This window comes from Pelodiscus sinensis, chromosome 26, assembly GCF_049634645.1.
Source record: "Pelodiscus sinensis isolate JC-2024 chromosome 26, ASM4963464v1, whole genome shotgun sequence".
Taxonomy (NCBI): domain Eukaryota; kingdom Metazoa; phylum Chordata; order Testudines; family Trionychidae; genus Pelodiscus; species Pelodiscus sinensis.
Window position 1 is genome coordinate 19165929 of NC_134736.1, and position 107983 is coordinate 19273911.

The window sequence follows — 107983 nt, forward strand, 5'->3', positions numbered from 1 at the left end:
GGTAGGGATGTCCTGGTTGTTCAACCTGACAAGACTTCATGTGTTTGCAGCCTGGCTTTGAATTAGACAGGTTTATAAACCCTGTGTACAAAGTAGCCAGTGTCTGGGAAATATCACTTTCAATTAGGTACTTGCTGCTTGGTTTCCCCCAGCAATGGGCATTTGTTCCTTTAGTTGCCCTTTTCTATATCTTTTCCAACTCCGATATCTTTTTTGAGATGGGACAACCACAACTGGACACAGTATTCAAGATGTGGGCGTACCATGGATTTTACAGTAAAAGTAGAGAAGTTTGGTTTGCCAGAGTGATCAGTAAAGTCAATGCAGACCAACGACATGAAAAGGCCACAAAACATCGAGCCTCAAGATTGCATCAACATAAAGAAAGCCTTATGAGCCATTGTCAAAGCCAATTTCAGAGGTACTTAATGAGGCTGTTAATGCTGGAAACATAAGTTTACATGAACCATCATGGCGGTCACATTATACTTTCTATTTAAACAAGAGATATTAAATGCTCCAAACTAGAAGCCAAAACTAAGTGCATTACCACTTGTTAATCCTGAAGTTAGATACTGGCTCTGACCAATCTTTCTGCCCCAAACCCACCTACCTAGTGAGAAGTCTGTGGTGCAACAGTAAAAAGCAGCTGAAAAAGTTAAGTACACTCTCACCATATTCAGAACATGAGCATAACAGGGCTGATATCTGACACCTATTTTCATCTGTACATTTAAGTCATTGCATATGTTAACTTGATGTCAGTGCTAGGCCATTACATACATTTCTAGATCTTCAGATTAGAGACATCAGCTGTGTCTGTGGCAACCCACATCTTAGAGTTAAATGCTCGTAAATTGAACTCCAAAGAGATGGCTTCATGTGCTTTTGATGGATCTACAAATGTCCCTGAAAGACAGTCATGTACAATCTTTGCTCAGAGAAAAGTGTAACCCTAATATCTGCTATACAGCAGCCATCTATTTCCAATTGCATAGTCTTCAATACATTGAAGTCAAATATGTTGTGTGGTTGTTTTTTTTGTTTTTTTTGTTTTTGTTTTTTTTTCTTCCAACAAGAGGACTGAATATATTGTGGAGGGGAGAGGGGAGAAGGAGATATCCTGGACCTTAAGTTCACATTAGTTCAACTTAGAACTGGCTTTCTCATCAGCAGTCATAGGCTACTGTCTTAAAATTACAGGAACTATTATTATTATTATTAGCTTTGGGAAGCATCTACTGAGAGGACAGATTTAAGTAGTGAGGCTCAGACTACTTTTGCTACTGCATTCAGAGAAGACTATTGCCATTCTCTGACTCGTAAGTATAATGTTGAAATCACTTGGGTCATCAAACAATGTCATTCATGCATCTGCTACAACAGTTGTAAATCTTTGATCCAAATGCAGCTTGTATTGATCGACAGAGATCCATGGAAAACATACTGGAAGAAGCAAAGACTTCAGAAGATGACTAAAGGCATTTTATATTTAATCCTTACATGAAAAGGACAAGAAGTGTGCATTAAGCCAGGCTTGATTCTTATAATGCTACAACTAAAAATTTTTATTCTTCTCAACCTTTACTTTTACAGATGCCTGGCTTATAAAACACCCATGGTTGAATGAAGTGAGGCACTGCCAGCAATGGGGCTGCTATTGGACCAAGACAGAACAAAGAATTTGAACACAGAATATAATGCTGAACAAATGAATAATTGACTTAAAGGTCTTAATCTTCACTAGTTTGACACTGTAATGAAAGAAGGAATTCATCTCTTCTTACTCCTAGTCACAACAGCTACAGTTGAGTGTTCTTTTCCATCATTGAATATTATTTTGTTTTCTGAAAGTCACTGAGACAGACCTCTCTTCCTCCCCCCATGCTTTATGAAATGGACATGAATATACATAACTCAAGGGTGCTTTGAGCAAATTATTATACACAAGCTATCAATCTTCATGTCATGATCTGCTGGTTCTGTTTATCTTTCTTTGATGTATGTATCATTTTTGTGTGTAAAATTAGACCTATGGAGCGGGGAATATTTTGTGGGTTTTAAATGCATGAATGAGAAGCATCCAGAGTGTTAACATCGATGTCTTGATGAACAAGTGTTAATCTCTTTTTGTCCTTAAATCTCAGCAGTGGTTGGTAGGGAATGGCTTCAATTCTCTAAAAAAGAATAGGAAAGCACAGGCCTGGGTCTTTTGGCTGGGGCTGCACCTGAAGGAAGGACTCAAAGACCCCAGGGCGGGGAGACAACCCTCGTTTGGAGGGGCAGCTGAAAAAGAGGTTTTAGGGTGAGTCTGAAAAGTTTGTACTGAAGCTTAAGAATTAGTTAAGTGGTTTTGTTTCTTTTCATTTGTAATCTACTTTGCTCTGCCTGTTCTCACTTATTACCACTTAAATCCTACTGCCTGTACTTAATAAAATCACTTATTTCTATTAAACCAGTGTAAATTATTGTTAGCTAGAGGGGCAACTACTGTGTACATTCTCCCTTTCATTGCTAAAAGGAGCTTTCCCAAGTAATTCAGTGGGGAGTTGATCCTATTTGGCAAGTGGTATCCAAGGAAGCTGGCCCCAAAACTGCACTCTCCTTGGACTTGAAGAGGTCCAGTGCCTGTACTGCTTCTCCGTGGGGCAAGGATCTCAGCTTGAGGTCTTGGCTGGGGGAAACCAGCAAAGTTGGCCCTGCAGGACCGGGAGGTGAGAAGCCCCAGAGAGCAGGAAGGCCATTGGCTGTGTTGGCACACTGGGAAGCACTCCTAAGAGGAAGACCTCATCCCATCAGTCACCTTGTGCCTGACCACAAACTAATAATGAAGGATTGAGATTACCGGATACTTATTTAGCCACCTCTTGGCCACCAAAAATGAACCAATTGCATTCCAGAAGTTCATTAACAGTGTTGTACAAAACCAAGAAAGAATGTAGATGTAGTTCTTTATAAGAGGCTTGAGTAGCCAACTTTAATTTCTCTGGTGATTTTAAAACATGAGTTAAATCTAAAAATGGTTGTGAAGCATTTTTCAGTTTTTATTGTGGTGCCGTACAGCCCATTTTCAACCTTATGTATACTTGACCTGCCTCCCAGTTTCAATTCCTCAGGAAAACACTGCAAAGTAGAGAAGTTTCTACTCCCTTTTTCTAGACAGGCAAAAACTGGCAATCAACAAGGTCACACAGAGGCAGAAGAATCCTACCCACTGTACTGGGTTTGTAGCCTTTTGTACGTAGGCAGGGAGAGGAAGCCTGGTAATGAGCTTGTCTGCTGAGCTCCACTGCATTACTACTGCCTGCCTCTTGTGTGCGCTATAGCATGTGGCTTCCTTAGCTAATCAGCAGACCAGAGCTGAGAGCAGTTAAAGAACCACTGGTCATTTGCTGGTGCATACCTGACTAGGAAACAGCAGACCCCCCTCTGGAACAGAGGTCTTTGTCCAGAAAACAGAAAGTGCTTGCTATTACAGGTAGAGGAAGGGAGCTGGCTAGCACAATTGCAAATAAAGCAGCAATACCTCCTTTCTTTAACTCTTGGAAACCCAGTACTTACAAAACCAAGACGACAATGAGTATATTAGAACATGGAGTTTCCCTCAAATGGCTATCACTTTCATAACTTTCAAATCACTATTGAGCTAATGGTGAACATACTTCACCCTAGTCCCATTGGCCAGGAAAGATTTGCTAGCATTCTTCTAGCATGAAGTGTTAGATAAACTAGAAAAGATACTAGGTTATATGCCAAGTGTCACTCTTCTCTAGGCTATTTATTTCAGTTAAGGTCACATTAATTTATCAAGTTGGCCTAAAAAAGGAGCTCCTTATAGCCATGTTAATCTATGTATGTATGATCAAACAATAACAGATAGCATACTGGAGAAAGGCAGTTACTCCATTACAGTTAAATATTGAACTAGCTTCCATTCTATTGCTCATATTTAGCCTCAAAATTTTGAATTAGAAAAGCAGTTCGGTCTGAAAATTGCCACATTTACTCAGGCCAGATCCACAGTGGCAGACAAAATCAATGCAAGATACGCAACTGCAGCTATGTGAATTGTGTAACTGAAATTGATGTACCTTGCATTGGTTTTTTTCCTAGGGCAACTCCACAGTGGGAGGTCAGACAGGAGAAACTCTCCCATAGATTTCCCTTAGTCCTTGCGACAGTGTATCAGTGCCAATGAGGGTGTTCTCAGCATTCTATTTAGTAAGTCTTTACTAGACCCGCTAAGTCGACTGCTGGAAGATCTACTGCCACAGCATCCATCTTCCCACAAGTGGGGAGACGGCCTCAGAAAGCAAAAAAAAGTTTTTGAAAGTTTGTCAAAACTTTTTAATTACAGGCCATTAAAGCTATCCTGAACTGAATGTTGAATAGTCTATCATTTGTCTCTCTCCTTTCTGACTTAAAAATTAGCTCATTACCATCCCTTACAACTTTCCAAGGGTTAAATCTCCCTGAAACTCAAGCTCTTGTTAAAGATGTACAGATCTTTGAATTCCTGATAAGATCAATATGATTGCTTATCAAGTGGGCAGCGTCAGGTATACAGTCCTAAACTATTTACTTGCTTTGAAATAACTGGTGTGTTAATAAAGTAATAGATTTATATATTGTCATTTAGTAACTTTAACTTGCTGTTAAACAAAGTTTGTTTTTACTGTAAAATACGATTGTATATAATAGCTTTCATATATGTCAATTTTCAAAATACTCTAATCTGCCCCTTCTCTTTCCTGTAGCTTGCTAGAAGAGAGTACGTAACATCCATAAGTGCCTAAGGTGCTTTGTAGCAAGCCAAGAATTATTTACATTATTTAGAGAAGCTTAAGGGAAGTTCAGATTCTTTCATTTGCCTCCAGGATCAAGTTGTATTGACCTATTTCTCAAATCTTCCCCCTCCCCTTCCCTGAGTTGCAATTTAGACTTTAAGAATAACCCAGCCACCGTAAAATGACATTTTTCTTTTTAACATTAACTTCAGTGTTCAGACAGAACCCAATGCAATTTTTGATTTTTTTCTCATTTTCATTTAATATTTCAGTGTGAAAATATCAGAGAAAAGTTTCTGTAGACCAACCTCACGTCTGAAAAACCAAGCGCTTCTTGAATTTCACAGATTTTTTTTTCTGCCAAACAGAAATTTTACATGCAAGAACAACATTGTGTAGAAGCAGGATTGCTCACCCTACCTTTGTGTATACAGAATACACACACACATTCACATTTCCTGAGCTGACAAAGCAGTTTCACTGCAGCAACAACCAAATAGATGTACTTAGGCCAACACCATTTCACCTAGGCTGGGACAACAATTGCAGTAGAGATAGTGTGCCTTGGTAACAGACTTGGAGCCTTTCATGTTAAATTTTCTCTTCTCTAATACAGGAAGCCCCCAACTTGCGACTGCCCGAGTTCGGCTCCCCACACTTACAACCATTGTTGTAAGTGCAGAAGGGGCCGGAAACCCCTGACTTACGTCCTTGGCCCGCATTTACAATGGTGCACAGCGCCTATCATAAATGAGGGTTTGAGTTATGATGCTCCCGACTTGCGATGCTTCTCACAGAAGTGGTTCCCAACATTTTTTTTTTATACCACGGACCAGCAAACCTATTCACAAACTTTTGGCAGACTGGTAACATTTTATTTACATATTTGCATATTCATTATGCAAATAAAATGTTACTGGTCCGCCAAAAGCCCCAGCCCCCAAAGCCACTGTAAACAGCTAGCTTCAGCAGTTGCCACGTGGCAGGCACCTGCTGCAGCTGAAGCCAGCTGTTCATGGTGGCTCTGGGAGCCAGGACTGGAGTACACCCCAAACCCAGAGCTCCCCAGTGCCAGCCATAAACCCTAGAGCCCCCCCCCACTACGCCCAAGTGCCAGCCACTGACCCAAGTCCCCTGAACCCATCTTCCCGTGCCAGCTTCCTGCCCTCAGACCCCTCCACAGTGCCAGCCCCCTTTAGAGCCACACTGCACCCAACCCCCCATAAAGTCTACCCCAGTGCCAGCCCCCAACAATAGCCCCATCCCCAGAGCTCCCCAGCACTAGCCCAGCCCCTGGAGCTCCCCAGTGCCTGCCCTGCCCCGCCCCCTCAACTAGCCCTGCACTGCTTCCCAGCCACCAGCTGAGTGCTGTTCCCCAGGTTGCAGCTGCTCTAAGGCTGCCATGCCAATCTCCGCTGCCATGCAGCGAACCACTTTTCTACATCCAGGAGCAAATCCCCACAGCTGCCTGGCACTGGCTGACAGAGGCAGGGCATGACACGCCTCTCCCAACAGCTGCGGCGGGAGGGGAGGCACTAAGAAGTGTACCCCATGCCCGAGAGCTGCTGCAGCCCAGTAGCCAGCAGTTCATGGATTGGCACGAGGCCGTGGAACAGTGGTGGGGAACTGCTGCTCTAAGACACATGCCCTACTTTAAGTAGGGCAATGGTGCAGTCCAGGTCTGTGTGTTCTCCCATGAGTTCAGCAGAAACTGACTGTTCTCCCTTGTGTTGCTAGATACAATTTGGAACCTTCATAATTTTGATTTTGTTTTTAAATACCATCAATACACATGGTGTCTCCATGGAAAACTGGCAGGCAATTTTCAAAAGCATCTGATTGCTGAGACAAAAAGATACATTAAAAAAAATCTTACAACCCAACTACACAGTTAAAAGGTGTTTCAATAAGTTTCCATTGCAGTTCCTGACCTTGTTTATACAATTTCCCTTTGAAATTTCAGGAGCCTTCACTAGCTCCACACAGGATTTAAAAAAAAAAGTCTGCTGTTTAAGTTAGAATTTGCTTCATGCTGATGAAAGCGGATGCACTCCAATATAAGGTGGCACTTGTACTGACAAACCCAAAGTTTGCCAGTTGACAAAATGAGCTTGACTAAATCTCACTGAATATTGGGCTGGGAGAGTCCCCTCTCTATATAAATTGATCTTGCCCCTAGATCCGCATGATCCAGTTTATCTTCCAATTCTGCTTTTCAGCACAGCAGGAATTACAAAACCCTGACCTGAGATACAATATACAAAAAACTATGATCATAGTTGTGATGCAATCTACTGAAAAGACTCCCAGCAGCTTCACAAAGCTACAACAAAATGTGGATTACAAAACCATTTTTCTTGGGAAATGGAGGGAAATGGCACAGGAAAAGAGAGTATACAAAACAGTACAGGCACAGGTCCATTACACTCTATAAAACAGCACAGAGAACCTGGCTTTTTAAAACTCACAAAGGGATTAAAAATCCAGACTTTTCCGGAGATTTCCATTCATGCTCTCAATGTGACACAAAATTTATGTCCAAGTGGTGCTTAAAAAGGTGATGGGGGGAGGGGGAATGCACAAGCCCCTTGGCAGAATGGGTCCTGCCCTTCCCTAGGTCACAGGGGCACATGTAGCAGCCAAGGATGACACACCCCTTTGGTTGTGGTTCAGTGTCTCAAAGCAGCCTTCTGTTTGGCAGGAGATGGGTAAGGAGAGGGCACTCTATCCACCAAGGAGGAGCTACTCAGGGTGGACTGAAGGTAAACAGTCTTGTGAAAGAGTCTGTTGCTGAGGAAAACCACCAAGGAGAAGAGACGCAGCTGGAAATGGCTGAAACACAGAACAAATGCTGTGAGCTCCCATCCCAGCGTGGGTGCATCTTGCACACAAACATGCTAATTTAATAGTGCAGCTAGAAGCTCCCTTTGTCTGTTTTTATATTTTGCTCAGTATATTCAGATAATGAGCTTATTCACAGCACAAATTAGTAGATACATTCTACAGTAACAAAGAGTAGAGGCCCAATGCAAGCACATTTGTCATACCCCCTGGAAATGTAGAATGCCTCCATTCCAGACCCAATTATTTCAACCTTGGGGTTAAGGCAGTCTTCAAAAGCCCGAAGCTGACAATAAGAGCTGAGTTAATGGCTGTCCAGGAATCCCAAGGTTTTGGCATGCCCCTCCCTCCATTCAGGGAGTGCAACATATTTGCAAAAACAACAAGGAGTCATGTGGCACTTTAAAGACTAAAAGATTTATCCGGTAATAAACTTTCCTGGGTAAAACCCACTTAATCAGATGAACTGGAGTGGAAATTACAGAGGCTAGCACTTGTGTGTCTGTGTATTTTTTTACACACTAATAACAAAAAAGTGAGTTACTTATCAAGCATAGGACCAGTGTTGACAAAGCCAATTCACTCAGGGTGGATGTGGCTCACTCACAGCAGCTGAGGGGGAGGTGTGAACACCAAGAGAATTCACACTTTTCCATCAGCCGCTGTGAGTGAGCCACATCCATCCTGACTGACTGACTGAATTGGCTTTATTAGCATTAGTCCTCCGAATAGTAATGTAACACTCCCATCTTTGCATGTGTGTATATCCCTGCCAAACTGAAGATTCCACTTCATGCATCTGAAGTGTGTTCCAGCCCATTGAAGCTCATGCTCAAATAAATTGGTTAGTCTTTAAGGTGCCACAAGACTCCAGGTTGTTTTTGCTAAAACAGACTGACACTACTGCCCTTCTGAAACTAAGGAAAAGACTTACTATGCTTTCAAAGGTGTCTTTGCTTCATTGGCGCTGATAATAAACAGAGGGAAAAGAATGGAGAACAGGCAGCCACTGCAAAGGAAAAAGCAACACATTGAACAAAAAGTCAATTACTACAGGTATGTGTCCTAATAAAATTACACAGGAAAATGATCTCCCATGTAACCAAATCTAATTTCAGAACATCCCTGTGCAAAGTGAAGACTTTCAAACAAAGGAGAAATCAAACAGCACAAACAAGGGCCATAGTGAATTGGTAATAAATGGAGCAGATGGCATCTGTCACAATATTTAACAGGGAAACACACTGTGCAGAGACTACATTTTGCAGCAGCTCAGCTCAGAGAGAGTATCTTGTGCTGGGACTTGTAGCTTCAATAGGCTGCACCTACAAATAGAGATTGCTGTGGGCTTCATGGGACTAGTCTATTGCAACCATCACCAGTTCACTGCAATCTTAACTGAGAATCTCAGTCACCTGGACAATGAGTAAAAAGTGTGAAACTGACCATGTAACTAAAGGACAAATAACTACAATAGAAACTGGTTACATTTAATTCTTTTCCTGCTGAGATGCATTGGAATATTCTTTTAAGTGCAAATATTCAGTGAATTTTAGGAAAACGACAGATACAAAGTTTGATACGCACTGGGTTTTACCTCCCAAATATATGCTCAGTGTTAACTTAGGCAAGACCGAAACAATTAGAAATGCAACTCAGAGAAGCGTGTCTGTATTAATAAATCGTGGCCCATGCTAGCACTGCTTACTGCTATGCATTATTAAAAGAGAAATACGCCACTAACATTGGCTCCATCTGTAAGCTTTTTCCAACTGTATGGGAGAAGGTTGCAGCAGAGTCACAGCAGGATGAGAAATCATAAAGCAAATAAAAATGACATCTCAACAGAGAGGGGATTTCTGAGCTTTTCCCAGCCAATGTACCTCCAAATGATCAATACAGTGCGGCAAGAAGTAAGGGAAAGCCTACTATCCAAATATGTCTCATAGGTGTATGGAAATTCTGTGGAAGAACCTGCACTATAGCTCCGATTTTAATGGAAAAAACTTCCTTATTCCTCAATGCAGTTTCCCGGTTTTATTCTCCTCCAACTACTTATTAGCAAGAGCTATTTTCTTATGGTACTGTTGTGGAAGCAGATATACTCCTCTGATTTGAAGAAGTTGGAGACATTCACATTTCTCTGGTGGTGTCTTGGAGAGTGGAAATTTTGGGTGGTGTCTGAGTGACATGTTACCTCTGCATTTATCACCCTCAAAGCACGATCACCCCTGTATTCCCCATTCACACTGAAATTTACCTGATGATGTAAGATGACTGCATTGCAGTAAGAAAAGCCAGAGGTAAACCAAATCCAAAGTAATAGGGCCAGTTCCTCTCAATGTTGGATAACCGTTGATGCATTTCAATTCCTAATAAATATACAAATTAGCATACAGAAAAGCAGGAGAGTTTTGGTACAGAACATGTGTTGTCACTAAATCTCACATTTCTAGAATGCCAAGCATCCTTAATGATCCCAAAGTAATTTACAAATTACAAAAGGGAGCTGTAGTGCCCATTCCATAGTTAAGGTTGCAAATAAGTTTCCATATAAATTAGATTTTGGCTCTACCCTTTAAAATCAACAAACCAAAAGAATATTAGCCTCAAAAGTGGTATGTGAAGTATGAGGTGATAGAATTTTTCTATCACGCGTCAATAAAATCTGACAAGAGATCCCCATAGAATCTGAAGCTTTCTGTAAAATCTGAGAAGGGAACACCACAGAAATAGAGATGTTCTTCTGAGCCTAAAAATCTAAGTTTTGTATTTATCTATAGTAAAACAACGGATTATAAACTGGTTTACTGGACCCACTGAGTTGATAAAGGCAAAAGGCACAAGACAAAAAGCAGTTGCTTAAACTCCAATATTAGATAACATCAAGACTTGTAAGTGTAACCTCAGAAAAGCTGGTGAGCTTAGTTACAATATGGAAGACTATAGAATTTCATAGAACGCTAGAACTGGAAGGGCCCTTGAGAGGTCATCAAGTCCAATCCCCTGCCCTCATGGCAGGACCAAGCAACGTCTAGATCAGGGCTGGCAAAATACAACCTGGAGGCCAGATCCAGCCTCCGGATCACCCTGCTGGAACTGTCAAGCACACAGCTGTGCGGTTTAAAGCGCAGTCCATGCGGCTCTCTGTTCTGCAGGGTGGGGGAAACTTCCTGCAATCTCCCTGACCCCAGCCCAATCCTCAGCTCCTATTGGCTGGAAACTACCAGCCAACAGGAGCTGAACAATTGGTCTGGGGGATGGGAGCAGTGCAAATATCCTTCCCCTCCCAGAGCTGACAGCCAAGTGCAGGGAGTAGCCTGCTCAGGCAGAGCTAAAGCAGGAAGGGAGTCCAGCCTGCCTTGGAGTGCTGGGCTTAGATAAGCGCCTCCCGGCCAGAGTCTGCCTCTGGCACCCCAACTCCCTCCCCCAGGTCACCATCCAAACCCTTTGCACCCTCATGCCCCAGGTCACAACTCCTTCCTGGACTTTGAATCCCCTCCTACAACCCTCCCCCAGCACAGAATCCTCTCCTGCACCCAAACACCCTCCCAGACCCTGCATCTCATTCCCCTGTCCTAAGTCACCACCCTCTGCAGTCTGCACCCCCTTTTCCCAATGTCACAGCTCCCTCCCAGACTTTACACCCTCCTAGTGCCCCTCCTCCAGGCCAGAATCCCCTCTTGCACCCATACCCCCTCCCTGATCTTACACCGCAATCCCGACCCAGGTCACAACCCCATGTTTTGCCCAAAATTCCCCTCAGACCTCACACCATCTCCTGTACCCCAGTCCTTTACTCTGTGCCCAATCTCCATCCTAGACCCCACACCCCTAACACAGAAAAGTGTGGCCCTTAACCACTTTCCAAAATCTTGGAGTGGCCCTCTCCTGACAGAAATTATTGCCCACCCCTTGACTAGATCATCCTGGATAGATGTTTATCCAACCTGCTCTTAAATATCTCCAGTGATGGAGACTCCACAACCTCCCTAGCCAACTTATTCCAGTGTTTAACCACCCTGACAGTTGGGAAGTTTTTCCTAATGTTCAACCTAAACCTCCCTTGCTGCAATTTAAGACCATTGCTTCTGGTCCTATTATCAAAGGCCAAGGAGAACAATTTTTCTCCCTCCTCCTTGTAACACCCTTTTAGATACTTGAAAACTGCTATCACGTCCCTTCTCAGACGTCTCTTTTCTAAACAAGCCCAATTCTTTCAGTCTTCCCTCACAGGTCATGTTTTCTAGACCTTTAATCCTTTGTGTTGCTCTTCTCTGGACCTTCTCCAATTTCTTTCTTGAAATGTGGTGCCCAGAACTGGACACAATACTCCAACTGAGGCCTAGTCAGTTCAGAGTAGAGCGGAAGAATGTCTTCTTGGCTATGTCTACACTGGCGGGTTCTTGCACAAGAACATCTTGTGCAAGAGTTCCTGCGCAAGAACTCTTGCACAAAAACACGTCCACGTGCTTTTGCGCAAGAGCATCCATGGCAGTGTGGACACTCTCTTGTGCAAGAAAGCTCTGATAGCCATTTTAGCCATAGGGCTTTCTTGCGCAAGAAACCCCTGCCATGCGTCCACACTGCCCTCTTGCGCAAGAGAGCGTACACGTGTTAGAAAAAAGCGTAGCTCTTGTGCAAGAAGCTCTCTCTTACCATGCTTTACTGTAAATCTTCTTGCGCAAGAGTGGGCGGGCAGCGTGGACACTCTGCAAAAGAACATCTGTTTTTGCACAAGAACCTGCGCCAGTGTAGACATAGTCTTTGTGTCTTGCTCACGACACTCCTGTTAATGCATCCCCGAATCACGTTTGCCTTTTTTTGCGACAGTGTCACACTGTTGACTCCTGTTTAGCTTGTGGTGCACTATGGCTCCTAGATCCCTTTCTGCAGTACTCCTTCCTAGACAGTCACTTCCCATTCTGTACGTGTGAAACAGATTGTTCCTTCTTAAGTGGAGTACCTTGCATTTGTCCTTATTAAACTTCATCCTATTTACCTTAGACCATTTCTCTAGTTTGTCCAGATCATTTTGAATTATGACCCTATCCTCCAAAGCACTTGCAACCGCTCCCAGCTTGGTTATCATCTGCAAATTTAAAAATCGTACTCTGTATGCCATCATCTAAATCATTGAAGAAGATATTGAACAAAACCGGTCCCAAAACAGATCCCAACGGAACCCCATGTGTTATACCTTTCCAGCATGACGGTGAACTATTAATAACTACTCTCTGAAGGTATGTCTACGCTGCAAAGTTAATTTGAAACAACAGCAGTTATTTTGAATTAACTTCAATAGCGTCTATACATGCAAACCGCTATTTCACATTTAATTTGAAATAGCGGCACCCTTAATTCGAAAACCTCATTCTACGAGTAATGCCAAATTCGAAATAGCTATTTCAAATTAAGTGCTGTGTAGACTCTAATTTATAAGTAAAAGCTCTCTCTTTCGTTTTTGGGGGGTGGTTTGTAGTTCGCCACGGCTATAAACTGTTATTCTAACTAACTATATACAAGCTGAAGTAAAATAACTGGTTATTTTTAACTACTAACTGTTTAACAAAAGAAAAACAAACAGGAACAGATATGTCTATAATATCTATCTAAATTTCTTCCTTTTTCTTCACAAAAGTGACATGGAAAAGAAAAAAGTTGGAGCTCCATCTGTAGCTGAGGGTGGCAAAGAAGGAATTGAGAGAAGTTGGGCTGAGTGCGCTAACTTCAAAGGTGGGAACACCACACACCTCTCATGCATGCATAGCCCAACTGGATACTGCTGTAAAAGTCACCGATCAGTGGCACCAGGACAATCCCAATGCCAACAGTGGCGTATCCCGGGGACATCATTCAAAAAAGAACACTATGTTCAATTGAAATTTAACTAATAGTTAACTGTAGGTGGCAGAATTAAGTTATTTCAACTGGGATAACTGAACTAACATTCCTCTTGTGAAAAGTAACATGGAATCCAGAGCCATCTACAGAGCAACCGATAGCTGGAAGGCACCTGAGGTATTCCGGGGGCCTGGCACAGGGCAGCAATGCCCTCCTACACTCACCACAGAGGGGGCAGTTTGGCATGGCACAGCAGCCTGCTCCACTCCCCTGTGACAGGTGAAGCAGAGCGCCCAAGCCCCTGGATGCTCTGCTCCCAAGAGGTGGAGGGCAGAAGGCTAGTAGTCAGCAGCAGGGCAGACCCCTGTTGCTGCCGTGTGCCAGGCCCCCTACATTACTCAGGGATGGGGGCACAGGCAGAGCAGATGCGGGGCTTGGGGAAGGGGTGGAACAGAGGTCGGGAAGGGGGGTTGCCCTGGGCTCGATGCCTGCCTGGGGCACTGTGGGGTGTTGCCCCAACCCCCATGGACCCCTAGGGATAACCCTAGTGGGATCTTTTGTCAGGACGAGTTGTCAAAGCATCTTGCTCTAATCTGAAAAAAGATACCAACATTTCTTTCTTCTTCTATTATCTTTGCTGGAAAAGGTTAAACAGGTATGACAATTTTACCATATGTCTGAGAGACATGTAAATGTTTATGTTCTGCATATCTAGATATGTGCAAAACAGGGCAAGAGATAGCCTGGGCTTACCTGACAGTCATCAGGACCTTTCCCAATCCAGAGCTCTAGTATTAGAAATGAAAGTTCGCTTTTCTTCTGGTAGATTTTTTCCCCTCAAACTGAATTTAGAATTCAAATGGTTCCTATAGGGGTAAAACTGCCTCTTTGGATTTAGTTCTTGTATGACTTGTATGTCTACCCTACCACCCTAGTTCAAACTAGGGTGGTAATGTAGGCAACCGGAGTTGCAAATGAAGCCCGGGATTTGAATTTCCCGGGCTTCATTTGCATAAAGCCGGGAGCCGCCATTTCTAAATGTCCGCTAGTGTGGACTCCGTGCCGCGCGCCTACACGCGGCACGGACTAGGTAGTTCGGACTAGGCTTCCTATTCCGAACTACCGTTACTCCTCGTGAATAGGAAGCCTAGTCCGAACTACCTAGTCCGTGCCGCGTGTAGCCGCGCGGCACGGAGTCCGCACTAGCGGACATTTAAAAATGGCGGCACCCAGCTTTATGCAAATGAAGCCCGGGAAATTCATATCCCGGGCTTCATTTGCAACTCCGGTTGCCTACATTACCACCCTAGTTCGAACTAGGGTGGTAGTGTAGACATACCCTTAATTGCATGGAGTGAAAAAGATTTGGAGCTAAAATAATGTTACAGAAGAGAACCTTGTTTTCTCCCTCGAATTGAGAATTCCATGGTATACCTGCAAACCAAGTCAGAAGGATGCTAAATCCAAAGTTTTCAAGTGAGAACCACCAGGAGAATTTCAGACTGCATCTGGCCCTCAAACAAATGTTTATTATTCTACACATCTTCCCTGCCCTGCTTTCTCATCTCTGCTACAGCCTCAATGAATAAGCAAGCAAGAGACTTGACATAGCACAACCAGAGTGCTCAGCCACAGAAAAACAGAGAATAGCAGAAAATCATCCATAGTGGCCCCTTATCAGCCAATGTTAAATGGATTGTGAAATGTATTCAGCCTCCTGTACTGCTCTATGGTTGAACTCATACCTTGATGCCAGAAAGGTGTGGACTCAAGATCCCTATCAGAATTTGGATTCACATTGCAATGGAGCATGGGCCAGTGAAAGATTAGCTGTGATGTCAGAGTTTACCTTTAAGTCCCATCTGCCCATATCTGGTGACTGTGAGATGGGAAGAGGAAGTTACTCCCCTTGTGCAGTAATGATGTTTCTTCGAGGTGTATGTTCCCGTGGATGCTCCACTAGAGGTGTCGGGCTCGTCCCGGCGCCACAAGTCGTAGTTGTCGTCAGCTGTGGTCCAGCCGGACCGCGCATGCTGCTTGTGCTGATTGTTAGCGGGCAAATTAGTCGAAACAATAGTAAAGAATAAAATTGTAAAGCATGTAGAAGAACATAATTTGTTGGACAAAAGTCAACATGGTTTCTGTAAAGGGAAATCATGTCTTACTAATCTATTTGAGTTCTTTGAATGGGGTTAACAAGCATGCAGACAAGGGGGATCCAGTAGATATAGTATACTTGGCTTTTCAGAAAGCCTTTGACAAGGTCCCTCACCAAAGGTTCTTATGTAAATTACATGGCCATGGGATAAGAGGGAAGGTCCTTTCTTGGATTGAGAACTGGTTAAAAGACAGGAAACAAAGGGTAGGAATAAATGGTAAATTTTCAGATTGGAGAGGGGTAACTAGTGGTGTACCCCAAGGGTCAGTCCTGGGACCAATCCTTTTCAACTTATTCATAAATGATCTGGAGAAAGGGGTAAGCAGTGAGGTAGTAAACTTTGCGGATGATACCAAACTGTTTAGGATAGTCAAGACAGAAGCAGACTGTGAGGGACTGCAAGAAGATCTCACCAAACTGAGTGATTGGGCAGCAAAATGGCAAATGAAATTGAATGTGGATAAGTATAAAGTAATGCACATCGGGAAAAATAACCCCAACTATACGTACAGTATGATGGGGGCTAATTTGGCTACGACAAATCAGGAAAGGGATCTTGGAGTTATTGTGGACAGTTCTCTGAAAACTTCCACACAGAGTGCAGCGGCGGTCAAAAAGGCAAATAGGTTGCTAGGAATTATTAGGAAAGGGATAGAAAATAAGACCCAGAATATCTTACTGCCCCTGTATAAAACTATGGTACGCCCACATCTTGAATACTGTGTACAGATGTGGTCTCCTCACCTCAAAAAAGATATTTTGGCCTTGGAAAGGGTTCAGAAAAGGGCAACTAAAATGATTAGGGGTTTGGAGCGGGTCCCATATGAGGAGAGGTTGAAGTGACTGGGATTTTTCAGTTTAGAAAAGAGGAGACTGAGGGGGGATATGATAGAGGTCTATAAAATCATGAGTGGCCTGGAGAGGGCCGATAAAGTTATTTATTAGTTCCCTAAATAGAAGAACTAGAGGACACCAAATGAAATTAATGGGTAGCAGGTTTAAAACGAATAAAAGAAAGTTCTTCTTCACACAGCGTGTAGTCAACCTGTGGAACTCCTTGCCAGAGGAGGCTGTGAAAGCTAGGACTATAATAGTTTAAAGAGAAGCTAGATAATTTCATGGAGGTTAGGTCCATAAAAGGCTATTAGCCAGGGGATAAAATGGTGTCCTTGGCCTCTGTCTGTCAGAGGCTGGAGAGGGATGGCAGGAGACAAATCGCTCGATCATTTTCTTCGGTCCACCCTCTCTGGGGCATCTGGTGCTGGCCACTGTTGGTAGACAGGATACTGGGCTAGAAGGACCTTTGGTCTGACCCAGTACGGCCGTTCTTATGTTCTTATGTTAGCTTGCGCTAAGTCCGGCTTCCCGCCAGTTCTTCTGAACCGGATCACTCCTGAAAAACATAAGGAGAAATTCCAAAGAGGGGAGGAAGGCTGGTCGTGGAGCACCCATGGGGACATACACCTCGAAGAAATGTCGTTACTGCACAAGATGAGTAATTTCCTCTTCTTCTTCGGTGGCGTCCCTGTAGGTGCTCCACTTGAGGTGGAGCAGTAGCCTCATCTGCGGAGGGGGGATCGGAGTTAAGATCTGTCTGCTGCGGACAACACCGCAGAGGACTGTGCTGATTCTCGAGCAATTGTGTTGATGGCATAGTGCTTAGCAAAAGTCATGTCCGAAGACCATGTCGCCGTACAGCGAATATCTTGGATTGAGACTCCTTTGAGAAAAGCTAGAGAAGTGGATGTTGCTCTAGTGGAATGAGCCGTAATAGGTGTTGATATGGACTTGTTCCGTAAAGTATAGCAAGCGGTAATACATTTCAAGATTATTTTAGATATCCGCTGCGAAGACAACGGTTGGCCCTTGGATTTTCTGTCAGAGCACAGGAAAAGCCGCTGGGATCATCGAAAAGGGCAAGTCCGATCCAGATAAAAAGTGAGCACCCTCCGGACGTCCAAGATATGTAGATGGGCTTCGTGAGTCATTGCATGTGGTTTGGGGTAAAAAAAAAAAAAAAAAAAAAATCGAGAGTATTATAGGTTCATTGATATGAAATTCCGAATTCACCTTCAGCAGAAATTTTGGGTGCGAGTGTAGTATTATCCTTTGGTTGGTGAACAGGGTGTATGGAGGATCAGCTGAAAGAGCTGCCAACTCTCAACTTGTCTGGCCGACATTATGGCTAGAAGAAATATCACCTTCATGGTGAGAGTCTGAATGTCACATGTGGCTAGAGACTCAAATGGTGGATATGTGAGAGTGTCCAAAACAAACTCAAGATCCCACAGAGTAGGTGGTTTCCTGTGTGGAGGGTGTAAGTTCATTAATCCCTTCAGGAAACGTTTAGTCATCGGATGAGACATAATTGAAAAGCCTTCAATTGATTGTCTGAATGCAGAAGTTGCCGAAAAGTGGACTTTAATAGATGAAAGACCCCATTTAGAGTAGTGCAGATGGAGAGCATAGTCCAGAATGCAGTGAATTGGAGTGGACATCGCATTGAACCCGTTGGCTACACACCAGGAATGGAACCGATGCCACTTATGAAGGTAAGTATTTCGTGTGGAGCCACGTCTGCTATGAAGTAATATATGTTTCACCTCTTGTGAACAAAGTGGTTCTGTGCTTTGGAACCAGCTAGGAGCCACACCATGAGGTGCATTCAGTCGATCTGCGGTTGTGGCATGAACATCCCTGGCTGCATGAGCAGATCTGGTCATCTGGGTAACGGATATGGTGGTCGGCGAGACATTTGCAGTAGAAGAGGGAGCCACGTCTGTCTGGGCCAGAAGGGGGCTATTAGTATCACTGTGGCCCTGTCGTTGATTATTTTCTCCAGCACTCTTGGGAGAAATGGAATAGGACTCATAGACTTTAAGGTCAGAAGGGTCCATTATGATCATCTAGTCTGACCCCTTGCACAATGCAGGCCACAGAATCTCACCCACTCCCTCCTAGAATAATCTTCTCACCTGTATCTGATATTGAAGCCTTCAAATAGTTTGAAGACCCCAAGATACAGAGAATCCTCCAGCTGTGACCTGTACCCCATGCTACAGAGGACGGCAAAAAAACTTCCAGGGCCTCTGCCAATCTACCCTGGAGGAAAATTCCTTCCCGACCCCAAATATGGTGATTAGCTAAACCCTGAGCATGTGGGCAAGACTCACCAGCCAGACACCCAGAAAGTTCTCTATAGTAACTTCTATCATCCCTCCATTAACCTATTTACCACTGATAATTAATGGTCAATTAGTTACCAAGATCATGTTATCTCATCAAACCATCCCCTTCATAAACCCATCTAGTTTAATCTTGAAGTCTGCTAGATCTTTTGCCCCCACTACTGCCCTTGGAAGGCCGTTCCAGAACCTCACTTCGCTAATGATTAGAAACCTTTGTCTAATCTCAAGTCTAAACTTCCTACTAGCCAGCTTATATCCATTTGTTCTTGTGTCCACATTGGTATTAAGCTTAAATAATTCCTCTCCCTTCCTGGTATTAATTCCTCTAATATATTTAAAGACTGCAATCATGTCCCCCCTCAGCCTTCTTTTGGTTAAGGTAAACAAGCCAAGCTTCTTGAGTCTCCTTTCATAAGACAGGTTTTCCATTCCTCGGATCATCCTAGTGGCCTTTCTTTGTACCTGTTCCAGTTTGAATTCATCCTTCTTAAACATGGGAGACCAGAACTGCACACAGTATTCCAAATGGGGTCTCACCAATGCCTTGTATAATGGCACTAACACCTCCTTATCCCTACTGGAAATACCTCGCCTAATACATCCCAAGATCGTATTAGCCTTTTTCACGGCCATGTCACAATGGCGGCTCATAGTCATCCTATAATCAAGCAGGACTCCGAGGTCCTTCTCCTCCTCCATTACTTCCAACTGATGCGTCCCCAGCTTATAACTAAAATTCTTGTTATTAATCCCTAAATGCATAACCTTACACTTCTCACTATTAAATTTCATCCTTTTGCTATCACTCCAATTTACAAGGTCATCCAGATCTTCCTGTATGATATCCCGATCCTTTTCTGAATTGGCGATACCTCCCAACTTTGTGTCATCCGCAAATTTTATCAGGACACTTCCACTTTTGGTGCCAAGGTCAGCAAAGGAGGGAAAGCACAGAGAAGATGGTGGTGAGTCCAGCTGATCAGGAACACATTCCCCAGAGATTTGGGGCACAGACTTGCTCTGGAACAGTATCTGGGACAAACAAGTCTATACTGGGGTGCCCCCAGCGTTGGAATATGGAAAGGACCACTTCGTGATTGAGTTCTCACGTGATTGAGTTCTCACTCGTGTTGAGGAAACAGGTGTCTGCTCAAGGCATCTGCAATGGAATTGTCTTTGCAAGGTAGGTATGTTGCTATGAGAGTGATCTTGTGATTGATACACCAATTCCATAGCTTTGTGGCTTCTGCATACAGGGACCTTTATTGGGCCCCTCCTTGTCGGTTGATGTAGTACACCATGGTGGTGTTGTCGGAGAAGACCTGAACCATCTGACCACAGATCTTGGGAAGGAATATCTTGTATGCATTGAACACCGCTCTGAGTTCCAGAAGACTGATGTGCTGTAGGGCTTCCTAAGCATTCTATTGGCCTTGAGCTAATTCGCCCTCACAGTGGGCTCCTCATCCTAGGAGAGAGGCGTCCAAAGTAACTTGGACAGTGGGATGTGGACGGTGGAAAGGAACCCCGGAAAGCATGTTGGTCAGAGAATTCCATCACAGGAGGAATTCCTTCCCAAGATCTGTGGTCAGATGTATCACTGTCAAAGGGAATGTTACTAGTCTGTGTATGTTGCAATCGTCCGGACATATATGGGCGGCAGCCAATGCTGCAGACACCTGAGGCATAGTCTGGCATGTTGCACTACATGTGTCGTCACCGCCACGTGTCCCAAGAGTTGGAGAAAAGTAAGTACTGACACTCTTGGGCTGATGGACAGTGTCTGTGTGAGGTATTGAATTTTGTGAAACTTTCTGTAGGAAGATAGGCTTTGGCCCTCATAGAATCTAATCGTGCCCCAATGAACATGAAGGATTTTTGTGGTATGAGCGAAGACTTTGAAACGTTCAATACAAGGCCCACATCTGCGAATAAGTCTTGTGTGACCTGAGTAGCAGACAGTGCATTTTTGAACAAATGAACCTTGATCAGGCAATTGTCCAGATATGGGAAGATCATGATGCCTTGACAACAAAGGTACGCTGCCACCACCACAAGTGTCTTTGAAAACACTCTGGGTGCAGAGGAGAGAGCAAACGGGAGGACTTTGTACTGAAAGTGCTGCGTGCCCACAACAAACCTCAGAAAACGTCTGTGTGCTGGGTGTATCGTCACTTGGAAATACGCATCTTATAGATTGAGGAACGTGAACCAATTGCCATTGCTCAGGGCTGGAAATATAGAAGTTAGAGTCACCATCCTGAATTTCTGCTTCCTGAAGTACCGACTGAGATTGCACAGGTCCAGGATCGGTCTTCATCCTCCCGATTTTTTCTTGGTGAGAAAATAGCGAGAGTAGAATCCCTTGCCCCAAAATTGATTGGGTACTGCCTCCACCGCCCCAATCTCTAGGAGACGGAGAACCTCCTGCATTAGGAGAGTCAAGTGAGAAGGGACAGGATTGGAGGAGTGGTGGGGGGGATGGGAAAGAAAATGGATGGAGTATCCTGATGTTACTATCTCCCGGACCCAACGGTCTGTGGTGATGGTAAACCATCTGTGCTGGTACGGTCTCAGGAATAACTTCTGTGTTTCCGGGTCGTACATTAAAGGAATGGTCCTCAGTCCCTCGATCGTACCATCAAACTTGCTGTCAGATGTTCTGGGAATTTGGGTTTCGTCCAGTTTCCAGTCTTCGCTTTTGTTGACGTGGTCTGGGGCATTGTTGTTGTTGTGGATGGTCTTGTTATCTGAACCTTGGTGCCCCATACAAGAAGGGTCTCTGTCTGAAGTAGGGAGTATATCGTTTGCGACAAGATGGAGGTGTATACATCCCTAAGGTTTTCAGGGTAGTTCTAGAGTCCTTGCCCGAATGCAGAACTTGGTCCGTTTTCTCTGCGAATAGACTCTGCCTGTCAAAAGGCAGGTCTTCTACCTTAGATTGTAAATCTTTAGGTATGGAGGACATTTGTAGCCATGAAGAGTGTCTCATAACCACAGATGTCACCGTGGCCCGTGCCACTGCATCAGCAATATCAAGGGAAATTTGTAAGGCTGTTGTTGAGGCCATATAGCCTTCCTGGATAACTGATTTTAAGAGCTGCCATTTCTCGTCAGGCAAGTTCTTTAAAACTGCTACCATCTTCGAATAATTATCGAAGGTATGGTTAGACAGATGAGCCATATAGCTCACCATTCTCAGAATAAACTTTCCATCCAAAAATATTGAGAAGTTACTCACCTCGTGTAGTAATGAGGGTTCCTCGAGATGGGTCTCCTTGGGTGCTCCACTCATGGTGTCGGGCTCGTCCCGCACCGCAGCTCGAATGCTTTGTATAGCTGTTTCCAGCTGGGTGCGCGTGCGCAGGGTGCAGCTTGCGCCGTTCGCGCTCTTTGATCGTCGCGCGCACCCAGCTTCTCTGTCAGTTCCTCTCACCGTTCCGTATCTGTAAGGGGTACAAAGAACAAGAATACTACTCCGGAACAGGGAGGAATGGTGGGGCGTGGAGCACCAACGGGGACCCATCTCGAGGAACCCTAGTTACGGCACGAGGTGAGTAACTTCTTGTTCCTCTTCGAGTGGTCCCCGTGGGTGCTCCACTCATGGTGACTTCGTAGCAGTGCTCCCAGTGCATTCCCAGAGTTCCGGTTTATCAATGACTGAAAGCACTGCTGAAGACTCAGGTATCCATCTGTGCACTATTGCGTAGTGGTTCATAAAAGTCAGATTGGAAGACCAGGTGGCTGCTCTGCAGATTTCCGGCAGAGAAACTCCTCTGGAAAAAGCAGTGGAAGTTGTCACCACCCTCGTCGAATGTGCTTTAGGTACAGTCTGTAGTGGCTTGTTGCGCATTGTATGGCACATGGTGATACAGGAGACTATGATATTAGAGAGGCATTGGGAGGACAATGCATTGTCCTTGGAATGATCTGCTATAGACACTATTAATCGATCAGTCTTACGCCAGGCCTGTGTTCTGTCTATATAGAACGCCAATGCTCGACGTACATCTAGGGTATGAAGTAAGGAGTCCCGATTTGAAGTATGGGGCTGTAGCCAGACACAAAATCCCATCTTGTTTTTATCAGTAATTGACACGCCTGCACTGTCTCGGGAGAAGAATCTTGCCCATCACATACCAGAGGTGCCCATTGTCTGCATCTTCCCAGGTGTGAATTATGCTTTGCACCCTTCGTGGGAAACTTGGCATTCAAAGCCATTTTTCCTGATTGGCCACTTGAGACCAGGAAGAAGCCCATGTGACCCAAGGGGTATAAAGAGGGTTGAGTTGCCCACCCAATTTGAGCTCCAATCACCTACACCTGCTGGCAGGTATTGATTGTCTCCCGAGGTCCGTGGGACGCCCAACCTCGCCCTACTTCTTCCCGAGGGATTGAGAGAAAGACGCTGGCCACGCCAAGTCTGGAACGCAGGGGTGAGAATTGTACCTGCAATGTATTTTCTTTATGTGTACACTCTAATTGTCTCTCTGTTGTAAGTTAGTTACTTTATTATAGTTTTCTTAAAGTCAAACTGCTTCATTTCTATTGTAAATCACCTTTGGTAAGGTGATTTTGCTATAAACTTTGGGAACAAGTGGGGTGCCCTCATTCACTTATAAAATATATATATCTATATACACTGAACCAAGTTTCTTTATTTCTTTTCTCTTTCTTTCTCCTATAAATAAGCCAGTGCGTGTCAAGCTTCTGACTTGAACCCGTGCTGCTGTACCCGAACCGAACACAAACAAAAGAACTTCAGCCGGTCATAAAGGGACAGATATAGGGAGAGCTTGGGCGTTTGGATTTGTGTCACACCCAGGTGGCAAAATTCAGTTGGGGCGCTTCTCAGTCTCCCCGAGGCTGCCCGCTGCGAAGGAATTATGAAATTCTAGCAGCTAAAATCTGAAGCGTAATAAGCTCTTCCTGTACACACTGGGGCGTCTGTTAGCCTGTTTGGCTACCCTCTGCGACGGGACCTCGGTCCTAGCAGTAAAGTCACGGACGTTAAACTACTTTTCAGGGTGCCCTCCAGCCTCCTAGGCTGCCCACTGCAACGAGACTCTGTGTCTCAGCAGTTGAAGACTTGGGTGTAACACACACGCACACACTGCCCTGACCGTCGGCTGACAGGGGCTTAGGATAAAAAACAGGCAAAACGACTGGTTCGTTAACATGAAATTGTGTAGCGACCTTAGGAATAAAGGCTGGATAAGTACGTAGAGTAACTGAGTCATTGGTAAAAACTGTGTAAGGTGGTGTTGCCATTAACGCTGCCAGTTCTGGGGGAGAGACCGCCACATGTGAAGATGAAGGTGAAAGGCCAGGGGCTGGGTCTTCAGACTGATGATCATCCCGGTCAGACAACTGGCCCTCTTCCAGGTCTGAGTGACGTAATGTTCCCGCTCGACTGCGTGAGGGAGAAGCCAGGTCCCAGTCACAGTGCTGATAGGCTGGAGAGTGCCTCGCTAAAGGTGAACTGTAGCGCAAAGGGCGTTGGAAATCATAGTGACGGGAGTGTGACCGTGGTAAGCACGGAGGAGAGCGATGACATTTGTAATAACACCTTGATGGACGAGATGAGCACCTAGATGATCTATCGCTAGTATGTTGTCTGTCGTGCCCGTTGCGTGGAACGTAATAATAAGAACGGTCACATGACGGAGAATAGGATGGACGTCTATAGCAGCTCCTATAATAGGGGTGGCCATAAGGAGAGTCCCCTCTGTAATAAATATAATGCCCGGGACTGTGACGTCGGTACCCATGATGCCGAGGCGAGCCATGCCCTCCTGGAGGAGAGGGGCCAGGTGAAAATCTTGGGGAAGGAGAAAGATGCATGCTCCATCCCCGAACTGGTACAGGCACCTCTGAATGGGAAAGAGCACGTAAGTCTGGCTGCTGCTCCGATGCCGGTATACTTATCAGCTGCTGCTGGGACGCTGCCTCCCCCAGTGTCGGGGCTGCCTGTAACTGACAAGCTACACGCGGCATCTGCATAATTGGCTGAGGGGATGATGGCACCAGAGGGGTTTTCCCTGATGCAGGAGGCACAGCAGGGGATGTGCTCCTGTCAACAGCTGCCTGCTGTGGGGAGGAGAGCGATGCCGGTGCAATCTGACTATGCGCATAGGTTGTCCACACCACAGCTGACTTTGACGCCAGCAATGTTGCTGGCTGAGATGCTGGTGCCGGTAGAGCTCTTTGAGGCGGCACCGCAGCCCACGGGGCTTTGCTGAGGAGCAGTGTGGTGCCGGCTGCTTCTTAGCAGAGGCTGTGCTTACCGGCACCGAGGCTGCGTCCGATGCTGAATTCGCTCTCTGAGGCGCTGCAGCCTTATTCTCCCTCGACCCTGATCCCGATGAAGAAGATCGTGGGACAGATTCAGAGGGAGCACAATCACCCACCACCAATATATCGGGTGGCAGGGATCTAGCTGGGGAGATCCTTAGCCTTTTCTCCCTCAAGTCCGGGGACGAAATCCATCTCTTAGGGGTTCTGTCCTGCTGTTCAGAGGTTTCTGCCCTGGGGTCCAGTGCCTTATCGAGGAGAAACATCTTGAGACTCATCTGTCACGCCGAGTACAATGCCCACAGGTATGGGGAGCGTGGCTCTCCCCCAGGCAACGTATACAGAGCGAATGCCCATCTGAGGTAGGCATTGGCTCGCTGCAGAGGCTACATTTCTTAAATCCGGGAGACCCAGGCATGGTGTTTGTCAGCTTCCGAGAGGGCGTTTTTTTTTTTTTCAAACTTATCCCCAGTTAGTAATAGCAGGGAGCCGCTGTAATTAAGAGGCTTGCTTTCTTTCCCCTTTTTTTTTTTTATAAAGTAGATAAGATCAAACGACAACAAAGAACTCTAACTATATACAATTAACTAACTAACTACAGGTTCCCTGAGGGAAGGAAACTACTGTGAGGAGAGAGATCAGAAGCTCCGTCTGCGTTCAGGGATGGTTAAGAGGAACTGACAGGGAAGCCGGGTGTGCGCGAAGATCAAAGAGTGCGAATGGAGTGAGCTGCACCCTGCGCACGCGCACCCGGCTGGAAACAGCTGTACAAAGCATCCGAGCTGCGGTGCGAGACGAGCCTGACACCATGAGTGGAGCACCCACGGGGACCACTCGAAGAGGAACTAAGCGTTTAGATTCTTTATCAGCCGCAGCATTCCTATGCTGTGGTGTCTTAGATTTTTGCTGGGCTGTGTCCACAACTAACAAGTTCGGTTGTGGATACATGAAGAGAAATTCCATCCCCTTCTGTGGAACGAAATATTTCTTGTCCGCCTTCCTATGAATGGGCTGAGTGGATGCCGGTGCCTGCCATATGTCATCAGCAATTTCTAGGATTGCTTCATCAAAGGGTAATGCTATCTTCCATTTTGGGGATTTTTGAAGATTTTTCAACAGCTTATGTTGTTTCTGTTGGACCTCCGCTACGTGCAAGTCTTGTGATTCTGCCAATCTTTTAAAGAGGTCTTAAAACTAACAAGTGTCATCTACTGGAGAAGAATCACCAGGGAACACCGCATCATCTAGAGAGGAAGAAGCAACAGAATGGTACACTGGGGATTGTTCCTGCTGTTGCTGTTCTGGTGTCACTAGTTGTGCTAGCTCTAAGTGTACTTGAGGGCAAGGCACATTTCCAGCCGGTGTCGAGGATCGAGTGGAGGCAGCTGATGGCGCAGGGACCCTGGAGCTGGTGTAGGAACGATACCAATAGCGTTGTGGAGATCGGGAAGAACGCCCAGAAGAGTACCATCACTCATTAGGATAGTCGCTGTGGTGACGGTAATGGTCACGATGATAATGAGACGATGAATATGCAGGTGAGTATCATCGTCTGTACTTGTGACGATATCGAGGTGAAGATGAGCACATAGGTGACCTAGGTGAACGAGATCTGCGTCTGGTGTACGAAGGTGATCGAGAATGTTTGCAGTAGCGATGTGGCAATGGTGAGTATCGATGATAGTGTCTTCTCGAGATATTGGTAACATGAGAGTCGTGTCTATGTGACTCAGAGAAAGCGGAAGAAGGTAATCTGGGCTGTGAATAAGGAGTTAAGTGTTCAGGGCTTGGTGAAAAGTGAAGCCTTGTGCTGGTTGAATGGTCAGCTCCTGCAAGCAGCAATGATTGATGTGACCTCTGGAGGGAGCCTTGGTGCTGCGGTGCCAGTGAACGAGCTGGGAGCCGGTACGGTGCAGCCCTGGAGGTTGAAACACTAGTGCTTTGGTGCTTATCAATTGCAGTTGCTGAATCCAGTGCTGGCGAAGAGCCTGCTGATACTGAGCTCGGTGCCGGTGATAGTGCCAGGGAGAAGAGGCATTGAAGATGTACCGAGGAAGCCAGTGCTGCACTAGGTGCCATAGCAGCCGGCACCGAGATGGCTGGTGCCGCAGTCACCGGTGCCGAGATGGCCGGTGCAGAGAGAGACAGAGCCAGCATGGGCTGTATAGGTGCCGCAACAGCCAGCATGGCTCTGATTGGAGCTGACGGTGGCAAGGTCGGTTCCGCTGGTGCTGATCGCGACATCGGAACCGCCTGGACTGAAGCACCCGCAACCGCGGGTATGTGAGGGTGCCAGGGGATCAGTGCCGATTCCGATCTGGGAGGCACCGCCATTGCCCAATTTGCCCCCCTGCTAGAGGTGGGGCTAGGCTCAGAAATACTGTGGCTTTTCCCATGCCGCTCACCCTGCTGCTGTAGCCCGGTCAGTTTGTGACCCTTGCTCTTCAGGGTTTTCACTGCCACCAGGGTACTTTGCTTTGAATGAATATCCTGCGGCTGAAACGCCTTGCTGTAGAGAAGCAGCTTCAGCTGCATCTCGCGGTCCCATCTCGCTTGGGCAGACAATTACTGATAATTGGGGCATTTGTTGGGTACATGCCCATCGCCCAGGCACTTGACACAGAATGAGTGTCCATCAGATGTAGGCATAGCTTCATGGCACTGAGAACACTTTTAGAAGCCGGAGGAAGCCAGCATTACGAACTGAGGATAAAACGTTTTTTTTTTCTTTTTTGAAACAGAGGACTATTAAACAAACACTCTCTAACTAAACTAAATAACTACTAACTACTGGCTGACTACTAACTATTTACAGAAATCTTTCTTAAACAGCTGAAGAGAAGGGAATTGCTCTGCCTGCAACTGTTGAACGGTAAGGAGGAACTGGTGGGAAGCTGGACTCAGCGCAAGCTAACTATCAGCACAAGCAGCACGTGCCCGATGCATGCGCAGTCTGGCTGGACCATGGCTGACGACTCTCCGACTTGCGGCGCCGGGACGAGCCCGACACCTCAAGTAGAGCACCCACGGGGACACCACCGAAGAAGAACGTTCCTATAGCACAGTGGTTGCTATAGCAACCTTTTCAAGCATACAGACCCCTTTCCAATATTAAAATTTCACAGACCCCCCCTAGTGGAGCAGCAGGAAGGGGCGGCCAGCACATCCCTTGGCCTGCGTTGCTTCCTCAGCTCCTGCCCCCTCCAGCTCCTGCCCATCCATGGAGGATATAGTGAGGGGGCTCTCATGGCCAAAGGCAGCTCCTGCTCTGGCACTCCGCCTTGGTCTGGGCACGGAGTACTGAGGGAGGAAAAAAAAGAAAAGAAAAGTAAGGATCCATCCCACTGGAGGACTGAGACAGGGGAGAGGACTAGACCATAAACAGCAGCACAGCTGGCAATGGGAAGACAGATGGTATCAAGATCCCATCCCAAGCATGGGAGGGCGATTGTGAACGGCGAGGCCCAAGCGAGAATCACCTAGTGTAAAGTCCCAGTCCCTCGGTGGACCCGATCTTAACTTTTCCTTCCCTTTCCTAAACTTTACGAGGCCCCTCCTACGCTACTGTGGTATACCACCAGGGGACCGCGGGCCACAGGTTGGGAACCATTGCCAAAGCACCTTCAGAAGAAAGTCAGGGATAGCATCCCAGTGTTGCAGTCAACATTCCTCTCTCTTGATAGAACAGTCTCTTGGACCAGTAGCAGTATGATCCATTGCCTATGCAGACACCATAACACTAGGATCTCACTACCAACTATGAGGTACTGCTCCAGTAAGTAAGCTCATCTGTTTCATTTATCTTATTAATGTATTTCACCCTTCGGCAACACCTCAGCTTCTGCGTACAGACCCATTACTGAGATATTAACTTCCAAAGGTGGATAAACAGCCAACGTCATATATTAGAGTAGTACAAGTTAAAATCATCCCCTAGTTATATCCATCTTACGTAAACTACACAATAAATCTACCAGCCTAACAAGGTTTAATGCCCTGAAAAAACAAATGCAAAAATACAGAACAAATTCATTCTCAAAAGAGAGGAGGATAGAGGGGATAGATCATTTGGCAACATTCAAAATTATTTGCTGGGACAGAGAGTTTTTGAAACCAATCGTCATCCTACTAGGGATCTTATGCATTTAAATATTCCCAGCAGTGCAGAATGTCACCAGATACATGCTGTTAGCGCTGGAAATAAAGGTAGCACTCACCTTTATTAAACCAGCGATACTCAAAGCAATACAGGGAGTACAGCAGCGACATGTGCAGGAGGCTAACCAACTGGCCAATGATATCAATTGGGAAGAGGCTCACAATCATCCCCTGCAGAGGAAGAGAATAAATTGAGTTTGCATTCTACAGTAGGGGATTCATCTTCACCCTAGCAAATGATATGAGAGCATGTGACAGGGTGTACCAACCCTGCACTGGTAGTGAAGGAGTTAACCAGGCTTGCCAGGCTGAGAAGGCCCCTCCCCCCGCAGCCCTGCTGGGCATGCTCTAGCTGCAGGGTCAGTATAAAGAGCAGCTCAGTTGGGGCTAACCATGGAAGGGGAAGGAGCTCCTGCCAGAGCTGAGGAGCAACCACCTCTGCAGAATCAGCTGGAACCACAGCTGGCGCCAGAGACCCCGCGCCAGCCGGAGCCCCACCTGCCACCAGAGCCCCCGTGCCACCTGGAGCCCCAGCTGCTGCAGCCTCCCCCGCGGCCACCGCACCTGCCATGAGCTACCACCACAGTTGCGACACCGATTGTTACGGCGCCAGCCACAGCCGTCCCGGTCACTGATGCCGTGCCAAGTGCAGCCACTGGCGCATTCGCTGGGCCAGGTGGGGACGGGGTCAGGCAGCAGGCGGGGGTAGGAAGCAGCCCAGGGCAAGTGGCAGGAGATAATCTGGAGAGCTTGGCATGCTTTCCTGCCAAGCCAGTGGTGGAAGCCACCCACCACTCATAGGGCCCTGGGTGGGGGCCTGGTGGAGGAGGGCCCGGGCCCCCCTACCCTGACACCCCAGAGAGGGGAGCCCTTTTGGAAGCAAGAGAGACTTGGCCGCTAGGCCACCTTAACCCCCAACAAGGGGGCAGTATAGACTAGGCTGCTGGGCCATACTGACCCTCAGACAGGGTGCAGTACAGATTCAGCCGCTAGGCCACATTTATCCCCCCGGCCAGGGGGCAGTAGAGACTCAGCTGCTAGGCCACATTTACCGCCCCCAGCCAGGGGGCAGTACAGACTCGGCTGCTAGGCCCATTTACCCCCCAGCTAGGGGGCAGTACAGACTTGGCTGCTGGGCCATATTTCCCCCTCCTAAAGGGGGCGGGGCGTGCAACCCCGTGTCACAGCACAACTAGAGATTCCCTTGATTTCTTGTACTTTTAATTTTATTCTCCCACCCTCCAAACCCGACCTCCCTTCTAGCACAGCTCATCCTGTCACTGTGGGAATATCAATCAATTTGGTCACAATTTTCTTCATGTAACACCTCCAGCCAAGAGGCTCTCTCTCTTTCAAGGCTGTCACTAATGCCAACAGCTGCATTTGAACAGCAGAATGGTTTGGCATCTCCCTTAAAGCATTTCACAACTAGTAAACACTTTTTTCTCTACTGACTCAAGAAAGGTCTAATCTCACCTGGATGAGAAATAGTGCTTGCAGTAAGAGGTTAAATAACATGTCAGCAATGATTTTACTGACACTGGAAAAGGGCTGGGGCTTTCTTCCGGAAACTTCAAATGCCAAATCTGCAATGTCCTGAAATAGAGAAAGCTATTTCAGGAAAAATAATTTACAAAGACAATTAACACAAGTGTGTGCACTACTGATCTATAGTTATCATGCAGATTCTACTGAGTACACTTTCAGTATGCAGTAATAGCTTTAGCTAGAAGGGTTTGCACTTTTCATTCAAGGGGTCAGAGAATTTTGGAAACCTATGTATTGTTAATCCCATTGCCACAAATGGAGAAACTGAGGCACAGAATCCAAAGTCATGCAGTAAGACACTGGCAGAACAGAGAAGAACTCAGGTCTCCCAACTCTCAGTCCTTTTCTGTAATCACAACCCCATGCAGTTTTGATCTCCCTGAAAACTATGTCCCAATCAACATGAAACACAATGCATACATTCCATAGTGGACCTGCCATCATAAGCAACTATCACAATGCCAAGTCAATCACCACATCTAGAACAATAACCTCTGTGTAATAAAGTTCCTTTCTTGGAATTATTCATATTAGAGCATATGGCTGTCAAAACTCTGTCCAAATAAGGGCCACACTAGCAGCTTGTTTGAGCCAGAAGGCTTTCTCAAATAGACATGAAAGAAAGCAGGTTATGGCTCATTTATAACAGAGGTACCAGTCTGTGGAGACTACATGTTCCAGCATGCAATGTCTCATCTCAGTCTGACTGGTCACCCTTCATACTAAAAAATAAAGTAGGCAATGTGGTGTACTCTTGCATTATGGTCTTAAGTAAGCCACCCGTAACACAGCATATACTATGTCACTGGTTTAATGTGAACTTCTGCTCCCATAGTAATGAGGGTTGTTTCTCATCATCCTCACCTACCTGAAACCAGATGGCATTGACAACTTTACTGAGCACAAACAGAGGAAGGACCCAAAGGGCACTGAAAATAGAGGTGAGGATAAATTCCAGCCAAGACCAGACATCACCATGTAGTGAGGGATCACCTTTAAAATAAGAATAAAGTTTCCCATCAGCAACATGCACATAAGATTCTCTGCATTTCAGACCGCACTATCCATAGTTTTAATGGAAAAATAGCAAACAGCAGTCTCCTTAGTACAGATGTGATTGATATTCTGGTCTTACTAAAAAGGGAGTCAGGCCTTGTCTACTCAACAAGATAAGGTTGAATTTATTAAGGTCAATTTCTTACCACCTTATTTTGTCAACTTGAAGGTCCATGTTCCTGCTGTGTACAAGAATTCAACGTATTTGAAATAGCGCATCCCCTGTAGAGAGAATGCCATCAACTTTGAAAGCGTTTCACTGTAGGTAGCTATCCCAGTGCCTGTGCCATTTTGCATTCTGGATTATGCTCCCAGTGCACACTGGGACCAAAACCGTGTAGCGGATGGTTCTGGGTTCATGTCTTCAGCATCCCATAATGCACTCATCTATTCCCCCTTGCTTGAGATCAATGGGAAACAATGTTTTTGCACCCTTTTAGGCCTCGATTACCCACATAGATGCCATAGCAGCACGAGCTTCCCCTTCTTCCTCCCTCTCCCCGCAAATCCTGATTAAGGATGTTAAGGACTAGTTGACTAGTCGAGTAGTCGATTCCCCCCTCCCCTTGCTACCAAACAGAGGCAGCAAAGGAGGGGGGGGAAGAAGGGGTACTTCAAAGTGGCAGTGCCTCGCAACTGAGCCGAGGATCAGCTGTGCAGCGCTGCCACTTTGAAACTCCAAGGTGGCGTTTCAAAGGGGCAGCCACCGCACGGTTGCTCCGTGGCTCAGTTGTGCGGCGCTACCTCTTTAAAATGCTGAAGCACCGCGGAGCATGGGGTCAGCTGGGGACTCCCCAGCTAACCCCATGTTCTGGGGAAATATCACGTAGAACCCGAGGTCAGCTGGGAACTCCCCAGCTGATCCCAGATTCTAGGAAAATGCTGTGTGGAACCCAGGATCAAATGTGGAGTCCCCAGTCCTCAACGAAGGAATGCAGAAGTGCCTATTGACTAGTCAAGTAGCTGATGGAAATTCCATCAACTACTCGACTAGTCAATTAACCGCAATTTAACATCCTTAATCCAGATGTGCATCAAAGCATTGTGATGTTAATGTCTACCTTGGCGTACCTAATGGTGGAGTATGTCAAGAGTGTATGCCCAGCACTCCAGAAAGAGGATAAGGACAAATCTCTGGATGCCATGGCCATGTTGTTCAGACAAATTTAGAAAATTGGAAACGTCGGCAGCATTCAATTCTCTGGAAGCAGTGGAATGCGAATTCTGGTGCTGCCAGACAAGCACAGACTGATGGGACCACATAGTGCTGCCGATATGTGATGATCAGCAGTGTCTGCAAAACTTCTGAAAGTACAAGACCTCTTTCATGGAAATCTGCAAATGGCCTTCCCTGGCTCTGAAGCACAAGGACACCCAAATGAGACCCACTCTGACAGTGGAGAGGCATGTGACAATTGCCCCATGGAAACTTGTGACCCCAGACTGCTACCAGCAGTTGGGAATCAATTCGGAGTGAGGAAATCTACAGTAGAGGCTACTGTTACACAATTAGCCAAAGTAATCAGAGAGCAGTGTCCGAGACAGAACATCAGAAATGGCTGCCCGTCGCAGGGAGCCATAGCCTGTAATACCTCTAAGGCTGGTATAGGGGGCTCTGTCTGTGAGGTGGAGTGTTTTCCATATAAGGGCATGTAAATTAATAATCTTCCCCTGCTCGCTCCACCCATTGCAGTGAAAGATCAGCCAATGGGCTGACTTCTGCTCAGGCCTGCTACTCCACCCACTGCAGCAAAAACCAACCTATGGGGTGATAAGTTCACAGGCAATAAAACAGGCAGGCAGCCCCTCTCTCACTGGGGATTCGCATCGAGTGAACACCTGGACTGATCACCCAGACACCTTGAACCCCCCGCTCTCGAGTCTTACTGAGCGTACTCTGAGTTGGTCGACCCGAGTGGAGACAGTTTATGAGCGTGTGACCGGTACTTGTGTTCCTGCTGTCTCCAGAACTGGTATAACCCCCCCCCCCCCCCCCGCCCCGCCATCATCCCTATCCTGATTGATTTTTTAGTTGTCCTTATTGCTTGTCAAGTGACAGTGGCTAAAAAGTTACTAAGTTAGTTTATAAATAGTTGTGGTTTAGGTTTTTTACTGCTTCCTTGTATAAAGTTGTGTAAATAATCAGCCCTATGGACAATACCAGTGTTAATTCAACTGTTCCTAACTCCTGGGCAGTTATTGGGAATTATTGTGATTTAGAAAAGCCTCAGGGAATTGTTTTGTGTTGTCTGGCAATCTGTTTAATTTTTGTTCTGATGATTGTCTGGCGTCATCAAAATAAAATCAGTTTGTGCTTTTTGAAACCCCCAGTTGTGGTCTCATCCTTTCCGGCATCCCTTCGAACCTCGTGTATTACGGGGACTGACAAGCAGCAGAATGGGAAACGTAGATGCCACAGTGGAAGGCTTTGCCACGATGGGGTTACCTAACTACAGTGGGGCAACAGACAGAATGCACATCCCCAGCTTGGCACCTTGCCAAGGAGTACATAATCTGCAAGGGATACTTCTTGATGGTGCTGCATGTGCTGGTGGATCACAAGGGCCATTTCACTGACATCAAGGTAAGATAGGAAAGTTGCATTACACACACATCTTTAGGAACTCCTGTCTCTTCAGAAAGATGCAAGCTGGAACTTTTTTCCCCAGACCGGAAGATTAAAACTGGAGTGGTGGAAATGCCAACAATGATCCTTGGTGACCCAGCCTGCCCCTTGCTCCCATGGCTCATGAAGCCATACATGGGCAGCCTGGACCACAGTAAGGAGCAATTCAACTACAGGCTGAGCAAGTGCAGAATGGTGATTGAATGTGCTTTTTGGCATATAAAGGGAAAGTTTAGGAATCTGCTGATGAGGTCACAGCAGAGAGCACAGCACAGGGCAATACATATCAGGGAGACTTTGAAAAAAGTTTTATGAATGGACAATTTTGAGAGTCATGCACCTTGCTCTCAATGAGGTGCCCCTGCATTCAGTGCGTTTGCCTGAAATCCCCCACTCCTCCCCTGCAATACAAACAATAAAGAAATTGTTGTTCAGAATTCATGCATTTTTATTTAGGGAAGATATCAGACACACAAAAGGGGACCTCAAGTCAGGTGATAAGAAATGCAAGGACAACCTTTTGCTTCAATGCCCCAGAGGTTGAATGTGAGAAGCCGTCTTTGAGTCCCCTTCCCCCATGTCGTACAGCTCCTGGGGATGGAAGCTATGGAACTGGGTGAGAAGGGAAATTGTTCTACAAGGGGAGGGATGCTCTCCAGACATACTGCTATGTGCCCCATCATAGCCATCAGGGACAGAAAGACATTCTCCTGGTGCTTTCATTGCAGTTCCCTGCATACTCTCTTCTCCTGGTGCTCCACTGTACTCTATTCCAGCAGTGTATTCCTATACTCCATTTGCTCTTTAAACATGTCCATTTTTGCCTGTAGATTTGTGCAAGCCAGATAGCTGATGGACCTGAAGGAGTATGCCGTGAGCTCCCTGCTATTCCCGCTGCAATGAAAAGTAAAGGCCATACATTACAGGAGATATATTGTGGAGCCTAAAACCTAATCTGTTAACATTCAGCAAAGGTCTCTCTAAAGAAAATGGCGATGTGTTCTGTGCAAGGCCAAAGTTATGCTTTAGAGCAGCGACTGTATAGCAGGACACAGCAGAGTTCTCAAAGGAACATCTGGACTCTCATAGTTTGAAGGCAGGCATGGTAAGGGGCCTGCCAGCCCACAGTCCTGCAGCTGGGAGGGAGGGAATGGGGTCTAGTTGTGCTGGTGCGGGGGCAGGAGGGCAGCTCACATAGTTTCCCCGCTCTGTGTCCATCATACCCCGCTTCCTGGGAGAGTGCTACTTTCCCATATCGCAGGAGGGGGGACAGAGTCAATTCATGTAAGCAGGGCAGGGTGGTGGGTCACATGGCTTCCCTCCTGTGTCCACTACACCCCACTTCTCAGGAGAGTGCTACTTTCCCATCCCACAGGAGCCTGTGGGGTGGAGAGCAGAAGGGAAAGAAGGAGTGCCAGGGGCTGAAGCCATGCTAGCAGCAAAGGCAGCAGTTAATAGCTTCCCCTCCTCCTTCATCCAGGTTGCCATGTGAGACATCAGTATTCTCTAAATCACACAAAGTGATTGCAAGCAGATACTGAATGAATGTGGCCAGAAACATGGACCTTATGCTACAATGCTTTGTGCTGCAATGACACCAGACCACTCACTGGTGGCTTGGTGTGGGAAGGACAAAATAAGGTAGGCCTCCCCAGAAACCCTGTGACAGGATCAAAGAATTCCAATATGAGAGCTTTATGGAGATATGCAGGGAGGATTCCCGCTCCATCTCCTGACACGTTAAACTGTTCTGAGCCTCCCGCACTCTGTACACACAGAGTGTGCAACACATCACACTCAATTGCCTTAACCCTCTTGTACCAAAAAAAAAAAAGTGAACTCACCAGAAGTGCCCTTCATGGGATCAGTACCCAATTGTGAGAGGAGGGGACTGACACCAAGGTTATAAAAAGTTCTTGACTCTTGCTGCTCACTGGCTGGCCATTCTCATCATCGTCCTCCTCCTCCACCCCTTATGTTGTCCTCTATGCTGCTGCCCTGAGTGTCTTGGGAGGATTCCATGGTCTGACTTAGGAAGCTCGTTGGGTCACCCACAGGATAGCATGCTGCTCGTCGTAGAAGCAGCATGCTGGCAGCGATGCACCAGAACGTCTGTTTGTCTCCTTTGTCTTGTGATAGGACTGCCTCAGCTCCTTTATTTTAACATGGCACTGCTGGATGTCCCTGGCATATCCTCTCTACACCATGGTTTTTGCCATCTTTCCATAAATATCAGTGTTTCTTTTGCTGGTTCGGAGCTCCGAGAGAATCGATTCCTCTCCCCATGCCTTGATGAGGTCCAAGGTTTCCTTCATACTCTATGATGGTGCTCTTCTGCACCCTTGGGAACTGAAGATCATGGAACTTGAACTCATGGCTATGTGTGCTGCTCAGGTGTGCTCACAACGCTGGCCACAGGAAATGAAATTCAAACTTTCCTGGAGCTTTTCCTGTTCACCTGGAGAGCAGCAGTCACTAGTTCTGTCCAGAGTGATCACAGTGTCCCAGAGGTCAAGAACACTGACTTTCTCAATGCTGGATCAACACTACTGTAAATTCAGCCATGCATGGTTGAATTTTGCATTACTCCTTATGGAAAGCTCCTGCTTTTCAAAATCAACTTCAGCAGCTCTTAAAGTCAACGGAATGGGCTTAGTAGTGTGGACTCATTGTTTAGAAAATTGACCTTATGTGGCTAAATTCGACCTAAACTAGTGTAGACCAGGGCACATATAAAACCAGGAAGGGCCATTTCCTCCTAACCTTCTTTACAGACCCCTTTTCAAATAATACCCTAGCAGCAGTACTTCCATAAGAAATCAGTGGTTAATCCTAAGGGAACATATGCTTTGAGGCTGCTAGTTCAAAAGCAACGGCTTTCAATTTCTTGTGTTATAAGCAAGAATATAGTTGCTTCTTCCAACATTAGGGATAAGGTTTCTGGATTTGTCATTTATTTGTGGAAAACGTAAGTGGATGGGAAGAGAAAGCATTTCATAATTAAAAAGTTGTGCAATAGACACATGGGAAGATCTTGCCTATTCCTCAGTACTATTTTGAACGGATATTATCAAAGCTGTGTGGCTTGGCTTTGAAGAGATGAAAGTCCCAGAAAAAAAGATGGGGTTCTCTTTCATTTTGATGGCTAACTCTCTGGGTTTCTGATACTTATAGTGAGATTCCTTGACTTATCTGCTCCTCGAGTGCTCATTCTAATCAGCATTCTATTCCTTGCTCTGACTGAACTTTAAGAAATAACAGTTACAGCATATATATCATGAGAGATCAGACACCTGAACAGTGGATAAGAGTGCACCCAGTAGCAGGTAGAGAAGGACAGACATAAGAGTATAATGACAGAATGGAGTAAGGCAAGAGACAGTGACAGCAAAAGGGAAAGGAGATGAACAAAGATGTGGGGGGGGGGGAGAGAAAGCAAGAAAAAAAGAAGGTAGGATAGTATTAAACAGAAGAGAACTAGTGGATGGGAAAGACAGGTCAGAAGACATAGGGTAAAGGTAAAAGATTTGCCTGGGTAAGTACTGTAGCAGGACATCTCTTTTCTCACACCAGCCTTAGCGCTTTCCCCTCAGGCAATGGCAGACCTGAAGTAATCGGCCCTACTCAAGCAGAGTTTGCTTTCCTCCTCCTGTGTTCTCTTGGTTGTATTTTCAGGGTAGGCCTGGGGGTCAGCCTAAGGGGTGATCCTCCACCAAACAAAAAAAGGAAAGAACCTCAAACAACAACCCAGCTGGGTACAAAGGAGTGTGTGTGTCCCCATGGGTGCTCCACTGTAGGTGACAGGTCACCTGGAGTTGCAGATCGGAGCCTTGTACAGCAGTTTCCCCCACTGAGCCACACATGCACAGGAGGCATCTCCCATCGCTCCCACCCAAGTGTGTTGCTCGCTCTCAGTTCTTTGTCTATGCCTGAGTAAATAAGACTCCGAGCGGAGGGGAGGAAGGGAGGGCTGTGGAGCACCCACATCTTGAGGAACAGTTGTTACTGCACAAAGTGAGTAACTTCCTTTTCTTCTTTGAGTGATGTCCCTACAGATGCTCCACTGTAGGTGACTATAGATCAATATTCAATCTGGATGAAGGGAGTTGGAGTCTCAGTCTGGCAGTGGTGGATAAAACTGTGGTAGCTACCGCTGAATCAGAAGCGAGTTGAAGTAATATGGCATAATGTTTAGCAAAAGTGTGGTCTGATGACCGTGTCACAGCTCGATAAATGTCTATTAGCGTAACGTTGTCCAAGAAAGCCATGGAAGCAGCTGTAGCCCAAGTAGAATGTGCTCATGGTAGATGTTGTAATGGCCAACAGGGTATGACACTTAACTATGCATGTCGATATCTACTTTGAGATATGCTAGGATGAAATGGGTGTCCATTTTGAGCATTCCACGATGGATATAAAAAGTCTTTGAGATTTACGAAATGCTCATGTTCTTTCCAGAAAGAAGGCCAATGCTCGTCGGATATTAAGAGTCTGTAGGGTAGCATCTTGCGGTGAGGCATGGGGCTTTGAGAAAAAGGTAGGTAACACAATGGGTTCATTCACATGGAATGGTGTACAGACTTTTGGTAAAAATGCTGGATGAGGTCTCAGTGTGACACTGTCTTTTGTAAAAACTGAGTATGGGGGTTCCGCCATAAGGGCCCCAAGTTTTCCTACTCTCCTTACTGAAGTGACAGCTAGTAAAAAGCAGACTTTCATAAAGAGGAAGGGTAGTACAACAGTGGCCAACTGTTCAAAAGGGGGCCTGGTCAAATAATCCAGAACAAGATTCAAGTCCCATAAGGGAGGTGGGGTCCTATCGGGTGGGAATATGTTGTGGAGGCTCTTAAGGAACCTTTTGGTGATAGGATATGCAGATATGGAGAAACCATCAAATGGGGTGTAGGATTTAGGATGTAGTCTAGGATGGTGTTCAGTGGGGACATCCATGGTTCTCTCTCAGTCCTCTGACACCACTGAGAAAAGCAGACTTACATTTTTGCATGTAAGTCTTTCGTGTAGATGGTCTCCTGCTATGAAGGAGAATGTCTTTCACCGTCTGAGAACACTGGTCTTCTAATTCTGTGAACCATAGAGTAGCCACACCTGGAGATGAAGAGTACTGAGTTGTGGATGCAACATCTTCCCATGGTTCTGGGAGAGAAGGTTGCATCAGCGTGGCAGTCAGTAAGGAGGTTGAACCGCTAGCTTGTGGAGGTATGGAGACCAGGTCTAGCACGACTACGATGGGGCTATGAGGATGACACACATGCAGTCTGTGCAGAGCTTGTGTAGGACTCTGGGAATAAGCGGTATGGAGGGAAAAACATAATGCAGAGGAGCTGTTCATTTGATCAGAAATGCATCACCTAGGGACTGTTTGCCAAGTCCCACTCAGGAACAGAATTGGGGGCATTTTGTATTTTGGGAAGAAGCGAAGAGGTCTATTGATGGCCTCCCTCATTTGTAGAATAGTGAGTTGGTGACCTCTAGATGTAGTTCCCATTCGTGGTCCACGGAGAAGTTGCGGCTCAAGGAGTCCATTGTGACACTGCTGGCCCCAGGTAGGTAAGATGCTGTGAGTGAAACCTGGTTATGGATGCACCAATTCCATAGGCCAATGGCCTCTGCACATAGGGAACAGGAGCAGGCACCGCCTTGCCTGTTTATATAAACTATAGTGCAGATGTTGTCTGTAAGGATTCAAACTCTACGGTTGACAATTTTGGGCACAAAATGTGCACATGCATTTCTTACTGCCCTCACCTCCAGTAGGTTGATGTGCAATGATATCTTGTGAGGAGACCATTTGCCTTGGACCAATTGGTCGTTCATGTGGGCTCTACAGCCCAGGAGAGATGCATCTGTGGTAATTTGTAGCATGGGCCTGGCTTGATGGAATAGGACCCCTGCCAGGAGACTGTCCGCTAATGTCCACCATCTTAGAGATGTGAGAATGTCTGGAGGTACGATAACTCTCATTTCTAGAGTGTCGAGATGGAATGTACACGGTTGCTATCCATAGTTGAAAGCAATGGAAGTGAAGACTTATAAGACAGACCATGTAAGTCGTTGCGGCCATATGCCCCATCAGTCGGAGACACATGAGTATCGTGGTAGAAAGGGTCATGGATATTGTGTTTATGAGGTCTTGTATAGCTATGAAGCGTTGTTGAGGTAAGTATGCACAGGCCAAGATCGAGTCTAGGCGGGCACCTATAACTTCTATGCCTTGGACTGTGCGCAGTGTTGATTTCTGTTCATTGATTAGTAGGCCTAGACGAGTAAGGAGAGCTCTTGTTATATTTATCATGGAGGTGGTTTCATCGCATGAAACCCCTTTTATCAGGCAGTTGTCGAGGTATGAGCGTGACCCTGTTGGTGATGCATGTCGTGAGGAATATGTGGTCATCTGGTTATCATCAGGTAAAGGACCATGGTGAGACTGTTCTGGAGATTTTAGTATTTGAGGAGAGCCACGAGCTGAGGACATTGCAGGTGATAGAAGGGGGGCACGTGTGCTGGAGCCAGCTTAGATTATCAGCCACTGATTGTGGTGTGTCGGCTGCTTCCTGCCTCAGTTATGGGTACACCATCAGCATGGGTGTGGCGAAACATGGCACTGTTGGAGCTGGTGCTGCTTTAACTGAGCAAGCCGACTTTCCTTGTGGCACCACGACTTTTTGTGAAATGAGGAGTAACGGTAGCTCGAACTAGGAAGCCTAGTTCGAACTACCTAGTTCGTGCCCCGTGTAGGCGCACTGCAAGGGGTTCGAACCAGCGGGGTTTTAAAAATGGCGGCTCCCCGCTTATGTAAATGAAGCCCGGGAAATTCAAATCCCGGGCTTCATTTGCAAGTGCGGTATGCCTACATTACCCTCCTAGTTCGAACTAGGAGGGTAGTGTAGACATACTCATAGTGAATGCTAGTGGGAAGGGGGTAGGTTTAGAAGATAAATAAAAAAAGAACAAGTTAAAAATCACTGAGAAAAGTTAGATGCCTGCAAGTCACCAGGGCCTGATGAAATGCATCCTAGAATACTCAAGGAGCTGATAGAGGAGGTATCTGAGCCTCTAGCTATCATCTTTGGAAAATCATGGGAGACAGGAGAGATTCCAGAAGACTAGAAAAGGGCAAATATAGTGCCCATTTATAAAAAGGGAAATAAGAACAACCCAGGAAACTACAGACCAGTTAGTTTAACTTCTGTGCCAGGGAAGATAATGGAGCAAGTAATTAAGGAAATAATCTGTAAACACTTGGAAGGTGGCAAGGTGATAGGGAACAGCCAGCATGGATTTGTAAAGAACAAATCATGTCAAACCAATCTGATAGCTTTCTTTAAGCTATCAGGGAAGAGGGATAGCTTGGTGGTTTGAGCATTGGCCTGCTAAATCCAGCGTTGTGAGTTCAATCCTTCCAGAGGCCATTTAGGGATTTGGTGCAAAAATTCATCAGGTATGGTACTTGGTCCTGCTGTGAAAGTAGGGGACTGGTGACCTTTCAAGGTTCCTTCCAGTTCTGGGAGAGAAGCAATCTCCATTAATTTATTTAATAGGATATTATTTATTTATTAATTTATTTAATAGGATAACGAGTCTTGTGGATAAGGGAGAAGCAGTGGATGTGGTATACCTAGACTTCAGTAAAGCGTTTGATACAGTCTCGCATGATATTCTTATCAATAAACTAGGCAAATACAACTTAGATGGGGCTACTATATGGTGGGTGCATAACTGGCTGGATAACCGTACTCAGAGAGTAGTTATTAATGGTTCACAATACTGCTGGAAAGGTATAACAAGTGGGGTTCCGCAGGGATCTGTTTTGGGACTGGCTCTGTTCAATATCTTCATCAACGATATAGATAATGGCATAGAAAGTATGCTTATTAAGTTTGCAGATGATACCAAGCTGGGAGGGGTTGAGACTAATCTGGAGGATAGGGTCACAATTCAAAATGATCTGGACAAATTGGAGGAATGGTCTGAGGTAAACAGGATGAAGTTTAATAAAGACAAATGCAAAGTGCTCCACTTAGGAAGGAACAATCAGTTTCACAGATACAAAATGGGAAGCGACTGTCTAGAAAGGAGTATGGCAGAAAAGGATCTAAGGGTTATAGTGGACCACAAGCTGAATAGGAGTCAGCAGTGTGATGCTGTTGCAAAAAAAGCAAACATGATTCTGGGATGCATTACAAGGTGTGTTGTGAACAAGACACGAGAAGTCATTCTTCCACTCTACTCTGCACTAGTTAGGCCTCAGTTGGAGTATTGTGTCCAGTTCTGGGCACCGCATTTCAAGAAAGATATGGAGAAATTGGAGAGGGTCCAGAGAAGAGCAACAAGAATGATTAAAGGTCTAGAGAACATGACCTATGAAGGAAGGCTGAAAAAATTGGGTTTCTTTAGTTTAGAAAAGAGAAGATTGAGGGAGGACATGATAGCAGTTTTCAAGTATCTAAAAGGGTGTCATAAGGAGGAGGGAGAAAACTTGTTCATCTTGGCCTCTGGGGATAGAACAAGAAGCAATGGGCTTAAACTGCAGCAAGGGAGGTTTAGGTTGGACATTAGGAAAAAGTTCCTCTCAGGGTAGTCAAACACTGGAATAAATTGCCCAGGGAGGTTGTGGAATCTCCGTCTGTGGAGATATTTAAGAGTAGGTTAGCTAAATGCCTATCAGGGATGGTCTAGACAGCATTTGGTCCTGCCATGAGGGCAGGGGACTGGACTTGATGACCTCAAGGTCCCTTCCAGTCCTAGTATTCTATGATTTCTGTGGTACATGGGTTTCCCCCAAGCACCATATGCATAGTGAGTGGCTATCGGATACTGGCATAGGCTTTACACTCCTTGTATTTTTTGAAGCTCGAGGAGCCCCACACATTAAATTATCTGTGATACTTATTTATTTCCTTTCGTTTTAGTTTGTTTTCCTTCTTTCTTTCGAGAACAGGGAAGAGCCGGTAGAAATCCGAAACGTGCTGCCCCTGAGCAGCAAAGCCGCATTCAGATCCCCGGAAGGAAGAAACTCTTCTCTCCCTCTTTTTTTTTTTTCCTTTTTGGTAAATTAAATGAGAGAAACTCTTAATGAACTATTGAGCTAACTATTATAAAAGTAATAAAGATAACTGTCTAAGTGTAATGTAGTGTGAAGCACTACATGAGGTAATAGGCTGAGAGGGAGATGTTGAAGCTCCGTCCGCTGACGAGGGTGGTTAAAGAGGAACTGAAATGGAGGGGTTGAGCCCTGCAAGTTACACACTCGGGTGGGAGAGACACAAGGAGCCTCCTGCGCATACTCAGCTCAATGGGAGAAACTGTTTTGCAAGGCTCCGATCTGCGACTCCGGGAGACCCGCACCTATAGTGGAGCACCTTCGGGACATCACTCAAAGAAGAACTTTCACTTCGCCCCATTGCTGGGGCAAGGTATCGTCCTCTTGGCTGCCATGGGGTATCAGTCGTTCCCTTAGCAGGCACTCTAGTGTAGTTGTCTCCCCTACAACCTCTCACCCTGGAGCAACTTATTTCCCTGCTTCCACGAGCCTGTTAGCAGCTTGTCTTTTTATCTCTCCACCTTGAGAGGAGTGGTTTTTGAAGGCCACAAGCAGCCCTTAATTGAATTCAGGTATTGACCTGAGGTAACCCCTTCTCAGCTGATATGAAAAAGGGCCTTTAACATTCTAGGGCTAATATAGTCATCTTCCAGGACCTTCCTGCAGCCGTATGGCCTGTCACAATACAGCCACTCCCCGAGTTACGACCACCTCCACTTACGACCAAAGCGGTCGTAAATGTGGATCCGAGTTATGAACGGCGATCCGCGCTTACAAACAGCGCGGTCGCCATGTAACTCTATGGGATCCAAGTTACGAACATTTCAAGTTACGGACCAAGTGTTGGTCCATAACTTGTTCGTAACTCGGGGAGCAGCTGTACTTTTATGGCAACCATCACTGTAACATTAGAAGATCTCCCAAAAATTAAACACAGTCAATATCATGCACTATATCTCTCTTTCTTCCCCGAAAGGTAGAAGTACATTATTTGATCAGACAGTCGGAGAGTTTGTGTGTCTGTATTACTGGAGAACAACTCACTCAGTTTTTCCTGAATTTTCAGTGTTCTCTGAAACCAAAAACACTTGGAAGTATTGCTTCTAGCTTGCCACAAGTCAGCAATTATTGGACATTTCTGTGACTGTTCTGGACCTATGCTGAAGCTCCTCCTCATATGACAGAAAACTAGAAGCAATGTGACTGTGTCAAACTGCTAACAAACAGCACAGTTAGAAGCAGATCCCTGCTCCTGTTGGCATTCACCCCCAAGGTTCAATACATATTACTATTCCCATGCACTGAGTTTTAACATGTTGGATTCTACATTTGTTTTCAGTATTAAGACTTAATTTCTATGGGTTTAAGAAGAATCTGAGGACTATGAAAATGAGTAGAGACTGTTCCTGTTAATGTAAATAGTAACACTTAGCATTTCCAGTCCAGGCCTCTTAACATAGAAGCACTGTGCATTTAAATAAGGTCTCTTCCAAAATATAAAATGAACTGTCTGAGGTAAGAAGTGTCAACAACTTTAGACTTCACTGTCTGGGTAAGAGAACACGCCAATTAAACAACGCATCCCATATCTAATGATAACTTTCTATGTTACATACTGCAAATGCTATGAAGCTAGATCCCTAATAAAGAGAAAGGTGTACAGTTTCTGATGAGCTTCACTGTGAAGAGTATTTAAATGAAGAGTAATTACAAACAGAAGCAAGATTTCTATATGGATAAAAAATAACTGGGAAGTTGGAAATGGATCACTTGATTAACCGTTCTGTTCATTCCTTCTGAGGCACCCGGCACTGGCCACTGTCAGAAGACAGGATACTGAGAGCTAGATGAACCTTTGGTCTGACCCAATATGGATGTTCTTATGTAACTAGTATCAGAGGGGTAGCCGTGTTAGTCTGAATCTGCAAGAACAAAGAGAAGTCCTGTGGCTCCTTGGGGCACGATTTAAATAATCGCCGTGTCATTTAAATTAAAATGGCTGCCGCGTTGTGCTGACCAGCTGTTTGGCGGCACAGCACTGTAGTCTGAACGCTCTGCGGTCAGCATCAAAGGCATTTGTCGACCTCCCCGTTATGCCTCGTGGGATGAGGTTTACCGGGGAGGTCGACAAATGCCTTTGATGCCGACCGCAGAGCATCCAGACTACAGTGCTGTGCTGCCAAACAGCTGGTCAGCACAACGCGGCAGCCATTTTAATTTAAATGACACGGCGATTATTTAAATCACCGTTTCATTTCCCTTTGCCGAGTAAACAAATCTACATGGCTCCGTTGACGGAGCCATGTAGTCTAGACGTGCCCTTAAAGACTAACGGATTTATTGGAGCATAAGCTTATTGGAGCAGATGCATCTGACGAAGTGGGTCTTTGCCCACGAAAGCTTATGCTCCAATAAATCTGTTAGTCTATAAGGTGCCACAGGACTTCTCGTTGTTCTTATGTACCTAGTTTCTAAAACATAGGGTTAAAAAATGTCTTCTCCACTTCTCCATGTGCTAGCTAAACTGTCGATCAATCTTTCTGATACACAGTTGTGCTAAGGAAGTCATTGGAACATTGTTTAAACTTTGTCCAGGTGTGCTTTTATAGGCTGATGTATCAGTTTTCATAATAGAAAAAAAAGAAAGAAAATCTGGCTGAGATTTTCAAAGCATCTTAAGTAATATGGATGCTAAGTAATATGGATGTCCAATTCCCATTAATTTGATGGGGACATGAGCATCCAAATCCCTTTCAATTCAACTCAGATTTCGGTCTGTACTGAGCTCTCACATCCCTCACTCAATTCAATGGGACCTGCACATGCTCAGTATCTTCAGGCATTTAATTGAGGGCAAAAACTCAAGGATGGAGAGGCGGGATGTGGGAGCAGTCTCCTTAGTCTGCTACAAAGATGCTGATACATGTCACAGACTGTGAAATCAGCCCTCATCCATGAAATCTGTTCTCCCCTACTGCTGGGAGTGGGGCTCCTAGCTGTTAGTCCAGCTGTGCAGTTGTTCCTCCCTTGCATGACCATGACTGGAGGGAAAAAAAAAAATCAGACCCACCTCATGAGGTAGCACAGAAATTAGGATGGCACACCCTTCTGGGAGTCAGGCTCCAGGCTGCCATTCCTTCCTTTTTCCCCACAGCAACTCCTGCTGCAGCTCCGGGCACTGAGCTTGTGGATTCTTCCCACAGCGGATTCCAGCTGCTGCAGCAGCAGGGGCAGCCTGGAATCTGGGCTTCAGCCCTCTGCAGTACTAGTTGAACTTGGGGCAGCCTAGGCTTGGGGCTTCTCCACCACTGCCACTTACAGCCAGGACTCAGCAGCCCAGACTCTGGGTTTTTGCCCCTTCTTGCTCCAGCTGGGACTCGAGGCAGCCCAGGCTCAGGGCTTCTGCTCCTTTCCACTTAAGCATGGGCTCAGGGCTTCTACCTCCCCCCTCACCTGCTGTTCCAGCCAAAGTTTGGGGCAGCCCAGGCTCAGGGTTTCCATCTCCCACTCTTCTCCAGCCAGGGCTTGGGGCTTCCACTCTCCTTCCCGCTACTCTAGCTGGAGTTCAGGGCAGTCCCTACACCTACCTCCACCTCCAGAAACCAACTAACTACAGGAAGCTGTGAGGGGGGCCATATTGTGATTCGCTGAGAACCGCGGTTCCCAATCTTTCCCATATGGGGACCCATTTTGACAATTCAGGAAGACTTGGTGACCAAGGGCAATTCAAAAAATGTATGAATGGCTCCTTAAGAGCCACCTGGGGAGACACCTGGCAACTCTTTGAAATGTAATGGCGACCCACAGGTTGGGAAACCCTGCCTTAGAACAATTGTGCAATCCCCTAACAACCGCATTTTGGGTCGGGACTCCCATGATCACACAAAACCATGAAATTTCAGGTGTTTATATCTGAAATTATGAAATTGACCAATTTCAAAACTCTCAGGCCAGACTGACCAGAATGAACCATGGATTTAGTAGGGCCCTGCAGATAATTATTGGCTGAAGAGATCTGATGTCCTAGCACTCAAGAGAAACAAATTATGTACTTACCAATTATCTGTGCTGTGACTGACTGAAGTACAGGCATAAATACTCGGTAAAACAAGAGGAGACTTAGCTAAAGGAAAAGGAAAAAGTCAATAAGGATACCATAAAAGGGTTTTAGTTAATGACATTTACATGTTCATTTCTATTACTCTTATCCCTATCTATCAGCTCAATATTCAGGCACTTTACAGAGATTAAATATGAGACAATCAATTGCCTCAATACATACACCTACTGCAAGACTCCTACTAAAAGGATAATTTTGTCTGACTGCCCTGCCATTGTTACGCTGAATGGCTTTGGCAAACGGAGAGGCTGTTGCATATGTGTCACCTAAACACCTCAACTTCAGATAGGACTCATCAACAGCAACAAAGATCCATAAAAAGGTGACTTAAAGGTGTATTTCATGCAGGCATTGTACATTCTCTATTTAATAGCAAAATGCTTGCTAGCCATATGTTAAACATTAAACAACATGATCCATCAATGCAGAGCACTGAAAAATAGCTTCTCTACTTAAATACAGCCAGATTATATAACTGAACTGCTTCCTTTCAACATTTCCATGTTGATTTGTCACCCACCATGACAAAGTCTAATGGACAATGAAGAGAAACAAGTGATTATTAGACTTCAAAGCACTCATTACAATCATGAATAAACCCTACTAAACATATTAACAACTACAGTATTAGGAAAGGTGACATGAATTGTAGTGCTCATCTTTAAAAAAGGGAAGAAGGAGAATCCAGGGAACTACAGATCAGTCAGCCTTGTCTTAGTCCCCAGAAAAATCATGGAAGAGATCTTCAAGGAATCCATTTTGAATCACTTGAAGGATAGGAAAGTGATGAGGAATAGTCAACATGAATTCACCAAGGGCAAATCATTACTGACCAACCGACTGCCTTTTATGACGAGGTAAGTGGTTTTGGGGATATGGGGAAGGCAGTGAACGTAATATACCTTGACTTTAGCAAAGCTTTTGATACCGTCTCCCACAGTATACTTGCCAAAGAGTTAAAGATGCATGGTTTGGATGAATGGACTATACGATAGATAGAAAACAAGCTAGATCAAGGCTTCTCAACTTTGGAAGCCCTGGGGGCCACAATGATACTCACAGCACATGCCAAGGGCCACAACTTAAGTGTGGTTGCATATACAAATATATGCAAATAGCTTCTTTCACACTGATGGAAATGAATACAAAGACAAGACTACACAACGCATGCCCTGTTTAAGTAAGTTCTGCTGATATTAATAAAATGCAATATTTACCTGATTTCCACCCATAATGACAGCACTTTTAATGAGCAATGACAGTCTAGGGATTTAACTTCTAAAACACTTATCAATAGAAGACTACTGAATATTGACTACTTTTTTGTTTTGGCGCCGCATAAACCCAAACCGCACTATGGGCCACAAACAAACAGGCCACGGTCCACATGTTAAGTAGCCTTGGGCTAGATGGTCAGGTTTAATGGGTATTGATCAATGGCTTGATGTCTGGTTGGCGATCGGTATCAAGCACAGTATCCCAAGAATCAGTTCTAGGGCAAGATTTGTTCAACATCTTTATTAATGACCTGAAGGAGGGGATAGATTGCATCCTCATCAAGTTCACAGATGATACTAAGCTATGGAGAGAGGTAGATATGCTGGAGGGTAGGGATAGGATCTAGACTGACCTAAACAAATTGGAGGATTGGGCCAAAAGAAATCTGATGAAGTTAAACAAGGTCAAGCGCAGAGTCCTGCAGTAAGGACAGATGATTCCCAAGCACTGCTACAGGCTAGGAAACAACCAGCAAAGCAGTAGATAGTAAAAAATAGACCTGGGGATTAAAGTGGATGAGAAGTTGGATATGAGTCAACAGTATGCCCTTGTAACCAAGAAGGCTAATGGCATATTGGGATGCATTAGTAGGAGCACTGCCAGCAGATCAAGGGAAATGATTATTCCCCAGTATTCAGCTCTGGTGAGGCCACATCTGGAGTAAAGTATCCAATTCTGCCCCCCATTACAGAAAGGATGTGGATGCACTGTAGAAAGTCCAGCAGAGGGCAACAAAAATGATTAGGGGGCTGGAGCGCACGATTTATGAAAAGAGGCTGAGGGATTTGGGCTTATTGGGTACGTCTAAACTACATGCCTCTGTCAGCAGAGGCATATAGATTTGTTTGTTCAGCAAAGGCAAATGAAGCTGCGATTTAAATGATCGCGGCTTCATTTACATTTACATGGCTGCCGCGCTGAGCCGACAAACAGCTGATCAGCTGTTTGTCGGCTCGCGCGCTAGTCTGGATGTTCCCCCTGTCGACATCAAAGCCCTTTGTCGGCAGCCTCGGTAAACCTCATTCACGAGGAATAACGGGGCTGCCGACAAAGGGCTTTGATGTCGACAGGGGGAACGTCCAGACTAGCACGCGAGCCGACAAACAGCTGATCAGCTGTTTGTCGGCTCAGCGCGGCAGCCATGTAAATGTAAATGAAGCCGCGATCATTTAAATCGCAGCTTCATTTGCCTTTGCTGATCTGTCTAATCTACATGCCTCTGCCGACAGAGGCATGTAGTCTAGACACAGCCATTTAGTCTACAGAAGAGTGAGGAGAATTTTATAGCACCTTTCAACTATCTTAAGGGAAGGGTTCCAAAGAGGATAGAGGGAGGCTGTTCTCAGAATGAGGAGCAATGGTCTCATGTTGTAGTGGGAGAGGTTCAGGATGGATATTAGAAAAAACTTTCATTAAGAGGATGGTGGAGCACTAGAATGAGTTACCAAGGGAAAAGGTGGAATCTCCATCCCTAGAGGTTTTTAAATTCCATCTTGACAAAGCCCTGGCTGGTATGATTAAGTTGAGATTGGTCCTGCTTTTAGCAGGGGCTTGGACTCAATGACCTCTTGAGGTCTCTTCCAACCCTTTGATTCTATAAATGTAATATTTGATTCAGTGGAGCAGCACTGCAGACGTCATCTAATCAGCAAACAAGCAGATTAGGAACTTGAGAAACAGATTCCAGATTAATATAGTGATTTGCTCAGGCAATGCAATAGTTCTATTATCTATTTTAAGGTGGGTCCCCGTAACATAAAATTGCAAAACTTAGGAAACCTTCTGGTTTCTCTCAATTCATAGTGACTTCCAACTTAGAAGGACAAGCAATCTGACACAGCATCTATGAAATCATAAAAGCATTGAAGCAGTGGCATGGTTTAATTTTTAAGTTAGGGAAAATAAACCACTTACCCAGAATACGCCTCCATTCCATGCACAACATTGAAAAATCCGGCTTACTATCCGAGGTTCACTGGAGAGTGATAAACACACATACACACACGTGAGATTATATCACTGTAGCTACTTCTCTTCCAAGCAAATTACCCCCAGCATCCTAGGTCCCTGAGAACCATTTTTATACAGTATCTTAAATAAGAATCTACTAGAGACCTCCAAAAAACCAGTATAACACCAACCTATTTCTAATATTTATGACTAGAGGATTAACCTAGTGCTGCTCAGGTCCTTCTGGGGGCTCAGGAATCACGATAGGGTGTTGGGAGGCATGGGGGAAGAAGGGAACTCAGAGCAAGGCATGGTAGGTGCAGAAGTCACTGTCGGGTATGGGGGAAGCAGGATTCAGGGCAGAGGGTTAAGGAGGATACAGACTGATCGTCAAAGGGTCAGGGCAGAGGGTCAGCTGATCGTCGGCACAGCGCGGTGGCCATTTTTATTTTAATGGCGCTGGGATTATTTAAATTACAGCTTCTTTGACTATGCCGAGTAAACTACTTTATATGGTTCCGTCGACAGAGCCATGTAATCTAGACGTACCCACACACGCAAACACACACAAACCCTCTTAAATATATAGCAAAAGTCGGGAGCACTGTACTTCAACAATTCACCACATAAATTCATGACATATACTCTCTGCAACACATGTTAATTAACTCTGATAGAAAACTAATCATGTCCATTAGAAAGTCCATTTCAACTTAATGTTAATTCCTAGAAGAAATTATATTAAAATTAAGATTATATAGTAGTAAATTAGAGTAAAAGACTTTACAAAGATGCTGTAATTATTCATAAAACAAGCATTAGAAATCTAGGAAATTCAAAGTTAAAGGTTCACTCTAAATATCTGAACCTGGAAAGGCACAGAAATACACAGTTAAGATATCCATAGAGTTATACAATTACTGCATAACTTATCTGCAGTCCCAGGTTACATTTAACTATTTTTAAAGATACATTCTATATTTAAAACTTTAACTAAATGACGCTTGTGGTCTGTGACATTCAATTTTCAATATGAACATGCACCCAATGTGGTGTTTGCTCCAAATTTTGTATAAAGTGTGTTAAGTGACATGTCTATTAAAAGGTTATGCTTTCCTGATTTTTTATACTACTCATGTACTTGTATGATTTTTGTATTTACATTTATGAGTATAGGCTGAGCTATTATCTGAGGTTTGTAACCTATCCTTTAAATCGGCTTCTGTACCTAATGACTGGAAGGTAGCCAACATGACGGCAATATTTAAAAAGGGCTCTAGAGGCAATCCTGGCAATTACAGACCGGTAAGTCTAACTTCAGTACCGGGCTAATTAGTCAAAACAATAGTGAAGAATAAAATTGTGAAACATGTAGAAGAACATAATTTGTTGGACAAAAGTCAACATGTTTTCTGTCAAGGGAAATCATGTCTTATTAATCTATTAGAGTTCTTTGAATGGGGTTAACAAACATGCAGACAAGGGGGATCCAGTAGATATAGTATACTTGGATTTTCAGAAAGCCTTTGACAAGGTCCCTCACCAAAGGCTCTTATGTAAATTACATGGCCATGGGATAAGAGGGAAGGTCCTTTCTTGGATTGCGAACTGGTTAAAAGACAGGAAACAAAGGGTAGGAATAAATGGTAAATTTTCAGATTGGAGAGGGGTAACTAGTGGTGTACCCCAAGGGTCAGTCCTGGGACCAATCCTTTTCAACTTATTCATAAATAATCTGGAGGAAGGGGTAAGCAGTGAGGTAGTAAACTTTGCGGATGATACAAAACTGTTTAGGATAGTCAAGACAGAAGCAAACTGTGAGAGACTCCAAGAAGATCTCACCAAACTGAGTGATTGGGCAACAAAATGGCAAATGAAATTTAATGTGCATAAGTGTAAAGTAATGCACATCGGGAAAAATAACCCCAACTATACGTACAGTATGATGGGGGCTAATTTGGCTACGACAAATCAGGAAAGAGATCTTGGAGTTATCGTGGACAGTTCTCTGAAAACTTCCACGCAGAGTGCAGCGGTGGTCAAAAAGGCAAATAGGATGCTAGGAATTATTAGGAAAGGGATAGAAAATAAGACCCAGAATATCTTACTGCCCCTGTATAAAACTATGGTACGCCCACATCTTGAATACTGTGTATAGACGTGGTCTCCTCACCTCAAAAAAGATATTTTGGCCTTGGAAAGGGTTCAGAAAAGGGCAACTAATATGATTAGGGGTTTGGAACGGGTCCCATATGAGGAGAGGTTAAAGAGACTTGGACGTTTCAGTTTAGAAAAGGGGAGGCTGAGGGGGGATATGATAGAGGTATATAAAATCATGAGTGGTGTGGAAAGGGCCGATAAAGAAAAGTTATTTATTAGTTCCCTAAGTAGAAGAACTAGAGTACACCAAATGAAATTAATGGGTAGCAGGTTTAAAACTAATAAAAGAAAGTTCTTCACACAGCGTGTAGTTAACCTGTGGAACTCCTTGCCAGGAGGCGGCTGTAAAGGCTAGGACTATAATTGAGTTTAAAGAGAAGCTAGATAATTTCATGGAGGTTAGGTCCATAAAAGGCTATTAGCCAGGGGATAAAATGGTGTCCTTGGCCTCTGTTTGTCAGAGGCTGGAGAGGGATAGCAGGAGACATATCGCTTGATCATTGTCTTAGGTCCACCCTCTCTGGGGCACCTGGTGCTGGCCACTGTCGGCAGACAGGATACTGGGCTAGATGGACCTTTTGTCTGACCCAGTATGGCTGTTCTTATGTTAGGCTATGTACTTGTATTTCAAATGTTTGCTTCTGGAAGATCAATAGGCCTCACCCACCTATTTGTGGGAGGGTAGATAGTCAGGTGAATAGCAGTACAATCTGCATCAGAGGAATTTTCTGTGAACATTTAGACTGGGAGGTAATGGCAGCTTGCCTAAAAAGGACATGGACAGGTGACTTGCCCATATGACAAACTCCATCTTTAGAAAGCACTTTCACACAAGGGGAACAATGGAATTCCATCCACATGGGCAAGATTATAAAGAGGGCCCTCCGGGTTCCTCCTCTTTGTCTTTATTCCACATAATTTCAAAAACACCTTTACTATTAATTGGGCCCAAAAGGACTGATGACCCATTCTAGCAAACGATGTATTCCAGATACTTTTAAAATAGCAGTTTATTTCAACTCTGCTATGAGCCTGCATCAGGATCTTGGTCACTGGTGTATGTGATTTGTTCCCTTTAACAATTTTACTCTCAACTTTATTTACTGATAAAAACTTCAAATTTTAGATTATCAACAATTGGCACAGTGTGCTCTTTTGGATAAGTTGACCTAGGAACAAGGATGGTCCTCTGGGATTGGAAGAACCGGTTCAGATTTGGTGAGACTGATTTTCATAACCTGTCATCCAAGGTACTGGTATGGTACTGGTTTTGGCATAGGAAAAACTGGATTGTCTGAGGGGATTGCTTGTGTGACTTCTAACTGGACAGTGTGGCAAACAGAAGCGCTCTTTGTAACTGGTTTGGTGTGCCTTATAGTGGACGGACCCCCAGTTTTGGGCTATAAGTAGCCCTTTTTCTAAGCAATTTACTCTTAACTCATCATATTACATGGTCTCATTTAACATAAGAATGGCCATACTAGATCAGACCAAAGGTGCATCTAGCCCCATCTTCCAATAGTGGCCAATGACAGGTGCCCCAGAGGGAATGAACAGAACAGGTAGTTATCAAGTGAGCCATTCTCTGAAGAAAAAAAAACCAGGAAGCTGGGAGCACCTGGCATTGGCCATTGTCAGAAGACAGAATATTGGGGTAGAAAGACCTTTGGGCTAACCCAGTATGGACATTCTTACAATATAAAAACACTGTATTAAAAAAAAAAAAGTCCTCCCTGCTTCCCAATCTGCTAGCAGAACTGCCCATCAATTTTTCTATCTGATGCACAGTCATGCTAATCACGTCATTGGAACTTTTAAAAACTTTATCCAGATGTGCTTTTTAAGGACCATTCCTAGCTTCTAGAAACAAAGGTCAACCCTGCCCATCCTCGCTCACAGCCACTGATGAACGTATCTTCCACGAATTTACCTTGTTATTTGAACCCTGTTATAGTGGTAACACCCTTTTTCAAAGAGTTTCACTGGTTGACGAATATGCTGTATGAAGAAATATGTTTGTTTCAAACCTGCTGCCTACTAATGTAATTTGGTGACCCCTAGTTCTTATGTGAGGAGAAGTAAATTGCACATCCATATCTACTTTCTCTAAGTGTCATGATTTTATAGACCTCAGTCATATCTCCCCTAGACCATGTCTACACTTACTGGAGAATCAATGCTACAGAGGTCAATCTTTCAGCGTTTGACTTAGTAGGTCTAATAAGGACCCGTGAAATCAAATACTGAGGGTGCCCCCATCAACTCTGGTACATCTCACATTTGCGAGGAGTAAGGGAAGTCAACAGGAGAGTTTTTTTCAGTCAACCTCCCGCTGTGAGGACACTTGAGAAATTTGGTTTAAGATACATCTTCTCCAGCTATGTTAAAAACAGGTAGGCCTGTGGCACTTTAGAGACTAAACAAAATATATAGAATCATGAGCTTTCATGGGCAAAACCAATTTCATCAAATGAATATATTTATCTGTATTTTATGTAGCTAGAGTTGTGTATCTTAAGCCAACCTTCTTCTTTTTTTTCTGAAGATATGGCTTTAGTTGTCTCCTTACCAAGCTGAAAAGACCCAGTCTTATTAATCTCTCCTCATAAGGAAGCCATTCCATACCGCGAAGGGCATAGCATATCCCTTTTCTACCAGGCCAAGAACCCAACGATCCGAGGTAATTTTGGACCAGGCCAGGAGGAAATGGGAGAGCCGGGACTCAAACGGTGGGTTTATAATGGAGGCTGGGATGCAGTCCTCGAGCATGTTTTCAAAATAACACCTTTTAGTTGTTGGTTAGAGGGCTTGGTGGGCCCTCCTTCTGGGTCCGACCTAGACCTCCTATGCCTATTTCTGTTGGAGTTGCCATTGAAGATGCTCCCCCTCCTCCTACCTTGGTCTGGTCTAAAGGGTTGTTGGAAGGGTCTCTGGGCCGTCCTAGGGGGCACAGGCCTACATTGGGGGCCGGGGTATGAATCCCTAGAGATTTAAGAGTGGCCCTAGAATCTTTTAAGGTGTGCAGCCATGAATCGGTTTGCTCCAAAAATAGTCCTGGTCCTCAAAAGGTAGGTCCTGCAGGGTGGTCTGGACTTTGGATGGTATCCCTGATACCTGCAGCCAAGCACTGCACCTCATGACCACCCACGTGGTCACTGTCCAGGCAGCTGAATTGGCAGCATCCAGTGCGGTCTGGAGTGCTGTGCGGAATACCACTCTACTCTCTTCCAGCAAGGCCCCAAATTCTTGCCTCTCCTCCTAAGGAAGGCAGTCCCTGAACTTGACCATTGCTGATAGCGTGTTATACGTGTATCTGCTTAGCATAACCTGCTGGTTCGCGATGTGGAGTTGGAGCCCTCCTGCTGTTCTGGCTTTCTTGCCCAGTAGGTCTAACTTTTTCGGTTCCTTGCTCTTTAGCGTGGGACCTGGGGGGCCTTGTCTCTCCTTTTGGCCAGCTGTCTGGATCACAAGTGAACCTGGTGTTGGATGGGAATAGAGATGTTCATGATTTAACTGCGGGAAGAATTATCGCCTCTCCACCCCTTTTTGGGTGGGAGGGATTGAGGCTGGGGTGTGCCACAGTCTCTTAGCTAACTTGGACACCATCTTATTCAGTGGCAGTGTCACCTTGGCTAGAGTGTCCGCTGTAAGAATGTCTACCATGGGGTCCAGGTCCTCAGTCACCTCCTCCGCCTGCCCCCCTAGGTTAGTTGCCATCCAGTGGAGTAGGTCTTGATGCGCCCTGGCATCCATGGCTGGCATCGCAGGGGCTGGGTCGACTAGTGCTTTGTCTAGTGACAATGATGACTCCCCCCACTTGAGGGAGAAAGACCTGTTGTTGCTTGGTGGTTACCGGCAGGAGGACTTGTGGAGCCCCTTGCTGGTATTGCACCAACCTGGCCACCTCTGTGCAGATCAAATGATCTGCTTCAGATTCTGGTGGTTTGGTTAGACAAAGCACCCCTGGGCTGTGTTGGGACCAAAACGTGTCCTAATTGTTGTGGCCCCTGGGCCTTGTGGTATGCCCAGGGTGTCCAGAAAGGCCACTATTGGTTAGGTTGCCATTGTGGCAGCAGGACTGAAGGGAAGTTGGGCTGTGATACCTGGTATGATGATCAAGACCGGTGTCAGGATCTTGACCTGTAGGATGAGCACCCTGAACATGCTGATTCAGCCTCCAACTCAGAAGAGTAGTCTGAAGCCGATCAGGGTAGTGCCATAGATGGTACCAGGAAGCAACGGGATAACATGCCTTGTCATTGAAGCTGGCTTGCCCCATGTGTCGGCACTGGACCTAGACCTGGTGGTGCCGGTGGTGACATCGGTGTTGGTTGCATTAGTGGCACCGCAGAATAAGGCACTCCCATAGTGATCAGTGCCAGGACAAGCAGAGTCGCCATCAGTAATGCCAGGGTCAGTAATGTTCCTGTTGCCAGCAGGATTGGTGCCAGTTGGACCTGAGGTACCGTGTACGCAGGTGGTACTGATGCAAATGGTACCGATGAGAGAAGTGGTACCGCAAGTGATATCAAGGTTGGTGCTGGTACTAGTGTCGGCACCATTGTCAATATCCGTGTTGGAGCCAGTGCCAATACCGGTGCTGTCATCAAAGACAGTGTCGGTGCCAGTGCTAGTATCAGCGCCACGGACCGATGCAGCACCATGGTGGGAAGTGGGACCAGACCCAAGCTTGGTACGGACGCCGCACCCAGGGCTGGCTTTGGTTGTCCTGATGGTGCACTTGACTCTGGTGCTGGAAGTGGGGGATGGTGACCTTCACCCATGATCAATTCGGGCCCCTGGGTCACAGCAAGCTCCATCAGCTTCTGGGCCACGTCGAAAGCCTCTGGCATCAACGGTTGATGGAGCTCCTCAATTTCCAGCTCAGACACTGGATCCTCCATATGCTTCGTGCTCAACCAGTGTCAACGCAGCTCAGGAGCATCATGGTGAGGGCCCTCGGCCAGGTGACCATCCTTATGGCGCACCTTCGGGTCGCATCTTGCTGGAGACCTTTCCCTATGCTTCTTCCTTGAGTGTACCGGTGATTGAGATCAGTGCCTCGATGATGAAGGCCTCGCTGGTGCCAGTTGTCTCAGTGCCACCAATGGTTCTTTAACAGACGCCGGTGCACTATGGATGCTCGGCGCCACATCCGGTACTGATGGTTGGAGAGCTGACTCCATTAAGAGGAGCTTCATTCTGAGCTTGAAGCTCCTACATATCTGGCATCTGTCCGTGTGGTGACCCTCTCCCAAGCACTTCAGACAGGTGTCATGTGAGTCACCACAGGGCATTGGCTTCATGCACTTCAAATAAGGTTTGAAGCTGTGCGGCCCCAGCATTACCTCCCCCGTAGGGGAGAAAAGAGAAAAGAAGAGGGAATCCCCACTGAGAGAAACACTAAACTAATCACAACGAACTTTTTACAAGTACTAAACTAAGAGTTATGCAAACACTAGGGTAGAACAAATAGAGAAGTGCTCCAGCTACCGTCACGTGCAGCAAGAAGGAACTGAGAGGGTGGACGGCCAACGGGGTATATGTGCACCGGTATACTGGCGCCATACCAGGGGGCTCCCTTGTTGGCCCAATCGGTACTGCTAAGGGAAAAAAGCTCCAGAAATCTATGCATGCAGCGTGCATGCACATCTAACTGGAATGGACATGAGCAAGTACTCGAAGAAGCAGGGCTTTGGAGCGGAGCCCGGAGCTGGAGCGTGGAGCAGTGGAGCTGCAGGTTTTTGCCTGGAGCTGAAGCAGAGCCGGAGCACAGAAAATCTTGACTGCTCCATTGCTCCAGGTTTTTTTTTCCCCCCATTTTCAATCCAAAATGAAAGATATTTTAGCAAGAAAGTCCTAACGGTGCAAAAAACTTTCAGATTGTATAACAATTGATATTAACATTTACTTTACCACTTTACGTAATATGTCACAGTTATTCTCAATTCAGCCGAAATCAAGATTTAATGTACAGATACAAAATTACAAATTTTTTTTGAGATATGTTTTATTAAAGAATCTGATAATTATCAGACATCCGGCAACACTGCAGACTGCTCCCACCCTTGTGCCAAGGTTAGGCGACGCGAGTACGTACTTGCATAAATTAGTCAGATAGTTAGATTAGTATGTGTTTATTTTCAACCTTGTAACGTGTAGCCTCGTTACTTCCCAACAATTAATGTTGTAGAACAGTGATCGCACTTACTAACGCTACGGCACATACCAAATTTCATTGCTATATCTATATGAAAGCGTTTTTGAGATATTCATTAAAAACTTGGAAAATATTTCAAATATGAGGCAAAACAGAAAGCTGACGCGGCTAAATGACATTCATCTGGCTCTCTGAAAACTCCTGGAGAAAATTTTTTTTGTGGAGCTTCATCAGAAAAGAAACCCAAAATTGAGCAAGCAAAACTTGACACATATTTGAAGTCCTCAAAGGTTACAGTCTCCATGGATGCCTATACTTTCCGTGAAGGGCTGATGGAAATGGTTTGCTTGAGTTCAACACCGCTCACTACCTTCAGGGTAAGGAGCAAAGGATTCCAAAAAATTGCAGGTGAAAGGGGTTGGCAGCTTGACGTTTCGACAGGGCACGATGCAGTTCATCATTTAATTATCAGCACAGCTGAGTCTGGTCACGAAGAGCTCATGAAAGCTTTGGAGCAAAAACTGTGCAACCTGAAAATGGATGTGGCAACCTGTGGAAACAGAAATTTTCTTGCAATCAATGCTCAGTACTACAAAGAAGGAAAAGATAAAGCTGTGGTAAAAACCTTGGACATAATCGACACTAACATGCGTCACAATTTTTCCTACGTGAAAAGTCAAGTAAAAGCTATTTTAAAAAAATTTGGGATCAGTTGAAATGCAAGTGCTGAGCATCTGCGTTGACAATGCAGCAAACATGACGTGTGCCGTCAAAAATTTCAGCGAGGACAATGAAACTATTTCTACCTCTGAGAACAGGGATGTGGACAGAACTGAAACTATTTTGCCTGATGAAGGAACTAAAGGAATGGATGAAATCAAACTCAACATGGATGCTGCTGCACAATGGGTTAATGACCCTAGCCTCATACTTCCAGCATGGCTTCATGAGGACGACTCAAAAGTCCAACTGATGAGGTGTGGTATTCACACTCTTCAGTTGGGAATCTGGGATGGACTGAACAAAAAACATGTAAAGAAATTTCTGGCAAAAATTTGACAAGTCACTATCAAACTATGAACCCCAAGTATTCGAAGTGTTCTGCTTGATCTACATGGGGTAACTCAATCATTGGATACTGTGACTCACAACATCTACAATGATTGATCGGCTCCTCGTTTTTCAATCTTACTGTGAACAAGTGGCTGCTGCTGGAACAAGAGAACATAAGTTAACAAAAGCTGAATGGGACGAAATGAAGAACCTGCGAGACCTCTTGGCAAAGCCAAACCAAACAACTGTGAATCTTCAAGCTGTTGATGTAACCCTGGGAGTTTTAATGAAGGAATGGTGAAAACTGTCAAAATTCTTGCAAGAAAATGGTGGACAAATTGCAGAAGGAATTCTATCCCCCATGCAGAAACGCGAAGAGTAGCTTTTTGACAATATTCATGTCCTTGCTGGAGTTTATGTTGACCCACAGTATTGGATTCTTCTTACCGCAAAGGAAATACCAAAGGCAAAGGAAGGGCTCCTTGATATTGCTCGATGACTCAAAAAACAATCTAGTTCAGGACTAGATTTAGATCCCAAGAAGGCGATGGGGTCCTGCGAAGGGGACAGAGGTTGTGGAGGCCTTTGAGGAATCTCTTCGTGATTGGGTGGGCAAACACAAATGATCCGTCGATGTGCTCATGGAACACTATGATCACTGCTAAGTGCACTCTGATGGACGAATTGGACAGGCCATCATTCTTGAGATAGTATAGGTAGTCTGGAGAGGAGTCACATGAGGATCGACCTGTGTCCGTTGGCACCAGGATGTGAACTGTTTCCATTTGTGCAGGTAAATCTTTCTAGTGGATGGCCTCCTGCTTTGGAGAAGGACGGTTCTCACTTGTTCTGAACAGTGGAATTCAGCGTGGGGTTGAGGTGAAGTAGTTTGCCTCTGTTTTGAGAAAGAAGGTCACGTCGATATGGTAGCGGGAGAGATGGCTCGACTGACGTGCTGAAGCTATGGGAATCAAATCTGTCTGGACCATGATGAAGCTATTAAGATGACTTAAGCCGAGTCCAACTGAATTTTCTGCAGGATCCTGGGGATCAACGGGACGGGGGGAAATGCACAATGTAGAGGTTTGTTCCAGATGATTAGGAATGTATTGCCCAGGGATCCTCCTTTGCCCAGTCCTACCTGAAAGCAAAACCGGAGATATTTGGAATTGTCCATGGTTGAGAAAAGATCTATTATTGGGTAGCCCCACCTGTGGAAGATGGATTCCGTAACCATTGGATGCAGCTCCCAGTCGTGGTCTGTGGAAAAACTGTGACTCAAAGTATCCGCCATTACGTTGTTGACTCCTGGTAGGTATGATGCTTTGAGGATAACCCCATGCTGGATGCACCAGTTCCAGAGGCAGATAGCCTCCACACAAAGGGATCGCGAACGAGCACCACCCTACCTGTTTATGTAGAAGTGTTTCCCAATTTTATTTGCCTATGGAACTCTTTTAAACTTGAAAGAATTTCGAGGAATCCCATATACAGTGGTGCACCAGCTGAGTAGCTAGGGGAATTTTTTTTTTTTTTTTGTGCTTGACACAAAAGGAGGCCTGGGGGCCAAAATGCAGTCACACACGTCCCAAGTGGGCTTCCAGATCAAAGCGCTACAACACCTCAGGAAGACAGCTGCTTGAGCACCACTGCCCTAATAACAGTCTGGTATATGGAGCTGAAAAAGTCGACCATGAATAAGTAAGGATAATAATGCCAGGAAGGAGGGTAGAGGAGAGGACTTGGGGCATGAGGGTGACGCTTACCTGGCTTGGCACCCTGCTGCAGCAGGGAAAGCCTCCAGGTAGCACACACTTGTTCCTGGAGGGGGGGGAGAAAAGGAGGGAGAGGAAGCTCAGTCCCCGTACCCCCCATGCAGCAGGGATCCCAGAGCAGCTGCAGCGCCAGGTCAGGCTTCCCGCTGGCAGGGCATGGGGGGAGGGAGGGGTGTAGAAACCCCAAACTCTGCCTCTTCCCCAGGAAGCTGGGGAGGGGCGTGAGGGAGAGAGCACAGCAGCACATGGGGCAGCAGAGCCCAAGCGCAGCCTGGGTGGGAGGGAGCAGAACCTGAGCGCACCCTGGGTGGAGGGGCAGCACAGCCCGAGCGCACCTCAGGTGGAGGCCAGCAAGCCCGAGCGTGCCCTCGGGGATGGGGGGGCAGCAGAGCCCGAGTGCGCCCCGGGCGGGGGCGAGGAGAGGGGAGAAACAGAGCCCAAGCAGAGTTCCGAGCAGGCAGCAGTTTAAAAATGCTGAGATCCGGGAGCAGCTACTCGGCGCCTCGGACCCAGTCACCCCTTCCCCTCCCAGCAGCAGCGGCCACTGTAAAAGCTGCCACCAGCACACATGGAGGAGGAGGAGGAGGAGGAGGAGGAGCAGGCTGTGCGGCACTGGAGGCCCTGTGGGACAGGGGCAGTCCTGCAGGGTGGGGAAGGGGCCATGTCGTGTGCGGGGGTGGGGCAGCCAAAACCGCGCGCTCCCAGAAACCCGCCCCCGCCAGCAAAGCACCAATGGGGGCTGCCTACGAGCTCTGCAGGGGGTGGGGGAATAGAATTTTTTCACGGAACCCTGAGTTCCACTTTGTGGTACCCCGGGGTTCTGCGGAGCACCATTTGGAAAATACTGATGTAGAACATGGTAGTTGTATTGTCCGTTAGGACATGAACAATGCAGTTGGTAATGGAGGGAGTGAAGTGTCTGCATGCATTCCTGACCACTCAGAGCTTGAGAAGGTTGATGTGCAACAGAGCCTCATGAGGTAACCACCTTCCCTGCACTATGTGGTGGTGCATGTGTGCACCCCATCCTATTAACTTGGCATCCACGGTGATCTGTACCAATGGCTCGGATTGAAGGAAGGGAAACCCAGCAAGGAGGTTGTGATGGGAAGTCCACCATTTGAGAGTCTAGTACATGTACCAGGATGATGATTCACTTCCCGAAAGTATGCTGAGATCGTTTGTAGACCAAAGTTAGCCAGTGCTGCATAGCACGGAAATGGAGATGTGCATATTGGACAACATATGTAGTAGCTGCCATATGGCCCAACAACCAGAGGCAGGTATGGACGGTAGATGACAGGTTCATGGACAGGGTAGTCACCAAGTCCCGAAGTGCACTGAATCATTGGTTTGGTAGGTAGGCCTGGGCTGATATAGAATTGAGGCGAGCCCAGATGAATTTGATGTCTTGAATAGGACTGAGAGTCAACTTCTGTTCATTTATAATGAGTCCAAGATAATCGAATAGATGTCTAGTCTTGGAGACCATCTTGGACATCTCTGTCCGTGATCAGCCTTTGATTAGGCAATCGTCGAGGTATGGGAAGATGATGACCCCCTGTTGTTGAAGATAAACTGCCACTACTGTGAGTACCGTAGAGAAGACGCCGGGAGGAGGTGGGGGGAAGAAGAGGCGAGGAAAGGCCGAAGGGGAGAAGCGTGTACTAAAAACGATCATTCCCCCAACGTGAAACAGAGGTAATGTCTGTGGGAAGGATGTATTGTGACATGAAAGTATGCAAACTTGTAGGTCAAGGGCTGCAAACCAGTGCTAGAATTATTGAAGCCAGTGTGACCATTTTGAAGCGCTGTTTGTGCAGGAACTTCTTTAGCTTGCGAAGATCCAAAATTGGCTTCCAACCTCCCCCAGCCCCCCCAATACGCTTTTCGGTAAGGAAGTAGGTTGAATAGAACCCTCTTCCCCATAGAGGTTGGGTACCCTCTCTATTGCCCTATTTGGAAGGGGTGATCGATGTCTTGCCCGAGAAGGATCTCGTGAGAGGGGGTTCCTGAAGAGGGACGGGGAAGGAAGAAGCGATGTGAAGGGTATAGAGCAGGGATGGGCAATAATTTTTGGTGGGGGGCCACTCCAAGATTTTGATAAGTGGTGAAGGGCTGCACTTCTCTGTGGAGGGGGGTGCAGGGTCTAGGATGGAGGTTGGGTGCAGAAGGGCGCACAGGGTAAGGGACTGGGGTGCAGGAGACAGCATGAGGTCTCAGAGTGTTTGGGTGGAGAAGGGGGTTGTGACCTGGGTCAGAGGATTTGGGTGTAGGTTCAGGGAAGGGGTATGGGTGCAGGAATGGATTCTGGCCTGAGGGAGGAGTGTTGGAGGGGGTACAGGATCTGGGAGGGAATTGTCACCTGGGGCAGGGGGTACAGAGGGTTTGGATGGTGTTCTGGGGGAGGAGGGTGCAGGAGGGATTGGGGTGCCAGAGGCAAGCGCTGGCTGGGAGAAGTTTACCTAATTGTCTCCTGGCCGAAAGACCCATCCTGCTTGAAAATACAGACTGCTCCGTCCACGAGGCTCCCAACTCCGGCTGCCCCAGTCTCTCAGGCCAATCTCTCAGCTCTGATTGGCTTGCTGTTTCCAGCCAATAAGAGCTGAGAGATTGACTGAGGTCAGTTCTTATTGGCTGGTTGTTTCTGGCCAATAGGAGCTAAGGATTGGGCTAGAGACGAGGAGATGGCATGAAGCCTCCCCCCTCCCTGCAGAGCAGAGAAACGTAGGGTCTGTATTAAACGTGGCAGCTACGTGTGCCTGAGGGTCCCGGCAGGGTGGTCCATGGGCTGGATCCTGTGGGTTGGCCGGCTGGATCCAGCCCCTGAGCCGAATTCAGCCCCCGGGCCGAATTTTGCCCAGCCCTGGTATACAGTATTCCACACTGATGATTTTGAGTACCCATCAGTCTGATGTTATCGAGTCCCAATGATGGAAAAAGGGACATAATCTGTGGGCAAACTGGTGTTTCTGGCTTGTTGTCACTGGATGGTTGGGGAGGTCGGCAGACCCTCAACCAAGTTTTCAAATTTGCTATTTGTCAGTCTAGGAGCCGGAGGAGCGTGCTTGAGGTGGACACTTCCTCTGAAGCCGCTGCCTGGATTGATTATACTCATAGGCTACGTCTACACTGGCCCCTTTTCCGAGAGAGGCATGTTAATTTCACAGGTCGTAATAGGGAAATCCGCGGGGGATTTCAATATCCCCCGTGGCATTTAAATAAAAATGTCCGCCACTTTTTCAAAGTAGAAATAAGAGATCCTCCGGAAAAGGGCTTTTTTCCGGAGGATCGGGGCCAGTGTAGACGCTCTTTTCCGGCTTTTCTAAAAGCCGGAAAAAAGTGGCGGACATTTTTATTTAAATGCCACGGGGGATATTGAAATCCCCCGCGGATTTCCCTATTACGACCTGTGAAATTAACATGCCCCTTTCGGAAAAGGGGCCAGTGTAGACGTAGCCTATGAGTATAATCAATTCAGGCAGCAGCTTCAGAGGAAGTGTCCGCCTCAAGCACGCTCCTCCGGCTCCTAGACTGACAAATAGCAAATTTGAAAACTTGGTTGAGGGTCTGCCGACCTCCCCAACCATCCAGTGACAACAAGCCAGAAACACCTACTTTGAAGTAGGAATAAGAGATCCTCCGGAAAAGGGCTTTTTTCCGGAGGATCAGGGCCAGTGTAGACGCTCTTTTCCGGCTTTTCTAAAAGCTGGAAAAAAGCGGCGGACATTTTTATTTAAATGCCGCGGGGGATATTTAAATCCCTCACGGATTTCCCTATTACGACCTGTGAAATTAACATGCCCCTTTCGGAAAAGGGGCCAGTGTAGACGAGTCCATATAGTCTTTGCTGGGGACGGTTGTAATAGTGGTTCTTATTCCTGTTAAAAGGAATGTCTCTCTTTCTCCGGTATGATGATGTGTACACGCCAAGGGTGCAGAGCACGGTACAAGTCTTTACTGTTGTGAAGGATCTCATCTGTGTTAGCCACAAACAGCTTTTGTTTGTTGAAAGGGAGATCCTCTACTTTAGTCTGTAGATCTCTGGGCACCCTTGCTGCATGTAACCAGCAGGCTCTCATCACCACAGCTGTGGCAGTTGCTCTAGACGCTGTATCAGCAACATCTATGGCTGCTAGTAAAGTAGTACGGGTGATGGTGTGTCCCTCGTGAATGACTGCCCTGAGAATGGGCCTCTTGGAGTTGGGTAGATGTTCCATGAATTCAGACAGCTTGGAGTAATTATTGAAATCATGATTAGTCAACAGCACAGAGTAGTTTGCTATTCTAAGCTGCAAAGTGGCTGAGGAACAGGTATTCCTACCACAGAGGTCTAGTTTCTTGTACTCCTCCTCACTGCTTGAAGATTTGAGCTGGGGAGCTTTAGAGTGTTGATTTGCTGCATCTACCACCAATGAGTTTGGCTAGGGATGGGAAAAGAGAAAGTCTAGGTCTTTGGGATGGACAAAGTACTTACTCTTCGTTTTTTTGCAGCTTGGATGCACAGAGGCGGGTATCCACCAAATAGATACTTCCATTATTGCCTCATCAATAGGTAATGCAATCTTTCCTTGAGAGGACGGGTGAATGTCCTTTAAGAGACGATGCTGCTTCTCATAGACTCATAGACCTTAAGGTCAGAAGGGACCATTATGATCATCTAGTCTGACCCCCTGCACAACGCAGGCCACAGAATCTGATCCATCCACTCCTGGAAGAATCCTCTCATCTATAACTCAGATATTGAAGCCTTCAAATAGTTTAAAGACCCTAAGATGCAGAGAATCCTCCAGCTGTGATCTGTGCCCCATGCTACAGAGGAAGGCGAAAAACCTCCAGGGTCTCTGCCAATCTACCCTGAAGGAAAATTCCTTCCTGACCCCAAATATGGTGATCAGCTAAACTCTGAGCATGTGGGCAAGACTCACCAGCCAGACACCCAGGAAAAGTTGTCTATAGTAACTCCTATCATCCCTCCATTGGTCTATTTACCACTGATAATGAAAGGTCAATTAGTTACTAAGATCATGTTATCTCATCAAACCATCCCCTTCATAATCTTATCTGGCTAAGTCTTGAAGCCAGATAGGACTTTTGCACCCACTATTTCCCTTGGAAGGCTGTTCCAGAACTTCACTCCTCTAATTTCAAATTTAAACTTTCTACTAGTCATCTTATATCCATTCATTCTTGTATCCACACTGGTATTAAGCTTAAATAATTCCTCTTCCTCCCTGGTATTTATCCCTCTAATATATTTAAAGAGAGCAATCATGTCTCCCCTCAGCCTTCTTTTGGTTAAGAGTCTCCTTTCATAAGACAGGGTTTTCCATTCCTCGGATCATCCTAGTGGCCCTTCTTTGTACCTGTTCCAGTTTGAATTCATCCTTCTTAAACATGGGAGACAAGAACTGCACACAGTATTCCAAATGAGGTCTCACCAATGCCTTGTATAACGGCACTAACACCTCCTTATCCTTCCTGGAAATATCTCGCCTAATGCATCCCAAGACCATATTAGCCTTTTTCACAGCCATGTCACAATGGCGGCTCATAGTCATCCTATAATCAACCAGGACTCCGAGGACCTTCTCCTCCTCCGTTACTTCCAACTGATGTGTCCCCAGCTTATAACTAAAATTCTTGTTATTAATCCCTAAATGCATAACTTTACACTTCTCATTATTAAATTTCATCCTATTGCTATCACTCCAATTTACAAGGTCATCCAGATCTTCCTGTATGATATCCCAATCCTTTTCTGAATTGGCAATACCTCCCAACTTTGTGTCAACCGCAAATTTTATGAGGACACTCCCACTTTTGGTGCCAATGTCAGTAATAAAAAGATTAAATAAAATTGGCCCCAAAACTGATCCCTGAGGAACTCCGCTAGTAACCTTCCTCCAACCTGACAGTTCACCTTTCCGTATGACCCGCTGTAGTCTCCCCTTTAACCAGTTGCTTATCTACCTCTCAATTTTCATATTGATCCCCATCTTTTCTAATTCAACCAATAATTCCCCATGTGGTACTGTATCAAATGCCTTACTCAAATCGAGGTAGATTAGATCCACGGCATTTCCTTTATCTAAAAAATCTGTTACTTTCTCAAAAAAGGAGACCAGGTTGGTTTGGCACAATCTACCTTTTATAAAACCATGTTGTAATTTGTCCTAATTTCAATTAACCTCAATATCCCTAACTACTTTCTCCTTCAAAAATTTTTCCAAGATCTTGCATACTACAGATGTCAAACTAACAGGCCTATAGTTACCCGGATCACTTTTTTCCCCTAATGGACTTGCAATTTCACGTGCCAGTTCCTTTAATATTCTTGGATGAGGATTATCTGGGTCCCCCGATTTACTCCCATTAAGCTGTTCAAGTTTGACTTTTACCTTGGATATGGTAATATCTACCTCCATATCCTTATTCTCATTTGTTATGTTACCTTTCTCCCTAAGCTCTTCATTAGCCTCATTAAAGACTGATGCAAAGTATTTGTTTAGATATTGGGCCATGCCTAGATTATCCTTAACCTCTACTCCATCCTCAGTAATTAGCGGTCCCACTTCTTTTTTTGTTTTTTTTCCCATTTATATGGCTATAAAACCTTTTACTATTGGTTTTAATTCCCTTTGCAAGGTCCAAATCTACATGACTTTTAGCCTCTCACTTTGTCCCTACATGCTCTAACCTCAATAAGGTAGCTTTCTTTGCTGGTCCCTCCCATCTTCCACTCCTTACATGCTTTCTGCTTTTTCTTAATCACCTCTCTGAGATGCTTGCTCATCCAGCTTGGTCTAAAATACCTGCCTTTAAATAGTTTCCCCTTTTTTGGGATACAGGCTTCTGATAGCTTCTGCAACTTTAACTTAAAATAATCCCAGGCCTCCTCTGCTTTTAGATCAATAAATTCTTTAGTCCAATCAACTTCCCTAACTAATTTCCTTAATTTATTAAAGTTAGCCCTTTTGAAATTAAAAACCCTAGTCTCAGATTTATTTTTGTTTAGCCTTCCATTTAATTTGAACTGAATTAGCTCATGATCACTCGAGCCAAGGTTGTCCCCTACAGCCATTTCATTTATGAGGTCCTCACTACTCACCAAAACCAAATCTAAAATGGCATTCCCCCTTGTTGGTTCAGCAACTACTTGATGAAGGAATTCATCGGCTATCAAATCTGAGTTCTATTATTATTACTAGCACTTGTTCTCCAATTGATAGCTGGAAAGTTGAAGTCTCCCATGATTACAGAGTTTCCATGAGTATTTATTTCATTAAGAATAGTGATAGAAATGTAGCCGTGTTAGTCTGGTGTATCTGAAACAAAATACAGGACTATGTAGCACTTTAAAGACTAACAAGATGGTTTATTAGATGAGCTTTCGTGGGCCAGACCCACTTCCTCAGATCAAATAGTGGAAGAAAATAGTCACAACCATATATACCAAAGGATACAATTAAAAAAATGAACACATATGAAAAGGACAACTATTTTGATTTGATTTGATTTGTCCTTTTCATATGTGTTCATTTTTTTAATTGTATCCTTTGGTATATATGGTTGTGACTATTTTCTTCCACTATTTGATCTGAGGAAGTGGGTCTGGCCCACGAAAGCTCATCATCTAATAAACCATCTTGTTAGTCTTTAAAGTGCTACATAGTCCTGTACTTCATTAAAAACATTAAAGAGGTCTCTATCCATATCCAAATTAGATCCTGGTAGTCTATAACACACCCCAAACACTATCCCGGAGGAACTGATAGTTTTCTTCCGCAATATGATTTTTGCCCAGAAAGACTCTATCTTCTCCATACCATCACTTATTATTTCTTTACAATCTACCTCATCTTTGATATACAATGCGACTCCACCACCTTTACCCTTATTTCTGTCTTTCCTAAATAGCACATACCCTTCAATACCTGTACTCCAGTCATCCCTAGTATTCCACCATGTTTCTATTATTTCTATAATATCTGGTTTCACTTCCTGGACCAATAGCTCTAGTTACTCCATTTTGTTACCTAGGCTCCTCGCATTGGTGTACAAACATCTTAATTTTTGCTGTTTGGCCTCACTCACATTCTTTACCCAATTTGGCATAGATGTTGTACCTCCAATATGACCTATTAGACTAGTATCTACGCTACCCTTCTTCATGTCCATTCTCCTACCCCCAGCTATATCTTTTCTGACTTCTTTTTCCTCCCTCTCAATGCTAAAATCCGGCGTAGAGATTACCTGGACATCTCCCAACCATCTCCCCCAAATTTCTAGTTTAAAGCTCTCTTAATCAGTTGAGCCAGCCTCCATCCTAGAAGTCTATTTCCCTCCCTACTTAGGTGAAGTCCATCCCGAGAGAACAGTTCTCTGTCCATAAATGCCTCCCAGTGACCATACATCCCAAAGCCCTCCTTATAGCACCACTGCCTGAGCCATCTACTGTGCATCATAATCCTGTCACATCTTAGTTGCCCTTCTTTAGTGGGATTCCGCCTGTTCCTAGAGATCACCTGAGCTTCGATTTCCTTAAGCTTCTTCCCCAGCCTGGCATAGTCTCCCTTGATTCGTTCCAGCAAGAATCTAGCCATATCATTTGTTCTTACATGAAGGATGATCAATGGATTCTTTCCTGCTCCCTTTAGGATCCACTTCTCTTTTACCTCCTAGAGCTGAACCTCTTGGCTGGTGACTACTCTTTTAAAAAGCTCTTGGAACTGTTTCAAGTCGTCTGTAGAATGTGTGACTTCTGGTATTACAGCCTCATCGAGACATGGAGATGGATTATCCTCAAAGGCCTGTTGGGCTTGTGTGATGCTATTTCTCAGCAGGAATTTGGCCCTTTTCCGCCTCTTCTGATTCTGCTGAAGTCAGCAGGGTTTGGGGTGGAGAGGCTGCTGGAAGCTTCCTCGGTGATGCAGATGTACTCATGGAGCGGTGTCTCTTGGGTTCCCAGTAGTCCTACACTGCCCCCCAGGGAGGGTAATATCTAGAGGGGGATATTGCCAGTCCAGGTACCACTGTGAATAGTGAAGTCTTTCATGATAATGTTGAAGTTGACAAGATGTAGCTGGGGAGGAATGCTGCCAAGAAAAAACATTCCTCTGCTCATATTCAGTAACTACAGCGCTTTCATGTGTCAACGGAGGTCTAGTGCAGTGTGAAGATAGGCATGGGGAACAAGCTGACAGAGGGGGACCCTCGAATGAGAGGAGGGGAGAGTTTGGCTGAATGCTATAGGTTTCAGCTACTATTGTGCAATTGGCTTCTGTTTGCACTAAGTAATTAGCCTGCTGCGCCTGTGCTGCAGCCTCCGGTGGGAGGGACCTCCTTGTAGGTGTCAGCTTGGCAGGAGGTGGTCCTGAGGACTTGCAGGGTAGTTTGGCAGGAGGTTCTGTGCTCATTCCCGGCACCAGGTGAATAAACGCGGCAGCTGCGTGTGCCTGAGGGTTCAGGCAGGGTGGTCCACAGGCTGGATCCTGTGGCTTGGTGGGCTTGGGTTGCGGTGGTGCCATGGTTTGTCAGCATGGTCTCTCTGGTGCCACTGATGAATGTGCCAACCCTGAGACAGTGCAGGGTGTGGCTGTGGCGGTGCCTGATAAAGGTCTCGTCGCCAGCTTAGCTGATGTACTCAGCACATCCCCGGTATCCAATCTGGGGGACGGCTTTACAGGTAGTCATCTCGCCAGAGAGACTTTTGCCCTACAGAGTTTATGGAGCAAGGCAGACACGGATCTGTGTTTCACGTCTCACTGAGTTTAAAGTGAGTTGGGGCTCTTCGGAAGGCCACAGAGCCCTTTCAAATATTATCATACGGAGCCACAGTTCTCGGTCACATGCCTCCCCCAACCATCTTAATCAAGAATTGTGCCTATCCAAAACTAGCATGGGATTACATTGGAGACATTTTCATTTTTCAAAGACATTACATGAGAGCCAGGCATGGTAGAGTATTGATGAAGCTCAGGCTGTCTTCTTTCTTCTTCTTCTTCTTCTTTTTTTTTTCTTTAAATGGGGAAGCAAAGGGAGAGAACAAATGAAGTGGAGCATGAGGGAAATCAGAGCTGCTGCCGCTGAAGCGGTCCGTTAGGACCGGACCAGGGAAAAACATTTTTTTAAAGAAATAAAGTTGTAACAAGGAATCAATTAACAATGATGAAACAGTAACAAAAAAACAAGCATAGTAACAAGAACTGTGTGAAGGGAACAAGCCCCTGGGGCAAGAGAGATAGGAGCTCCGTCCGCAACTGAGGGCTGTTAGAGAGGAACTGGAAGAGGGAGGGGGAGAAGAGGACAGCTGAGCACGCGAAGCACCAAACAGTCAATGGGGCAAAGCACCTCCTCCGCGTGTGCAGCCCAACAATCATCTGCTAGGAAAAAGCTCTGAACTGCGAGTCCAGGAATCACTCGTCACCAACAGTGGAGCACTCACGGGGACATCAACCGAAGAAGAATCAGGAGGCCCTTCATGCATTACACAACAGAGATTAAAAGCTGCATTGACTAGTGATGACGCCACCTACTCAGCTGCAGTGTCTCCAACTGTCTCTAGGGTCTGTAAATATTCTCTTGTCTCAGGGTAACACCGATTCCATAAGCAACCCTGGTTACAGAGTAGTATGGCCCAATGTGCGGCAGCTGCTCCTTTAAAACACCGCCTCTGGCGTTTCAAAGGGGCAGCGCCATGGTGCCTGGGGTCAGCTGCGGACTGCCCAGCTGATCCCAGGCTCCCATGGCATTTCCCCGGAACCGGGGATCAGCTGGAGAGACTACCCGCTAGCCCCAGGCTGTACGCGGAGTTCCACATTCCTCCTTTGAAATATACAAGAGCCCCAGTAGAGGCTCTTGTACATTTCAAAGGAGGAATGCGGAAGTGCCTATCGACTAGTCAATTAACCACATTTTAACAACCCTAGTCTCAACCCCATGTGCTTCATTGCAGGGTATGCACACCCAGTCACACCAGCAGAATGGTTTAGTGCATGCAATATAGAAAGCAGGGGCACACCTTACATCCAGGGAGTGTAATTCCGTATCTCTGTCCTGGCATGGGGTTTAGGGAAGAAGACAGGGAGAAAAAGATCCTGATTGACGTCAAAAGGCAACACCATCTTGGGCATAAAGAATGGATGGGGGCACAACTGCATCTAATCCTTATAGAAAACAGTATAAGGTAAGGCTTGGAGGTAAGGGCTTGCACCCTGGTAGAAGCAATACCTACCAGGAAGGCCACTTTATAAGAGGCTGACTATTCAGCAGGTAGCTAGGGTCCCAATAGGGGGCCATGACTCAAGAGAGCATCAAATTCAAGTTCATTGATTATAATGGCTGCTTAACCTGAGGGCAAAGCCAATCCAAACCCTTAAGGTGACAACCCACCACCAGATCCCTGAAGAGGAAACTTCACTCCTGAATAGCTGCCAGATATATTTTAATAGATGAGACAGACAGATCTTAGCGAAGGAGGTAGTCCAGAAGCAAGGGAAACATGGCCTGCTGGGAAAGAGTACCTTATCAAGGCACCACAAAGAGAACCTCTTCCATTTGGCAAGGTAAGTAGAGGGTTTGCGGCTGCTTATTAAAACTTCTCTGACCGAGTCTGAGTCTTGGAGTTCAAGGTGGCTTGGAGTTCAGGTTCACGTGGCACAGCTGATTGAACTCCTGCGTCCACTCTGTCCTGTCGAATTTTGAGGAGAACCCTAGGTATTAACAGCACTGGTGGGGAGATGTAGATACTTTCCACCTGTCATGGATGAAGCAGTATCTGATAGGGACTGTTGACCTGAAAGGAGCAGAACCACAGGAACTTTCTGTTTAGGCAGGTCACAAACAGGTCCACATGGGGATGACCCCACCCTTGGAAACTGGAGAGGCACATCTGCCCTAAAGAACCAAATCGAGGAATTGAAAGGGCCAGCTGAGGTGATCCAGGACCACTCGTGGGATTTGGAAGGGCCAGTTGAGGTGATCTGCAAGGTTGTTTTACATGCCCAGAAGGTACAAGGTTTGCATGTGATCATCGTGAGAAATGCAAAGATCCCAGAGGGAGATGGTCTCCAGGCACAGGTGAGAGGAACAAGCACCACCCTGTCAATTGATATAAAACATCAATGTGTTCTTGTCGCTCATCACAATGACATACTTGCCCTGTAGGTGAGGCAGATACACCTGGCAAGTAAGCAGGACTCTCCTGTGTTCCTGGAAATTGATATGCAACATCATTTCCATGCAAGACCATAGTCTTTGTTTGCAAATCGTTTAGGTGTGCCCCCATGTCTAAGCATCCATCACCAGGGTGACCTCTCTCTGGGCCTGCAAACAGGACCCCAGCACACACTATCTAGGGCTGCATCCACCAGACAAAGGATGGCAGCATTGCCAGCAGCATGGTAACCAAGTGGTCAAGACCATCTCTGGAGTTGAGAAGGGCCCCAATGAACTCGATTCTTTGCATAAGAATGAGCGTGGCACAATGAGGAGCAGGCCCAGATGGGACGACATAGCCTTGACCAGTTCCATATACTCAAGCACCTGATGCAGTGACCAGCCCTTGATCAGCCAGTTGTCCAGGTACAGGAAGACCTGCACCCAGTTCCTGTGCAGGAACATGGCCACCACAGCCATGCACTTTGCAAAAACCCTAGGCACCATGGCCAGGCCAAAAGGGCAGCACTGAACTGGTAACGATGGTCTGTACCATAAAACAGAGGAAATGGCGGTGGAGATATGGAAATGTGCATTCTTGATATCGAGGGCAGTGTACCAATCCCCTGGATCCAGTGAGGAAATGAGTGAGGCCAGGGATACAAGGCGAAACTTGAGCTTTCGTATGAACACATTCAGGTTTCTGAAATCCAGTATGGGGCACAGACCCCTTTTGACCTTTGAGATAAGGAAGTGCCAGTAGTAAAATCCTTTGCCCCTGAATTCCTGCTGGACCTCCTCTATCATCATCCTGCGTGAGAAGTGACGTCACCTGCAGGATAAGGAGTTGCTTGTAAGAAGGGTCTCTGAAGAGGGACAGGTAAGGGGGCAGGAGGAGGAGAGGATACAGAATTGGACAGAATATTCCACTCCCACTGTGCTCAGAACCTAGCAGTCTGACGTCATCTGGGCCCAGGCTCAGCAAAAGTGGGATAGATGATTCTCAAAAGGAGCAGACAGATGCCCTCAGATGCACCCTCAAAAATTAGTCTTGGGCCCCAATGGTTGCTTGGAGATAGAGACCAGTGTCAAGACAAACGGGTGCGGACACTCACAGCAGTGGGCTTCTCACAGTGCCAAAGATGACACCGGTGCTGGGGCAAGCTGTGGAGCCATAGTCTGTGTCTAAGGCAGAGCCACTGGTGCCTGACAGGGCCCATGCATTGACGCTAATGGTACCATGAATGCAGATGTAGACCGGTGCCACTGAGGGAAGGTGCTGCGCCTCAAATGTTACTGTCACCACCAATGAGGTCCCGTGCAGCCCCAAACATGTCCAGCATGGAGTCCTCCTCCACTACCACTCACACCGGGGAATCCTCCAATACCAGGCTCAATGGACCAGCCTGTGGGGCCAGAGTCAACAGTGTTAGGAAAGAAGTATTCTGCCCTGGTAGGCTGGGCGCAGTACAGGCTGATTCCAGAGCCTTACTAGATCTTCTGGAGGGCAAACAGCCTCATCCGTTGTCCTCTTCTTGCATGGTACTAGGGAATGGGACTGGTTCAGAGAGGACAACCCCATTTTTAGTGCCGGGAAACCGTGCCAATTCTGCTCTTCAAGGCATGGCACCAATGAGGCTGGCGCAATGCGCACTATGGCACTGGAGTTGCTGGCTGAGGTCTAAGTGCCAACTCCACAAGGATCACTATAAGCCGCTGGTCCCTCTCCATTTTGGTTTGCAGCTTAAGTATAGTGTGTCTGCAGGGGATTTATCAGACAGGTGACCCTCTCCAAGACACTTCAAAAGCAGGTGGAGAGAAGATCTCCTCTGGGCATATGCTTGCCACACTTTGCACATTGTTTGAAACCCTTGGGCCACTGCATGCCCCAGGAGCATGAACAATAGGAGAGGGAAATACACACATCCCAAGCTAACTACTTTAAGTAAATTGAACAAACTAATCTAGAAACAACAAAACCAACACAAGTATGCTATGCTAGAGACTGACTATTTGTGAAGCAAGAAATCAGAAGCTGCAACGACTGTCATTTGCAGAAAAAAGGAACTGAAGTGGGAGTTGGGTTGGCAAAGGTATGCATACAACATTGCAAGGCATCACCACAGGGGACACCAAAACCGACCCAAAGGGTCCCACTAGGGAAAAGTCTTGACAATTGGACACACCATATATGCATATTGGAATATGCATGAGCAATCACTTGAAGAACCCTTTTATTTTCAACCCTGTCATTAACCATGTACATTTTTTTGAATCCTGCTATGCTCTTGGCCTCAGTGACATCTTGATGATATCTTGTGGAAGTGACTGCCACTGGTGTCTTGTTTACAGAGTGTATTTCCTTTAACACATTTTGCATTTGTTACCTGTCTGTTTCAATGAAAATTGGCTCATAAATCCAATTTTAATCACAAAGTATTTCAGAGAAATTCTTACTACATTGTCTTTCAGTTAGTAAGTCCCTGCTATTAAGGAGTGTATTTTCAGCTCAATATATGGAGCGGCAGGTATGAAAATTTGCATATGTGCAGAGGGAAATAGCAGTGTAAATGTCAAATACCCATTCTCCTCAAATTCCCTCCTACCTGGATTACTCTGAAATATCACACATACAGACAAATCTTGCAGACTGGTCCTAATTCAGTGTGATTTTCAATTTTTCCAATCATTTAGGACCTCCATGGTCATATTCAGAACCATTCTGCTTATAAATGATTTTTTTTTGTCTCCTAGCCTGATGGTGGACTGAGAGGGCACAAGCAAATTTGCTAGTATTTAACACTTAAGCTCCTTTCCTCACTTCTCTAGTTTCCGCTCCTCACTCTGAGCTCTCCGTTGGGCAAGCACACTGCTTGCTCTCCTTCTTCTCTGTTCTTCCCTTTTCTGTTGGATTCTGGCATCCAGCTTGGAGATTGTGCATATCCCCCAAATGGAGTCCTTAATTCCCTGCAGGCACAAGAAAACAGCACATCTGAACTCAACATACTTTCAGCAAAGTAAATGTTAAAAGTGATATAGTTAGTTAAAAAATTATCTTCATAAAATTACCCACATTATCTAACCCCCTACATGACAGAAACTGAAGGAATTTTACAAATCATTTCATTATGATAATTGATTCAGTTTACTTTTGTGCATGCCAGTTAGCTTGAACCAAAAAAAATTGCTTGGACAGTTTCACTTTCTGGTGCATGCACTGGCCTAATTTTCTGTCTTTCAGCTATAATCTCATATCTTCCCCTGGAGAATTATAAAGATTTTCCTTTACAGAGGTCTATAAAATCATGACTGGTGTGGAAAAAGTGAATAAGGAAAAGTTATTTACTTATTCCCACAATATAAGAACTAGGGGTCACCAATTGAAATCAATAGACAGCAGGTTTAAAACAAACAAAAGGAAGTTTTACTTCACTAGGTGCAGTCACTAGGTGGGACTCCTTGCCAGAGGATGCAGTGAAGGATAGGACTTTAACAGGATTCAAAAAAGAGCTAGATAAATTCATGGTGGTTAAGTCCATCAATGGCTATTAGACAGGATGGGTAGGAATGGTGTCCTTAGCCTCTGTTTCTCTGGAGGTGGGTGACAAGGAAGGGATCACGTGAGGATTATCTGTTGTGTTTCCTCCCTCTGGGGCATCTGGCATTGGCCACTGTTGGCAAACAGAATACTGGGCTGGATGGACTGTTGGTCTGACCCAGTCTGGCCATTTTATGTTCTGATGTTCCTTGCATTTTGAGCCAACATTTCCATTAATGTTAGCCTTTCAAAAAAATAGTAAACAAGGCCTACATTTTGGGCATACAGGCAGTCCCCGAGTTACGCGGATCCGACTTATGTCGGATCCGCAGTTACGAACGGGGCCCTCCCTCTCCCTGGTCTCCAGCAGACCAGGGAGAGGAAGCAAAGCGGCGGAACACGCGGGCAGCGGAAAGCCCAGATGCGTCTGGGCTGTCCGCTGCCCGCGTGTTCCGCCGCTTTGCTCCCCGTCCCCCTGGTCTGCAGACCAGGGGGACGGGGAGCAAAGCAGAGCAAAGCCGCGGAGCCTGGGGTTCTTAAGTTGAATCTGTATGTAAGTCAGAACTGGCGTCCAGATTCAGCTGCTGTTGAAACTGATCAGTTTCAGCAGCGGCTGAATCTGGACGCCAGTTCTGACTTACATACAGATTCAACTTAAGAACAAACCTACAGTCCCTATCTTGTACGTAACCCGGGGACTGCCTGTACTAAATTTGGGCAGTGGTTTCCCGTTCAATGAAAATCTCATTGTCTAGGTGGGTTTGAGGGGCTGATATATAAAAACTGAAGACTATAACGTCACAGATGTGCATGGTATTTTAAAAGACAAGGTCCCAGCCCCAAGGAGTTTATAGTCTAGTGTAGACAGATGTAGTGAAAATAGCATGTCTAGCGTAGTGAAAATAGCATGTCACAGTAGCAGGATAATAAAACAAGGAAGTGGGAGACTCCTGGGACTGCAATTATTTTTATGTAATCTTGACCATGCTTGAAAGTGGCAACAGAGAGAACCTGTGGCAAGATCAATGGTGGAAGTAGACACACATTCATGAGTTTCTTAGGTGGAATTCAAAGGGGGATAGCAAGGCTGCTAGGAGTAGCAAAGAAGTGAGAGGTTGACCACTGTTTTCCTCCGCTCCCATTATTCCCTCAGACTGGAATTTGGATGAAAGCCAGCAATGGTCATCAGTCAGGAGGGGAAGCCAACAGTGCTTGTAGCCAAGGTTCAGTTCAATAATTACAGCAGGGGCCCAATGACTTTAGTCAGAACCATTTTAGGCATTTGTAGAAGTGACATTATAATGTAATCTGTTTTTTTAAAGGTATAATTTCTTATTGACTTCCTATTACCTATAGCCTCTCAAAGCCAGAGAATCATTTATTTCTTTGTCTATTTTCTCCAATTAGGCAAAAAGTGCTTTTTTTCCCCTGTCAATTTGTGTATGAAGGTAGAATTAACCTAGCTGGGTTTCTTTACTGCTTTGTTTGTAACACAAGCTGACAAACACAAAACAGTGTTTCAAGGCTCTCCTGAGAACTGGTTCATTTTATTTGTAATTTCTCTCCAAGTGGGAGCAATTATTAGTACAATTTATGATGTATCTTTATACAAAGTTATCTATTCTCTTGTTAGCTTTTTTAATCCATGAAGGGAAAAAAATATAAGGCTAATAATAGTTACACACAGATTTAGGATATGTAAGGCATTTCTGTTTGAACACAAATCAAAATTTGTTATTTACATTTACCTCATCATGTCCTATAGTTACAAGACCAAGGCAATTTGCTCTTCCTGGTTACAAAAAAAAAATCAGCTCCACATTGCTTAAACTCAAAACTAGTGTTAAATCCACAGAGAGCTCCAGAAAAGCACTTGAGAAATTTCAACCTTTTTTTAAAACTGGGTGGGGAAAGTATCATTCATTTAATCCAGTGGGAGTCAGCCTTTCACCTGTGGGCCATCTTTTGCAACACCATCTAAATTGACCATGAACAAATGTCATTTGTACCTGAAAGGTGGCAAGTGTCCTTTGAGAAATAAGCTGGTAAGCTCAGTCAAGCCTTCCCATCACAAAAAATACATAACTGGCCCCTTTCTTGTCAGTTTGAGTGGCAAAGTTCAATTAAGATTATGGCTCAATACTGCAGGGCATTCTGCAGCACACACAGCTATTTGGGGGTTCACTGCAAGCTCAACATTTGCCCAGATCATGCTCAGCAAGGAGAGTCTGTAGTGGTATCATGTTGAACAAAAGTAGCTCCCTCTTATTTCCATGCACACACAAATCCAAAAGAATGCTGAGTGACCAAAAATGGAAATGTTACTGGGTAAAACTGGATAGAGATTAGAATCCTGGTACTTGTGTATGATCTGAACCACTATACTGCTCCATATTTAAAAAAAGAAAAAGGTAACCAGGGTATGAAATCTGAGATTACTCATGGGGGAGGGGGAATATTTTTAATCCACCATTGGCTAGATGAAAGAAAAGGCATCCAAGCAGTAAGGAACAAGATACAATCAAGAAATATACTGATTCGTCTAAGTCAATTTTGCCTATAAATTATGACACCTATGTAAGGAAATTAAAGTTCCTTAAGAGATTCTGGAATCAAGACAAACTGAGAGACTTACCCTGATAAGATCATGAAAGAAAGTTTTCACGCTGTCTGCCATCTCTATGCCAGCATCACCTGATTCCAAAACTATCAACTACAGGGAGAAGGAAAGAGAAGAGTCCAAACCTCTGTCATTGTGTAGATATGGGAATCTTAAGGAGCCTGTGGCAAAGAGAAAAGGAAACATTACCATGGTAGACAAACAAAGAATTCCTCATTTACACACTTCTTTTTGTAATAAAACTGTAAGTTCACCAGCATCTCAGCCATTTAAACAGAAGGCAGATTTCTCCAGGCTATGAGAGTCATTTAACACTTTTTACTACTTACCACTTACTACTAATTTGCAGCATTTCTGAAGAAAAGGCATGACAATTGGAAAACACATCAATAACTTTTCCCCTATCCCTCTCCCTCTCAAAATAAAATAGATGGACACAGGGCCTCTAATGATTTGAAAATTGTAAAAAGCAGACTTTTGCACTAATGAAATAAAGTTTAACAAAACTCCCAGATTTTACTGTTGCAATCCATATAAAGGAATGTCTGCCATCTCTACGCCAACATCACTTGATTCCAAAACTATCAATTACAAGAAGGAAAGAGAAAAGCCCAAACTTCTGTCATTGCACAGATGTGGGAATCTGAGGGAGCCTGTACTCTAGATAGCTGCATTTTGTACTATCTCCTTTACAACATAAGTCACCATGAGCACATTACCCTAATGTTCTCTATGCAATAGAGCCCATAAAACAGTCAATTTAAGATATCTATCCTGATAATACCAAAGCTCTCCATGGGACTGGCCTCTAACTACACAACAGATTATTTCTTAAAAGCTGTGGTTAGGGATGCAGATTTGCTACAGATGCAGAAAATGTCACAGATACCAAGGGAAGGCTCTAGTTGAGTTACCCAACAACCTGGTGGCTATGTTTTTTGGAAAGCTAGCCCACCCTGTACTAATCCCAAGATGCAGTTCTTAAATCCTGTGGGGCTGGACCCAGCTCCCTCCTCCAGGCATTGCAATCTGGCACACAGGCTTGCAGCACCCTTTTGTAATGGCAGAGGGGCAAGGCCAATATGGTCATAATGCCACTCACTAAAATTTAGCCTGCTGTCCCTCCATCATGAAACAGAGGCAGAGGGGCTAACAGAATTGCCAGGCTCCAGTGCCGGGAAGAGCAGGGGTGGCTCCACACTCCCGGAAGTGTCGAGGCTTTGGGCAGAAGGGGAGGGACTGGGGTTAGCATCCTCCAACCCCCAGCTCTTCAGCGCTGCTACTGCACTCCAGTTAACAGCAGTAGCTGGGAGCCGTAGGCCTTTTTACGTCGTTGGGCCCCAGAGCAGTTGACCTCCTCCCACCCCCCCAAAAAAATTTGCCAAGCCAAATCTGACCGGAGATATAAGACGACATGCCATGTTTGGAGCTAGCTAAACTCAGCCCCATGAAACACCAAAGCCATTGCTATCCATGCCCAGGGTGACCATAAGGTAGGCTCACTATCAAGCCACAGGCCCAGCCCTCTGGGACAGGAGCCACCATGGAGGAAGAGGCCCTACAACAGCCTCCATTCCTCACCAGGATGGGATTAGAGGTGTGATGCCAGAGTGCTTGGCAGCAGCAGTGAAGAACACTGCTAGCCTATCACCTTAATGAGATATATTTCAGTTTCCTTTATACAGCAGACTTCCGATAATCCGGCACCTTTGAGACCCAGGGGGTGCCAGATTATCAGGAGGTACTCCGGCAGGGGGGCTGTGACGGATCTGGGGGGGGGGGCGCAGTGTCAGCGGGGAACGGTGCGGCGTGGGGCAAACCCTCCACCATTTTGCAGGGAGGCAGGGGAAGTCGCCAGAGACAGGCCAAGCTGGGGCTGCAAGCGGCAGCGGCAACTTGGGGAAGCAGCAGGTCAGAGCAGCTGGGGTGCTGCCGGGTTGGTCCCGCAGTACCGCCTCTCACCTCAGCGGCGCTGCGGGACCAACCCGGCAGCACCCCAAGTCCACCGCTGCTGAAACTGACGAGCGGCGGACTTGGGGAAGCAGCGGGCAGAGCAGCTTGGGTGCTGCCCAGTTGGTCCCGCAACGCCACCCCTCACCCCCCTGCTTGGCGCCCAGCAGCACTCCAGCTGCTCTGCTCCGCAGCTTCCCCAAATCTGCCACTCATCAGTTTCAGCAACAGCAGCAGACTTGAGGAAGCGGCGCGGAGCAGAGCAACTGGGGTGCTGCTGGGGGCCGAGCAGGGAGGTGAGGGAGGTGCTGTGGGACCAACCTGGCAGCACCCCAGCTGCTCTGCTCCGCGCTGCTTCCCCAGGTCCCCCGCTGGTCAGTTTCAGCAGCGGACTTGGGGAAGCAGCTCGGAACAGCTCCAATTGTCCGGCTGGCCGGAGCACTTCCGGGTTCCAGTTGGTGCCAGACTATCAGGAATGCCGGACCACTGGATGCCGGACAATTGGAGTTTTACTGTACTGCTTTAAAAAATATCGCAAAAACTGTGATGTATTAAATTGACTAGGACTGCTCCATGATTTTCAATAAAAAGAGACTTGATAAATCTGCAGTCCCAGATTATAGTCCACCTGAAGAACAAAACTGTTGACCAACAGAAAAAATGTGAATGAGAAGACAAATCTTTCACAAGAGAAGATCCTTGACTTTGAAACCACTCCCACAAGACAGAAGAATGACGAAGGGCCTACATTCATAACTCCTAGATTTCCTATATGTCTCTCCAAAGTGACAAAAAGGAAAGTTATATGAAGGTTAATGAACTCCTAAACAAGAAACTATATGTGAAAAGTATTTAGGCAGCGATGAACAGTGACCCTGGTGATGTATTTGACAAGCAGAGTTCAGATTAGAATTGTGACTTGTTTTGCAAACATAAGCTTCTCCTTGCTCCATGGCTAAGGACCCTTTACACAGAAAGAACTAGTGTAGTCTATGTCAAATAAATCAATACTACAGGAGGTGAAGTGCAGGGTAATGAAGACACACAAAGGCTATGTCTACACTACAAGGTTTTTGCGCAAAAACCTGCGGAGCATCCACACCTCAAATTAGCTCTTGCACAATTAAACGGGCAGTTAAACAGCAGAACAGAGGGCTTTTGCCAGTGTAGGTAAATCTCCGTTTCTGAGGCATAACTGCTTTTAGCGCTACAGCTATTGCGCAAGAAGGCAAGTGTGGATGCTCCAGAGGGATTTCTTGTGCAAGAAACCCCTATGGGAAAACACACAGGTGCTCTGATGACCATTCTGTGAATGGCCATCAGAGCTTTTTTGCACAAGAGCGTCCATGCAGTATGGATGCTCTCTTGCGCAAAAGCACAAAGCTTTTGCGATGCGCTTTGAGGTGTGGATGTGTTATTGCACAAGAAGTTCCTGTGCAAAAACTCTTGCGCAAAAGGCTTCTTGCACAAGAAGCCTGTAGTTTAAATGTAGCCAACGTGACTTAGGGTGGTGTACACTGATGTAGCTACACCAGAACAAAACCCACCACAGGTGTGCATCACCAATGTAAAGAAAAACTTGTACCAGTAAGATTTCTCCTGGATTTGAATATTCTTTAGTATATTAGTTACTAATATTATTTAGTAACTTCATAACACAAAGTGTCACCACATAATAGTCTGTACTGTTATATTTTAGGTGAAATGTGCTGTGAATTTATTTTTTGCTTACTTTAAAAGAAGCAAAACTCATTGATTTTGTAGACTAAGAGAACTAGCATGGTTCTGTGGTATTTTGACCAAAAAATGAGTGTAACTTCCTAGTTAAAGAGTTTGTAGGTGCTAGCAGTGGTTCATGCGCCATACTGTCTTCATCTGTTTCTCCAGAATTTAAGCTCAAATTATTTTCTAGGCTTTCTGGATAGGAACAAAATCCTTTAAATATGTGACCTGCAGTGAGTCTAAAATAAAAGATGTGAAATCTAATAGTAAGTTAAATGTCAACATAGTTAACTATTTAACTGCTGAACATGTTCTCTAAATATTCAAATATTCTGAATCTGTGGATAAATCTGAGTACTACAATTATTCTTCAAAAATGTGGAGACAGACTGTAAAATTTTTAGGACAGCTGTGTTTTACAGAGAACACTATCGGCAACTAGACAACAATTTCTCAATGTAATCCAGCATGAGGCTTTTTTTAAACAACCCATAAAATCATCCAAAAAAAAAAGTGAAAAAATAGATGGCACTGTCACAGCCAAAGATCTCAACGTTAGGCTTAAAAGAAATGTTGAACACATGCTGAGTATCCTGAAGCCTAACTCTGTAGCCTCGAACAAAATGCAGGGAAATAACTGTTATTGTTGATGCTGAAAATTTGGAAGGAACTGAGTGAGACAGAGCTTAATTACAAGTGATAAAAAAAACGAATGGGACAAGCACTATCTCCAGCTCATTTTAAGAACATAAGAAGGGCCATAGTAGGTCAGACCAAAGGGCCATCTAACCCAATATCCCATCTTCCCAACAGGGGCCAATACCAGATGTCCCAGAGGGAGGGAACAGAACAGGTTATCAACATGTGATCCCTTTCCTGTCATCCATTTCCAGCCTCTGACAAACAGAAGGTAGGGACACCATTCCTACCCATCCTGGCTAACAGCCATTGATGGATCTATCCTCCATGAATTTTTTGAACCCTGTTAAAATCCTTCACAACATCCTCTGGAAAGGAGTGCCACACGTTCCTTGTGCTCCGTGTGAAGAAAAACTTCCTTTTGTTTGCTTTAAAATTTTCTTGCAAACATTTTCAATAGGCATGTTAAATATTGGTTAATTAAATAGTCAATTAACCTCATGAATTATTGGACTATTCTATAGTCCCCGGGGGTGGGGCCAGCAGCCAGTATGCGCCAGCCCCACTGCCAAGGAGCCCCCTGCCACTCTGCACTGCTGCCTCTGTATCAGAGGCAGCTGCGTGGGATGCCAATCAGGAGCTGGTCCATGAGGGAAGCCAATTTAAAAACCAGCTCCCCTCACAGCCTGGCAGTTAACCTGTGCTGCTGCTTCTGATACAAAGACAGCAGTGCAGGGTGGCAGCAGCCCATCCAGCATGAGGGTCTGAGCTCCCAGACCCAGCACGAGCCAGAACTGAACCAGGCTGCCTGCTCACCTAGCTCCTAATACACTTTAAATGCAGAGCTACAGCATAGGTAGGTCCCGGATCCGGCGCAAGCTGAGATTGAGCCAGGCTGCTGGCCAGACTGCTAAAAAATGTACTGGCGGGAGTAGGGAAAGAATGCGTCTAGTCTATAGCATTAACCATAAGCAAAAATTTATTGGTTGATCTACTACACTGTTACATCCCTAATTCTCAATACTCAGTATCAGGGTAAAACCTTAACTGCTAAAGAAGGGAAGTTGGCTATGACATAGGCATCCAGGAATCATCTCTCCATAATGCCAACTAGAATAGAATTCAAAGCTAAGGATGAACCATTCAAGAAATATAGGTTTGCCGATGATGTTTTAAAGAAAGTTACACCAGAGAATTGGTAGAAGTCACTTAAGCACTTGGATTCAGAGACTGTTGAAATGATCATTTCAATTTTAACAGCAGTAGAGTCTTCTGCCCATGCAGAAAGAATATTTTCTTCCTCTGGAATAATTCATTCCCAAGTGAGAAATCGTTTGGGACCTGAAAAAGCAAGCCTCATGAATAGGAGCTGCAAGGGAGAGTTTGACTTACCTGGAGAGCAAAGAAAGGGTTAAGCTAACTGAGGCTCTGCACCTGAGGGAGGGGGCTTTGAGCATTCAGCCAATGAAATGCAGAAAAGGAATATCAAATGAGAGAAGGGTTTTTCTTCCTTTGTTGTGAGTCAGAGCAGTTTTTCCCCAGGTATGGAGCAGGGGAGATGGACTCTCCCAGGAACAGACTTCTTACATTCATTAATACGTGTAAGTAAGAAAAAGTTTAGATAGTCCATCTGATTTTATTGTTTTCTTTGTTTGGGGGTTTGGAAATCATGTCTGAGCTGGTTAATTGTTTTTCTAACGATTACAGCCCAGGGAGAATCCTTGAGTCTATTTCAATTCATGGTTTTTAACACCTAGTCATCTACTATGCTTGAAACAGTGGTTTTGTTTTAATAATAATAGTGTTTTCTTTTTGTTTTGGTTAACCGGTATTGGTTGATTTTTGTGTCTCTAAACCTACATGCCTAAGGCTATGTCTACACTACAGAGGTTTATTTTGGAAAAACGGACGTTTTTCTGAAAAAACTTCACTTACATTCACACTGCAATCGCGTTCTTTCGAAAAAAATCAGGTTTTTCTGACGTTGGCAAACCTCTTTCTACAAGGAAGCCTTTTTCCGAAAGAGCTCTTTCGGAAAAAGGCATGTGTGAATGGGGAAGAGGGAGTTCTTTTGAAAGAAGAGGAAAGAGTAAAAAGCACAGGTGCCCTAGTGGCCATTCTGTCCATAGTAATCACAGCTTAAATGCGAGATAGCGTTCACACTGAATGGATGCTGTAGAAGCTGTAGAAACCATTTTCATATTTAGCTAGAAGCCATCTTGTTTATCAGAAACCATTTCAGCTTTTCTCTCAAGCACGTAGACCAGAGTGAACTTTCTGTCACCCCGTGAGAAGAGGCCTACAGGATGGGCTATTGGTATGTGTTAATTGGGCTGGTTGGGACAGGAAATGTACTCCCTCGTACCTGTCCGCCATCTTGTTGATAAGGCTTTGTTTTTCCAAATTTAATTGAGGATTTCTGTAATTGGATGCCCTGACGTCAGACTGTTTGGCTAAGGGTATAAAGATACTAGGATTGATTGTATTAGCAGCCTTACTGGGCCCGGCTCTGCTGTGACCACGTTTGGCTCATGCTGTGCTTTATTAATTAAGGCAGTTTGCTAGCTGCCTAAACACAGAGGAGCGTGTTTTTGCTTCGACAATGCTATCTTTCGAAAAAACAGATTGCTTTTCGATGAACTTTGAATGTGGACGCTTTCCTTCGGAAGAAGTTTTTTCAGAAGATCTCTTCCGGAAAAGCTTCTTCCGAAAGAAGCCTGCAGTCCGGGAGAAGCAGAGCCCCATTGTTCTGTGCAGATTATCTCTGTGTTCCCAATTCCAAGCATAACAGAGGTTGGGGCAGAGGAGAGAACTTTGGCTCAGGGAAGGGATTCCATGTGGTTTCTTCCTTGGAAAGGGTTTATTTTATATTTTTAGAGATACTTGGTGGAGGCAGCGATCAATTTTTTTTTTCCATCTCAGGGAAACTGAGACTGGACAAGTTTGTCTCTGGGATACAGATACAGGTTCTTATAGAATTTATACTACTCAAAGTGTCATGTTGGGAAATTGAGCCATGACAGCAAGAAAACTTGTTTTTCTTTTCCAGATTATGAACAAACGGGAAAATGAAGATGAAGATGACTGAGTTAGCTGCAGAAGTCAATATTTTAAGTTTTTTGTGATGACCTGACAGTTGATTTAATTTTTGTTTTTTTAAAAATTATTTCATTTAACTATTTTAGTTAAAAACAATTTTAACAAAAACAAACCTGATTTTAAAAAATGTGAATATTTAACTAAATTCAAAAATTCATATGCTTGTTTTGTTAAAAGAGTATATGTTTACTGTTGAAGAAAAAATTCAGAATACATAACATTGTTTTAATTAACTAAAACAATTTAAATGGGTCTCTGGTGATGTTCTCCTAATACAGCATAGCAAGAAAATCCTCCAAATATTAATGATTAATCTCTTGAATTGAAGATAATTAGCCTCCCAATGACTTCATAAATATCTGCTTCAATTACCTTTGGTAAATGAAATAACCAATCATTCATTTTCTGATATAGCTATAAAACTACTCTGAAAAGTTTTCAAAATAAATCACTGTAATAGTATGTACCTTCTAAAAATAAAACCTACATCTATCTCTGAGTTGTCAAGAATATATATTAAAGTTATAATAACCAACAACAATGCACTTTTGTGTAGATAACCGCAATTAAATCGAGTCTTGACTAGTGATTTAATCATGATTTACACCATGATTTAAATCAAATCCACCCTGCAACTGATGGAAGAATGCTTCCATGGACCTAGCTCCCATTGTTCGGGAAGTGGCATTCCCACAGTAATGGAAAAAGCTCCTTCCATTTGCGCACTCTGTATCTACACTATAGAGTGTAGATACCCTTAGAGGTACTCCAGAGAAGTCTGGGGGGGGTACATCAACACAACTGAAACGTGGAGAAAACTGAATTTTTGTTTTAAGTTTAACTGTTTAAGTTAACTGTTTAATTTTTGTTTTGTTTTAAGTTTTACAGCGCTTTATTATTTTTGTACTTTTTACACCCAAAAATGTCATTGCCTGCCAAGCTACAATTAAGTTGTTTAAACAAATGTGTTGCAATGGTAGAAAAAAATTGTGTATCTGAACACTGTAGGTACTGGGGGTACAGTCGACCTCCGACTTATACCCGCCTGACCTGCAACCCCCCGCATTTACGGCCGCCCTGCTCTGGGAGCTGCAGGGCCGCCTACTGCCCAGCAGTCCTCGACCGGCTCAGGGTGTCGTTCGCACCACGGGGCCGCCTACCACCCAGCACAGCCCCCAGTCGGCTCTGGGCACTGTTTACGCTGCGCAGCGGAGCCACCTACCGCCCAGCACAGCTCCTGGCTGGCTCTGGGTGCCATTCACTCCGCTGGCTCAAGGAAAAGCCACATAGAGGAAAAGCACACAAAAGACCAGATTTCATGGTCCGTGATGCATTCTGCATGGCTGTGAATTTGACCAGGCTCTAGCTATATTGTTGTAATGGTCTCTAAGGTGTCATCAATGACACACATTTATTGTTACAAGTCAATGTGAGCTTTTTGGCAAGTAAGCCAATAGACAACAGAAGCCCCTCGAGTGGGATGGGCCAAAGGACAGTATCATCCCAGTTAAGAATTCCAGGAATAAAGTTTTAAAAAATTTAAGTGTGAAAAATCCTGGACTGAATAAATTTCCAGGAATAAAAGGGACGACAGCTATCTAGAAAGAACAGTAGGGCAGGACTGGGCACCTAGGGCAGGGAGCAAAGCAGATTGTAGTACTGGAGCAGTGGAACCGGGGAGGATCAGGAAGGGGGAGCAAAGCTCGGTGTCTGGGGCTGGAAGAAGGGCACTAAGGGCAAAGAGCAGAATCGGTGCCTGGACATGTCAGGGCAGAGTGGGGGACAGAGCATGGTGCCTGGAGAAGAGAGCAACGTACCCAGGGCAGAGCAGGGGTGCAGGGACAGGAGCAGAGCACAGTGCCTGGGGCAGACTGTGGCGACCGGGACAGAGAATGGGGTACCTAGGGCAAAAAAAGGGGCTAACAAGGGGCAAGGAGCAGAACCAGTGCCCAGAGGTTGTCTATCATAGGAAGTGGAAGGGCAGAGCACAGTACCGGGGCAAGGAATGAGATACCCATGGTAAAATAGGGGGCAGGCAGGGAGCAGAGCTCATGCCCAGGGATGTCTTGATTAGGGCACCCTGAGCAGAGAATGAGTGACAGAATGTGGTGCCTGGGGCAGGGAGAGGGGTACTCCTGGGGTTTTCTGGGATACAGCAACTGGGGCAGGGAGCAGAGCATGGTGCCCAGGACAACGGATCGGTTACCCAGGGCAAAGTAGGGGACGAGACAGGGTGCAAGAAGAAGAACAGGTGCCCGGGCGTGACTTGGATAGGGCAGAAGGGGCACCTGGGAACAGGAGCACAGCGCAGTGTTTCTGGGATAGGGCAGGGCAAGACAGGAGAGCACAGTGCAGTGCCTAGGGTGTGTCTGGGATGAGGCAGGACGACAGGAAAGCACAGCGCAGTTACTGGGGTGTGTCTGGGATGGGGCAGGAGGACAAGGAACAGAGCACAGTGCCCGGGGTGTTCCTGGGATGTAGCAGGAGACCACGGGAGAAGAGTGCAGTACATGGGGAGGGGGCAGGGGAGCAGAGTATGGTGTCTGGTGTGTGTGGGAGGAGGCAGGAGGACAGAAACGCAGAGCTTACCGTGAGTCTTGGATGGAGCAGGAGAACATGGGAACAAAGTGCAATACCCGGGGTATGTCGGGGAGGGGGCAGGAGAACCGGGGAGCAGAGCACAGTGCCTGGGGTGCCTGGGAGGGGGCGGGGAAGCAGAGCGCAGTGCCTGAGAGAATCATAGAATCATAGAATAATAGGACTGGAAGGGACCTCAAGAGGTCATCGAGTCCAGCCCCCCGCCCTCAAGGCAGGACCAAGCTCCGTCTACACCATCCCTGACAGATGTCTATCTAACCTGTTCTTAAATATCTCCAGAGAGGGAGATTCCACCACCTCCCTTGGCAATTTATTCCAATATTTGACCACCCTGACAGTTAGGAATTTTTTCCTAATGTCCAATCTAAACCTCCCCTGCTGCACTTTAAGCCCATTACTCCTTGTCCTGTCCTCAGTAACCAAGAGGAACAAATTTTCGCCTTCCTCCTTGTGACACCCTTTTAGATATTTGAAAACCGCTATCATGTCCCCCCTTAATCTTCTTTTTTCCAAACTAAACAAGCCCAGTTCATGAAGCCATGCCCGGCGCGGGGGGGGCGGGGCGGGGGAGGGGGAAGCAGAGCGCGGCATCTGGGAGGGTTTGGGGGAGCAGAGCGCGGTGCCCGGGGGAGTCGGGGAGAGGCGGGGGGGGGGGCAGAGCGCGGTGCCCGAGGGTGTCGGGGAGAGGCGGGGGGGGGGGGCCGAGCGCGGTGCCCGAGGGTGTCGGGGAGAGGCCGGGGGGGCCGAGCGCGGTGCCCGAGGGTGACGGAGAGAGGCAGGGGGGGCCGAGTGCAGTGCGCGAGATAGGAGCGCGGGGGGGGGGGGCGGAAGGAGCGGAGGGGGGCCGAGCGCGGTGCCCGGGGGTGTCGGGGAGGCGTTCCTGGGGCGGGGGGCTATGGGGCAGAGCGCGGGAGGGGTAGGAGCGGGGGGGGGCAGAGCGCGGGGGGGCGGAAGGAGCGGGGGGGGGGCAGAGCGCGGCCGGGGGGGAGCAGAGCGCGGGGGGGGGGGTAGGAGCGGGGGGGAGCAGAGCGCGGGGGGGGGGTAGGAGCGGGGGGGGCAGAGCGCGGGGGGGCGGAAGGAGCGGGGGGGGGAAGAGCGCGGCCGGGGGGTAGGAGCGGGGGGGGAGCAGAGCGCGGGGGGGGGGTAGGAGCGGGGCGGGCACAGCGCGGCCGGGGGGTAGGAGCGGGGGGGGAGCAGAGCGCGGGGGGGGGGGGGTAGGAGCGGGGCGGGCACAGCGCGGCCGGGGGGTAGGAGCGGGGCTCACCGGCGGTTCCACGGCTGCGGCGACGGGCCAGGCCCCAGGCCACTCTGAGGCCGAACTCCCGCCTCCTCACGCCTACCGCGCCGGCCGGCCCAGACACACTGCGCATGCGCCCACAACCGCTTCAGGCGGGCAGTGCTTCTGGTGGCCGCCAGGGGAGCCCGCTGGGTGGCAGCGTCCTGAGATCGAGCATGCGCACACCGTTCTCAGCGGGGCTGCAGTGCATGCGGCTGCCGCAGAGGGAGCCCGCAGCCTTCAACTCCCCCAGCGGAGGCAAACCCGAAGCTCCCCACTTGGGAGGCTGGAGCTGTGGCTGGGAGCACCCGCCTATTGCAAGGTTCCAGGGCCACCCTTCTGCAGCCTAGTGCTGGGGCTGCCCAGGGTGCAGTGCACACAACAGCTGAGAGCTAACGGAGTTTAGAGGGGGAGTTCTCCAGGTAGAGCAGAAGCAGATACAGGAGTCTTGAGAGAAGTGGGTGTTGTGCTTGGGGCTTTCTTGCTGTGTGCTGAGCTTGTGTTTGTGAGTGAGGCTTGGTGTGTGTTCTTTTTTGTTTTATTTATTTATTTTCCCCTGTGTTTGAGAGTGAGGCTTTCCCCCCCACTTCCCCTTTGCCCTCCCTCTCCCCTTGATGGAGTTTGTGCTGTGATTGGTAGGGGCTATGATTGGCAGGTGGAAACTGCTGGCTTCTAATTAAAGTTTGAATTCTAGGGGGAGGGGCTTTCAGGCACTCCAGGGCTTTATAAGGCAGTGAGCAAGAGACCAAGGAGCTCGTGAACAGGTGAGTGCTAACAGGGAGTTGGGAAAGGCATGAGATTCTCTTGCCTTTCTTTTTAAATCCCTTCTCCAGGACAGCAGCGATGGATGGTGATGGGTCTGCTGTTGTTACCTGCACAGCATGTGCCATGTTTGTCTTCTTCCTGGAAGAAAGAACAGATTTCATCTGCACGAAGTGCAAGATGGTCAACATTTTGGAAGAAAAAGTTAGAGGACTGGAGGCCCAAGTGTCGACCCTACGCTTGATCAGAGAGAATGAAGACTTCCTCGATAGAAGGCAGCGTTTAATCCTTCAAGCATGGAAGGCAGAGGAACCAGCGAGGGCAGTACGTGACCAAGACGAGAACTGGCAGCATGTAACTTCTAGAAGGGGAAAAAGGCCAGCACGGGAATCCCCCGATGCTATAGAGGTAAGTAATCGCTTTCAAGCTCTCTCCACAGGCTCTGCAGAGGTAAATTCTTTGGAAGGGACCTCACAAGGAAGAAACCAGAAGCGAACACCATCTACTGTAAGGCATGGGATACATAGCTCTAGGGATGGGGGTTCCACGGCCACCATCTCCAAAAGAAGAAGACGGGTGGTGGTGGTAGGGGACTCCCTCCTAAGACGGACTGAACCATCCCTCTGCCATCCGGACCTGGAATCTCGAGAGGTGTGCTGCTTACCGGGAGCTCGCATTCAGGATGTGACTGAGAGGCTTACCAAGCTGATCAAACCTTCGGATCGCTACCCCTTCCTGCTTCTCCACGTAGGAACTAATGATACGGCCGTGGTTGTGCAGGTGGTGTCGCAAACAGGGCTTTGGTTTCTTCAACCATGGGACTCTGTTCCGGGCACAAGTATTGTTAGGAAGAGATGGAATCCACCTAATGAAGAGAGGAAGGAGCATATTCACGGGAAGGCTTGCAAACCTAGTGAGGAGGGCTTTAAACTAGGTTCGTCGGGGGACGGTGACCAAAACCCTGAGGGGAGAGGGAAACTCAGATACCGGGAAGAAATGCAGAGAGGAAGGAGCAAGAAAGGAGGACCCCTGTCTCAAATGGAGAAGATCGGGCGATCAACTGGTTACCTGAGGTGTTTGTACACTAATGCGAGAAGCCTGGGCAACAAACAGGAAGAACTGGAGGCCATGGCCCAGTCCAAGAAATATGACTTAATTGGGATAACAGAGACTTGGTGGGATGACTCGCATGACTGTAGCGCTGTCATAGAAGGGTATAGACTGTTCAGGAAGAACAGGCAGGGGAGAAAAGGAGGAGGAGTTGTGCCATATATAAGAGAGCACTACGACTGCTCTGAACTCCAGTATAAAGAGGGAGAAAAACATGTTGAGAGTCTATGGGTTAAGATTAAAGGAGCAAACAACAGCAGTGATGTTGTGGTTGGTGTCTACTACAGGCCACTGAATCAGGTGGATGAGGTAGATGAGGTTTTCTTTGGACACCTGAGCGAAGTTGCCAGATCGCAGGTCCTGGTTCTCGTTGGGGACTTTAATCACCCTGACATCTGTTGGGGAAACCAATACGGCAGTACACAGGCAATCCAGGAAGTTTTTGGAGAATGTTGGGGATAACTTCTTGACACAAGTGCTGAAGGATCCGACTAGGGGCTGTGCGCAGCTTGACCTTCTGCTCACAAACAGGGAGGAACTAATAGGGGAAGTAGAGGTGGGTGACAACCTGGGAATCAGTGATCATGAGATGGTAGATTTCAGGATCCTGACCAAAGGAAGAAAAGAGAGTAGTAAAATACACACCTTGGACTTCAGTAAAGCAGATTTTGACTCCCTCAGAGATCTGATGGGCAGAATCCCCTGGGATCCTAACATGAAGGGGAAAGGAGTCCAGGACAGCTGGCAGTATTTTAAAGAAGCCTTATTGAAGGCACAGAAAGAAACCATCCTGACGCGTAGCAAGAGAGGCAAACATGGTAGGAGACCGGATGGCTTACAGGGGAAATCCTTGGTGAATTTAAGCACAAAAAGGAATCTTACAAAAAGAAGAAACTTGGACTAAAAACCAGGGAGGAGTTTAAATGTACAGCTCGAGAATGCCAGGGGGTTATCTGGAAGGCGAAAGCACAAATGGAATTGCGACTGGCTAAGGATGTAAAGGATAACAAAGGTTTCTACAGGCATATTAACAAGAAGAAGGTGATCAGAGAGGCTGTGCAGCCCCTAATAGATGAAGGAGGTAACCTAGTGACAGATGATTTAGGGAAAGCTGAAGTACTCAATGCGTTCTTTGCCTCTATATTCACGGACAAGGTGGGCTCCCGGACTAATGTGCTAAGTGATGCAAGGTGGGATGAAGATGGACAGCCCGTGGCGGGTAAAGAACAAGTTAGGAACTACTTAGACAAGCTAAATGTACACAAATCCATGGGTCTGGACTTAATGCATCCGAGGGTACTGAGGGAGTTGGCAACTGTCATTGAGGAGCCTTTGGCCATTATCTTTGAAAAGTCGTGGAGATCGGGAGAAATCCCGGATGATTGGAAAAAGGCAAATGTAGTGCCCATCTTCAAAAAAGGGAAGAAGGACGATCCAGGGAACTATAGTCTTACCTCGGTTCCTGGAAAAATCATGGAAGGGATCTTTAAGGACTACATTGAGACACTTGGATGAGAGGAAAGTGATTAGGAATAGTCAGCATGGATTCACAAAGGGCAAGTCGTGCCTGACCAATCTGATTAGCTTCTATGATGCGATAACTGGCTCGGTGGACATGGGGAAAGTCAGTGGATGTTGCATATCTTGACTTTAGCAAGGCTTTTGATATGGTCTCCCACAATATTCTTGCCAGCAAGTTAAGGGATTGTGGATTGGATAGATGGATGGTAAGATGGATAGAAAGATGGCTAGAGGCCTAGCACAGCGGGTAGTGATCAACGGCTCGATGTCAGGATGGCGGTCGGTTTCTAGCGGAGTGCCCCAAGGTTCGGTTCTAGGACCGGTTTTGTTCAATATCTTTATCAATGACCTGGATGAGGGGATGGATTGCACCCTCAGCAAGTTTGCAGATGACACTAAGCTAGGGGGAGAGGTAGATATTCTGGACCCTCTCTCTGCCCTCCAGTGTGACTTAGACAAATTGGAGGATTGGGCCACAAGAAATCTGATGAGGATCAACCAGGACAAGTGTAGAGTCCTGCACTTGGGACGGAAGAATCCCAAGCATAGTTACAAGCTGGAGACCAACCAGCTAAGTAGTAGTTCCCCAGAAAAGGACCTGGGGGTTACAGTGGATGAGAAGCTGGATATGTGTCAACAGTGTGCCCTTGCAGCCAAGAAGTCTGTCATATTAGGTTGCATTAAGAGGAGCATTGCCAGCAGATCCAGAGATGTCATTATTCCCCTTTATTCGGCACTTGTGAGGCCACATCTGGAGTATTGTGTCCAGTTCTGGGCTCCCCACTACAAAAAGGATGTGGACGTATTGGAGAGGGTCCAGTGGAGGGCAACCAAAATGATTAGGGGGCTGGAGCATATGACCTACGAGGAGAGGCTGAGGGAGTTGGGTCTGTTTAGTCTGGAGAAGTGAAGAGTGAAGGGGGATATGATAGCAGCCTTCAATTTCTTGAAGGGAGGTTCCAAAGAGGACGGAGAGAGGCTGTTCTCAGTAGTGACAGATGGCAGAACAAGGAGCAATGGTCTCAAGTTGTGGTGGGAGAGGTCCAGGTTGGATATTAGGAAAAACTATTTCACTAGGAGAGTAGTGAAGCACTGGAATGGGTTACCTAGGGAAGTAGTGGAGTCTCTATCCCTAGAGGTGTTTAAGTCCCGGCTTGACAAAGCCCTGGCCGGGTTGATTTAGTTGGGATTGGTCCTGCCTAGAGCAGGGGGCTGGACTTGATGACCTTCTGATGTCTCTTCCAGTTCTATGATTCTATAATAAGGGGATGGTTTGATGAGATAACATGATCTTGTTAACTACTTGACCATTCATTATCAGTGGGAAATAGATCAATGGAGGGATGATAGGAGTTGTTCTAGAGAACTTTCTGGGTGTCTGGCTGGTAAGTCTTGCCCATATGCTCAGGGTTTAGCTGATCACCATATTTGGGGTCGGGAAGGAATTTTCATCCAGGGTAGACTGGCAGAGACCCTGGAGGTTTTTCGCCTTCCTCTGTAGCATGGGGCACAGATCACAGCTGGCGGATTCTCTGCATCTTGGGGCCTTCAAAGTATTTGAAGGCTTTAATATCTGAGACATAGGTGAGAGGATTATTCTAAGAGGGGTGGGTGAGATTCTGTGGCCTGCACTGTACAGGGGGGTCAGACTAGATGATCATAATGGTCCCTTCTGACCTTAAAGTCTGAATCAACTTGTCTTGGTGCCCTGCATGCCACACTCCCTCCAGAGCCCTGCACTCATCATAGTTCAAGGTCAGAACACCTGAGTTCTATTTCACCCACTCTTCTGACTCACCATCACCTCACGCATCACTAGGCTTGTTTTCCTTCTCTGTCTCATAGGCTACATCTACTACATGCCTCTGACAACAGAGGCATGTAGTTTAGGCTACCAGGCATAGGAAAATGAAGCGGCGATTTAAATAATCGCCGCTTCATTTAAATTTATATGGCTGCTGCGCTAAGCCGATCAGCTGTTTGTCAGCTCCGCGTGGTAGTCTGGACGCGCGGGTGTTGACATCAAAGGCATTTGTCGACCACCCAGGTAAACCTCATCCCAAGAGGCATATCTGGGTGGTCGACAAATGCCTTTGATGTCGACACCCGTGCATCCAAACTACCGCGCTGAGCCGACAAACAGCTGATTAGCTGTTTGTCGGCTCAGCCCGGCAGCCATGTAAATTTAAATGAAGTGGCGATTATTTAAATCGCCGCTTCATTTTCCTATGCCTGGTAGCCTAATCTACATGCCTCTGTCGACAGAGGCATGTAGTCTAGACGTACCCATAGATTATCTTTTTTTATACTGCTCTTCCTCAGATTCATAATTGTAGTCATATTTGTGGATATGGGCCCAGTTTCTTGCTCTAGTTTTGCACCAGATAACTTTGCTGCTTTTGAATTATGATGGTACAACTCACAGGAGAACCAGGCATAGGATCTTTAGATTTTAGGGACTCTTCTGATCCTGCCTCTATTTCCCACCTGAAGATGTGAAACCCACTGTGACATCAGAACCCCAGCATCTCATGGTGGTGATACAGAGAGGATTATGCTTATGTCTTCACTGCAAAAAAAATAGGTGTGTTTTTACATTAAGATAGCAATTGCAATATATAATCCTAGTGGAGAGAAGACACAGGTAGTTTTTACCTGGATGTAGCTATCTGGAGTCAACCATCTAATCCCAAACTGATGTTTACTTTGGTTACATTGATGAGGTAAAGATACAAGACAGGGAAGAAAAATTCAATACATGACAGGAGTAGATCTGTCTGTAATTTGAATAGTCAACTGTTTCCCACAGAGTGGCAGTGCATCTCTCTGAGTGACAATGACACATGTGCTTCTGGTCATATGGGCAGAGACATCCTCTGTACCTCAAAACTACTGTCTCCTATGATGACTTTGGAGCAGATAAGCCAATTTGTATGAATGTCAGCAGTTCTACATACAATGCTTTCTCCTTCCAGCTATTAATGCACCATAATTTTAATTGGCGTAGAGAGGGATGTGACAGCTTTATGAAGAATTTTACATTATAAAGGGATGTACAGGGGGCAAATGAGCATCTTTCAGTGCAACAGATGATTTTTCCTCTTAACTGAATAATGTGTGCGCCCTGGTTAATAAACATCTCAAGTTATCAATCCAGGATGTAGTTATTACCTTGTTAACAATAGGTATCCTGCAATTATCTAATTATAACTACAAGCCAATGCTCTGGACTAGTCAGAACATTCTAAAGTCAATAAGCATGGAGTAACTATGTAAGAGTGTAACACTGAAAGGCGAAGCCGAAACTGGGACTTATGAAGCTTAGTCCATGAACTTCTACTGCAGGAACTAAAACCCATCTGATTATTAACTAAGGCTATAGAGCAGACTCATTATCTCTGTAAGCGGTCTAAGCGCCACTAGACGGGACAGTAGGTATGTAGGTGACAAGAGGACATCACCCAACACATCCCTTTCTCCTACTTCAGAGTTTAGAATGGCAACTAGTTTTAAAAAATCTGATACTTAGCAGCACAATTACAGTGATCCACCTGTATCTCTATAGTGCCATAGTATTAATGCTTCCTGCATAAACAAATGAGGGATTTCCATTGCTGTAGTTTAGATACCGCTCCATATATAGGTTATCAACTCAGCCAAGTCTACAAAAGTATTAGGTTGTCCTAACCCAGTGGTCTCCAACCTTTTTACACCCAAGATCACTTTTTAAGTCTCCGAACAAGTGAAGATCTACCGTCCCGCCCCTTCCTTGAAGCCCCGCCCTCTCTATTCTCCTCTTGTCCATCACTTGCTGTCTCCAGCCCTTACTTACACACTCTGATAAACAGTTTATTTTTAAATTATGCGACGTACAAAAATTAAAATCATGTGTTTATAGTTATGAAATAAATGATCTGGTTTTTATTCATGCTATTTAAATCTAAAATGAAGCATTTATAATTATACATTTTGTGGGGACAGAGTTCTGCGGCGGGGGGCAGAGAACAGGGTTCTGCAGCAGGGGACAGGGTGCCAGTGGGGACAGGAATGGGGACAGAGTTCTGTAGCTGGGAACAGGGGAGTGGGAACAGAATTCTGTGGCTGTAGACAGGGGAGTGGGGACAGAGTTTGGGGAGTGGGGAACAGAATTCTATGGCTAGGGACAGGGGAGTGAGGATGGAGTTCTGTGGCTAGGGATGGGAGTGGGGACAGAGTTTGGGGACTGGAGACGGGAATGGGGATAGTGTTCTGTGGCTGGGGTCAGGGGAGCGGGGACAGAGTTCTGTGGCTGGGGACAGGGGAGCGGGGACAGAGTTCTGTGGCTGGGGTCAGGGGAGCGGGGACAGAGTTCTGTGGCTGGGGTCAGGGGAGTGGGGACAGAGTTCTCTGGCTGGGGTCAGGGGAGTGGGGACAGAATTCTGTAGCTGGGGAGTGGGGTGCCAGTGGAGGCAGAGTCTCCCCTGTATCTACCTCCTCCCAGGATTTCCCCCCCTCCGAGGGAAACTAGCACGTGCCTGTCCCGGGGCCAACCACCCCGCGGTGCAGGGAAGCTCTGCACACGCACGCCTGCCCTGGGGCCAACCCCCTGGTGCAGGAAAACTCCATGCACGCCTGCCCCAGGGCTGACTCACCCCTCCTGTGCAGTGCAGGGAGCTGATGCTCCCTCCCGCAGTACACCCGGCAGAGCAGTTAGTGCTACTTCCGGAATCGCCGGAAGTGGCGCTAAGCTGCGGGAATTCTGTCCATCCCCAGGAAGCCTACACTACCTCCATTTTCACTTGAGATAGGTAGTGGTGCTTCTCCTGGGTGGGAGGGAAATGGGGGCAGGGTGGACAGGACGCCTCGCGATCGACTGGTTGAGGCCTCGCGATCGACCAGTCAATTGCGATCGACCTGTTGGTGACCACGGTCCTAACCAGTGTTCCCGCTAAGATTTTCCATTCTTGAGTGGGTTGAATTTTCTTTTGGGTGGGTTGAAATTTCCTATGTGCAATATCAATATTGAGGTAGTGTGAGGATGTTGCATGGGGAGCACGGGGCCCAAACAGCCGTTTGCACCGCTTGCTCCCCTGCGGTGGCCCGGCTGAGCGGCGCAGAAGTCAGCCGAGCACCATGGTGGGAGGCAACAGCGCTGCCCAGAGGGAACAGTCAGCATTTCAGCGTTACAGAGTCACAGACATTGGGCTACTATATATACAATGTATACTACTTTTCTCCTTGAGGAATAAGGCTAATTTCAAAATAGTTATTTCGAAATAGTGGTAATGTGAATACTCCAGTGCTACTATTTCAAAATAACTACTCCCCAGAGTAATTGAAACTAGCACAGTTTAATTAAAAAAAATTAATTGAGTTTAATTGCAGTTAATCACGTGCACTGTCCCTTTGAAACTCCGCAGCATTTAAAATGTACAGCCCTGCAGTAGCCCGGGATCAGCTGGAGTCCTCAGCTGACCCCTAACTCAGTGCAGCTGCCCCTTTGAAACACCACCCTAGGGGCAGCACTGAAGGAGCCTGGGATCAGCTGGAGTCCCCCGCTGATCCCGGGCTCTGCTCCCGCTGCCCCTTTGAAACGCAGCGGCAGCATTTCAAAGGGTTACTGCTGCACGGACCCTGGGACCAGCTGAAGTCCCTGATTGACTCCAGCTCCATGCAGTGCTGGAGGGGCAGTGGCAGTGCTGTGGAAGCCTGGGATCAGCTCGTGTCCCCAGCTGATCCTGGGTTTCACATTAGTCTGCGCCTTTGAAACACCATGGTGGTGTTTCAAAGGGGCAGCACCATAGGAGCCTGGGGTCAACTGGAGTCCCCAGCTGATCCCGGGCTGTGTTGCGCTGCCCCTTTGAAACACCAGGATGGCACTTCAAAGGGCACAGCACCACACAGCTGCCCCCAGGTGCTGCACCCTTTGAAACGCACCAGCGGCATTTCAAAGGGGCAGCACTGCCCGGAGCCCAGGGTTAGCTGGGGACTCCAGCTGATCCCAGCTTCCTACTGCGCTGCCCCTTTGAAACGCCCTGGCGGCATTTCAAAGGGGCAGCACTGCGGAAATGCCTGCGATTAACATGTCAAAAAAGTAATGTGTTAATTGTGATCTGCATTAATCACAGGCATTAACATGTGTTGACAGCCCTAATTGAAACTAATTACTCCCAAGTGCTTTTTGGGGTTCTACATCAAGGGAGTGGCCTCACTGTAGTGAGGAGAAGCTATTTCGATTTTGTTATTTTGGGAGTTATTACATCAAGTTTCATTATTTCAAAATAGGTTCCTAGTGTAGACATGCCCTGTGTGAGCACTGTATTTCAGAATAAAAGTCACTTTATTCCAAAATAATTATTGCACTCACAAAGCATACTAATAATTCCAGAATAAAATGACTTTTATTCTGGAATAACATGTCAACAAGTGGAACTATTCTGCAATAGCTGCTGAAGAATAATTTACTCCATAATACCTAGTCTGGTCAATTTCTTTTATAAACAAGCCCTTAGTGGTGTTTTTTCTGGCAATATTTGCTCCATTATCTGATTGTTTTTTACAGATACTGTATGGAAGACAATTTTCAGGACCATGCTTTTCTTTTTGTTAACGTTGGTATCACATTTCCTTTTTCTAATCTTCCAGGAGTTCTCCAATCAATGTTAAAATTTTAGATCCATTTTAGCTAGTTCCTTTTTCATCATAGATGAATGTTAACATTGATATAGTCACAATAGAAAAGAAATGTTAACCCATATTGTAAATGTCTATACTGCCACATTTTTCAAAACTGCACTTTTGTTTGTTTGTGAATATCTATTCAAACTTTGAAATATATGTATTTCAATCTTTTTAAATTTCTGTGCAAGTTCTTGTTTCACAAATATTCCTAATTTATTTACAACAAATTTTAGGCACATATGAAAAGTCTAATGGGAAAAAAACAGTGAGTGTTAATGTGAGAATATACTTTAGCAGCCTGATTCTAATAGTTATGATCAGTGCTTTTTTTGTGATGGCGTACCATTACTTTTTTTGGAAACACTCTCCGCTTTCCATCTGCACAGTCCCCAGCTGACCTTGGGAGCACTCGCAGAGCGCTGGACAAAAAGTCGCTCGGGACATGTGGTAATTAAAGGGGCCATGACCACATTTTGGCCCTGGGGATTTTTTGTTGTTGTTGTTGTTCAACAATTTTTTTGGTCGACATCTGATAACCCTAGTACTGGCACTTTCTTTCTTTTTTTTTTTTAAACAAAAAAAGCACTTGTTATGATAATTCAGTGAGATAAGTCAAATTCTAAATTTCAGTATTCACTGAAAACTACCTAGCACAACTGGAATTTTGAGTAGTGGAGACATGGCAGCAGAGGGGAAAAGGGAGCGGTTTATAACTTGGGTGCCACAGTGGCACACATCTGAACAAGCACACAACTTCAATATTGGTGCACAAGACAAAACTCATTCCACTCATGGATGGGAACTCTTAGAGGGAACACCACCAAAGACAAAAGATAAAATCAGGCAGTAGAATGAACCTCACAATAATTGGTGAGATCCTGTGCCTGTCAAATGAAGGTAATGAAATAAATGGGAGGGAAGGGAGTAAATAAAGCAGGACAGTTTCAAATTGACATCACTGTAAATTCAAAATAAATGAAATTGGAGTTTGATAGAGTGGGGCTGAAGCCTGAATTATGCACTATAAGGAGCTCTCAAAATTCTTTCATGGCTTTCAGTGAAAAATCCCAGCTTCCATGCAAATAGACAAATTTGCAGCCACTCTGTCGGAAGTTTTTCAGTCCTGTTCCAAGACTTAGAAAGTTATCACTAAAGCAAGTTCAGTAAGGCTTTTCTTTGTTAACTAGCCAATTAGCCTGTCATAAGACTGGATTTTCAGGTCTCTCCTCCACATCAGTCTTCTCTCCTGAGTCTCCGGTCTCTCACTCCATCTGTCTGTCTGTCTGTCTGTCTCTCTCTCTCCTCCTCCTATTGCCTCCCCCTCTCAGTTCTCCTCCACCTTCTGCCTCCCTCTCTATCTCTTTCTTTCTCTTCTTCCCCTCCTACCTCTCACTCTCCCTTTGTCTTTTCCTCCTCCTCCTCCTGCCTCTCACTCTCTCTCCGCTCCGTCTCTCTCTCTTTCTCTTCTCTCCCTCCTGCCTCTCAATCTCTCTCCACTCTCCTCTGTCTCTGTCAGGGATGCATGCACCCGGATGAGTCCGGCTCCCCGCTGGCCGATTCCCTCTCCCCGCCAGCCAGTTCCTCCTCCCAATTTCCCACAGCCAGCCTCGCTGCCCCTGACTCCCACCCTCCCAACCAGCTTTGCTTCCCGCCAGCCAGCTCGGCGGCCTCTGACCCCCGCCCCTGACCAGCTTTGCTTCCCGCCGGCCGCCTCTCCCCCATTCACCCCTGGCTAGCTACACTGCCTCTGACACCCCCCCCCCCCCGCAGCTCTGCTTCCCACCCTCATCTCCCTTCCCCTCCTCCCAGCTCCTCTCCCGGCCGGTTCCTTCCCCCCTCCGGCCCCCGATCAAGGGTGTCCGTTTTTTTTAACCCTACCCTAGTGACATACACGGCCAGGGGGTGGGGCCGTGTACGTCACTGCTCCTTCCATTTCCCCTCCTGCCGTGGCGCTCAGCTGGGCCGCCGCGGGGAAGCAAGCGGCGCAAGCGGCTGTTTGGGCCCCACACTCTCCATGCAGCACGGAGGCAACAGCGCCCCCCAGAGGTGACTCGTAACTCTACAGCGTTACAGAGTCTCAGACATTGGGCTACTATATATAAGATGCTACTTATGTAACTCTTTCTCCTCCCCTTCCTCCCAGCCATTTCTCAATTAGTGATCAGGTTGTTAGTGTGGGTCAGAAGTGTCTCGGGAACATAGACAAATGGATCCCTCCCTTCCTCTCAGGGCAAGCCCTCACCAAGGGATGCCACCGCTGCCCTGCTACTGTGCCCACCAAGGGGCTCCCAGGTCTTTGATCCAGCCCCCTCTGCACAGTGAGCTCAGGTGAATGGCGACCAGGGCTGGCCAGAAAGACAAGCCTGGCACTTCTGCAAGCCCTGCTAGGGACCAGGCACAGGCCTTACCACGAGGTACTCGCAGGCAGGCCAGCAGGACCCAATTCAAACAATTTCAAGGGGGCTCCGCAGCAATTTTGGTTGAGGGGGAAAAAAAAAAAGCATACAAAATTTCAATGGTGGGGGGCCCCAGGAATATTTTTGATTGAGAAAAACAAAAGAAAACACGGCACATAAAAAATCCCCCACCAACATACACACCCTCCTGCGGCGCAGGAAAACACTGTGCTACATTCACAGCTCCTGCGGCACAGGCAGCCGACATACTCCTACTCCAGGGCCGACGCCCCCTCCCACTGCACGCCTAGCAGGGGCGGCAGATTTGTATAGTTTTTGGTGGTGCCCCATTAGCCACACCTCCTGACCCACATTAACCATGCCCCGACCCCCATTAGCCACACTCTCTAACCCCCATCAACCAGGCCTCTGGAGGTAACATGCTTGGGGCAAGATGGGCACATGACCAGAAGTAAAAGGTGTCATGTCACCCCTCTCAAAGGACTTTTCCCACCATCCTCCTACCAACAGGGATTAGTTTGGCCCACACCAAACCTGCCTCATTCAACTATCCTGCAATTGCATTAACCCAATGTGTGTGACATTAATTCGGGGGCAGAGAGGCTGGGGGAAGTGTTCCCTCTAAGGCTATGTCTACACTCGCAGCTTCTTGTGCAAGAACCCACAGAGCAGCCACACTGTCCACCTGCTCTTGCGCAAGGAAATTTACATTATGGCGTAGTAAGAGAGGGTGTCTTGCGCAAGAGCTACGCTCTTTTCTAACAGGTGTAAGCTCTCTTGCGCAAGAGGGTAGTGTGGATGTTCGGCAGGGATTTCTTGCACAAGAAACTCCTATGGCTAAAATGGCCATCGGGGCTTTCTTGCGCAAGAGAGCGTCCACACTGCCATGCATGCTCTTGCACAAAAACACAGCTCGCACATGGCAGTGTAGACATGTTCTTGCAAAAGACTTCTTGCACAAGAACCCTTGCGAAAGATGTTCTTGCACAAGAAGCTGCCAGTGTAGACATAGCCTAAGAGTTTCCTCCCATGAACAGAATGGATTTTGTATTGTGCACCTGTACTGAGTTGTTTGGATGTACCACTGTGGCACTCAAGTTATTAATAAATATTTTATAAACCTTTACCTTTTCTCTCTGCTGCCATGTCTCCTCCCCTTGCTCCATCAGCTCCCCTGGTGCCTGCTGCCCCCCAACTCCTCATCCTCCTCTGCTGTCCTGACTCCTGCCCTTCTCACTGCCCTCAGCCCTCCTGCGACCTGCCCCCCTCCATCAGCCCTTCTCTCCCCCTGTACCCACTCCTCCAGTAGCCCCACTCTGATCATGTGAGCTACCCCTCTGTGACGTAGTGGGGGTACCTGGCTGGTTTCTATGCACTCCCTTCCTCATGTAAATAAAACTGCCTTATCGACAAGTGTATTTTATTTATTGGGAGGTGAGGGAAGGGTGGCAGGAACGGGTGGTGATGGGAGCGGGAAGTGGGGGAGCAGGAGCATCACTGTGGGCAGAGGTGTAGGAGCAGCTGTGATGTAGTGGGGGTACCTGGCTGGTTTCTATGCTGCTGGCTCTGGGGTAACCCCCACTGGCTGTCGTGGGTACCACGACCCAGCAAAACAGGATGAGTCACTATGCAAACCAGTGGCCAGACACCCCCCATGGAGAGGAACAAAGGAAGGTGGAATGCTGCCCTGGCTGGGGGGCAGGGCTGGAAGAGGGTTAGTTAGTTGCTGTCTGGGGGCATGGAGGAGACAGCCTAGGGAAAGGGGCTGGAGTTTAGGGGCCCAGTCTCCCCCATCTCAAGGGGGCCTGAGGCATCCTAGCCCAGCTCTGTGACCAGATTACATCTGTGCTGTGCTGTATCCTGGAGAGGCAATAAACTTCCTCTATTCCACCGGCTGGTGCAGTCTGTTTGTGCCATTTCGGGGTGCAGGAGACGGGGGACCCCCAACGTGCCATCACACCCTCCTCATCCCCTTTTCTAACACCTCTCTCTACACACCTGTCCTGTTTCTCTCCTCCAGTGCTGGTCCCTCCCCTGCAGGTGTCTGCCCTTCTGCTTCACCCCCAGAATCCCCTGGCACCTGCACCTTCCCTTAGCCCTGCATCCTCCTGGTGTCCCCCCTTCCCTTACTGCTCCTGCCCCCTTTGCCCTCCTTTTCTCTGATGCCCACCCCCTCACCACTCTCTGACCCCGTGTGACAGACCGGGCCGTGTCCAGGCACAGCTGAGGGCGTCCGCTCAGGGCGAATTGCTCAACTTTGGGGTTCCTTACAGCCCCCAGACTCCAAACAGGCCACAAACCAGTCCCACAGAGAGCTTCAGCAGCCTGCCTGGAGCCTCACGAGCAAACCCCTCCGACACTCCAGCAATATCCATGCCCCAGGTGGCCCCGGGCCTATACACAGGTGGGGGGCCTTAGCACCCAATCCCACCTACCCCGAACAAGTTATGTCTGGTTCCAAGAAACCAGCCACAGATCCCTGGTCAATTTACCCTCTGGACCTTACCCACAAATCACGCTGAGCCAATCCTTTAGCATCTAACATCTAAAGGTTTATTACCACAGGAAAGAAAAGCATGAGAGTAAGGTTGCTAAAGAATAATACATTACATGCATCAAATCTCCCAGTCCTCGATGCAGGCTCTAGCAGAGATGTTACAGCTGCTGGTTTAAAAGTTCTTGTTGCACATCCTAGAATCAGGATGTGTTCACAGGTCTTTCCAGCTCTTTGATCCCTGCACTGCTGCCTCTTGGATGAAGTGCTGAGCTGAGAACAAAGATAGAGACCACCACATGGCCTATTTATCCCTCCTTCCTGGTCTCTTCTTGGCTACAGCAGGTCACCTGGTCCACGGCTTATTCCTGTGTCCCCTGCTGGTAGCTTTTAGGTACGAGTTACCACTCATTCTTTAGGTGTGTCCTTGGCCCATTGAGTGCCATTGTCCCACAAGGCCTCGCTGATTAGCATGTCTATAGGCCAGGCTCTGCCCACTGCTCAATTACATGCAGAGAAATATTCAGTATCTACACAGAATCCTAACTACACACACAGACATTATACAATCATATGACTAGTGTACATAGGATCAGCAGACAGTAAGCTCCTATTCAATACCTCACATGGCCCCCTTCTATACCATTTTTGGGGCCAACACCCCCACCTATGGGTGCATCAGTGATCTGGCTGCTCCCCTCAAGATCCAGTAACGTGACATCCCGTTCCCCTCCTGTCCCTCCTGTGCCCACACACGACTTGCTCCATCCCCTCCTTTCTCATGCCTACCTCTTCTTTCAAATCTTCTCCTAGCACTTCCCCCTCAGCCCTCTAGCCCCCAATTCCCTTCCCCTCTCCTCTGCTCTCCTCTCCCAGCATCACCCTGTCCCCCCCTCCACTGACACCTCCCCTCCTGCCCTTTTCCTCATTGTCTGCACTTGGCCCCCTGGCATTTGTCTCTCCTTCACGCTGTCCCTTGGTGCCTTCCCCTTTCTTCCCCCTCCCGCTCCGCACAAGCCCTTTCCTCTCCCACCCTTTTTTCCCCTCCACACAAGCCCCTTCCTCTTCCACCCCTGTCCCCTAGTTTTCCCCTCCCCCACCTTCTGCTTTCCACTTTGCGGGGCCGGAGTCTGCACTCAGACTCTGAACCCGGAGCTAGGCCGATCAGCATAACGCGGCACCGAGCAGTTTTAAAGTCCCAGGCTGTGACGTCACGTCACACCTGGGTGTCTACCCACTCACTTGGGAACACTGCACATGGCGGCGGCAGCAGCCGGCAGCGCGCACCAGCGAGGAGGAGCCGCACTAAAAGCTGCGCACGGCAGGGACGGGATGGGGCTGAGGGGGACGCTCTGGGGACG

At 46.4% G+C, this 107983-nt stretch overlaps 1 protein-coding gene across 1 annotated transcript; it reads right to left on the reverse strand.

Annotated features, from left to right (window-relative positions):
- Positions 1-7127: 7127 nt before the first annotated feature.
- On the reverse strand, positions 7128-91795 carry LOC102450389 (EI24 autophagy associated transmembrane protein). The gene is made up of 11 exons (XM_075909260.1): positions 91647-91795; positions 80390-80535; positions 77038-77183; positions 50874-50934; positions 47618-47684; positions 31687-31811; positions 30747-30866; positions 29330-29441; positions 9889-10000; positions 8563-8637; positions 7128-7619 (listed from the first exon to the last, which is right to left on the reverse strand). Exons 2-11 carry the CDS (start codon positions 80429-80431, stop codon positions 7457-7459), a joined length of 1023 nt encoding a protein of 340 aa, XP_075765375.1. The 5' UTR covers positions 80432-80535; positions 91647-91795; the 3' UTR covers positions 7128-7456.
- Positions 91796-107983: the final 16188 nt, after the last annotated feature.

Coding starts and splice junctions, on each gene's coding strand:
- LOC102450389 (XM_075909260.1), bottom strand. CDS start 80,431: ATGGCAGACAGCGTGAAAACTTTCTTTCATGATCTTATCAGG. Junction 50,935..77,037: donor GAGGAGCGGAAACTAGAGAA/GTGAGGAAAGGA, acceptor ATCACTCTCCAG/TGAACCTCGGATAGTAAGCC. Junction 29,442..30,746: donor AAGCACTATTTCTCATCCAG/GTGAGATTAGAC, acceptor CTTCCTCTGCAG/GGGATGATTGTGAGCCTCTT.